The sequence below is a fragment of the Pteronotus mesoamericanus genome, unplaced genomic scaffold, assembly GCF_021234165.1.
Source record: "Pteronotus mesoamericanus isolate MK-2021 breed Mesoamerican mustached bat unplaced genomic scaffold, CSHL_Meso_final contig_192, whole genome shotgun sequence".
NCBI lineage: Eukaryota > Metazoa > Chordata > Mammalia > Chiroptera > Mormoopidae > Pteronotus > Pteronotus mesoamericanus.
The window spans coordinates 2,293,597-2,428,115 of record NW_026555082.1 but is presented as its reverse complement, the minus strand read 5'-3'; the positions used below and the strand labels follow the sequence as shown (position 1 = coordinate 2,428,115).

At 63.5% G+C, this 134,519-nt stretch overlaps 4 protein-coding genes and 1 long non-coding RNA gene across 6 annotated transcripts; 2 read left to right on the top strand and 3 right to left on the bottom strand.

Annotated features, from left to right (window-relative positions):
* Positions 1-1,804: 1,804 nt before the first annotated feature.
* TNFAIP2 (TNF alpha induced protein 2) lies at positions 1,805-14,317 on the bottom strand. Its single transcript, XM_054567755.1, has 12 exons — positions 14,289-14,317; positions 11,754-12,111; positions 10,791-11,424; positions 8,762-8,876; positions 8,483-8,605; positions 8,228-8,328; positions 7,575-7,673; positions 6,933-7,044; positions 6,002-6,124; positions 5,619-5,774; positions 5,353-5,474; positions 1,805-3,293 (listed from the first exon to the last, which is right to left on the bottom strand). Exons 2-12 carry the CDS (start codon positions 12,094-12,096, stop codon positions 3,152-3,154), a joined length of 2,070 nt encoding a protein of 689 aa, XP_054423730.1. The 5' UTR covers positions 12,097-12,111; positions 14,289-14,317; the 3' UTR covers positions 1,805-3,151.
* A 7,785-nt stretch (positions 14,318-22,102) lies between these two features.
* On the bottom strand, positions 22,103-31,949 carry EXOC3L4 (exocyst complex component 3 like 4). Its single transcript, XM_054567753.1, has 13 exons — positions 31,814-31,949; positions 30,178-30,644; positions 30,128-30,130; positions 28,627-29,278; positions 27,389-27,500; positions 27,017-27,139; positions 26,526-26,626; positions 26,323-26,403; positions 24,816-24,930; positions 24,225-24,344; positions 23,987-24,139; positions 23,311-23,432; positions 22,103-22,295 (listed from the first exon to the last, which is right to left on the bottom strand). The coding sequence occupies exons 2-13, from the start codon at positions 30,590-30,592 to the stop codon at positions 22,103-22,105; spliced, it is 2,190 nt and encodes a 729-aa protein (XP_054423728.1). The 5' UTR covers positions 30,593-30,644; positions 31,814-31,949.
* Positions 31,950-39,005: 7,056 nt separating this feature from the next.
* Positions 39,006-41,922, bottom strand: LBHD2 (LBH domain containing 2). The gene is made up of 3 exons (XM_054567701.1): positions 41,854-41,922; positions 40,140-40,281; positions 39,006-39,103 (listed from the first exon to the last, which is right to left on the bottom strand). Exons 1-3 carry the CDS (start codon positions 41,920-41,922, stop codon positions 39,006-39,008), a joined length of 309 nt encoding a protein of 102 aa, XP_054423676.1.
* Positions 41,923-54,264: 12,342 nt separating this feature from the next.
* On the top strand, positions 54,265-56,830 carry LOC129066169 (uncharacterized). The gene is made up of 3 exons (XR_008528667.1): positions 54,265-54,500; positions 55,616-55,846; positions 56,483-56,830. It is a non-coding gene; the product is annotated as an uncharacterized LOC129066169 (long non-coding RNA).
* Positions 56,831-57,947: 1,117 nt separating this feature from the next.
* On the top strand, positions 57,948-132,601 carry CDC42BPB (CDC42 binding protein kinase beta). 2 transcript variants are annotated; one of them, XM_054567746.1, is made up of 37 exons: positions 57,948-58,332; positions 88,363-88,454; positions 91,460-91,543; positions 93,605-93,700; positions 96,236-96,384; positions 97,466-97,559; positions 98,974-99,174; positions 100,651-100,899; positions 102,359-102,438; positions 104,214-104,380; positions 104,452-104,571; positions 105,301-105,434; positions 106,506-106,748; positions 107,906-108,016; positions 109,043-109,287; positions 109,402-109,507; positions 110,054-110,178; positions 110,613-110,718; positions 112,417-112,565; positions 113,230-113,324; positions 114,563-114,642; positions 117,723-117,812; positions 118,125-118,202; positions 119,475-119,580; positions 120,546-120,682; positions 121,117-121,256; positions 122,406-122,487; positions 123,427-123,643; positions 123,794-123,856; positions 124,703-125,299; positions 127,699-127,796; positions 127,883-127,967; positions 128,085-128,202; positions 128,297-128,414; positions 128,747-128,852; positions 128,929-128,999; positions 132,460-132,601. In XM_054567746.1, the coding sequence occupies exons 1-37, from the start codon at positions 58,158-58,160 to the stop codon at positions 132,589-132,591; spliced, it is 5,139 nt and encodes a 1,712-aa protein (XP_054423721.1). In that variant the 5' UTR covers positions 57,948-58,157; the 3' UTR covers positions 132,592-132,601. The 2 variants fall into 2 exon arrangements, 1 of the variants encoding a protein (XP_054423721.1); XR_008528670.1 differs by lacking the exons at positions 128,297-128,414; positions 128,747-128,852; positions 128,929-128,999; positions 132,460-132,601 and having other exon boundaries at positions 124,703-125,115; positions 128,085-128,137.
* Positions 132,602-134,519: the final 1,918 nt, after the last annotated feature.

The following is a 134,519-nucleotide window of genomic DNA, read 5'->3' as shown; positions in this document are numbered from 1 at the left end:
CTCCGGGACTGGATAGGAAGTAAGAGACGCACGCCTTCCACACAGGTGGGCGGGCGAGTCCGGGACAGTGAGCACTTACCGCCCACGGAGACGGTGTGGGGGGACAGGCTGCGGGGTGGGGGGCTGGGCTCTGGTGCAGGCCGGTGAGCCCTGGGGGGCTGGAAAAGAAGATCAGGCTGACATTCCAAAGGCATGTTATCTTAGGTGGAAAAGGCGATCGTTGGGGCTCAGTTAAGGCAAAGACCGACCTTGGTCGAGGGAGCCACTAGCCCAGGGCGGGACCGCCGGCCGTGACCCGCTTGCAGTTGGAGGTTTTCGCGTCAGAGCCTCCTGTGTGGCTGCTTTGGTCTCTGAGTCTGTGAGGCTGCCATGCGGGCTCCCCCGGGCCTGTCGGGTGCCCTGTGTGGCCCCTTTTTCATCCACTAAAACCTCCTCTTGGTCCTGGGCTCTCGACATTGCGTCCCCCTCCTCTCTGTGCCCCCCCAAGCCAGGGAGCAGTGACCCCAGAAACTGAGCCGAGGCCGCATCTCCCCACAAGGCTCCAACCAGCCGAGGGCCACGCACCCGGCGCCCCGCGGACCACAGTCTCCTGGGGCTGCTGTCCCCTCCCTCCCTTCTCCCCGCTGCGCTGAGGGTCCCGCCCATCCTTCCTGGCCCCACGGACGTGGCCTCCCCGCCACGCCCCCAGCCCCTCTGAGCCTGGCCCAGGCGCGGAGATCCGGGCCTCTCCCGCAGGACCCCGCGCCCCAAAGGCGGTGCCTTCGTGCGCCCCCTCCGTGGAATGGACCAGGCCGGGCACCTCCTTCCACTGCTCCCTCCCCTTCACCCTGGGCCAGGGTGGGAGTGCCGAGGTAAGCCCCTTGTAGCTGCACAGGAACCTCGTTTTCTCTTGGTCTGCCCTTCGGGTGGATATTTTCCGGCTCGGACTGGCCTCAGCCAGTGCTGTGACTCACCCCCCCGCCCCGCGCCCCCAACCCCCCCCCCCCCCCAGTCATCAAGTCCTCAAAACAATGAGGCTTTGGGCGGCATCCAGCCGCCTTCACAAAAGGCTTCATGTCTGGTGGCCGCAGACAGAGTTTTGATGAAACAAGGTAACATCTAGACCTCGGTTGTGCTTCAGCGCCAGGCCGACCCCCAGCTGCACCCTTGAGAGACCAGCCGCAGCTCCCGGACAGCCGCTGTCGGCCCTGGGGTGGGGGCACGGCCGACCTGGGACGCAGCCTCCTCCGTAAACCCGCCCTTGCTTGGCTGCAGACTCCTGCCCGCCTCCTATTGGCTCTGATGTGCGCGGCAAACGGGCCCCTGTGGTCCGGCAACACGCCCCACGGTGAGCGGGGCCCCTCTGTGCAGACCGCAGGCCCCCTGTGCGCAGGTGCAGCTTTCCGGGTCAATTCCAGCAGCATTGAGAGCACGTTCCCGCCGACGCCCCGCACCGAGCGGAAACGGCTGCTCAGAGTCCCAGCAGCCCCGCCCCGCCCCGCCCCGCCCCGCCCCGCCCGCCTCAGGAAAGGACTGCGGGGAGGCGTGTGCAGGCGGGGGCGGGGGCGTGACCGGCGGTGCTGCAGGCAGGCCCCGCCCAAGCCCCTGCTGGCCGGTGAGAGGGGCCGGCAAGTGCTGCGGGGCTGGACCCACGGGGGACTGCGGCGGAGCCAGGACAGGCCTGCCCAGGACTGCGAGAGCCTGGGGAAGTCTCTGATGCCCACCCCCGCTGCCCAAAGAAGTCACTGCACAGCCACTTCTGAAACCAGCTTTATATCCAACTAGAAAAACCCAGACCTCGTCCTGAGTAGGCATCTACAAAAGCAGTATTATCAAAAATAATATTAACAACATCAAACATGCTAACTCTACAAGTGTACAAAGGCCCCGGGGTGCCGCTGGCGCGGGCGAGCTGCCAGCCAAGTACCTGGAAAGAGAGCTGCACCGCCCCCCGCCATGGAGAGGGTCCATGGCGGGGCAACTGAACCCGTCTTCAGAGGCAGCACAGAGTGTCCGGCAGGGCAGGGGACAAGTGGAGGCCATGGTGAGCAAAACCGTGGCCCCCACAGAAGCCCACGTCCTCATCTCCGGCACCTGCAACTACGCGAGGTCCCACGTGAGGGGGAGTGAAGGGTGCAGGTGAAGTCAAGGTTGCCAATCTGCTGACGTGACAAATAGGGAGGGGTTCCTGGGTCACCTGGCTGGGCCAAGGGCAATCCCAAGGGCCCTTAAAATGGACGACGGGGGCAGGAGGGAAGCGCTGGGATGGGGCGAGGCTTCAGAATGGGCAGGGCTGTGAGCCAAGGTTGGGGGGGTCGCCCACAACTGGACCAGGCCTGAAGGGACACCCTCCCCCTTTAACTTGAGCCCACAGACCTGCATGGGGCCTCAGGGCTGAGTAAGTCTTGCTTTAAGCTGCTGTGTATGAAAATTTGTTACAGCAGCAGGAAGAAACTGACATGGGTCAGGGGGTCAGAGGTCCCGCATCTTGGCCTGCATGGGGGGCAGGCTGAGCTCTAGAAGACCCCCGGAGGTCCCCTCCTGGGCCCACCCTCGGGGGTGCCCGTGGGCAACGAGAGGCCAGGCTCCGAGCCGCAGGGGTCCCCGTGCCTTCTGGAGGGGGGCTTCAGTGCCGGCGGGGCCCCAGCTTGCTGGGGGGGCCCTTCCAGGCCCCAGATAAGAGCTCCTCTTCCCCTTCTTTCCTTCCAGCTGCCTTCCGTCCCACAGACTTGCTGAGCCAGCCCTGGGCAAGGGAAGCGGGGGAGGCAGGGCGGGTCCGCGGCCCGGGCACTCGGATGGGGCCACACAGAGGGCGGCTGGGAGGCAGGCTGGGGAGGGCCCTGTGGACGGGGGGCCGGGATCTCTGGCCCTGGCTGCTCTCCCTCCATGAGCGCACACAGGCAACTGTCATTCTTCAGGGGTGGCCTCACTGGCTCCTCACCACGGGTGCTCCAGCCCCACGGGACTGGCAACAGCCCGCGGCCTGTCCAGTGCCAGATGCCAGGGGCCGGCACCTCGGCCAGGGCCGGGCAGAAGCAGCGGCAGAAGGCAGGAGGCCCGAGAGGGGCTGTGATGCCGGTGCCGGCCTGAACTGCCCCCTGGCGGGTGATGCCCCGCAGAGGGCTGGGTCTGCCACCTGCCGCGCTCACAGCGGGTCAGGCTGCAGGAAATGCTAACTGACGTTTATAAGAGAAAATAGGGACTTGAAGGGCCCGTGTGCCCTGGGACTGACGTCCAGGATGCTCCGGATGCTCTTGGCTTCGCTGCTTGACATGTTCCCCTTGATGGCCAATATGGCGCTCAGGTGGCCTTTGCTGGTGAGGAGAGCGAACGGTCAGTCCAGCCTGGTCGCCGACACCGCTGCTCACGCCCCGCCCCAGCTCCCCAGACCCCTGGCCCAAGCGCCGTGCCCTGCAGCCTGCCCCCACCCCCAGGCGGGGCTGCGCGGGCCGCCCACGGAGGTCCAGCAGCACCGGCCACCTGTCCGTCCCTAGAGCACAGCGAGCGGCTGCCTGTCGCAAGCCTTGGACGGGCTGCCCATCCACATGCCCCTGAGAGGACCCATTCCTCCCGCTCTGTACGTCTCAGCTAAAATGTCACCTCCGCCTGGAGCCTTTCCCGCCTCTCAAGTCAGCACCTCCTGTTGCTTAAATAATCTTTACAATTTGGAATCATATTTCCATGCCTGATGACCTCATTATTGCTAACCTTCAGTAGACTGTAAGCTACATGGGGGAGAAGGGAAACCAGGTCTGTCTTCTACCTCATGGCACCCGGTGCCGGGGACAGAGCCTGGCACCTGGCGGACCCCTCAGTACTTGTTGTGGGAGGTGAGTGGAGGGATGGACGAGTGAGCTGATGGGTGGAGGTGGATGATGGAAAGATGCATGGGTGGGTGGGTGGGTGGATGGGTGGGTGGGTGGAGGAGGGGATGGAGGGGTAGGGGTGGATGAAGGATGGATAGGTGGGTGAATAGATGCACAGGTGGATAAGCGAGCAGGTGGAACGATGGATGAATAAATGGAAGGATGAGGGATGAGCGGGTATATAAATGGATGCATGGATGGATGGGTGGGGGTGGATGGACAATGGATGAGTAGGTCGAGGGACAGGTGAGTGTGAGGGTGGCTGGATGGGTAGATATAGGGATGGGTGAGTAAGTACGAGGGGCATCCCAAAAACCGGAATTATCTTCTGGGGGGCAGGCCCTTTGTCACACAGGCCCCGCTAGGTGAGTATTCTGAGAACCCATCTGTATCTGTGTACCAGCTGGCACTGTTGCGAGAAGCTTCTTGCCTAAAAATGACAAGACCCGGTGCGCCACCCTCCCTATACACCCAGTCCCGCCCCGAGAGACTTTTTTGTTTCACTGGATGAAAAAAGTCCTCAAAGGGAAACATTTTGCTGATGTGGAAGAGGTGAAACAAAAGAATGGCAGAAGCCCTAAAAGGCATCAAAATCGACAAGTTCAAAAACTGTTTTGAGCAGTGGAAAAAAAAGCCTCAGTAGGTGTGTTGCGTCCAATGGAGAGTATTTTGAAGGTCACGGACGTTTAAACATGTAAGAATGAATACACAATTTTTTATAAATAAATTCCGGTTTTTTGGAGTGCCCCCTCGTCTATCGCTGGAGAGCTATATAACCACCCCTGTACGTGGCCAGATGAGCCGCGGGGGAGATGGCGGCTTGTGTGGGTGGGTGAACAGGTGGGCGAGTGCAGGGGTTGGGGAGGGCGGCTACGCTGACTAGAGCAGCGGGCGGGCTGGGCTGGATCGGGCTGAGCCGTTACTCCGGCCCAGGGCGCATTCAGACTTGCCCTCCGTGCCACGGGATGCCCAGAGACACCACCCCCCTGGCTCACAGCCCCCTGGCTGCTCCTCTCTGGAAGAGGAGCCTGGGCCCAGGTCCTCGTCCCCGAGGCCCTCTAGGCTGACTGGGACCCCAGCGGCATCGCTGACATGCCATGGCCTCTAGCGAGTCCCTGGTCTCTCTGGCCTCAGCTTCCCTTCTGAGAGGCAGCACCTTAAAGGCCGACCGTGGAGCCAGACTGCTGCATTCACCTCAGCTCTACCGCCGACTCGCCGCGTCCCGCTGCACGCCTGCCTTCTCCTCCCCGGTCCTCGTGTGCCAGCCGCGCAGGGCTGCGGCGAGGATCCCACGAGTGAGCTGCGCTGCAGGACCCCGGCACGGCGGCCAGCACAGCGGCTGGCACAGCCAGCACTGAGCCAAGACTGGCCACCAGGCCTGCGCTGCGCGGCCACTACCGAGCTCCACGCACCCCAAGGGGCGGACTGCAGCCACGCTGGGCTCTGACCACGGCAGGGCCGGCAGGGCCATGCCGACTGCCCAGGTCGTGCGGTGCTCCGTTCTCACCTGAAGTCGGGGTACAAGGTGGCGTAAGTGGCCACTTCCATCTTGATGGCATTGGGGTCTTGCAGGCGAATGATCTCGGCGAGCGTGGGGAGGGCCTGTTGCAGCCAGGCCGCCGGGGAGCCCTGCAAGTGCAGGCCGGGTTGGAGGGAGGCCGCCTCTGCTCCGGGAGGGCACCCAGGGGCCCAGAGAGGTTCAGGCCAGACCTGCTGGAGCTCAGGGAGGCCCAGAGGGAGAGGGGCGGCCCATCCCTGGCGGTCGGGGCTTACGTTCTGAATGCAGAAGTCCTGGATGAGGTCAGCGTTGGCCAAGATCTGCTCCGCGAGCTGCCTCTGCTGCTCCGCAGTCTTGAGGACCAGGTGCCCTGCGCTGAGCCGCACAATGTATTCCTTCACCAGGTGCAGGTGGACAAGCTCCATGAGCTCCTGCGTGGGCCGGGGACAGGGCCGTGTGAGCCACCCCCTGCGGGGAGCTCACCGCCTCCCTTGAAGTCTCGAAGCCAGGCGCCCAAGGAGGGGCAGGGGGCAGAGCAAAGGGGTGCACGCACGCGAGTGTTCGTGGGGGTGCACACACCTGCGTGGGCCCGTGTGCTCAGGCTGCAGCCCCTGCCGGCCCAGCGCCCCGCGCCCAGCCCCCAGCCCAGGGCCCTCACCTCCCGGAGAGAGTCCTGCAGCCCCGAGAACTCAGGCAGCGCCCTTTCCACAGTGAGCACGATCTCCTCCGTGGTCTGCGCAGCGGCCGCCCAGCGGGTCTGCTTGAACCTCTTGAACAGGGGCTGCGACAGGAGAGGGGCAGGGCGTCTGGGCCTGCCCGGCAGGGGAAGGGCTGCCCGCGGCAGGGAGACACACACCGCCTCCAGGGCCGCCAGGGAACCTGGACTGAGCTCCTGAGCTCGGGTCGCAGACAGGAAGTGGGGGGGGTGGGTTTGTGTGCCCTTCTCCAAGGTCAGCCGGCTGTGGCTCCTTCGAAGTCAAAGCCATCTCATCACCCCTGCCCTCTCTTTAAACAAATAAATTCCTGCATAAACAAGGCCCATGCCTGACTGCTGCCAAGTCCCCAGGGCGGGAGTCTGGACTTCACCCCAGCAGGCCGCCCAGCTGGGCGGCTGGCCTCCGGCTCTGGTCACTGGGGACCAGGCGGCCCCCTGGAGGGCAGGCAGGGAACCCCCCCGACCCTTCGCCGGCCGGCCTCGCCCTCTGCTGCAGGAACTAGGGGCTTTCTGTGGATTCCTTGGCCCCAGAAGAGGGGGCCATGGGTGGCTGCCAAGGCTCTGAGCATCACAGCTGGCAGTTAGGTCTGGGGATAGGCTGGAAAAGGGGGGGGTGGGGGCGAGGGAGGCAAACTGGGCTGAGTCTAAAAGGGTGGGGTCCAGCAAAGCTCTTCCGTGCCCTCCCAGCCCTGGGCGGCCCCTCGGAGGCCAAGCTCCAGGCTGACCTGACGGGGGCAAGGCCAAGGCCTCCACGGTCCCCCCGGGCAGCCCCAGCCCCCCACAGGCCAGCCTTGGCTTCTACCCTCCCTCCCGCCCCTCCCCATGTCCCCAGCACCGGGCGCAGCAGGGGCCCCGGAAAGGAGGCCTCGGCTACCTTCAGGCTCCCCGCCAGGCTCTGGAGCAGGGCGTCGAAGCCGTGGCTCTTGAGCTCACTCAGGGGGCCCAGCAGGTCCTGGGACGTCTGCCAGTTCTGCTCCACAGACATCCTGGAAGGCCAGGGAGCCAGGGGGTCACACCAGCCCTGCCCAGCCTGCAGCTCAGACCTGGAGGGCCGGCCAGCCCGAGGCGAACCTTCCTCAACCACTGCTCCACTCTAGCCCCCTCCGTGGGTCTCTATTCCCTGCGGGAGCAGGTCCAAGCCATCCCACCCACACTCCCCCGGCGGGGCCCAGCCTGCTCACCGCCCCCCCCCGCCAGGCCACACCCTCTTATAACTGGGGGTGCGCGGCTCAGCCTCTGTGCACCTCCGTGAGCTTGCCGCGCCCCCTCACAGGGCTGTTCTAAGGATAAAATCACCAGGAAATCCTTGGCCTGCGTGCTTGGCAGCTTGACCCCCGGCACCCCGGTGCTTCCTGCTGTGCGGGCCCTGCTCGCCTCTTTCCCCGCAGGCCTTACTCTGTTCCACCTCGGTGCCCGCAGCTCGCGCCGCCTCCTCACTACCCCTTCTCTCCAGCAGGCAGCGCCCTCCCTGGGCTCCCTGCTCCCACGCCCCCTCCCAGGGCCCTCAGCTCCTCACCGCAAGGACCCGCAGTTATTGATGTTGGCCATGACATTGGCCCTGTAATTTCTCAGCAGCCTGCACCGCTCCAGAAATTCATCAAAGGCTCGCTGGTACCTGGTGAAACCAGAAGGGGCGCTTGCAAGACCGGCACAAACACCGGGCCTCCCCGGGGTGGTGGAGCAAGCGCTTTTACCCGGGATGGGCCCCCACGGCCCGGGGCGGCGCCGGCCCCTAGCATCACAGGACTGACTTCACACCCTGAGGCCAGTGGGGCCAGGCCGGGCAGAGCGCCTGACCAGGGGCCAGCACAGCTCTGCTGCCCCTCTACATCGGGGAGACTGGAGGGGGCCGAGGGCAGATGGAGAAGTCCTCAGAGGTGGGCAAGGGAGGTGGCCAGGAGAGTTGGGGCGGGTCACGCTGGAGGCGGCACCTGAACGGGAGGCCAGGGTCCCAGGCCCTGCGGGGCATCCTCTCCGCAGCAGGAGGGCGCTTTGCTGGGAGCCGTGCTGAGTGGAGGCACGCCGTGCCCAGTGGGGAAGGGCGGGGGGCCGCGTTCCTGCTCGTAACAGCTGGCTCTCTAGGGGCTGGGGGCCCTGACTTGGCGTGGATCCCCTACGGGGCTGAGGGAGGAGGCCGCAGGGCCCCGCGCAGGCCGCGCACACACCCACCTCCTCAGAAATGCAGCCAGCTCCACCACCAGCAGGGGCTTGATCTGCACACTGAGGTCAGGCGTGATGTTCTCTGCCTTGGCCTGGCTCTGAGAGAGGATCTGTGCGGGGGGGGGGGGGGGGGCAAGCTGAGCAGGGACCCACCGGGCCAGGGCTGGGGTAGGGCTGGGGGCACGCAGGCACAGGGGGCGGGCTCAGAGGCAGGCATGGGCGCGCGGCGGGCTGTCCGTGAGCACAAGGGGCGCGCTGCGCTACCTGGATGATGTCGATGGCCAGCTCGCTGTGGCAGTGGCCGCCCAGCCGCGGGGGCGCCGCACCTTGGGCCCAGTGCTGGGATTCCAGATTCAGGGCGCGGTTCATCAGATCCCTCACGCTGGTCTGTGGGGGCAGGGCCAGGGTGGCAGGAAGCCCATCGCCCTGCCCGCGTGGAAGTCCTTGCCAAGCTCTCTGCCCATGTCCCGTCCCTCCCGAGCCTCCTCTCTGTCTCCTTCCTGCCCCTCCCTGTCCCAGCCCTGGTGCTGCTGCCGGACTTACCACCTCGTTGGACAGGAACGTGGCCTCCAGCAGCCGGATCTGCCGGGGGGGCAGGAGGCTCCCCAGCTCGATCCCCTGCAGCTCTCTGGCGAGCTTGGGGCTGTTGATGATGTCGCTGCGGGCAGAGGGCGGCTGGCATGAAGAAAACGGCACCCGCCCAGCACCGTCTCTTAGGCGAGCGCCCTCCCCCTTAGGCTTCGTCTCTGTGGGCCCTGAAATCCATGGCTTGGCCCCCCATGGACCCCCATCCCTGCTTCTCCAGCTCCGATGATGGGTTCTCTTACTTCCTCACCCTCTCACACGCTCGGGCTCCAAAACCTCTCCCTCACTGATCCGCCTCCAGCCTCCCTGGCCCAGGGCCGAGCCACCCCATCTCTTGCGGGGCCCCCTGCAGGGGCCCCCTTCCAGGCCTTCCTGTTTCCTCCCTGGTCCCTGACAACCATCCACCCAGCAGGCAAAACCTGCAAAATACGGCCTCCCCTCGCACGCACCTGAAGCCCACCAGCCTGCAGCGGCAGCCAGCCTCCGCCCCGTGCCCCCCCACGGCCCCGTCCCCTGCACTCCGCCCCGCACCCCGCCCCTGCCGGGCCGGCCCCGCTGCCCCAGAGGCTGGGTCCGTGGGAGCAGGAAGAGCTCCGCGGAGGCGGAAGCAGCTCCACTCATCCTCCTGGCGCCTCTGCGGGGTCCTGGCCCCCCAGCGGCAGCCCCGCCCTGGCACTTCCTCGGGCCTTTGTCTCCGGGAGGCTCCGGCGCGGCCCTCTCTCCGCCCCGTTCAAAGCCTGGGCACCATGTCCCTTTGCTCCCTGCGCTTCCGGCCACAGGCCTCAGCGACGCCTCCCTGAACGCTACGTCCGCCCCAGGGCTCCAGGCCCAGCTGGCCTGCCTGCCGCTGTGCTGACCCGGGGCCCCGGGCTGGAAGCCCCCAGTCACTGGGACAGGAAGGCTGACAGCAACGGCGCCCGTGCCCAGCGTCTTCTGGGGAGTCAGGCAGGACAAGCAGGACGGGACCAGCTCGGGGCCCCAGAGCCCGCCTGGGGGCTTGCCTGTGCCCTGCTGGCACCTCACCACCACGCCCCCTGGCCCTTCCTCTGGCCCTCGCTGGCGGCCGAGCATCACCCGAGCCCCCGGCCACCCAGATGTGTCCCCGAGACCCTCAGACACCGCTCACAGTCTACTCCTCCGGGCTCCCTGCCGGCTTCACACTCGGGGCCGGGCCACCCCTCGGGACCGCCGGCTTCCCGTGCAAAGATGACCATTCTGTCCCTCCCCACCCAGCGGGCACTCAGAGGTCCATGGAGAATGGGGAAATCGGGGGCCGCCGGGGCTGCACCGCCGCTACCGGGTCCCTCCGCTGGCACAGCCAGGCCCCACCCGAGGAGCTGCAGCCCCGGCGGCCAGCATCCGGCCCGGCCGTGCGCCGCCTGGGCGACCCTGCCCAGCAGGGGCCTTTCCCAGGGGCCACAAGGCCCTGCCCGGCCCTGGTCTGGGACCTGCCTGGGAGGCCCCGAAGCCCGTCAATGACTCCAAATGCCCACAAGCTCTGCTCGGCGCCCTGAATGCCTCCCCGCTCGGCCTCAGGCCCAGGAAGGGACTCCCTCCGGCCGCGAGCCCCGCCACCCTCCCCTGCTGACCCTTCCTTCTCCCAGCAGGGGAGCCCCGTGAACAAGGCCACGCCCGCTGCGCCAGGCGGTGTCCTCCTGGGCGCCGCCGAGGCCCACTCCCCGGCCTGACCTGGCCGGGAGGGCCCTGCCCTGGGCTCCCACAGGCCCCGGCCTCCTCTGCCACAGCCTTCCTGCCCTGGGTTGTCCTCGCCATCCTCCCCACCCTTGCCAGTTCATGAATGAGGTCCCTGCCATTCTCTGCTCCTCCCATGTCCCCAGCTGCCGAGTGTGTTTGAGGCTCAAAAATTAGGGATCCCAGGTGCCAGGCGGACCCAGCGAAGGGCTCGGCCTGCACTGACCTGGCCGAACCCGCTCCCTGCCCAGGGTTGCGGTACCTCCCGTTGCTGCGGTGCCTCCCTGCCACTCACTTTGGGTAGAGGTTCTGCACCCAGACCAGCAGCAGGTACGTGTCGTGCTCCAACAGCTCAAACTGCGCCAGGGTCGCCATGTGGCCTGCGAAGTACTCGTGGTAGCTCTGGGCATAGGCTTCCACAACGCCGAACTCAGCGGGGAACAGCGGCTTCAGCCGCTCCACCACAGCCTCCAGGTCCTCCTTCAGGGTGCGGCCCATGTGCAGGAAGGTGCGCTGAGCCTCCGAGCTGCCCTCCGCGTCCCCGGCCGGTGGCCTGCCCAGGCGCTCCTCGGCCTGCTGCGCCACGCCGCTCCGCCACAGCTGCAGCCAGCGCCGCGGGCGCGTGGCTGCCAGCGCCGCGGGCCCAGGCCCCGCGGCCTCCACGCGCTGGTCCTCGCGCTCCTGCTCTGCCAGCACGGCCACTGCCTGGCGCAGCCGCTCAGGTGACGCCTCCAGCGGCCGGCGCAGCAGGCCGAGCACCTGGTCACGCAGCAGCACGTACAGCGCCTCCACTTTGCTCTGGCGCCGCACCAGGTCCTCCACGCTTGTGCCGCCTGCCGCCGCCAACGCAGTCAGCTCCCGCTCCAGCAGCAGCAGCGGCGCTGCCGCCTCCAGCTGCCCGCGCTCCAGGTCCACCTTGAGCTCCTCCACTGGGAGGACCAGACAGCGCGTTAGTGTGGCCAGCCATGGCGAGGAGGCCCGTGGAGCCCGTGGAGCCCGTGGAGCCCGAAGGGCGAAGTGATACGTCCCTAGAAGCCTGTTTGCGTCCCAGATAGGACGGAAGCCGTCTGCCCCCTCCCAGACCCCAAGATTGGGCAGGAGATTTAGGTGGAAGCCTGGAGGGAAGACACCTCCAAGCGCATGGTCCCTGCCCACTCTGTGTCCTGGACCAGTGGGCCAGCTGCGCGGGCACCCTAGCCCTGCCAGGCCCTGGCCGCCTCTGACACGGCGCCCCAGTCCCAGGGGGGCCCCAGCCTACCTGTGGGCAGTGGGTCCTGTGGCCTGGGCCCGGACTCAGCCTGGCCTTCCCGCTCAGCAGAGCGGGACTGGCCCTTCTTCTTCCTCCCTTTGGTGAAGATGTTGAACATGTTGGCCAGGCCTTTTGGCTTCTTCTTCCTCAGAGCCTCTTGCTCACCCCTCTTCCGGGCTCCCTCGGATTCTGGGGGCAGCACCAGGTCCTCAGAGGAGGCCTCTGACATGGAGGCCTCCGACTCCCCCTCCGACGTGGAGGACGACTTCTGGGGTCTTCCGGGGCAGCCAAGGGCCCCCGGTGGGGGCTGCTGGCCTGGGAGGGCCTGGAAGAGGGTCACCATCTTCAGCATCACCCTGGCTCAGGCCTGCGGGGCGCAAGGGGAGGGGCAAAGGGGTGAGCGGCCACGGCGCGCCCGTGCGGCAGCAGCACCGCCGTGAGCTTGAGCAGTTGCCGCCGGTAGGACCGCCAGGGCTCTGGCCTTCGGCCCGCGCAGGCAGCACCAGCTGGCTTGCTCTCTGGACACCAGTTTCTCCGTGCCCAAGCCCCGGTTCCCCTCCAGACGCTCCCAGAACTTCCAGAGCCAGGGAGAAGCTGGGGGGCCGAGCCTTCCAGGTGGAATGGCCTCGCTCCGTTGGGCAGATGCTCCTTTGACAGCCCCCCTCCGGTGGGGGCTGCGGGCCGTGCCAACACCTGAGATCCCACAGAGCAAGGGCTGCAGGATCCAGAGGACCACCGCACGGAGCCTAGCGGTCCGGGGAGCCACATGGCGCCAGGGCTGGGCTGAGGCAGGGACACAGCCAGGGCGCAACCTCCAACGTGCCCTGCCCCCTCTGGTCCTGTCTGGCTGCGGGGCCCCGAGGGACACTGGGAGCAGAGCCTGCGCCACTCCTGCTGGGACCTCAAGGCGAGCGGCCTCGGGGCTCAGGCCGCGGCAACCACGGCGCCCCCGCAACTCCAGTGGCTGGGACAGGGTTCTGGCGAGCCCTTCACGCGTCGGAGGCGTCAAGGGCCGCCTGAGGTCGCAAGGTGACTCGGACCCGAACGCGGGCCTCCTGGCCCCTGCCTCTCCCTGACAGCTCCCGAATGGGGTGACGCCGCCATCCCAACAGCTCCCCTCCTCTGCCCTTCCTGGGCGCCCACCCCACCTCCTCCCCACGGCCACCCGGGAGGAGTGCGCTGTTCCTCGTCCTGCAAAACTGACCCGGAGAGGCCCCAAGGCTCCTGCCTTCAACCGCGTGAGCCGGGAACTCATCACCTGCCTGTGTCCCCCGCCACCTCGCGAGCTGCATTCAGAAAGGCAGGTCCCCCTCGGGCCCAGCACCATCCTCCAAGGCCCTCGACCCTGGTCCCAGCAAGGCCAGGGCGGGGGAGGGGGACAGGGCTGACCCCCAGGGAGCGGCCAGGAACAGGAAGCAGACAGGGCCAGGCCTGCTTGGTAAATAGGGTGACCCGCAACCACAGTGCCTGCTCTACCACCCGAGAGTAAACACACCGCGTCATCACGCGTGCACGATGCCTGGTTCACCCCCACCGCAACCAGCGCTGCCAGTGGGCGGCCTAACCCAGCATCCGGAGGGAGGAACTGAAGCGCAGGGGGTGGCGGGGGGCAGCAGGGGGCGGGGAGGCGTGCTTGCCCCCCACACCCAGGAGGCGTGGAGGCTCCGCTTAGGCCTGTCCAACTCTCCAGAGTTTATGCTGCCTCCCCAGCTGCCCACCCGCTGCGAGGGGCCAGGAAGCCTGGTTGTTCCCACACCCATTGGCTTCGCTGGGTACCCTGGGCAGGGCCCTATAGTTGCTTTGCGTGCCACTTGGCCTGGCAGTTCCTCTCTAGAACCAAGCAGGGGTGCTCCAGGGAGCCCCCACACCAGGGTCCCGCGTCCTCTGCCGCTCTGTCCCATTCTTGTGCCGGGCACCCATAGGGGCTGGTCGGGCCAGCTGCCTGGGGCTGCTGAGCGTCACCCCAGGGCCTGCCCCTGCCCCCCAGGCCCGCTGGAGCGAGGGAGAGGGCCACCGCGACCAGCCTCATCTCTGCCCTCACTGACTCCCACCTCCACGGTGTCCACACATCCACACATGCTGGGCTTCGTCTGACCCCCCCCAGCGTCGCTGCCTCGTCGCCTGGGGCACAAACTTCCACTCAAGGCCCCGCAGCCCCGAGGCCGGTTCCGGTCCTCATGGAGTGGCCCGGCCGGGCTGTGTGCCTGCCGCGCCTCACCTGCCAGTACGCGAAGACAAGGAGGGAGCGGCCCGGCCTGTGGCCTCACGGAGACCCCAGCTGCTCGGGTGCACCGGCCCGCGGCCGCGCCCTCCCTGCCTCCCCGCCTCCCCCGGCCGGGCCCCTGCGTCCCCACGGGCAGCGGCTCTGGGCAGGGGCCTCAGTTTCCCCGGACGGGGGGCCGCGGGGGGCCGCGCGGGGCCTCGGGCGCTTGGATCGCCGGCCCCTTGGTCCCCTCTGCCGGGCCGGCCGCTCCCTCGGAGGACGGGCAGCCGCGCGGGGCGGTGAGGACGGACTCCGGACGCCGCGGGGTGGAGGTCACTTACTCTGCTGGACGCACAGCTGCTGCGCCGGCCACCGGGCGCCGCCTGAAATAGTCGCCGCTGTGGCCCCGCCCCCGCCGCCCCCCCCGCCCCCGCGCGCCCCCCCCCACCCCCGTCAGCAGCAGCGGAAAACCCGCGGGCGGAGGCCAAGGCGCGCGCCGGGTCCCTGCGCCCTGGGGCGTGAGCGCCCCCCGAGGAGGAGCTGCGTGCGTCCAGTCGGGAGTGTGGGTGGATGGGGGTGACCGCCTCCCACCAACCGGGGCAGGGAGGGCGGGTGCAGGGTGGCGCGACTGGGGGAGCGCCGCGCCGGGATTTGGGGCGCGGGAACCCTCACCCCAGGAGGAGCTGGACCTGCCTGGCGCTGACCCATTGTCCAGCGACGGCTTCTGATTGGCTCACTGGAAGAGCTCCCCGCCACCCCCAGCTCAGGACCCCGTTTCTCGTCACAGAGCCAGCGCCCTCCAGCTAGCTCCCTCAGCCCCAGGAGGATCGCCCCGTCTGGGGCGGGCCGGTCCCACCCTGGGCATCGCTGTGGTCTTGCAGAGGCCCGGGAGGGGGCCTTCCTGGAGGATGTGCCCTAAGGGAAAGGGGGCTGCAGGGGCACTCAGCCCTTGAGCAACAGCCCTGGGCTCCCTGCCTTCCCACAGTGACGCGGTTGGAATTCACATCCAGGCCTGGGGAACTTCTCCCCAAGCACCTTCCCTTTCTGCAGCTGCAGCCAGCGCTGGGCCAGGGACAGGCTGCACCCGGCAAAGCCAGGGCCCTAACAGCTGGGGCTTGATGGGCACTCACCCAGCGTTGTCCTCGTAGGGGTGGCTTTGAGTAGGTCACACCCCTCCCTGGGCCTGCGATTCCCCCTCTAGGGCCTGTGTCTCGGGCCTGTTGCGGGGTGGCCAGAGGGCCCCCCCACGGCCACCCCCTTGCGATTCCTCAGCCCAGGAACCCTGCCCTCAGGGAAGAGCCGCCACTCAGGAATTTCCCGGCTGAGCACCAGCTGCCCTTTTGCTTCTTTCAGGCTCTGCTCCTCCTCCCTTTTGTGTGCCCCTCCTCACCCCCACCCTGTGTGTGCCTGCTCCGCGCCGCGCCCCCCCCCAAGCCTGGGCGGGGGCCGGGTACCTGGGTGGTGGAGCTGGGGGTGTCCCTTGGGGCGGAGTTTCCTCCTCCCCCTTGGGACTGGGGGCTCCGTGCCAGGCTGGGTTTGGACATGAGCCTGCCCCTGAAGGGCTTGTGGGAGGGGAGGGGGCGTCCGGAGGGGAGGGTGAAACGAGATGGGTTCCACCGCCCTCTCCCCGAGGCCTGGGGCAGAGCCACAGGGCCCTGGCCTGAAGGGGGATTCCGTCTCCTCCACAGAGGAATGGGAGGCGGCAGCCGGGCCCTGCCATGCTCGGCCAGCCCGACAGAGGCCGGGGATGTGCCGAGGGGGCCCCGGCTTGCGCTGCCTGCTGCCGCCTCATTGTGCAAATGGTGCTTTCCTGTGAGGCCTCCACTCCTAACTCCAAACAGATTGGGAGACTTTCTGAAGCTTTCTGGGTAAGGAGGGGAGGCAGGGCTCCCAGGCCGCAGGACTCGACCTGCGGGGGCAGGCATGGCCCTTGGCAGAGCAGGCCTTCAGCAGCCAGCCCGGCCCCGGCGGCCCAGGCCCCCTGTGCCCGTGTCCATGGCTGCGCCTGAGCAGCAGCCGGGGCCGGGGCATGAGAGAGGCCGCCTTGCCCTTGTGTGTTGCACCGGTCACTTCCCGAGGCCCCGACATGAGGGCAAGTCCCTGAAGATGCGGCTGCGTGGAGGGCCACACACGGAGGCTGGGGGGCAGGGACGGACTGGCTGGAGCTATTCTTATGTCTCTGACATCTGAGGAGACTGTCCCCAAGAGGCTGGACACTTGCAGGGAGGGTCAGCCAATAACGCCGCCCACAGCAGGAAAGGACCATCAGAGGCTGGTGCAAGTGTCCCCAGCCACCTGCGGCCCCACGCCCCACGGGGCAGCCCAGCACTAGACTGGCAGGTGAGCCCAGAGGCCAAGGGTGCCAGCCCCCTGCCAGGAGCCGTGGCCAGCTTCTCCCACGCAGCGCAGGGCCTTGCCCCCCTGCCCTCCCCCCGCCCCACGCGGGGCTCTGCCTCCCTTTCTCTGCTCAGAAGGGACATCTGACTTCAAAACAAAACAAAACAAAACAAAACAAAACCAAACCCGTTTGGTAAAATATGCATAACAAGTCCTGACTGGTGTGGCTCAGTGGGTTGGGCATTGTCCTGCAAACCCAAAGGTCACCTGTTTGATTCCCCATCTGGGCCCAGGCCTGGGCTTCCAGCCAAGCCCCCGGTTGAGGGTATGCGGGAGGCAACCGACTGTTTCTCTCTCCCTTCCCCTCTCTCTAAAAATAAAGAAATAAAGTCTTTTAAAAATATGCATAAGAGAATGGACTGTTTTGAGCCTTTTGGGTACACAGCTCCGAGGCATGAAGGGCGTTCACACTGAGGTGCGCCCATCACCCCAGCAATCCGTCTGCAGAGCTGCTTTCACTTGCTAAACTGAAGCTCCTCGAACAGGAACGCCCTCCCGTTCTGCCCCTACCCAGCCCCTCGCGATCACCACCCCATTTTCCATTTCTATGCTTTTGACTATTCTAAATACCTCCCAAAAGTGGAATCATACAGTATTTGACTTTTGTGACCGGCTTATTTCTCGTAGCATAATGTCCCCGCGGCTCACCCATGGGGTAGCATGCGCCAGACTTCCCTTCCTTTGTAAGGCTGAATAATGTTCCGCTGTTCATCCGTGCACTTGCCAGTAGAGCCGCGGAGGGCTGCCAGCTCCTGGCTGCTGCGAGCCGTGCCGCTGCGAGAGGCGGGGGGCTCATGGCTCTCCCAGGCCCTGCTCCCGCTTCTTCAGTGTAGACAGCTGATGTTCGTGGACCTTCACAAAACCCTGTTCTAAGGGTTTTGCTTGCATTAACTGTTTTCATTAGAAAATCACCCCGGCTGCTGTGGCTCCGGGGATTGAGGACCGGCCTGGGAACCAAAGGGTTGCTGGTTCGATTCCCAGTCAGGGCCCAGGCCTGGGTTGCGGGCGAGGTCCCCCATGGGGGTGCACGAGAAGCAGCCACACACTGATGTTTCTCTCTCTTTCTCCCTCCCTTTCCCTCTGTCTAAAATAAATAAATAAATAAATATTTTCTTAAAAAAGAAAATCTTATGGCATGGGTCTTCCTTAATCATCCCCTTTTCGCAGATGAGGAAGCTGAGGCACAGATAGGCCCACTCCTGTGCGATCGCTGGTGGAGCTGGGGGCCCCGCTCCGCATTGCTTTTCCCAGTGTTTATCACTGTGGAAGTGCAGTTTTACATATTTAAGTCAGACACAAGGAAGGACTGCCAGGCCGGACAGCTCAGATGCAGAAATGGGAGTTTTACTGCCTTCCGCTGTATTTTCAGTTTTGGAGGGGAAAAAAAGACTTCCCAATATTTCATAACCTTGTTTATTTGCTGAGCCTTCCCCCTCACCCCCTGGGGCAGCCCAGCCGAGGGGCATGGTGCTGGCTGACAGCTTTGCTGGGGGCAGCTTCCCGGGAGACGGGCAGTGGGGGCAGAGGGGGTGCAGGCCGAGGGGCGTCTCACGAGAACGAGGGGGCCGAGGGCCACCAGGCCTGGCTCCACCAGGGAGACCTGGCCACGGCCTCGGGCCGGGGGAGGCACTGACCGTGGGGCGGGCGCCCTGGGCGCCCTGGGCGCCCCGGCAAGTCCCCCAGCCCCTCCCCCGGGCCGGGCCTACTTCCCTCTGGGAGATGACTTGCACTTCCCATTGCCCAGCTCGCCAGCCCCGCTTCTCATGGAGCCCTCAGGCCACCACCTGACCGGGGGAAGCCTCCCTGGCTCCCCTTGTCCCCTGGAGTTGCCCCACTTGCGAGTTGCATGGAGCAGAGTCATTGTATTTCCTGTTGACAGATGAGAAAACCAATTCTCAGAAGGGCAAGCAAACTCTTAGGTTGAGGCCTTGAGGCCAGGGTCCCTGCTGCCACTGGGCCTTGCCTGAGAGAAGCCACTTGTTCAGGGTCCTGGCAGCTGCACCAGACCTGGGCTGGAGTCAGCTGACCTGCCCGGGGACCATGGGACGGCCAGGACAGCTGACCAGGAAGCAGCCTCCCCGGGCGCCCGCCCCACGAGGGCACCAGCCCCCGCGGGCAGCTGTTTGCTTGTTCACAGCCGCTGCCGTGCTCCAAGGAGGAGGCCGGGCCCCCACTTCCTTTTGCGTGTGGCAGACAGGGGGACGATTTCTGCAGGGTCCATGGGGCAACAGGACTCCAATGCTGGTGGCCTTCCAAGGAGTGCCGTGCAGGAGGGCTTCCTGGAGGAACCGCCCTTCCAGGTCACCAGGGACTTTCCGTGCCAGTCCCAGTGGCCTGACCTCTCTCCTAACAGGGCCCAGCCTTTCACAACGGCTTTTGATGGTAACGCAAAATGGCCAAGTTCAATTCCCGCCCCTTCAGACCCGGGGCTGCCTTCGGACCCTTCTTGCATCCAGTGTGGTTTCCAGGAAAAGAGCCGTGGGTTCCACCCAGTGTGTGTGTAAGGGGGGGGGGGGAACTCTCGAGGGAATTGCAGTGCCGAGTGGGCCAGCCGGGGCGGGGACGCAGGGCAGCCGCCCAAACCGCCAAAGGCTTGACCCCTCCTGGGGCCTGAGCGCCGGGCACGCCTCACCCACCGTGCGTGCTCTGGCCGTCCGGACTTTGGAGAAGAAAGGCATAATGGCGGGGGCTTGGGCATGAGGACCGCCTGGCCCCTGGGAGCCGCATCCTTCACATCTGTGTTTTTAGACACGTGGCTCCACCCCCAGGGCCTCAGCCACTCCCTCCTGGAAAAGGAGCTCGCACGCACTCCTCCGGGGAAGCTGGGGAAGGCTTAAAGGGGCCAGGGCCCAGATGAGTCAACAGCGGCACCTAACACTCTTGGGGTGCACGCCGTGAGCCAGGCACTCAACGAACACATCTGCATTTTCTCAGCAGTGATCCCCATTTTACGACAGGAGAGGGAGCCCAGAGAGGCGGAGTAACTTGCCCAAAGTCCCACAGCTCGGAAGGGGCGGAGCTGGCGCCCCAGACGGCAGGGCGGTTCATGACGTCCCCCTTTCCTGAGATCCTAGGATCCCGTTTGGAGGGCTGAGTTCCTACCGGGTTCAAGAAGGCCTGGCCCACGCCCACCCAACCGCCCCAGCAAAAGCAGGCCCCTCGCCCACGCCTGGGCTCCACCATTCCGGGGTCCCCTGGGCGAGCCCTGTGTTGGACAGGCCTGGTGGGCCTGGGTGGGAGGAGCCCTCCTCGCTCCAGGGAGGGACATGGGGGAGACGAGAATAAGGAGACTTTTTGCCTTATGTCTTCTTTGTGCCTTTTTAATGTTGAGCTAAGTGCACGAATCACTCTCCAAAGCATCACCAGAGTTAGGCAGGAGAACATCAAACATGTCCCGACCTGCTTCGGGCGTGTTGGGGAGGGGGGCAGACGGCCCGGGAAGCGGGGAGGGCCTTCGTGGCGGTGCCTCCGGGCCCCGAGCCCGGGGGGGAACCTTGGTGGCCCTCGCCCATGGGGCTGCCGACCCCCAGCACAGCCCCCCATGAGGCCAGGAAGCGGCTGGCCATGCCTCTTGGGGGACACCCAAGACTTGGAGCCCCGCCCCTGCGGGCCTCGGTGCCCAGCACAGGCCCACCGCCCCGCGCTCTGCGCAGACTGGCTGGGGGAGCAGCGGGCCAGGGCAGGCCGGGTCCCTGTCCCGCCCCATGGCCTAAGCATGGGTACTGGACGGACGCTGACCCTGGCGGGGGCCCTCTGGTCTGCTGGGGTCCCCACAGGGACTTTGCAGTCGCAAAGGAAGGAAGTGAGATTGGGGACGGCAAACAGCCCTGGGAACCAAGCAGCCTCCTCTGCCCTCTTGGTCAGTGGTGAGGGGCCCTTTGAGGACCAAGTCCTGCTGGGGGCCGGGGACTGTCCCTGAGTGCAGAGGCCCCATGAGGTCCAGGGCCAGGAAGGGAGGGGCCTGGGTCACAGGTGGGTGAGGAAGGAAGAGGCTGCACAGGCATGAAAGTGGCACTGACTGCCACTCACAGCACGGCTTTGGGACTGGGACCTTATGCACCCCGCGCGCCCGCACCTGCTGGGCGTTCCCCCCAGTGCTGCGGGGCGGTCACGGGGCCCGGGCGGTAGCAGGCAGCACGGAGACCGGACAATCACCAGCCCTTCCCTAGTGGAACAGGGGCCCCGCTGACAGCTCCCCGGCCGAAGGTCCCGGGCCACCTGCTTGTGTGTGTCGGGGGCGGGGGCTGGTGTGAAGCGGGCCCACCTCCCCGCGCCGCCGGCCTGTTTCCCCACTGACACAGGTCTGCTTGGCAGCGGCAGCCCTCACACACCCTGTCTCCACCGCAACCCCGGAGCCTGGGAACCCCAGCCTCTCCTCTTCCTCATTCCGGCCGCACCCACCCCGCCAGGTCCCCGCCTCGGAGAGGCCTGGGCACCACTTCTCTTCCTACACCACCAGCCTCTGGCCCCCGTGCACCCCCGGAGGGGCAGCCCCATACATGTTGCCACCCCCACGCCCGGGGCCACGGCAGGACTCGGCCCTGATGGAGGGAATAGGGCCGACCTCCTGGGCTCGGCCCGCGGACGGTGTGGGCAGCGGGCCCGGCCCTGTGGCCTTAGGGTCCTCGCACTGTGCGGGGAGACTCGTCTTCGCTGGGCCTTTGAACCTTGGCTCCCCTGCAGCTGCCTGCTCCCCGGCTGCACGTGGTCAGGGCCAGGCCCGGGAAGATAGGGGGCCTCTGTCGAGGGCCGTCGGGGATGCACCTGCTGCTGTCTCTCTTGGTGTCTCCGTGAACTCCCTCTCCTCAGCACTCAGCTCCCTGCCAAGCCCAAGACGGCCAATGCAGACGGGTTTCCTAGCAGCCTCGCCTAAAGGCTGGAGCCGAGTTTCAGGGCTAGCTTTTATTTTGGGGGGGTGGGCCGGTACACACTGGTGAGAACTCCTTGCTGCCCCACCTCCAGGCTGAGGCCTGTGGGGTCAGCCCCCCACTGCCCCCAATGCCATGGGTTTCCCGAGCGCAGCAGTCGCCCCACAGCTGGGAAGTCCCTCTCACGTCTAACCTTAGTACCTTACGCTGCAGAGCAAACCGTGCCCTTTCCTTGCCTTTCAGAGCCCAGGCCTGCCTGGGGCAGGACAGAGCAGGGCCCATCATGCCGGATGAGGTGTGCTGGACACAAGGCCAGCGGACTCAGAGCTCCAGGGTTGAGGCCTGCTTGCTCTGTAGCCCCAGATGTGGGCTTCTCAGCCCAGGGCCTGCCTCAGTCTCCCCGCTGGTACCATGGGCGGGAAAGGGCTACCCACGAAATGGGGCCACCACAGAACCTTCCAGACTGGCCCTTTGTACGTGGGGTTAGGGTGAGGCCTCCCGTTCCCAGCCAGCTTGGCCCTGATCCTTTGCGGGGTGGGGGGGGTACCATTTTCATTCATGTTTATTTTTAAATACTCCGTTCTTTGCTTTCCGACCGGAGAGCGGGGCCGGCGGCCTTCCCAGGTGCGCAGCACAGACAGGAGCCTCTGCCCAGCCCGCCACGCTCCCCCACAGATGCCTGAAATGCCTCTGTCATTGCTCTTCCTTCTGGCCCCGCAGCTACCTCAGCCGAGGAGGAAAATTCCATGACTCTGGACTCAGGCTGGGGGCAGGGCGGACGGACAGCACTCCCTGGACTCGTAGCTTGGGGCTCAGGGCCTGGGGGACGGCGGCTGACCCTCCGCCCACTGCAGCCCCCTCCCAAGACCAGCCCCCTCAGTCCCGGAGCCCTAGATACAGGCGAGGAGCACATCCATGGAGGTGGGCGCCTCGATCTCCTCGAAGAGCACGCGGCCCCCGGAGCCCCCCGCGCGCCCCGCCTGAGCGGCGGTCCTCAGGAGGTCCTGGGCGTGCTGCAGGAGGTGCTGGTTGCGATGGCGGCCCAGGCGGCGCAGGGCCAGAATGGCCAGCACGTGGTCACGCCTACAGAGACACAGGGCCCTGAGTGCTGAGCCAGCACCTCCCGAGACGCCCCGCACCCCGGGTGAGGGGAACCCCGGCCTAGGGCTGGATGCATGCGTGTCCCCGTGTCCCCGAGCCTGGTACACACATGAGAGGGGCCAGGAGGGCGGTGCTCCTGGTGGGGCTGGCTGGGCCCTGAAGGGCCCCCGTGGGTTGGGGAGGAGGGGCTGCCCCACTGGGGAAGCAGCCTCTGCCGAGGTCCAGGAAGTGCGGGGAGCGAGGGAGGAGCGGGGGTCCCGCACAGGCTGGCCCAGCTGTGGGGCATCGTGGGCCGAGAGCCCTGTGCTGCGGGGAGCTCTGGCCCGGCCACACGGAGAAAGGCAGCGTGGGGGGGTGGTGCCCAGAGGTGCTGTTAATCACCCTTCACAGCGGGAGCACCCGTCAGGCCTGAGGCGCCACCCAGGAGCCTGAGGGAGCCGGCAGCAGACCCCGGGGGCCAGGCGGAGAGCTCCAGGCACTGAGAAGGGGTGCCGTCACTCGGAGTCAGAGGGGCAGCACTGGCTGGGGGCTGGGATGGGGCTTTATGCGCCCTCCCCCATGCTGGGATCTCCAAGGTCACGGAGAGTTTCTGGTTGGGATTTCCAGAGGCTGCATGACTCACCGGCCCTCCCTACCCTCCAGCATACACCCTGGGAACAAAGCCTCTTTCCTCCCGGCTGGGGCTTCCAAGAGGCTTTTGTCTGGGAGGTGGAAGTTGCACCTCCCCCCAAACTCCCCAGCGGGGCCATGTCTCCACCATCAGACACCCGAGGAGGGCCAGACCCCTCTCGCATTCCAGGGGTCCCCCATTCCACCGTGGAACTGAACTAAAGCCACAGAGAATAGGTTACGAGGGAGGGGAACCCCCTTTCCCAGGGCCTCGGGCTCCTTACCTGTCCACCTACAACCCCTAGGGCCCTTGGCAAGGCAGGAGTCCCTGCCCCCAGGGCTCCCGCAGCGCCCCTTGGAGGCCCGGGTAGCAGGTGCGGCTACAGACCTGATGTCGGGGTAGCTCCGGATGAGCGCCTCCAGGTGCCGCTGGATGTCGTCTTTGCAAGTCTCGCCCAGTATGTCTGCCACGCAGGGGATCGCTTGGTCCAGCCACGTGGCCTCCGAACCCTGCGGAGGCAGTGAGACACCACGCCTGCGGGGCGGGCCGCCCACCTCCCCGCCCCTAGGAGCCCCGCGGCCCTCCTGCAGCCCCCACGGCGGCCCCGCGGAGGGACACGGGGCTGCCAGCACGCGGTAAACTCGCCGCGGCACAGCTGGCACCGCCCCTCCTCATGGCGCAGCTCAGGGTCTCCCTGCCTCTGCTCAGATGGGTAAACTGAGGCTTGGGCTGGGGAGTCCTGCTTGGGGGCAGTAGCGAGCAGGGACCAGCAGCCGGAGGAGGGTGTGTGTGTGTAGGGAGGAGGCTCCGCGGCTGCAAAGGCCGGAGGTGCAGGTGGAGGGAAGGCCCCCACAGCCCCGCCCATCAGACTAGTGGACCCTCGCTCAATCCCGCTAACCCCACAGCGTGTATGCAAACGAATGCAAATATATGCAAAACACCGCCCAGGCCCCGCCTCTCCTGGGCTTGCGGACCGTGGGGAGGATGCTTCAGCTAAAGCCCAGGCTCCCTAGGCAGCTGAGCGAGAGCGCTCGCGGGCAGTCAGACCAGATGGCGCACCTACCAAGCCCTGAAAGGTGTTGCCAATGGCCTGGGCATCCAGGCCCATCTTCTGGGAGCTGATCCTGCGCTCGATGCCGCGGAACCGCTCGCGGGGCCTCAGCGCCTGCGCCATGTACTCGCGGACCACGTACCGGTGAGCCTCCTGCAGGGTCTCCTGGACACCGGGGTGTGCGAGTCAGAGCCAGGTCAACGACCTGGCTTGGGCACCAACCCATCAGGGCCCCCTCCCTTCCAGACACCTGAGCGCAGAGTGGGATCACATGCTCCAGGTGGCGGGCAAAGGCCACCACCTTGTCCATGAGGGGCTGCAGCACGTCCTGCGTCAGCCAGGCCTTGGTGCACAGGACCCTGAAGCACGGCTGTGGGCGAGGATGATGGGAGGGAGCCTTCCAGCCATGCCCTGCCCCCCCAGGCCCCCCTTGAGTGCCCCGGGCAAGGCTCCTGATGGGGCGTTTCAGGCCTAGGGACAACCCGTCGACAGGAAGCTCTGGCGGTCTGTCTGACCTCCTTCTCTACACAGTAACCTGGTGGCATCTCTCCTACCACAGACTGCGTCACTAGGCCCTTCACAGGGACCCCGAGGGCCCGGGGCCAGGGTTTTAGTTTGAGCCTCTAGCCAGGCCTCCTGGGTGCAGTGCCTGGCTCCTCGGACCTACCACCCCCAAGAAGCAGAGGCTTGACCAGGCCTGCACAGCTGGGAGCGCGTCTGGGTTCCCCGCCCTCCCCCGGCAGGCCACCCCTGGAACTGCCCCGGGAGCAGACGCACGCTGCGCTTGGGGCCCCAGACTGCGGGCATGGGAGGTAGGGGGAGAAGGGCGCATGCCCCTCACCTGCACATCCCGCTGCAAACCCTGGAGCAGCCGCTTCTGGAAGATGCGGATGGCCGCCTCCAGGGGCTTCTCCAGTTCCACAAAGGCTCCTGGGTACCTGGCCAGGAGACTGGTCCTGGGGAGGGGCCAGGGCAGGGACAAAGTGGGCAAGGGGGAGCAGGCTGCAGACACGGCGTGGCAGGCAGGCACTCAGGCCGGACGCCACGCCAGCTGCATTCACTGAGACGGCAACGGGGAGGTCCGGGGGCCAAACGGTGCATGTAGTAGCCCTGGGAGCAGAGCCAAGTGAGGGGACAGCACCAAAGCTGCGGGAGCCGATCGTGGATGCTGGTGGTGGCCCCGCTGCCCGGCAGAGCTCCCCTTGGGCACCTGGGCCAAACCTCCATCCCCCCGGCACCTGGCACAGGGGGCCCTTCTTTGAGCCTTGTGACTGCCTCCCTGAAGGCGGCGATGTCCCCATTACACTGTTGAGGAAATTGAGGACTAGGCTATGCCCAGTCGTCAGCACAGGCGCTCAGAAGGGAGGCCAGCGTGCGGTCAGGGGTGGGTCAGAGGCCGCCTGCCTGCCTACCAAGGGGCGGGGCATGTCCCCGAGGGCTCCTCGGACAGGCACAGATTAGGGACAAGAGAGAGTCCTCAGTACGTTCTTGCTTTGGGTTCAGACAGGCCTGGTTCAGGCTTCGGGTCCACCACGTAGCGGCAGCGCGACTGCGGGCCAGCGGCGTTTCTCGTCTGAGCTGCCGCTTTGCCTCTGCGCTGGGCACACCGCACGCGGGACGGAGTGTGGCGGGTGGACAGAGCACTAGCGCAGCGCCTGGCGCGTCGCAAACGCTCCTGAGGAGCGACCGTGAGCTGGGCCCCCGGAGCCCGAGGGGGCAGGTGCTCTGATCGCCACTGACAGATGAGGAAACGAGGCGCGGAAAGGGGAACAGACTCATTTCCAGGCCCACAGCCAGCGAGTGCTGGACTGGGGCCTGAACCCCGGGAGGGCTCAGAGTCTGCGCCCACGGTTGCTGGCTGTCCTGCAGCGGTTGGTGCATCCACAACAGGGACACTGAGGCCTGGCCTGGGTTTGAAGGCACAGAAGGGCCCAGGCCCCAGCCCCAGCCTGGCCCCGCACCGGGGAAAGGGAGTGTCCCACGAAGAAAGAACGCAGGCTGGGTTGAGCGGAGGAAAGAAACAGAGCCCCCGTTGGCGGGGACGGACTGAGCAGGCCGACCGCTGCGGCTGGGACTTTCTGGCCTCTGCGCAGCCTTGAAACTCCCCGCATCCCTCGCCGGGACTCGGCTGCATGGGGCAGAGGGAGGACCCGACAGCGGGGACGGTGGAGGGCGAGGGGCATTCCTGGAGGCCTCCTGGTAATCCCCACCCCCGCCCCACCCCCGCCCCACTCCCGCCCCCAATTGACCCCGCCGGTGCGCGCGCCAGCGGCCACGGTTTCCGGAGCTCGCGCGCCCCCTGCGGACCGCGCTGGGCATCGCCCCGCGGGGGAGCCGGAGACGCTCACCTGAGCTCCTCGCAGGCGTTGATGTTGGCGCCCAAGTGCGGCTCGGTCACAGCCTCCGACTCCAGAAAAGCCTTTTCAAACCTGGGGGCGGAATACGCAGAGTCCCTGAGGAAGCTTCCCAGCCACGCCATAACTCCAGGTCTTCCCTCCCCTGGGGACCCGCCACCCCTCGGGCCCCAGCCACGGCCGAGGGGCGTCCGCACCTGCGCACGAAGAGGCCGAGCGCCCGCGCGCAGATCCGCAAGGTGGTGGCCTCCAGCTCCGCGGAGATGGCCCCTGCCGCCTTCACGTGCTCTGCCACCAGCTGCGAGCGATGCCATGCGCTGAGCCCGCGTCGGCACCCTGGTCCCCAAGGCTCAGTCCCCCGACCTGGTGGCCCAGCGACGTCTCCGGCCCGCCCTGCTCGGACTCCCGGCCTCGGATCCAGCTCCTGGCGGCCTCGGCTGGGGCTCAGTCTTCCCAACTCCGCAGACCTATCGCCACTGCCAAGCTGGGAGCTGCGCCCTGGCGTTCCCTGCCTGGCCGAACCACCCGGGGCCCTCATCCCGCTCCGCGGGGGGCTTCAAGCCCCTGTCTAAGGCGGAGCGGAGGTTAGGACTGCAATTAATAGCTTCCGGTGCCCCAATTCGAGGGAGACCAAGCACTGCCTGAGGCCACACCTGCCCTCCCTCCTCAGCCCCGCCCCCGGCCGCACCATGTGGATGTCGATGGACAGCGGCGTGTGGTACCGGCCCTGCAGCACTTCGGGGGCCTCGGCGGCAGCCCAGCGGCTCTGCTCCAACTGCAGGATGCCGTCGAAGCAGCTCGAGATCTTGGTCTGTGCCGGGCCGAAGAGGGCGCGGTGAGGCCCTCCCAGGAAGGAGATCCGGCCGACCCCTGCTTCCCGAGCCCCACCGCGCCCGCCCTCGGAGACAAGGGCCGCCCAGCCAGGGCACAAGCCGCCGCTAGCGCTCTCCCGCGGTGCTGGGCCCGGGGCCTCCCTCCTGGGGGCCTGTGGGGATGCCGGCCAGGCCCTGCGCCTCTGGCCTGGCCCCGCCCCTCTTGCCTCGCCGCGCCCGGGCCTAACCTCAAGGAAGGTGGTGTAGTCGCTCTCCAGCTGGGCCCACACCTCCGGTGACAGGAGTGGGGGCAGCGGCTCCGTGGACAGAGTCAAGTCCGGGGCGCCCAGGAAATTAGGACTGGAAGGTAGGGCGGGGGCTGAGGAGGCAGCATCTGTCCCCCACGCTCCCCTGGCCGGGCTCAAAGCCTAACACCATCACCGCCGGCACCGCAGGGTCCCTGGGGTCTCCAGTCACACACTCCGCCCTGCATCCCACCCTACAGGATTCTGTGCCAACCCCACTTCACTCCCCACGCTTCTCACGGCTGGATTTCCTGGCACTAACCATTAGAACGTATAAGAACAGCTACCCAGCCCTGCCTGAGGCGGCCCAGTGGATTGGGCGCCGGCCTGTGAACCAAAGGGTTGCCAGTCCGATTCGCAGTCAGGGCACAGGTCTGGGCTGTGGATCAGGTCCCCACTAGGAGGCGCCCGCGAGGCGGCCACATGTGGATGTTTCCCTCCTCCCTCTGTTTCCCTCTGTCTAAAAATAAATAAATAAAATCAAAGAACAGCTATCCAGATGGACCTTGGCCAGGCTGCCTCGGAAGTGATCTCTACCCTCAGGGTCGGGGTACACCTAATACTCAGCTCTAAGCATCCCCAGTGCCACGCTGCTCAGGAGCCTGCCCCAGTCCAGCCCAGGCCAGGAAAGCCCAGAGAGGGCAAGTCCCTGCCTGAGGACACACAGCAAGTCCCGCGCCCAGGCCTTCACCACCCTCCTCCCTCGCTCTCCTGCCTGTGGGGCTGGGGTGCACTCCGCGCGGGGAGGTGATCCACCCCATCACACTGCGCAGACCCAGAGGCCGGCGGCCTGTGCTCTGCTCCTCGGGGGCCACCCGAAGCGGAGAGTGGGGGCAAAATCCCAGCCCCTCTGAGCCCGCGGTCATGTCCCGCCTGGAGGGATGCCCTTTTCTACCTCATGTAAAGGTACCACGCGCACCGGCATCAGCCCTCTAACTGGGTTCCCTGGCTGGGGAGGAACCTCCCCTCTGACACTCTCCGGTGTCCGGAGTCAGCACTCAGGTAGCCCCGTGAATGTCAAAGGCCCCCGGGGATTCCCACACCCCGGCAGCAGCCCTCTCCTGGGGAGGAAAAGGAACAGAGAGCTGCCCTGCGCTGCTCAGAGCTGGCTCCCAAAGGCCCGGGCGGGACAGCGCCACCAGCCCCTCCCTGCCCTCCGTGGCCCCCGGCTGAGGCCTCACCTGCCGTAGACGTTGGCGGCCCAGTCCAGCAGCGTGTAGAGCTGCTCGCAGCCGCGGGCGTCGTGCGCGAGCTCCTGGAGGCGCTGGGCCACAGCGCCGTGGTAGGCGCGCCGGTAAGTCTCCCAGGCCGGGAAGCCGGCGGCCGCATAAGCAGGCTGCACCTCCAGCTGCACCTTCTGCAGGTCACGGCGCACCGAGCTGCCAAGCTCGGCCAGAAGTCGGGCCAGGTCCGACGCACCCTCGGCTACCTCGGAGGCCTCCCGGGCACCCACTTGCCGCACGCGCTCCCGCGCGCTCCGCAGCACCGCGTCCTCCCATTGCTGGCGCCAGCGGCGCGGCGTGCGCAGGAAGTCGCCGTCGGCGGGGGAGCCGGGGTGGGCCTCCTCCTCGGCGCTCACCACGTGGGCCAGCTCGGCCAGCGCGGCGGGGTCCACGCCGTTGGGGCCCAGCGTCTCCCGCACGATGGCGCCGATCTCCGCACCCAGCCCGTCGTAGTGCAGGCACACGTCCATGGCGCGCCGCGCGAAGCCCGTGGGGTCCTGCTCGAAGGTGTGTGAGGCTTTCTCGGCCACCAGTTGCATCTCCAGGTGCTGCAGCTGTTTGAAGGCCGCCAGCAGCTCCCGCTCGGTGATGAGATCCGCCACAGATTTGCCTTTTTCCGAGGACGGCAAGGAGAAGGGCAGTGAGGGGCCTGCCCCAGGAGGCCTGTGGGGCCCTGTCTGACCCGTCCAGAGCTGGGCGGACTGGCCCCAGAGCTAGCTGAGGGTCTGCTCCAGGAGCAACCTCCCCAGCTGCTGGGGACTGTCCCTGGGAGTCACCTCTGAAGAGACAGGATCGCAGGCCCAAGCCTGGCTGGGAACCGCAACATGTATCAGCCCCTGCCTCCACCCCCCCTCCCACCCCAACCCCAGCTCTGCTGAGCTGGACCTGGCGGCCTCAAAGGCAACCCTCACTACAGGTCTGTAGGTCCGCGCTCGGGCCGGGCGGGTCAGGCAATGCCCAGGCTCCAGCCCCAGTGCCCAGCCTGAGCGCTGTGTGCTGTTCCCTGCTCTGGGCCCCCGCCTCCCCGCCCATGCCTAGGAGCCCTCTACCTCCCTCTTCACACCCCCCTTTGGGGCCCAAATGCTGTGTGTCCTCTCCTGGGCAGCCCCCTGACCTCCCCCAGGCAACGATGGTCCCCGTGCTCAGCCTGGGACCCTGGGACCCAAGGACCCAAGGGGGCCAGGGCCTGGTCCATCACGCCAGTTCGGCCAGGGCCCAGGAAGGCTGTGCAGCGGCCAGAGCTCTGGAGCTGCGCAAACCTGGGTTCGAACACTGTCCCCCCGTCCCAGCTGTGAGACCTGAGGCGAGTCCCTTAATCTCTCAGCCTCATTTTTCTCAAGTGCCCGATGGGTGTGCCTCTCGGTGAGATGCTGGAGGAATTAAAATGCAGCTGTGCGGGGCGGAGGGCGGTCTGGGGAGCTGGCAGGAGACCCTGAGGGGCTGGGCTGTGCTGTTCCACCCTCTGACCTCAGTTCCCACCTTGCTCAGTGTTGCTTGTAGAGCCCTCACCTGCCTTGGGTTCCTGCTCCTCGGGTCCCGTCCTGGGGGACAGTGGGGGGCTGATACCGTCAGGAACCCCAGGGAGCACCTCCGGGCTGCGGCCTGCGGCTGGCACAGCGGGGGCCTGGCACTGGCCAGCAGCTGGGCTGCCGTCCGCAGGGCGCCGTAAGGACCGGAACAGGAAGCGGGAGCTGCGCCGCAGCAGGCCTGGGTCCTCCTCGGGGGCCTGGCCCGAGGCCCGCTGGCCCACCCGGGAGAGGGCCCTCCGGAAGGTGCCCAGGCCCAGCCTTGCGTCCTCGTGGTGCATGCTGGACGCCTCCCCGCTGCTCGCCCGCCGCGGGCCTTTCACTGGGGTCTGCGTCTCCACAGGTGCCTTGGGGCTGGGCAGCTCCAGCCCGGGGGCCGCCGTCCGAGGGGTTGGCATCTTAGCAGCGGGAGAGCGGGGGGTAAAGAGGAGGCCCGGGTGGCGCCCAGCCCTGGGGAGCAGGACAGACGCCTGTGAGGGCCCTGCGGGCCAGGGTGCGCCCAGTGGCCGGGTCAGGGGGGCCCCCCCAGGAGGGGAGCCTCAGGCTGTCCAAACAGAGCATCTCCAGCGGCTGTCATGGGCAGGCTGTCTGTGAGCCAGGCCGCAGCCAGCGCGGAGGCGGAGGCGGCCACCTCCTCCAGGGAGCCTCCCAGACGCACCTGCCGAAGGCTGCCCCCAGGGGCCCCCCTCCAGGGGCTCTGCCAGGCCAGGCTCCCCATCAGAGGGAGAGAGGGGAGTCAGGCACGCAGTTTCTGGGGCCCAGCCCGGCCCACAGCCTGCGGCTTCCTGAGCCAGGCCCAGCAGCCACATCCAGGACTTCCTGGACCTTAGGGCCTCAGGCCTGAAATGCCCACCACCTCCCAGAACGTTCCCTCGCACCCCCCAAGAGCCCTCAGCTCACCCCCATTCAGTCTATCAGGCCCAACTGCTTCTGCTCCAAGGGGTGCTCAGAGATTCCCCTGGGAGGCTGCCCGGTCCCAGGGCATCTTAGAACCAGAGGTGAGGCGGGGTCAGGCTGGAGGGCATCGGGCAGAGGCCGGCTTATCTGGGGCTTGCAGTCCAAGGCGGGGCATGGTGGGAGGAACCCTGGTCTATATTTAACCAGGGCAGGGTGCCCTTTGTGGCTCCTCCCCCATAACATCTCCCCATTTCCCCCTACAATGTGCTCTAGCCCCTGTCCCATCGGGGGTGATGAGGGTCCCTAGGGTGGGGGGTGCAGATAGGAGGCTGGCCCTGGCCCCCCGCCCCCCACACCCTGCCCACCTTCCCTCTCAGCCCAGCAGGGCTGTGCTTGACTTTCTAACTTCAGGTTAAGCTCAGGGTGGGAAAGAGGAAAGAGCCTCCTCTGCCTGCTGGGCAGGAGGTCCCAGTGAGGGCGGGTGCAAGGTTTCACTTCGGCCTCGGAGGAACGAGGGCCAGAGGAAGGGCAGGCCCTGCTGAAGCCACTGACCGAGAGGCTGAGCCCAGCTCGTTCCCAGGACCCCCTCACCGGGGCCAGGGGCCAGGAGGCCCAGGCTTTGGTTTGCCAGGGGTGGGCAGGGCCAGACCCTCCCCCAGCCACCCTCTCCACTGAAGTGTCTGTCCAGGGGCCAGATCTGCAAGGGGGCAACAGGGGCCTACCTTCCTGTCCCTGCGGCCGCCGGGCAGCTGGAAGGAGGCCTCGCTGAGGGAGGGGCAGGCCCAGGTGATCGATGGGGGCCTTATCAGCCCCACCCCAGCCACAGGTCATCCTCCTCCCCTGGCACCGCTGGGGCTCGGGACCCTGCCCTGACTCAGATGGACCCACACAAAGCGAGGAGCGTTGCGACAGGAGCCGGGAGTCCCCTGCGCTCCCCGCTCCCTGGTGCCCCTGAGCCCCGGCAGGGTGTTGAGGAGAAGCGCGCCGGGAAGCTGTGCTCTACCCGCCTGGGCTCCAGGCTGTCACCGGGGGCAGGTGGGCAAAGGACAGGACAGCTCCTGTTGTAGTCGGGAAGAGCCCCCACTTAGTAACGGCTGATGCCCGGCGTGCGTCGCATCCCTATGGCAACAGAGTTGCAGGGCGCCACTCACACCAGTTCATAGTTGAGGACACAGGCTCAGAGAGAAGCGGGGACTTACCTTCAGCCGCACAGCTCAGGAGAGGGGAGGCTCGACCAGCTCAGGTCCTCCTGGAAACCTGGGAGTGGAGGCCGGACTCCCTGCGCCCCAGAACCAGCGCGTGGGGGTTGCTGTCCAGGGTACCCTTCCTCCAGGCAGAGGGGCCCAAGGTGGGGGCGGCCCCCAGGTGCCAGGCGTGGGGCCAGGCTTGCGGGTCTGCCTGGGAGCCTAGAGGCAGATTCTGGGGGAGAGAGGGCCGGCTGTTGGGTGGGTGTCGTGGGGGGTCGCTCGGGGCCCGCCCAGCCTGCTCGGCCACTGTCGTCCCAAACCAGAGCCCCGGTGCAGGTCGCCTGGAGCCCCAATGGACCCCTCAGCCTCCGGTGACCCTGCTTCCACAGCTGCCCGAGCCACTCCTGACCCTCCCAGAGTGCAAGCCCGCCGGGCCCCTCTCCTGTGACTCGCACAGCCCTCGGGCCTCGCCCAAGCGCACCGTCCAGGACCGAACTGTCTCCAGCCTCCCCGCGAGGCCTCCCTCCTCTGCACCCCTCCAGCCTCCTGGGCGCCCCCCAAGTCCCGCAGCACGTCCAGCGGCCCGGCTGCCGCGCAGGCTGCTCCCTCTCTTGGCCTGCCTGTCTTTGCTCTCCAAATGTGACCTGGATTTCGGGACCCAGGAGTGCCGGTGCCCACACCTCCGTCCACAGAGTGCTGGGGCTGTGCCGCATCCCAGTCTGCTCCAGGCACTTGGGACGGTCCCTGAGGTGGTGGGGCCTTCCTTACTGGCCTGGGAGCCTCTGACCCTCCGCCGCCGCCCGTCAGCCCGGAGCCAGCCTGCAGGAGGACTGAGCCGTCTGTTGCAGGGGTGCCCCTGCCGGCCGGCCTGGCCCGACCGGGGTCTGCGGGCTGGTCTCTCTGCTGACTCTGCCTTCGCCCTGCCCCGTACTTGCCTCCCCGCACCGAGGGGTCTCTCTCAGGCTCTCTGCCTCCGTCATCCTGAGTGTCCGGAGGCCCTGGCTTCTGCATCTGGGGCTCAGCCCTGGCTGAGCTTCAAGGCCCGGGAAAGCCAGGACCAGCCTCCAGCCGCAGTCCCCCAACTGGGCCAGCCCAGCTCTCCTCAGAGCATGCGGGGTGGGGGGTGGGGGAGCGGCGGGTGCTGCCAAAGTATGAACCTCCCCTGAAACCGTTCCTCAAAATGAGAAAGAAGGCAGGTGTGTTCCCACCATGCTATTCTACATTTGTCTGTTAATGCGATAAGGCAAGGAAAATAAATAAGAGGTATAAAGATCAGGAGGAGCCTGATAAAACTGTCATTCATAGGTGAGGCGATCACCTGCTTAGAAAACAGCTTTCCTGCCCTGGCTGGTGTGGCTCCGTGGACTGGGCACCGGCCTGCGAAATGAACAGGTCGCCAGTTCAATTCCCGGTCAGGGCATGTGCCTGGGCTGCGGGCCAGGCCCCCAGTTGGGGGCGCATGAGAGGCAGCCACATCTTGATGTTTCTCTCCTCTTTCTCCCCCCCTTCCCCTCTCTAAAAATAAATAGATAAAAATTTTAAAAAAATCAATAAACATCTCCTTGGCTGAAGGCTAAAATAAAAAGCTCCGCCTCTCCAGCAATAAAACATAAAACAGCCGGGGCTGCTGCCGCCCGCTGCACGGCAGACTCCTCAGCTGGGCGCGCAAGGCCCCTCTTGTTTCCCCTCCTACTCCCTCAGCCCTTCTTACCATTCGGTAGCGCCCACCGCTCCTCCTGCCTTTGCACAGGCTGTTCCCTCTGCCAACAGCGACCTCACCCCGCCCCCCCGCCCCCCCCCGCCCCCCCCACCCCCCGCTCCTCCAGCTGCCTGCTCCTTCAAGGCGCAGCACAAGTGGCTTTTCCTCCGAGAAGCCTTCCTTGGTCGGCTGAACCCCAGAGTACAGTCCGCACCTCCTGCTCTGGGTCTGGCCTGGACCTGGGCATACCTTCTCCCGTGCCTGGGGAACAGCTACGGGCCCTGGGGCATCTGCCCTTTGACCAAGACCCCCTCACCCCGGGCAGGGAGCGGGCCTGCCTCAGCCTGAGCCCCAGCCCCAGCCCCAGTCAGAGCTAGTACGTAGCAGGTGCCCAAGGAAAACAGATAAGCAATCCAAAGTAGCAGGACTGTACGCCTGTGGGTATATCCCTGCTTTTGTGTGTTGGCCTAAGTGCGTCTCCTGGTGTGTGCCTGGTCTAGAGCGCGTGTGCCTCAGAAGGCCTTCAAATGTTTCTCCCCATGAGTCCTTGTGGCTGTCCGGGCCTGTATGCGTGTCTTCACACCCGTCTGTCTCTCTGCTTTCGGCGCGCATGGGTCCACCGGGATTAGCTGGCACTCTGGCCTGGACTCTGAGCCGAGGCCTGTGGCCCAGAAGATCACAAGCGGAGCTGGAATCATCTGCAGTCCCTCGAGTCCCTGTCCACTGGCATGGCACCCCCTGGACTTCCTGCTCCACCTGCATGGAACATACCTGCTGAGGAGGCAGACCCTGGGCCCTGGTGGAACAGGGCCACCAGGAGAGGCCACCGAGTGGGGCCTTCCGAGCCGGCCCGGGCAGGGAGGCCTCCGGAGCAGCCAGAGCGACTGACCAACAGCTGGGACTTTCCAGCTGCGACCAGTGCCTGCCTGGGCCCCCGGCCCCACCCCCGGCCCCACCCTCCAATCGACCCCATACTTTCACTTTCAGAAACATTCCCACCCCCTCCCATTCCACAGGCAAACCTCTCTGGCCTTGGATTCCTGGCTGCCCAGGACCCAGGCCGAGGCCCCGGGACTGCGGTGACTGCCGGCCCCCCTGTGCCAGACCCAGGCCAACCCGGGGGCCACTTGGCCCGCAGCTGCCGTGCCTGGAAGGACGCCCTCCCACCTCCAGAACAGAGGTGCCGGCCCCGCGCCTGCCTGAGAAGCTCATCCTGAGAGTCCCTGCCCAGCACTGACAGCCTGGGGGGCAGGAACGGGGGCCCCGGCTGGCGGGGGCGAGGGGTGGGCACAGAAGGACAGCAGAGGAAACAGCCGTGTGCCGTCGCTGGAAGAATGGGACGCCCACACGGACCAGCGGGGCTGCCCTCGGGGCTGAGGAGCAGTGGCTCCCGGGGCTGGGGTCGGCGTGGAGCAAAGGTCGGGGAGGGCCCGAGCGGGGAGGCAGGGGGGCGCACAGCCCTGCTCCTCCCGGGATCAGGTCAGAGGACTTTGTGGGGTCACTGAGATTTCCCAGAAGAGGCAGGTCCCACACTGTTGTGGGGGATTCTGCTGCCAGCGTCCTAGGAAAAAATTTAGGGAAAATCCGAGGAGGACAGACCCAGGCCTGTCCCACCTGGGCTGGAGCCACTAGGTGGGGACAAAGCAGGAGGGGCGCCTGGGCAGGACGCCAGGGGAACAGAGACAAGCTTGCGGGCAGGGTCCGCGGGCTCCCGGACACAGCGCGCAGGCTGGGCAGCTGAAGCGGAGACCTGCCCTTCTCCCGGTCCTGGAGGCTGGAGGTCCAAGGCCCAGTTGCGTGCAGGGCTGGCTTCCCCGAGGCCTCTCTCCTTGGCTTGTGGGAGGCCCTCCTCTTCCTGTGTCCTCACGCGGACCCCCGCCTGTGCGTGTCTGCATGCGCATTTCCTCTTCTTAGAAGGACACCAGTGCTACTGGATGGGGACCCACCCTCCTGGCCTCGTTTTAACTGAAGCAGCTTAGAGGCCCTGCCTCTGAACGCAGCCACATTCTGAGCCATTGGGGGTTCGGGCTTCAACAGGAGACTTTCTGAGAACAAAATCCAGCTCACACTAGATCGGAAGGCAGCTGCAGCTCCTCACTGCCACGAGCGGATGGGCCACGCGGGGCCCAGCGCTGCCAGCGCCTCCTCTAGGAAGCCCTCTGGTTTCCCACTTGAGCTGTTAGCCCCAGGAGCTCTGGGCTCCCCGCTGTGAGCGGGGGTCACACGGGGCCCAGCTCAAGTCCACAAGACACCCAGCCAGCCGGGCGGGTCCCCCTCGCTGAGCTGGCCTGCTCATCCCACGTGTCTCTGACAGTCAGAGACCGACAGATGGAAGGGGCGAGCACGATCCAAGGGACAGAGGGCCTGTCACCCGTCCCCATGGGGTGGCCTCCCAGGGCTGTTCAGCAGGGTGCGGGGCACCTCTCTCCCGCAGGGAGCCCGCGGCGGGCGATGCTCTCCACCGTGTGGCACTGGCACTTTGACTTGGAGAGGCACCGGGACCCGCTCACGGCCACTCGGCTGGCTGGAGAGAGACCAGGCCTCCAGCCCCGTTTTCTGCCTCTGAGGCCAGGGTCATCCCGTGGGGATGGGCCCTGGGGACGCTGGGGGCCCCTCCATCTGTCTCAGCCCGTTCCCCAGCGCACAGGGCATGTTCCGGGGTCTCCCATGGCGGGTGACCTCCACTCAAGAGACAGGTCCCTGAAAGGCTGGCGCTGCCCAGGGTCTGGGGCTGCCCTGGGCTTCTCCTCAAGTCCCGCCGCGCCTCACGTCGGCCCTGGCCTGCGCCCGCTTCCCAGCAGGAGGCTGTGATGTTTCTATTATTCCACTTCCATGATGTTTCCCCCAACATCCTGAGTAAAACCCCTCTGGAAAAGCCCCTGGCCACCTGAGAAGAGCCTCGGGCCGGTGCGTCCGGGGAAGACGGAAAGGAGGCGCCATCGCGAGGGGACCCAGCACCCCCACGGGGCTGCGCGACCCCGGGAGAGCCCCTGTTCCCTCCTGCGTAAAATGGGGCTGCTGTTGGGGCCAAACGGGTTCACCTCAGGGGAGGACCTGGCTCCCAGACCGGGAAGGGCAGGACAGGGCCCCTCCCCGCACATGCCTGCCTGTCCTCGGAGCTCCCGGGAAGCCAGGCTCCCTCCCGCCCCGGTGCAGAGGCCAGAGGCGGCGGGTGCCGCCGGCAGTGCTGCCAGCTCTGGGCAGAGACGGGTCTGAGAGCAGGGCGCCTGGGCTCCGGCCTGTGCCCAAGCCGGCTGTGCGCCTGGGCCAGACGCAGGGCCTCTGCCCGAGCCTCAGCCTCTGCAAAGATGGGGCGACCCCTCTGGGAATCCCACCGGCCGTGGCGGGAGGTGGAGTGGGGCTTAACCTCGGGCCGGGCGTCTGTTCCCCCGCCCCCCGCCCCACGCCGCCCCCTGCTCTACCGGGCCGTCTGCGCAGGCTCAGGCCAGCGGCGCTGGGTGGGCTGGGGCCCTGCCGCGTGCGAAGGCTCGGGCTGCGGGTTGCTGAGCACTCCCGGGGAGCGGGTGGGTGGGCTGGGGTGCTCTGCCCACCGCCACTGGGCTGCCTCCCTGGGTCTGACGCCCGTCCCCCGGCGCACCGGGCACGCCCGGGTCCTGACACTCCAACGCTAGGTCGCCTGCACCCCACCTGCCGGGGTATCGTGTGCTGCGCTCCAAAGCGGCACTGTGGGCGCCTCCGCACTCAGGTCTCAGGCGCAGTGGGGCTCCGATCCGCCTCTTTTATCGGCTGCGGGCCCTGGGGAAGGTCTTGTTTAAGTGGGTGTGGCACTGCCTGGGAGGGGTGAGGAGGCCACTCTGTACACAGCTCCGCTGCCCACCCGATGGGCCGTATCAGGAGCCGGAAACCACGCCGCTGCTGGCTCAGGCCCCTTGCCCTACATTCCAAGGGTCAGCAAGTCCTGGAGACACTTCCTGTGAAATGTCTACTCCTTTTCCCACACCCCCTGCCCCTCCGGGGTCCAAACAGGAAGGGCAGAAGGAGGGCAAGAAGGACCTTGAAGGACAGCCAAGCGCCTCTCCCAAGATGCAGATCAGGACAGGGCGTGGAGACCGAGAGGTCGGGGGCCTGTGCAGGGGTCCATGGAGTCAAGAGGCTAAAATTAGGGCAGAACCCCAGGCTGCCAGGCAAACTTTGGCACTTCAGCCTTCCACCTCTCCTGCAGTGGTGGTGGTTGGGGGGGGGGGGCTGTTTTGAGAAGGAAGGCAGGCCTGGGAAGGTGCCTGATTCACCCTGGAGGTTAGCAAGGCCTCCGGGAAAGGACAGAGGGGCCCGTGTCCCCCGCCTCCCCGTGCAGGCTTGCCGGGCCCTGCTCCACCCGGCCAGGGCCTGCGCACTTGGTTAGCTAACATTTACGCCACGCTGCCCCTGCCGGGCCCTGAGCGCCCTCAGGCCTGCTGGCCAGGCTTGCAGAGGACAGGGGCGGGCTGGGAGCATGGGAGGGAGGATGGCACACCAGGGGAGTGGGCCCAGGCAGTGACATGGCTTCTGCCCCCCATGTCGACCCGACCAGCCAGCAGGGCGTGGGGGAGGGGGTGACCCGGAGGAAGCTGGTCCTGCCTGGGCAGCCTGGGCTGAGGCCGGCCCCCGGAGAGCCCCACCAGCCGCCCTGGGCTCCACCCCACGCAGAGCTCCCAAGTGGCCTGTCCCTCGCACCTGGCCCGGTCAGTGTGGGCTCCAAGCCGAAACCCTTGCCTGGAGGGCCACTGGCAGAACTAAAACTGTCCCCAGCCCCTCGAGACCCCACGAAGCGTGCCCACCGCCAGGAAAAGCCTTTATTTCTGCTTCAAACTGTGGGACCAGGGGGGCTGCGACCCCGACCCAGACTCTGACTGTGCACAGGAGCGGCAGGGGCTGTGGGCCGGGCCCCACTCGGCAAGGCCGCGGGCGGCGGCCTGCTCTGCTGGCTGTGCACCCCGCCCGGGCACGCTGGGGCGCAGAGCCTCTCCGCTGTCCGGGAGCCATCCAGGGCTGGCAGGGACAACGGGGCCTGGCCACGTCCTTGTCCCGCTACTGGGCCGTGAGGGCCTGGCTCTTGGAGGTGGTGCGCTTGCTGCCAGCATCGTCTGGCGCGTCCCCTGGTGCTCCTGGCGGACTCCGGGAGGGGGCTGCGGGGACACCGAGGCCCTGTGTCGGCGGGGCTGCGCTTCCAATGGGCTTCAGGGCGACGCGCGGGGCTGGGGGGCCCGGGGGGCTGCAGCCCCACGGGCGGCCACAGCTCCCCCGGGTGCCGGTGGGGTGCTGGGCGGGCACCTCTGGGTCCTGGGGCAGAAGGGACCAGGCCCTGCCCTGATGCAAGAGGAAGGGGTGGCAGACGGGGAGGTCCGGGAAAGACCTGGGGACACCCAGGGCCCAAGTCCTGCCCCAGAGCTTGTCCTGCCATTGTGAGTGGAACCTGACAGCCGGTGGGCGGCTTTGGGGCAGAGTGGGGGGCGGCGTGGACAGACCCCTTCTGGACCCAAGCTTTAGGGCGTGGCTGACCAGTGAGGGCTGCTGCAGGGGGTGGTGGGGGTGACATCTGAGCAGCCGGAGAGGGCAGGCAGGGTGCTAAGCAACCCCAGAGGAGGCCAAATTTATTTCCTCAGCAGGGCACAAGGGCACAGACTCCCGCTCCTGTGACCTCCAGAGGTCGCACTGCCCAGCCCGCTGTCTGCCTGGGCCCAGCCCTGGCTCCCTGCTGACGCTTCCGAACCTGCCCGCACGGCCTCCTCCAGGGAGCGTCCGGCCTCAGCAGTCCCTGGACCTTCAACGGGGCACCTGCGGGCAGGTCAGGAGCCTGCTGTGGGCCGGCCCTCCCCCCTGCTTCGTGGGTGCCCTCAGCCCTTCCAAGTCCTGGGGGACAGCGGAGAGTGGACGGTGGACAGCGCTCAAGGGGGGCAGGAGGGAGGAGGCGGGGCCGGAGGGCGAAGGTGAGACAAGGCTCACCTCCTCCGTGCCAGGCCCGGGGCCCAACAGCGGGGGAAGGGGCCTCGTGCGCAAGCGGGAGAGGGAGTGGCGTCGGGCCAGGCCAGGTGCTGCCTCAGCAGAGGCCTAAAGGGCGGACCGAGGTGGGGCAAGCAGCGGGGAGGGGGGCGGGGGGGGGCCCTGCGGGCAGGAGGCCTGCTCCGACTCCTCCCTCTCCGGGTCCGCGGGCTCCGCACTCACCAGCAGCGCCCCGGCTCTGGGCGCCCTCCGGGGGCCAGCGCAGCTCCCCGCTCTCCACCGCGCCCACCTCGCTGGGCTCCACCACGATGGACGGCAGCCGCTGGCCCGGCCGAGGGCCCCTCTCCCGGGCGCCCACTGCGGCCTGCGGGGTGTGGGCAGGGGGCAGGGGCGTGGGCGGGGGTCAGGGCCGTGCGGGGGCCCTGGGCTCCCCGCTCCCTCCCGTGCCTGCCGGGGCCCTCACACGCCCCCATGGGCTGCGCCCCTGCTTCACCCCACCCCTGGGGCTGGGGCACTTGGCACTCGGGGTCACAGCTCTCCTGGGGGCACCACAGGGCCCAGTGGGCTTGCCCCTTGGGCCCGCTTCCCAGGTGGGATCCTGAGGCCGCAGAGGTCGAAGCCTCTCCATGAGTGAGCCCAGGGCCTCTGGGCTCCCCCAGTCGCCTCCAGTTCCCTGCACAGCCCTTCTTGGGGTCTCCCCTGCTGGGTCCTTGGCCTCCTCCCTGCTCAGAGGAGCTGGGAAGCGGTTGCCATGGCTACCTGAGCAGCTCACTCTGGGCTCATTGTTCAGGGCCCACAAGAGTGTGTGGGGGCGCAGCGCCCTCCGCGTCTCCGCCTCCCATTCAAGGCCTTCCGAGGCGAGGCCCCAGGCACCCGTGCTGCGGCCCGGCCGCCCCTCCCTTCAGTGGCCGTGGGCAGCACCCGGGCAGCCCAGACGGGCCTGCGGGCCCCAGCTCATGCCTCCGCTCAGGCGGGTCCTTCTTGGAGCGCCCGCCCGACCTCCCTCACCTAGCAGGGTGGCTGGTCGGTGCGCGTCCACCTCCCCGCCTCGGCCCGAGAGCCTTGGGGCTGGCGGGCACACACCACGCAGGACTTTGCTAAACTGCCCTTGAACCTCAGCAGCAGAACCACCTGATCACGTGCTTAAATGCGCACCCCTGGGCTCCCGCCCTGGCTCTCCGGGTGGGGCCCAGGAATCGGCATTTTAACCGAGTGCCTCAGGGGACCTTGCGGTGTGAGAACAGGTTTCATGGGGCTGTGGAATCAGAGGAACAGCAGAGCGGGAACCCCGGCCATGCCCCGACGCCTGGGTCTTCCTGCTGGCGTCGCAGGTCCACGTCCCCTCCGGGAACCCACTCCACCTGCCATTCTCCTTCCTGCCCCCTCAGAGAAGCCCTTCAGCCCCCCAGCCAGGGGTGTCCCTCTGCCCAGAGGGAGATCCAGGCCAGCAGAGCTTGGAGCTCCGAGGCCTGGGGTCCCCTTTCTCCATCTTCCCTGCCAGGGAGGCTGGGTCTGCAACCCCAGGCTGTGGACTGGCCTCTGTGCCTCCTGCCCTGCACCCCCACAGCGGCCACAACGAGGGCTCAGAGTGTTAGCCTGTGCTCCCTGCGTAGCGAGCCCTCTTTTAGCTGCATCACCCCCAGCCCTCGTGAAAACTGGAGCTGAGGGCTGGATCCTGGCATCGCCTCGCCCAGCAGAGAGAACGGCCCGAGGGTCAAGCCCTGGGGTCCCCGAGGTCTGGAGAGGGCGCTGCGTGAGCCGGGGCAGCTCGGCCTTCGATTGCTTTCTCCCTCAGACCCCTATATGTAAGAGCAAGCGCCTCCCCCATGCAGATGGGTAAACTGAGGCACGCCCCAAGTCACAGGCCGGGACTGGAGACTGGCTGTCCCTGTCCCTCAAGGTTGAGGACTGGCACCCCCGGGCCCCAACCACATACCTTTCCTGCCCGGCCTCCGGCCTCTTCAGCTGGGCTGGGCTCTGGCAGGGTGGGCCGGGGGCTGTTCATGCTGCTGCCACTGTGGGGCTGCAGGAGGCCAGCACGCAGGCGACGTGAGGACAGGTCTGTCGTGGGCCGGACGCTGGTCTGAGCCCTCCCGGAAGCTGCTCCAGCCACCTCCCCACCCCAGCCCGGCCCGCTGGGCCTGTTGCTGCTAACCCCTGCCTCAGCCACCATCAGGGGGCGCCGGCCGGGCACCACACCGCAGGCCCGGGGCTGCGGACAGCGGGGCATGTGGGGGTGAGGCTGACCCGCCTTAGGGCCCATGAAGCCTTCCCGGAGGCAGGTCAGCTGATCTGAGGCCCAGGGGCTGAGCAAGAGGCAGCCAGGCCCGTGGGGAGGAGGGAAGGTGTTGTTCTGCGTCAGGAGGCAGCCGTGGGGGGGGGGCGGTGCGTAACGTGGAGGGAGGAGGCACCCCAATGGGCTTCTGAGCCAGGGAGCAGCAGGAGACAGGTCCAAGGCAGCCAGGGGCAAAGGGGCCCAGGTCCCCACTCCCTCCCAGAGCAGATGCCCCACACATGCCCAGAGTCGGGCCCTCAACCTGCAGCCGAAGGGAAACCCTGGCTGCCTTGGCCCTGCTCACCCACCCACTCAGGCCAGGCCCCAGGGTAGGGCGAGGGAGCCCGGCGGGACCAGAGGCTGCACCGCAGCAGCTCGGGAGAGAGGCCCCGCAGCCTCAGGCCGTCCACCCCCACGAGGCCAGCGGCAGGAGGGCGCGGGCATGGGCAGGCAGACACCCACCCCCCTCTGGCACTGCTGTGGAGGGACCCAAGGCCACAGACAAGGGCAGGAGAGCTGGGGGGCCGGGCAGAGGGCAAGCGGTGAGGGGCTCTTGGGGGCCAGCTGGGCGAAATGCCTGCGGCGCCCTGCTGGCTGTGCGGAGGGCGTCCTGGGGACACCCGGCAAGGGCGGGGCTGCTGTGGGGTTTCTTTCACCCAACACCCACCTGGGGTCAGCTCAGTCCCCTGAGAGCCAGGGGAGGAGAGGGGGGGCACGGGCGAGCCAAGCCGTTCCCGCTGCGCCTCTGCCCAGTCCCAAAGCACCCCCTGCCCACCGCTTGCAGGTCTGCCTCTCAGCACCGGGACCTCACCCCAGGACCCCAGAGCCTTGGCTGGAGCCCAGAGCAGCGGGACGGAGACCCAGGTGGATGTGAGAGACAGAGGAGAGGCAGGGGAACCGATGGCCACAGACAAAGCAGAGACGACACAGCTGGAGAAAGAGGCGCAGAAAGAAGCAGCAGACCCAGAAAGGTAACACCGATAAGGAGAGAAGAGTGATGACAGACACAGGTGACAGAGCTGTAGCCTTGGGTGGAGCCAAGGGTCGAGCAGGCAGAGAGCAAGTGCCTAAGCGTGTTCCCCGCGGCCCCGCGGCTCCGGCCCACCCAAGGCCCCCACCACCGACACCTCGGGCGGATCCCAGGTGTGCGCGGCCAGTTACGGCGGTGCGCTGCCCCGGGGGCGCCGCTCGCGCCCAAAGCCTGGCGTCCCGCAGCCGAGGGCTCGCGCGGTGGTCCCCGCGCCCTCCCTTTCCCCAGGAGCTCCGACTCCAAGCCCCCAACCTGCGCCCTTCCTCCCCTCCCGCTCGCGCCGGGCAGAGCCACGGGTGCGCACCGGGGCCGCGGACCCGGCCTCGGGTGGGGAGGGGGCGCCCTGCGCCGCACCCACACTCACCGCGCGCGCTGGGTGCTCGCGCAGGAGCCGCCACGCGGGGCTGTGCGCTGCTGGCCGGCTCGCCCTCCCTCACTCCGCGCTCGCTCTCTGCGCTCTCCGCCCACACGCTCTCCCCGCCCGGCCCGCATTCACACTCACGCCCCTCCGCGCGTCCGTCCTCCCGGCTCCGCACCCAGGTAGGACACGAGCCTCAGCCTCCCTTTGACAAGGCCGCACCCCCCAGAACCGGATGGCCACCCCTGGAGACCCAGAGCCTCAAGTCAGAGGTTCTGGAATTCAGGGGGCGGGACTGGGTGGGGCCAGACACATGGAACGAAGATACTCTCCAAACGGGAGTGAAGAGGTCAGGGAGGGGTGGGCAAGGCCGTGGGAGGGACAAGGTGCACCCGCGGGGGACGCCCAACCCCTCCGCGCATCCTCATCCCCAGTCTCATTCCCAAAAAGGAGCCAAACAGCCCCTGACGAAGGATTTATCTCCTTCAGCCGGATGCCCAGGCCTGACACCTGAGGCCAAGGTGCGGAGCCCCTGATGCGCCCGGTTGTGGGCGCTCCGGCCGATGCACACCTCACCCCCGCCTCCCACCCCCCTCCACAGAGCCCCCCCTCTCCCCATCCAGCACCCGCGGGCCCAGCTGCTGTCCTCTCCTGCGGGCCACCCCGTGTCATCCTCCCCCCACACTGGCCGCCAGCCGCCATCTAGAGGCCCGCCTCCAGCCCCCGCCCGCTCCCCGGACACCAGGCACCCGCCGTTGCACCCGCAGCCACCGTTTCCCAAGCCTGGATACACTGTGACAATACCCACCGGTGCAACACGTGCTCGCCACCGAACCACCCGCCACCTGCCCATCCACTGTTCACCATCTAACAGCTTCCCATCTGGATCTGAGGACTATCCGTCCGCTTCCCCCTCCTTCATCTGTCCACCGCACGTCTGGTCGTCAGCTGTCAATCTACCATCCGTCTACTGTTTATTTATCCAGATTTACCCACCATCCACCCGCCGGCCTCCACCCATCCGACCAGCCACAGGTCGTCCGCTTACATTCAGCCGCCGTCAGTCATTGATAACCCTTCACCCGTTCATATTTGTATGAGCTATACAGCCCCCCAGCCACCTCCCCAGCGGCCACCACTGCCCGCCCTCTGCTTATCCCTATCCGTCCGCTCACTGTCCACCCCACAGCACCCTGCATCCGTCCGTTCCTCATGCAGCCGTAATTCACTATTCATCCAAACCGCACTCAAGCATCACCTGCCATCCGTCCCTTTTTATCCATTCCATACTGAGCGCCGTCTAAGTGCCAAGCATTGTCCTCAGCACCCAGCACCCAGCACAGAGCACAGAGAAGGCGGGGAGCAGCCATGCACCCTAACCCAGCCAGCGTAGCAGCCCACTCCCCACCCGCCTCGTCACTCGCCGGGCCTCCTCCCCCGACCGTTGCTCACGGCTCATTCAATACCCATCTTTGTTCAGCACCCATCCAGCGCCCACTTGCTCCCTCCCTCCCTCCCTCCCTCCCTCTCCCCATCTGCACACGAACCCAGTCGTGGACCGTACAGCACTCAGCACTTACCGTCCATCTAGCTCTCCCCCTTCCACACACCCGCCATTCATATTTCATGCATCCCTTCTCCAAGATAGAGCCATGTACCATCTAACCTTCATCCATTAGTCATGCAATCATCATCTATCGACGCAAAATCCGTGTGTTATGTAGCCGCCACCCACCGTCCATCTAGGCTCCCCCGGCACACGACCCGTCGCCCACCCGCCCGGCGGCCGTCCGTTCGTCGGCCTTCCGTTCCTCTACTCGTGCACCCCCGGCCGCGGTCCCCTCCTCCCCCGTTCCTGACCCGCTCATTGACTGTCTGTAAACTCACATTCCTCTGTCATCTGCCCATCCATTCTCAACGGTAGATCCATCAAACCGCCCCCTCACGGTTTATTGACCCTCCACCACCCAGTACCTGTGATTAACCCACGGCAGATAATTCATCCGCTTTGCGCCCGCCTCATCTACCCTTCTTTGATCACCCAGGGCCTGCTGATCCGTTCAGCGTCCCTGAAGCAGCTGCCCTTGTTACATAGGCGCGATCACCGCCCACCCCCCCCCCCCCTCCCACCCCCGCGCTCCCCATCCTCTGCGTCCTGTGCCCACCCCAACGCCATCGCTGCTGCTTCCCGCCCTCGCACATTCTAGCATCGCGTCTCCGCCAACTAACACCCATCCTCGTCCGCCCGCCCGCCCTCCTGCCGCACAGTCATCTCCTCTCCCCGCGTTTCATTCCGATGCTGCCGGTACACGGAAGCCTGTTAGCCGTCCGCCCCAACCCCGCCCCGCCCCCCGCGTCCTGCCCGCCAGCCCGCCAGCCTGCCAGCCCGCCAGCCATCTTCTCGCCGTTCTGCTGTCCATTCATTCATAAACGATCCACTTATATAGTGATACATAATAATAGTGAACACTTATTACTAGTTCTAGTGCTGGGTCCTGGGGTCATCAAGATGAGTGAGCTCCCAACTGGCTTCATGGGCTGGCGAATTCAGGGTACGATGGTCCACACAGGGAAATAGACCAGACAGAGAGGCATCGCGTACAAACGTATATTGTGTCAAAATCTCGGTGCCCCCGCCCTCTGGCCATGGGGCGCTGGAGCTCCGTGCACAGGTGCACCTGCAGGGGGCGGGGGTGGGGGTGTCGCCGCAGGGCGCCCCGAGGCCGGATCTGGCTCTGGCGCCGGGCCTGTCACGTGGGACGCCCTCTGTTGTGGATGTAAAGAGAGGGGAGACTGGAAAAACGGGTTGGCACGGGCCGTGCCTGGCTGGGACGACGTGGCTGAGGGGCAGGCCCCTGGGGACGGGCCGGATGACAACGGGAGCTCCGGGAGGTTTTAGGCGGGCAAGCACCCCTGTCAGCTACGTTCCGAGAAGGGCCCCCACCCCACACCTGTACACTGGTCGCTCGCTGGAGAGCCCCCGAGGCAGAAGCGGGAAGCCCCTGAACCGTCGGGTGGCACAGCAGTGCTCGTGGTCGCGGCGGCTGCTCGCCGTCCAGCCCCCGCCCCCAGGGCGGCCGGTGCTCACCTCCCACCTCCCCGCCCCCAACAGGCCACCTCGCTGCTTTCTGCTTGGGCAGGGATCGCTCTCTGGACTTGTTAAGGAGGGTGCTAGCTGTCACCTAAGGCGCTGGATGTCCCCTGAGGTGTTAGCGATGGGTGTCACAGCTCCTGGGGACTGCTGCTGCCTGACAGGGCTCTCAGGTGGAGCTCGGGCCCTGGCGGGGCAGCGCTCCGCGGTGGGGGTGGGGGTGGTGCAGGGACTCTCTTGACGGACCGGCCCGGAGGCCCGAGTCCGAGCCCGTGGAGTTGCCTGTCTGCCTCCAGCCGCCCCGTTGCGTTCCTCCTCCTGCCCCGGGAGCCTTTCCCTTGGAGCCCGCAGGTCTGGGGGCAGCAGCGAGTCCTGGCCCCGCCAGGCCTGCGCTGTGTGTCCTTGGGAGGCCCCGCCCGCCTGGGCCTCCAGGCCCCTGCAGGGGAGGATGGAGTGGCTGAAGGAAGGCGGAGGACCCACTGTCTCTGAGGCCCAAGTGTTTCCCTTCCCTGCCTCTCCGCGGGCGTCCACCCTCCGCAGCACGTGTGCAGGGGCGGGGAGCGTCCCGGGGCGGGGGTGCGCTGGCGGTGCACCCCGGCTCTGGCCAGGAAGGCGGCTCCCGGAGCCCCTCTTGTGGCCACGGCTGGGTAAGACACCCAGGCCCCGCGGAGGCCCCGGCGGCAGGCGCACGGCATGGCGTCCGGGTGTCCTGGGCAGAGCGTCCGAGCAGGGCCAGCCCACACTTCGCCCTCCCACGCTGGCCGTCAGGGGGAGGCAGGCCCAGACTGAGCCCGTCTGCCTCTGGTCCCGCCTGGATGACCGCGGAGAAGGGGAGCGGACAGTCCTAAGACAGGAGTTTTTAAAATGCCGTAATAAAAGGCAGCCCCCGCCCAGGAGCAAGGCACCGCGCAGGGCGCCCCTCCCGGGGTCCGTTGGGACCCCAGGAGCCGCGGGCGTTGCCCCAGCCCCCCACCGCAGCATCCCCGCAGGCCCGCGACGTGCCCGCCCAGCCGAGCTCCCGGACAGGTGGGGGCAGATCCTGGGGACAAGGGCACACCTCCTCCCGGTGCGGCTGGAGTGGGGCAAGGAGGAGAACCCAGGCCCGGCCCCCGGTCCTGCGCTGCCCGCCCTTAACCTGTACTTGCTGCAGGACCGGGCTAGACTCGGGGGCCGGGTCGGATGGGGCCGGAGGCGGTGCCAGCCAGGTGGGCTGGCCGGCTGCCTCGAGGCTCCCGGAGACGGGCTAGGCGGTCGGGGTGCGCCGCGGGGCCTCGCCCGCCACCGGCCCTGGGGCTTCGGCGCCCGCGCGGCCGAGATGCGCGCCACGCAGGCAGAGAGCCTGGGGCGCCCACCCCTCACCCCACTCCCTGCGCCCCGAGTGAAAAGCAGGTGGCAGGCGGCGGGCCTGGGGGCCTGGCTCGCCCTCGACGGCGGGAGTCGGGGCGCAGGAAGTACCCGGCGCGGCCGCCGCCGCGGCCCTCTCTGCCTGTGGACCTGGTGGCTCGGGGCCCATCTCTGAGCCCGCGAGGCGCTGCGCCCCTCCCCCCCGTCCACAGGCCGCGCAGGAACCCCGGGCGGCACCGGCCAGAGAAGGCGGCCGGGTGACGCTCGTTCCAGGGCAGCGCGCGGGGCCCGGCGCCGGCAGCCGCTCACGGGGCAGCAGGGGCCGCGCTCGCGGGTCACGGGCCCGCGCGGGCAGCGCCACCCGGCGGCGAGAGGAGGGCGGACGTCGGGGTCAGCTGGACTGGGTCTCGGAGACTTGGCGGGCGCGCCCGGGAATTGTGCTCTGTGGGGAGGTGCTCGATTTCCACCTCGAAGGAAGGTGACCTGGGACAGATGGGGCGGCAGCGGCGGGGGAGCCCAGGGGAGGGGCCCCCGTGTGGGCGTGAGCTGGCGCTTCTGCCGGGACCCCCGGTTGGCCAGGGCAGTGGCGGTCGGGTGCGGGGCAGGGAGCTGCCAAGGCTGCCCCGCGGAAGTCCCAGGGCCGGGGCCGCCCCACCCACGCCTGCCCGGCGGAGCGCTCCGCCCACCGCACCCCGGCCCAAGCGCCGTGGGAGCCGCCGCGGTCGCCGGCCCTTCCCGCGGGGCGCGGGAGCGACCGAGCCTGGGCGCGGTCCGCGTCGCGAGGCGGTGGGGCAGGGCTTTCATCCCGCGGCCGGGGGCAGAGGGCAGGGCCCACGGGCCAGCCTTGGAAGAGGCCCCAGGTCTCGCCACAGGCGACCACCCAGCCCCACCCCAGCAAGCACAGCTCCTGGCCGCAGAGGCGGCGACAGGCCCTTCTCCGGGCGTTGTTTGTACCTGAGCAGTGTTTTAAAATAAAACCACACATCAATGTTTTATTTTAAAATAAAATCTTTAAAAAAATAAATTAAAGTTTTTACTTATTTATCTTGAGAGAGGGGAAGGGAGGGAGAAGGAGAGGGAGAGAAACATCTGTGTGCGGTTGCTTCTCGTGCGCCCCCTGCTGGGGACCAGGCCCGCAACCCAGGCATGTGCCCCGACTGGGAATCCAACCTACGACCCTTTGGTTCGCAGGCTGGCACTCAGTCCACTGGGCCACACCCGCCAAGGATAACTTATTGATTTGAGAGAGAGAAAGAGGACATCGATCTGTTTTCCACCTATTGTTGCTTTCATTCATTGGTTGATTGTTGCATGTGCTCCGACTAGGAATCAAACCCGCAACCTCGGTGCATCAGGAGGCGCTGCCCCACCAGGTCGCAGTCACTTTTGTGTAACAAACATCATTTTACAACCTGTGTCCTTTTGTGCGCGTGCGTTTGCATGGCCGGAGACGTTCTGAAGGATTCCAGGCACTGCCCGGGGCTGGCCTTGGACCTCGAGTCGCGGGGACGCGGTGAGGGCAGAGGAGGCCAGTCGCCGAGACGCCGCCGCGCGACAGGCGGGCTGGGAGGAAGGGCCTGCTACGCGCTGCTCCCACCAGCCAGGGCAGGGCAGAGCCGGCCGGCGAAGGCCGCGCCTCTCACTGCTCGCCGCTGGCCGGTCCGGCAGCGTGCGGCCGGCCCATCACCCCGTCCCCGGTTCAGGCCCAGGCCCTGAGGCTCAGCCGGGCGGGGGCGGGGGGCGGCGGGGGGAAGCCGGCTCGTCTCAGGGCTCGCAGCGCAGAACTGGGGGTCTTCCCGGCCTCTCCTGCCTTCCAATGCCAGCCGCCGGAGGGGGCGTCCCTGCCCCCAGCCTCGGTCCCAGGCGCCGCGTCCCTGCGGACAGCGAGGTGGGTGTCAGGCTGCGGGTGACGCAGGAACTGCCACTCCCGGGCGGCCTCCGGTTCAGCTGGTTCTGTGAGCGGCAGGAGCGAAGTCCCCGCGACCCCGCCGGTCGCCTCGGGGCGAGGCCTGTGCAAGGGCGGGGCCCCCGGCGGGAGGACAGCGGCTCTGGCCGCAGCCCCGACAGCGGGCGCGCGCTCAGCAGGGTTCTGGGCTCGGAGGCCTCGCAGTCGGTGGCCCCACACGTCCCCACTGAGCGGTGGGGCCCGGCCTCTGAGCCTGGGGTCGGCGCCAGGTGTCGGGGCGTGAGGAGGAAGCGCCAGCCCCAGGGGCACCCCGCCCGAGGTGAGCCCCGCCGGGGCGGACATCCGCCTCCCTCCCCGCCCTGCCACCCACCCCCGGCCTCTGTGTCCATTCACCAAACCCCCGGGGCGACCCCCGCCGCACCAGGCGCGCCTCGCGAGTGGGAACAGAGGCCCCCACACCTGCCCCGCAGGGCATGTGCGCCCCCGGCTCCGCAGGGGTGAGTGGGGAAAGGCCGAGGAGCCGGAGCCGGCGGGAGGGGCAGCCGGGGCTAGGCCCTGCGCGGGGAGGCTGGGCGGCCGGACTCCAGGGCCCGCATCAGCGAGGCCCCCCGCACGGAGTCCTAAAGGCCAGTTTCGGGAGACGGTCCTCTGAGTTCTGCCAGGGGCTGTTAGACCGGCAATGACGACGGCGGGTCTAATGATGAAGCCGGCTGCGGAGAGCCCCCTACGCCCACCTGAGCGTTGTCTCAGGCCTCACAGCCCGCAGGTGGGGGCCGTTACATTAACACAGGGCCTGGGGCGGGCGGGCGGGGGCGGGGGAGTGGGAGGGTCCGTCGTCAGGTGGGCACTCCGGTGAGGCGGCGCTCTGCCCACCGCGGTGTCCCAGCTGGAGAAGGGCCCGGAAGACCCTGAGCCCCGGGCTCCCTCCCACGCGCGGTGGGCAGCCCTGGGGGTGGGGCCGGAGCAGGCAGGAGGTGGGTGCCCACCAGGTCCCCGAGCCGGCTGCTTCAGGGGGACACAGTGAGACCCACAGGATGGAGGGGGTGGCCCGAGAGGCAGGACCGTCCTCCCTCTGCCTCCCCCAGGCCTCCCCTGTCCATGCCCCCCGCCGAGCAGTTGCGCTTGGCAGCCTGGGGACATTTCTGTGTCAGGGGCAGTCCCCAGGCTGCTGCTGACCTCACAGGCTTGGACAAGCCCTGCTCCGCCACTGACCCCGGCGCCCCGTGTCTCCGGCCCCATGTGGGCCTCGGTCTCCATGCTGCCCGCACGGCGGGGCGAGGGCAGGGCTGTGTGGGGAGCAGTGGACACGTGGAGGTCGCTGGGGTTGGTGCTCCTCACGAGGTGTCCTCGGGAAGTTGGCACCAGCCCAGGGTAGAAGGAGGCACCTGCTGCACTGAGGGAAGGCAGTGCCGGGTGTGCTGGCCCCGGGGGTGGGGTGGGGTGGGGGTGCTGCTGAGCCTGGGGTCCTGGGCTCAGAAGCCACCCTGCCATTTACCAGCGGTTTCTCTGCTGTCCTGGGCTGCCTCCGTTGGCTCTTCTGAAAAAAAGGGGCCCAGTTCTGTCCCTACTTGCGGGGTCCTGGTGGGTTGGTCTGCACAGCGCTGTGCCTGCCCAGCAGGCTCGAGTGTTTGCATTTAAGCTTCAGGGTCCTCCCCAAAGGCCCCTCCACTCTGGGCAGTGCCCGTCCCCCCCGGCCCCCGCTTCCTGGTCCAGCCTCCACATTGTCACTCCTTACAGGCAGCAAGCGATTCCCTCCAGTCTGCAGGCTCCCCTGGGAGGCGAACTCTGTATCAGGGACCCCTTTGTCCGTGAGGCAGCGAGGAGGAGCCACGGAAGGCTTCTGAGCTAGAAGGGGATGCGAGGACGGGAGGCTGGCTGCTGGCGGCTGGGGTGGGGGCGAGGGCGCAGCGCAGGGGCAGGGCGCACCGCCGGTGCTGCCGCCTCGACAGGCACCTCGTCGCCGTCCCTCCATGCCCGCCCGCTGCCATCAGCTACCATCTACCAGTGAAGCTGCTGGGCCCCTGCAGGCAACGAGCCCTGGGCACCTGCAGGCTGTGCCCCCGACTCCGCAGACGCCCCACAGAGACCTGCGGCCGAGGGTCTCCGTCCATCGGTCTTGCAGACAGGGGGCCGGGGCTACAGTCTGACCCCGTCGGTCCAGCCCCTCCCCCAGCCTGGGGAGCATTCCTCAGGGGCAGCCGCTGGGCACTGCTGCGGGCCTGCGCTTGGATGCTGGGGACATTCCTGGCCACAGCGGGGCGGTCCCTGCAAGGACAGGCGGGGGGTTATGAGGGAAGGGCTTGCAGCAGGGTGCACAGGGCACACTGGAGAGGCGCCTGCCTGACCTGCCCTCCCTCCTCCCCGCCACCCTCACGCCTCCTTCCTTCTCACACGTACCTAGGGGGCATGTCCTTTGCATCTGAGCCTGGCAGGGTGCTGGCTCCTGCCCCTGACCTTCGAGGTCCTCCAGGTTGTCAGCTAAGAGGTTGAGGAGGAAGAGAAACACCCTGAGGAAGAGTCGTCGCCTGCAGAGGCAGGTGGCAGGAAACCTCAGGAACCACTGCCCAGGCCTCCGTGGCTGTGGGACCAGCAGCAGGCAAGGCCCAGCGCGGCACGAGCTCCCACTGGTGTCCGGGCCCCGCCCCCGCCCCCGCCCCCGCCCCCAGGCGCGCTCCGGCCTGCACGTCCTTTGCCCTTCTGGCCCAGCAGTGCCCTGGCTTTCCCTGCCTGGAAAGCGGCCCGAGCCTCAGCCATGCTGTCACCGCTGCTGGGAGCGCCCCCGTGCGCCCCATCTACAAGGCGGGCCCCCCGCCGCCATCACGCACGTGTCCGCTCGCTTGGCAGCCCTTGCCTTTCTCTGAAATTCTCTCTGTCCTGCGCAGGGGTCTGCGGGCCGTCCCCAGGCCACAGTGGACGCTCCGTGTCCGTCTCGGCTGCTGCTCCGGCCTCGGCACCTAGAGTCGTGCCGACATGCAGCAGGCGTCCAGGAGCTTTGGGTTGGTTGAATGAACAAATCTACATCGTTACTTAATAGCGACATGAACTCTCGTATTATGGATGCGTAGCTATTTCTCTGTGTGTTCACTGATGGGCATTTGGGTTTTCGTTATTTAATTGCGAGTAGCCCAGCAATGACTATCGCTGCACACATGGCCAGAGGTGCCAGAGCCCCAGCAGGGCACAGGGAGGCAGACTGGTTGAGGACAGCGTGAAAAGGGGCTACTTATGGGGTGGGCGGGGGCGGGGGAAGGGAGCTCCTGGGGCTAGCAGGGCCTGGGGGCTGCGGCCGCCTCTGGGTCTTCCGGGGGCAGCAGGAGGGCCGCGGGCAGCACCTGGGGGCAGCCGCTCCGGAAGGGGGAATCCCGGGCAGGCTCACTGCCTCCCCCCCTCCCCCCGCACCGCCCCCCCCCCCCCCCCCCCGCCCATGGGCACAGCGACTTGGGGCACAAAGCAGTGGAGGGGGTGGACCTGGAGGTGTGTAGGCGCACGCCCCACCCTGTGCCCTCCCGCGTCACCCCATCCCATGGGAAACGTGTCCACACCCAGGCCACACGCTGTCCCGCCAGCTCCTGATGGGCGTGGGTGGTGACAGCCGGGCAGTGCGCAGGCCGGAAGCCTGAGACGTTGGGCCCAGGAGCTTCAGGTAAGGCGAGGGGCGGCGGGGGGCGGGCAGCGAGAGGGGAGCCCTGCGGCGAGCCGCCCACTTCCCGGCCCCGCCTTCATCCCACCCCGCCTCCTTCACGGGGCTGCGGCAGCATTTTTTTTTTAGCCCTGGTGGGATGACACGCACTTCTGTTCCTTTGGGACCCGAGTCCTTTCTGGGCCTTTGTCATTCATGGACTCCTTCCCTTCTCCCAACAGGAAAAACCATTGAGCATCACAGGGAACCCCTGGCTCCTCACACAGTTCCCCGACCACCCCCCTCCCCGTGTAGAGCTAATTCAAGCTCCCTCGGATGCCTGGGACCAGTGTCGCCGGCGCACAGGGCCCCAGAGCGAGCCTATGGGGAGGGGCCACCTCAGCTTTAATGTGTCAGAGGCACCGCTGTCTCCTCATGGAAGCCCTCCTTGCTAGCGCACAAGCCCTTTGCGGAAAGCGTTTACCTGCCTCTGGTCTAAAGGAAAAGACAAGAAATTCTCTCTCCTAGTTTTAGTATGAAACACCCTAAAGAACTTCTCCGATTGGCCTGGCTCAGGTCACACAATGGCACCCGATCAGGGGGACGGAGAGCGGACCAGCTGGTCCCTGGGGCCACGTCCACGCCCGTTGCAGCTCCCCTAGGACCCCCAGTCAGAGCGGAGTGGGAGCAGAGACCCCCAGGGTGTGGGGAGAGGGGGTAGGGAGTGCCAGGCGGACAAACACAGGGACGGTCCAGCAAAGGAGCAGCGACCTTTGTCCAGGGTACTTGTCGTAATGCGTATCCCAACACCAAACTGAAATTTCAAAGGACAACAGATGGGACTCAGACGAGGAGTCAGGCTGCCACAGGTAGCCCGTCAAAGGCGATACTTGGGAACCTGCCCCAGACCCGGAGGAGAGAGCGGCCCGGAACGTGGTTGAGCCGGCGCCCGGCACGGGGGTGCGTGCTTCCTCCACCTGGGGCCTGGCGCAGGCGCCCCTCCCAGCACTCCTCGCGGAGCGTAAGACATGGCCCTCCTCTGGGGGCACAGTGGCCTGCAGGTGGGCCCCCGCTGGGGAAGAAGGGCCCACGCGCTGCCGAGAGGCGGGGGCAGGAGTGAGCTGTCCTGTGGGGACCTGCCAGCCCCTAAGTGTTTGCCAGGGCCAGAGCTGTGAGTATGTTTCCTATGGACAGATGGGAGTCATGAAGACAGACATAAGCCACATGGACAGGTCACCTTAGGTCCTGTCCAATCATCCCTGTAGGAGGGCAGAGGTCCCCTGCAGCCAACAGGAAAATACCCGCCCAGGAAGGCAACACAGCACAGGAGCGGGAGCAGCAGGGGAGTGCCAAGGAGCCCCTGAATGTCCTCAGGAGGGGGATCAACTTACTCTCTGCCAGGCCAGAGGTGAGACTGCAGCCCCGCCAACGCCGTGCCCTCCACCCCGACAACGGGCCGCAGCGCCAGGGGGAGGGAGGAGGGCGTGCAGGCTGAGGGAGGCTTGTGGAAGGAAGGAGGGAGAAGCCGAGCACAGCCCTTCCCCGGTGCTCGCCTCAGGCCCTAAAGGGCCCAGCTGGGCCCCACGGGGAATTAAGGTTAAATCCAGTTCAGAGGTTTAAGTCTGCAGACCTGGATGTTCTCAGTTCTGAACTGAGCCATTCATTGCTGGCAGTCTGAAATCACCTGTGCCCAGTCCAAGGTGCTGGGGACAAGGTTAGGCTTAGCCTCCCTTGCTTGTTGCAAAGACCGGAAACCCACCGGAGCCAGCCCCAGCAGGAGGGTGCTGTTAAGGATGTTGCCAGGGACTGAGTGTTCATGCCCCCCAAACCCTTAGGCCGAAATCCTAACCCCCATGTGATTAGGAGGTGGGGCCTTTGGGAGGTCTTTGGGTCATGGGGGTGGAGACCTCATGAATGGAATCCGTCCCTTCTGAGGACAGAGCTCCCTCCTTCTCCCACCCGAAGACACAGCCTGACAGCCCTCGGTAAACAGGACTGACCCGGAACGTGATCACGCTGACACCCATCTCAGACCTCCAGCCTCCAAAACTGAGACACGTTTCCGCTTTCACCAGGCCACCCAGCCTCCGGCTCTGTTACGGAAGCCTGAAGTGACCAAGGCAGATGCAAGGAGCCTCATGGGTGCCTGAGGACACTGGGGTTCCCTGGTCTGGGGACCCAAGCCTGCACCCTTCACCAGTCGATCAGAGGGCCCCTTGTTTCTGAAACAGCAAGCCTAATGCATGACACGAGCTACCAACACGTGAACACTCACCAAGTCAGGCCTGTTTAAAAGTGCCCTACAGGTGAGAATTCACTTATCCCTCTGAGAAACTGAACGATGAGGTAGGTCCTATTGTTATACCATTACTTATACCCGAGGGAACGGAGGCACAGAGAGATTTCATTTCCATACTCACAGGTACCCGCTGCGCAGGGAGGTAAGGGAGACTACAAGTGGAGCTGGGTCTGATCTGGTCTAGGGGGCTACGCGAGGCTGCCCTGACCAGGCAGCACAGCATCGGATCTGGATTGAGCCAAGTGAGGGCAGCTGTGGAAGGGCATCCAGGGTGGAGGGCTGGCAAGTGCAAAGGCCTGGGGACAGGAGGGCACCGCTGGTTGGGGAGCAGCAAGGAAGCTGCTGGGACTGGAGGTGGAGCCTGAGGAGGGCGCGGATGTGGTAGAGAGCTGAGCCGGGCCAGGCTGAGCCTCCTGGGTCTGGAGATGAGAGGATGCACGGCCCAAATGGGGACATTGTTGGAAGGAAGGACGGTGGTGTACTCACACTGGGACAGAGACAAAAAATGGGGACCCTCCCAGACAAGTTCGGACATCAGCCTTTTCCTTGTTTTGTTTTTTCTTCTTTTTAGAGGTATTATACACATACAGTAAAGTGAACAGATATTTGGAGCACGGATGGATTAAGCTTTATTTTTGTACAGACACATGCAACAAGCTGGGTTTGTCTGATCAAGATGCAGAAGGTTCCTGCTTCCCCCGCCCAAGGCTCCCTCACGTCCAGTTCACGGTCCCCCTCCCCCAAGAAACCGCTCCTCTGATCTCTAACACCGAAGATTGTTTTTGCTGGTTTTCAAAAAATTAAGGTATATTATAAACAGTGATATGCTCCACTCTTAAGTGCACAGTTTGGAGACTGTTCCTTGCATGCGCTCCTGAGTAACCACCACCCAAATCAACTTCTGGCAGCCCCGGGCTCCCTCCTGCCCTTTTCCATCCGTACCTCCTCCATGGAGGCAGCCACTCTTCTGGTTCCTGTCTCCGTGGGTTAGTTTTGCTACATGCTCCTTTAGTTCTCCGCCAACCCTTTATCTGTGCCCGCACCTGCCCCCCGCTGCTGTCCTGCCCCAGCTGAAGTCCCTTCCCTTCCCCGGGTCAGGGTTCCCATAGCCCTGCTCCCGCCCTCACGCACCCCATGGCCTCGGTGGCCTCCCACGAGTCCCAGGCGGCTCCTCCTGTTCTGATGCCACGGGTTTGTTTGGGTGCGGATGTTCGTCACCCTCCTTCCCCGCCACCCAAAGGAGCCAACAACCTCAGCAGCGACTCGCTGGGCAAACCCAGGTTGGCGACAAACTGCCACCCTGAGTCATTTGTGTTTGAGGGAGGCCTAAGCTGGACAGTGGACCTGGAAGTGGGCATCTTCCCGCTGCGGTGGGCATCGCGAATGCACCAGGCGCTGGCCCGCCGGCTCTCCCGCAATCCCGCCCCGGGTATCCCGTCTGTCCGAGTCAAAGGTGGGCCCGCGTTTCTGAGAGCCCTGGTTAAAACCCGCCGCAGAGGCCCCCAGAGCTGCGACTGCAGGGCGGCCCCGAAGCCGCAGGCCGGTCGGGGCTGCTCGGAGCCTCACGCTCCCCTACGGACGCAGGGCGAGCGCCCGCTCGAGCCCCGCACTCGGAGGGCCGGTCCGCGAGGTACTTGCACACACCGCCCAGACATCCTCTGCGCAAGCGCCGGCGCCGCAATCTCGGCGGCGCACTGGCTCCCGGCTCGCTCCGCCCCGCCCCCCGCCTTCCCAGCCCCGCCCTTCGCCTTCCCAGCATCCCGACCTCCCTACGGCGAGCTGCGAGGTCCGATTCCTCCGGGAGCCAGGAGCCGGGACGCAGGGGCGGGGCGGCGCGCTGAGGTCAGCGCGGCGACGGCCGGCCCCTCCGTGGTTGGCTGCGCCCGCGCTGGCCGCGCCCTGGTTGGCTGCGGGCCGCGGGGCTGGGCCGCCGGGTCGGAGCTGGGGTCGGAGCTGGGGCGCCGGTCGGGCTCGCGCAGCGCTCGGGTTCGCGTCTCTCCTGGGCGGTGGCGGCGGAGAGGGCGCGGCTGCGGGCGGGGCTGAGGAGCGCAGGCGGGGCGGGCCGCGTCGGGCGGGGAGGGCGGTGGCGCCGAGGGGAGGAGACCGGCCCATGGACCCGCGGGGCCCGGCGCCCCAGACGCTGCGCCGCCGGGACCGAGCTCAAGATGTCTGCCTAGGCCGGGGCGCAACGACGCGGTCGGGGCGGCGACGAGGCGCTGCCAGGGCTCGCGGCTGCCGGGTCCCCGAGGGCTCGCCCTGACGGACTGGCCGAGCGGGCAGCGAGAAGCGGGCGCGTGGGGAGCGGGCCGTGCGGCACCATGTCGGCCAAGGTGCGGCTCAAGAAGCTGGAGCAGCTGCTCCTGGACGGGCCCTGGCGCAACGAGAGCGCCCTGAGCGTGGAGACGCTGCTCGACGTGCTCATCTGCCTGTACACTGAGTGCAGCCACTCGGCCCTGCGCCGCGACAAGTATGTGGCCGAGTTCCTCGAGTGGGGTAAGTGCGCGCGGGCCTGACCCTCGGTCCCCCGGCCGGGCCGGCCTCCTCCTCCGCGCCGCCCTCCTTCACGCTTCCTTCCACCCGCCGCCCCGTCCCTCTCCGGCCGCTGCGGTCTCTTCGCGGCGCTCGGTCCCTCCCTGCGCTCTTCGGCCTTCGCACATCCGCGTTCGGCCGTCCCGCCCCCTCATCCTGCCCCTCGGAGCCACATCCTTCGTCACCCGCCCCCCCCACCCCTGCCGGGCCATCGCCCCTGCAGCTTCCTAGACCCACCCTTCGAGTCTGGATATCATTTCCTGCAGCCCTGGCTGGGATATCCGCCCCCGCCCCCCGCCCCCCTCTCCGGGGTCCGGAATCAGCGGCCAGGGCCGCCCCGCACACGCTCCGCTGGCTTGCGGGGGCAGCCGCCCGTGCTTTCCCGGCTGCCTCCCGCGCCGCCCGTGGGCCCCCCAGCCGGGGCGCGTCTCCTAGGTGACAGCCGGTCTATGTCCCCTTCACTGTAGCACCGCCCAGGCAGTTTTAAGGTTAAAAGCCTTATTTTGAGTACACCGTGCAAGAGCAAATTGATTTTTTTTCTTTGTGACTGCGCCAGATCCTGGTGATATTTGGGGGTAGTTGGAATTGGCTGTACGTGGAAGTCGTTTAAAAACTTCCTTCCTCTGACCCTTCTGTGCCTCCTCCACTTCATTCAAGGGCCCAGGAGGCTGTGGCCGTCGATCAGTTGACCTGTAGTGCGTTATTAGGCGCAGGTTTGATTAAGCCACGTATGACCGCTAGAATCCGGAAGGCCGGGTGGGGCGCAAGCCCTTGGCCCCACCCTCCCCGAACGTGGGCTGCCGTTGGGACCCTCACCTGAAACCGGGGGCCACACCCATGAGAATCCTGCCCCCGGGTTTGCGTCATTGGGCTAGAACTGTGCAGCTGGAACCAGCAAGTTTAATCTTCGACCATAGAGCTGACATTTACTTGAGGAAACGAGCAAGTGGGTTCTGTGGCAAGGCCATCTCTCGGGGGGGACGGGGACTGGAAGTGGAGTTTTGTTTCCAGGTTAAAACCTCAGTGGCCGTATCCTGGAGAGGGCTTCTGATTCTTCTCTGAGTGTTGACATGGTGCCTGCGAGGGCAGTGGCGCAAGCCCAGCGCCCCCGGACGGCGCGATGCCTCGCTGCGCGGGGACTACCCCTGGCGCGGACCCGCGGTGCGGGCAGAAGGGGGCATTCGCGTGCTGGGGTCCTTTCCCAGTGACCTGACTGCAGCTGAAAAACTTACTTCAAAGTTGGTTTGAAAGCGAGGTCTTTGGGGCCTGTCGCTCTGAGCCCTTTGGGGGCTGTGCTGGCCGTTCCTTTCCGGGTGTTTGATCTTGGAATCCAGGTTCCGCAATCAGGCTCACCTCTGGCCCGGACTCTAAGTAAAAGTGTGACTGGAAGGAGGAAGCGGGGGCAGGCCCGCCGGTAAGGCGTGGGCCGCTGGCCTTTGGCCTGGGAGCGAGCCACGCAGGGCGGGCTGGTCCGCGGGCTGGGGCCCTGTCGCTGGGCGCTCCTGGCGCAGCCCTGCGCCGTTCTGGGGACGGCTAGGCGCTCTCTGCTGGGCGAGGCTCTTCCAGCTCGCGTGGGGTCTTGTGTTTAGGAGGTGTGACCTTTCCAAATCTAAACAGGAGCTGCCTGCGGTAAAGATAGAAGAAGTATTTCAAAATTGTGTTCTGGCTTTTTGGGAATTACAAAAATAAATACATTACATTATCCTAAGAACTTAATTTCCACAGAAGTGTGAACTTTAAACTACAAAGACTGGTTTTAAACTTTAGGTGGCATTTTATTTTATTTTTATTTTTTAACAGATTATATTTATTTCCAGAGAGAGGGGAAGGGAGAGAGGGAGAGAAACACCCATGTGTGGTTGCCTCTCCCGCACCCCCAGCAGGGAGGGGACCAACAACCCACCACCCAGGCCTGTGCCCTACACTGGGCATCGAGCTGGCCACCCCTCGGTCGGAGGCTGGCGCTCAGTCCACTGAGCCACACCAGCCGGGGCTCAGGGGGCATCTCAATGAAATACTGGCGCTTTGGAGGAGCAGCGTAGCACCCCTGTGTGCCAGCAGTGTGTCACCGCGGCGGCGGCGGTGGCCGTGTGCGGGCGCAGTCACTGCTCGCTGCGGCCCCAGGTGCCTGGCGACTGGCCGGAAGGCGGGGACTGGTCCTGCGAACAGAACGGTCTGGGAGGCATTTTCAGGGACCCTACCGTCTTCTGGTCAGGAAACATGGACGCAGGCTGTCAGTCTGCCGACGGTGGAGCCTCTGGAGTCACACTGTGCGGCACTTGAAACCTCGGGCGTGCCGAGTCGCGTCCCACAGAGGACCAGTCCCTCCCCACCTTCCAAACCTTGCTCCTTGTCTGATGACAGTTACGTGGAATTCTTGAAACTCAATGAAAAAAATAGCCCATTCGGCTCAGATTTTGAGACTTACTGGGAAACCTTTGGGGAGATCTGGAATGACTAGGTAATAAATTCTTTACGTTTTAAAAGAAGACTGTTTCTGGCTCTAGTTTTCCTATTTCCACAGTGGTTGCACAGGACAAGAGTCAGCCTGGCTTCATTGTAGGTTTGCATCTTTAATTTCCCCTTCATTGTGTTTATAATAGTTTGATTAGGTTCTATTAAACCACAGACCTTAATTAAAAGTTAGAAATACTCTGCTTTGTATGTGTATTTCTTTAAGCTTCTTTTAAAATGCAAATTTGATGCTGTTTGAAGGACACGCGAAACACTGAAATTTCAACAAGTGAACAAATAAGGACAACTAAAATGAGGTGAACTTGTTCTTTCATCTCTGTTACGTAAAAATACTTTTACACGGGTTAAGTACGTAACATGGCCTAAATATCACGGCCAGCGTGGCTCTGGATGGAGCCGCTGTTTGGCACTGGATGGGCCGCCCCGGCCCCCCTGGCCTGCAGCCGCGGCTGGGGGTCTGTGTGGCGGAGGCGCACCTCGCCAGCAGCCTGGCCTGGGCTTGCCGGTTCCCACCCCACGGTCTCTCCTCTCACCCAGACACACTTCCTCTGTGAGGAGCAGAGTTAATCTTCCAAGCCGCCTGCTTAATTTCCTCCTGTGCGCCCTTCCCGCGTCGTCAGTGCTGCGGTCCCTTCCTGGAGCTCCCCTCCCTCGCCGCGCATTCCTGCGGCTGGGGGCTCGCTCCTCCCAGGGTGCGCCGATGACTCCACCGAGCGAATGCGTTCACACTTCGCAGATGCTGCCGAGCATCTCAGGATGCGTTTTGATCTTCATGGTTCTTCCAGCTAGGATGTGGGTGTAACATGGGACACTTAAAAACAAAAAAAAAGATTCTATTCATTTATTTTTAGGGCGGGGGAAGGGAAGGAGAAAGAGAGGGAGAGAGACATCGATGTGTGAGAGAAACAGCGCTTGGTTGTCTCTTGCAGGCGCCCCGACTGGGGATGGAGCCCCCCACCCAGGCCTGTGTCCTGACCAGGAATCGAACTGGTGACCTTCCGCTTCCTGGGACAAGGCCCAACCAACTGCGCCACACTGGTCAGGACTTGGGAACACTTTTTTGAAATGACAAACTTTGAGAAACTGTTGTTTTGAATAATAAGATCTAAATTGTAGGGAAATAATTGGGATTGCATAGCAAGGATTAGGGTGACCTAATTTAGATTTCATTAATGGCTGTGTGAAATGCACAGGTGTGGAGCACATAGCATGGGATGGGCAGCTGAAGCGACCTAACGTCACCAGGCGGGCCTTCCCTTTTCTCTCCTGAAACCTCTCGCTGTCAGTTGGGCTTTAAAGCGAACACGGCAGTGTCTGTTGAACGCAGACCTTCACTGCGTAAAACGGGAGCTGACTGGAGCCGTTCTTCCCGCAGGTGCCGCGGTGTGAGGGGTGCGCGCCGCGGGCTGCTCTCCAGGCAAAACCCTCCAGTGCGCAGGTGCCCGGGGTGACACCCTCAGCTCCCGAGGGCTGGCCGGGAGTCCCCTTTGCCTTTGGTCCCGCCCTCTGCCGCAGCCGCAGGGTCCTCAGAGGCCCCGCCTGTCTGCTGACGCAGGTGCTGGTGAGCGGGCGAACAAAACAAGAGTGGTAGTTTCAAACTGTATTAAGTACGGCCAAACTGTTGAATGCTGTTGTTGGTAAGGAGCAAAGAGTATCTTTTCAGACTAATTAAGGATTTTGTGGGAAGAAACCAAAAAAGGATTTTTGAGCTTTTTTTATTTTTTTTAAATCAAAAGAGGATAAAGTAAAAGGAAATTTTGAAAGAAAAAAAACGCAACAATCCTGTATTCACATCACCCTAATCCCCGTAACACTATTTAGTCTCTGTCCTGAGTTTAAGTTTGAGTCTTAGATTCTTAGAATGTTCCAGAGTGACGGTATGTTAAAGTTACCTTTTCTTAATACAGTGTTTTCTATTGTAGTTTTTCCATGCCATTTACCCCCCATACCTCTTCCACCTTCACCCACGCCCCTGCCCCCACAATCTAAAGTTGTCTTCAGTGCATGTGAGCAGCTCACTGAGATGGAAGTGGACTGAGTCTCCGGCCATACCACCCTGAACATGCCCCACCTCGTCTGAAAATGGAGAGAGGAAAATATACTTCCTTAGATGTAAAATTACAAAAGTTCCGACAATGCGAAATACATTGAAATTATGTATGTAATTTTATGTAAAGATTTCTGTTTGATACTTATTGTTTGTGTTGTCAACACTAGGTGACTCTCCAACCAAGCCGTAGAGGACACAGTTACTTCCCTGTCTCAGGGAGGGTCTGTTTTCAACAGCATGAATTATTTTTTCTTTCCTTTGGCCTGGATGCCAGTGTGCAGTCGTGAGCGCGGCCCCGTGTGGAAAGGGAGCCCAGCCCCCCCCCCCCCCCCCGGTGCAGCCAGGCCCTCGTGGAGCCTGCCTGGTCCTGGTCCTGCCTGCCGCGTCCCTGAGCCTCCCTTGGCCCCCCCGAGACTCCTCTCCGCCGTCCGCACTGCGAAGTCCCCTTCTGGGGTCTGTCTTGCTCCTCGGGGTGGAGTGTGTCTCCCAGGGTCTGAAGTGCCTTTGCCCCTCCCACCGGAAGGGCAGTTTGCCTGGGTGCCGAACGCTCGGCCGGAAGGTGCGTTGCCTCGGGGTCGGAAGCGCCGTGCCTCCGCTGTGCCCCCCGCCCCCCCCCCCGTGCCCGGACGAGAAGCCTGCGCCCACGGAGGGCCCCGGGCCTCCGAGTGACCAGCTTGCTCTCTAGGAGCTTCGGGCTCTTCCCTTCACCCCTAGTGTCCCTCCGGGGTGGGTCCCCCAGATCCCGGAAACTGTTCTGTACGACTTCACGGTCTCCACCTCTCTGATTTCTCCATTCGAGCTGTCTTGATCTCCTGTTACGCAGGTGTTGGACCGTCTAGTGTTTAGAGGGCCGGCGGTGCCTGGAGCCAGGGCTGCTTCCCCTGCGGGCTTGCAGCCCGTCCTGGTTTCTGCCCCTCGCTGTTCCAGCCTTCGGAGGTCCTGGCGCTGCTGCGGACTCCTGGGCCTGCTACCCCCGCCCCCGCCCAGCACCTCACACGCCAGTCGCTTCCGGTTCCCTGGCTTTGCTTTTCCCGCTGTGCAGAACGAAGTTGACTTTTCAGGTCTGCTGTCCTCTGTCATCCATTCTTTCAAGTATTTTGTTAAGGACTTGAGGCGTGCCAGGCACTGCGGGAAGGTGACTGCAGCGGGGGGAGAGGTGACCGAGCTCCCCTCCCGCTGCCCAGGGGCCGTGTGCTGTGTCTGGCGGGGTTCGGAGGGTGCAGCGACGGGCCCGTGCACCCCCCTCCATCTGTGTGTGAAGTCCGAGCATCCAGCTCTGTGGTCGGTGATTTGGGTGCGCTGCACCGTGCTCCCCTGGGCGGGGCGGGGACCCTCCTGGGGACAGGCGACTCCATGTGCCTGTGGACACACCCTGCACGGAGGTGTCTGTCGCGTGTTGAGTGTCATGGGTGTGTGTGACTCAGGACTGTGGAGGAACTGTGTCTTCCGGGAAGTGACAGGGGCCCATCTGTTGCACCCCGAAGCTTTTGGCGTGCAGGAAGAACTCACTCATTTGACATGCGTAGCAGGCCCTGGCTGGTGGGGCTCCGTGGACTGAGAGCTGGACTGGAAAGCCAAGGAGCTGCCAGATCGATTCCCGGGCCTAGGTTTGGGCCAGGTCCCCGGTGGGGGCACACGAGAGGCCACCACACAGTGATGTTTCTCCTCTCTCTCCCTCGCCTTCTCTCTAGAAATAAGTAAATAAAATCTTTGGAAAAGCAATGCAGAGCAGGAGAAGGACTTATCTTGCCACTGTTCATTTTCTAAAAACACAGGTAACAGATGGGAACTGCAGAGGTACACGCCCCCCCGCCCCAGGCTGCATTCTGGGGCTGCGCTCTGCCCGAGCCTGCGCAGGGACTGAATCGGAGTCCTTGACTCTCTCATTGGGTTGGAAAGGGTAAACCAGAGGCTGAGTTTGTTTCTTTAACCTGTACATTGTTTTTAACCTGACAAAGCATTTGTGTTGGTTCTTCACTATTGAGAAAGATGTTGATTTCATAATTAATGGGTGTGCAGCAGTTCTTGAAAAGTAACTTTGCGGCTCTGTCACAAATAGGCTTGTTCTTTTCTAACTCTAAGTATTCGAGATTAGGTTGTTGGACGTCTTTATGTAAACTAACAAGCCACCTTTCTGACGGTCCTTTCCAGCGAGCGGGGACGTGGCTGGCGGGCTGCTGTCAAAAGCTTAGGAAGTTACAGGGAACCCTTTGTTGGCCGTGTCACCGGTTAATTGCAGTGTTCAAGGATGGCATTTATATTAGAGTGTTAGCACAAGAAATGTTTCTCAAAACGTCACGCATTACTGTGGTTTTATGAAACCAAAGTGCTAAGCCTGGATGTGTTTTCTTTCACAAATATTTAATCGTTTCTTCAGAGTAAGATTTGTGTTTACGAAGTTTTGATATACCTTGTGAAATAATATGTTAAGAGGGGTATTGAACAAAAACCAGTTGTCTATCAGTAAGGTGAGAGAAATGTAAATTGAATTACACGACTGATTAAGTCCGTTTATTTTAGTGGAAAGGAAATGTTTCCCTGCCATTTTCAGTTACCAGATGATTTTTTCTTGATTTACTTATTTTTTGGTAATGGCCTTATATGTGATTTACTTCCAGAGCGTTCCCCCTCCCTCAGACAAGCGCTGTCCCCTGTGCTGTCCCCTCCGACCCCTCCCCCCCAGCTCTCAGCAACCCGGCGCCCCCGTCTGGTGCGCATCGGTGTGTTCTGGACATGTCCTGCGCTGGGGTCGCACAACCTGCGGTCTTTCGTGCCTGGATTCGTTGCCCTTAATGTAATGTTTTCAAGGGTATGTCTGTGTTTTGTTGCTTTTTATTGCCAGATATAGCCTGTTGTACGGATGGTCCACATTTTGTGCATCTCTTTATCAGCTGATGGACATTTGGGTGGTTTCTGCCTTTACGCTATGATGACCAACGCTGCTGTGGCTGCCGTGTCTCATTCTGTTGGTCGAGTGGGTGTTGCGTGTTGAACCAACCGTGCATTCCTGGGATGAGTCCCACTAGAGTCTAGATCACGGTGTACGATTCTTTCTCTACGTTGCTGGATCTGGTTTGCTGGTATTTTGTTCAGGCTTTTTCCATCTATAAGAAATGCTGGCCTGCAGTTTTTTTCCTTGGATATCTTTGTCTGGTTTTGGTATCAGCGTCATACTGGCCTCATAGAATGAATTAGGAAGTGTTCTGTCTTCCTATTTTTTTGAGAGTTTGTATTAATTCTTAAAATTAATATTCTTTAAATGTTTGAGAATTCACCTGTGTAGCCATCTAGATTTTCTTTTTTGTGGTTAGTTCTTTGATTACTGTTGAGTAATTCAGTTTCTGTACTTGTAGATCTTTCCACATTTTCTGTGTTTTTATGAGTCCATTTTGGTAGTTTTTGTCTTCCTAGGAGTTGGTCTGTTTCATCTATCTAATTTGTTTGTATACAGTTATTCACAGTATTTCTTAGTAACCACGTTTACTTCTTATAAGGTCAACAGTAGCATCTTCTCTTTCATTTCAGTTCTGGCAAGTCGGGTCTCCTTGGCCCATGTTAGAAGTGGCTGACATCGCACACTTTATCTTACACATATCTTCTCGCGGTAACAACGCACCCGCGCGGAAGAGCGGCGCGGCCCCTGCGTGCTCTCGAGTGTGACCGCAGAGGCTCTGGGCGCGGGCCGCGTCCTTGGTCCCCGCACCGCAGCGCCTCCGGCCTCCGGGCGGCGCCGGGCTCTGCAGAGCCCTGGGGGTCGCTGGCTTTCCTTGGAGACGCCCCCGCAGACGCTGCTCCCGTCGGTGCCCTCCCTCGGTCTGCGGGGGTCTGCGCGGGGCGTCCCGGGGCGCAGCCCTGCCCTTCGTCGCTCAGGACCGCCCCCGAGTCGCCTAGGCGTCTGCCGCTCTCAGGCGTGGCGTGCCGCCGGGGCTGTTTTTATTTTGAACAGCTTCTAAGAGTATAAAAACAATGTCTGCTCATTAAATAAATTCTAGCAGTGCAGAGGGGTCCGCCGCAGAAAGTAAAAGTCGCCTTCTCCTCGTTGTATTAGAAACGCTTTGACTTCTTTCTTTTTATTTTAGGGCATATTCTGGTCATTAATGTTGAAAACAATATTGATTTGAAAAATTTTTTAATGTCAAAAATTGTATTTCCTAGTCATAATTATTTTGAAGTGTTATGAGAAGTTAATGTTGAAATATGACTATTTCATATGACAAGAGTATTATGATTTCGCCTTTGATAGACTATTGATTTTTGTCACTTGTGTTAACAGACACGATGCCGTGCACGCGTCCCCAGAACACGGCGCACTTACTCACGGCGCTTCATTCTCCAGTGGGGCGGTTGAGCCTCTTGTGTTCGTGTGTTATTGATTAATTTTTAATTTATATTCCTAATTGAGGAGCAGCCTGTGGTCTGTGATTTTGCCTTTTATATATTATCATTGGAATATTTTGGTATCAGAGTTGTGACAGAATTTTAAGAAAAATTCTGAAGCTTCCAGTTTTGTGTTCAAGAATATTTTAGAGAACGAAACCTTACCATATTTGTTTATAAAACTGCCTGAACGGAATGCCTTTCCCTGTGAGGGATAGTCTTAGACAAGTTTCAAACTTTTTTCTAGAGTTAGTATTCTATTGGGTTTTTTCTTATCTTGGTGGGTTTTATCATTAGTGTTCTCTTAGAAACACCATTCATTTTATCGGTAGTTTCTTGTTTATTAACATGGAATTATACATAAAGTCGTTTCATTAATTTTCTTTATAGCTGTCATTTAAAAATATTTTTTTATTGATTGACTTTTAGAGAAGGAGAGAGAGACATCGATTTGTTGCTCCACTCATTGGTGTGCCCTTTGGCTGCTGCTTGGTCGTGCCCCGACCGGGGACCCAGCCCGCAGCCTTGGCACGTCCAGGTGGCTCTCTGTCCAGACGGCCCTGTAACCAACTCAACTAGGGCCTGTGTCATTTTTAAAGTAATATTCACTTAAGAGTTATTAAGGGGAATTGCCAATTTTTTGTTGTCAAAGCTTATGGCATTTATGTTATTTAAAATTTTTTTTTATATTTTGTTTAATTTTTTAGAGAGAGAGGAAAGGAGCAAGGAAGAGAGAGAAACGTCCACATGTGGTTGCCTCTTGTGCGCCCCCGACTGGGGACCTGGCCTGCAGCCCAGGCCTGTGCCCTGACTGGGACTCGAACCCACGGCGCTGTAGTTCACAGGCCGGCGCTCAATCGAGCAGGCCACACCAGCCGGGGCCATGTTATGTTTTTTTAAAATTGTTCTTCAATTCCAGTTGTCCCCATTTTCCCCTTACTCTCCCCTGCCCTACCCACCCCCCACCTCCCGCATTCAACCCCTCCGGCCTATTGTCTTTGTCCATGGGTCCTTTATACATTTTCCTTGATGACCCTTCCTATATTACGCTCTTTGACTATAATGAAGCCTTCCCTTTTTTATCTAAGTTGGTTGTAAGAATTGGAAACTCGTAAATAGCATTTTCATAATTACGGTTCTATGACTGTTATTCACTGTAAAACCAAGTGACTAGTGCCCTGAAAGTAATACAAAATAATATTGAATGTAAACTGTAATTGAAAAATAAGAACGAACAGACAGAGAAGTGGCAGAGCCAGGCGGCAGGTGCGTGTCCCGGGCCTCGTGCCGGAGCGTCAGGCGTCGGCGCTGGCGAGCCCTGGGCTTCCTTCCCGGCTTCTGGGCCACATCCAGCCACCCGTTTCTTCCGTTCACACTGCTGTTTTGTGGATTCTTTTCTGATGATTTTCTAGAGTTTTTCTGGGAGAGGGAGACTGTATACGTCTGTTATGCATGCATTATATACACACGTATGTACATGTAACATTTCCCCCATGTAGGGATCAAGGGTGGTAATCTTTCCAAGACACTGACTGTCTACAGTGTCTCATCGTGCCCTCATTTTACTGGTAGTTTGACTGGACTGGGTGTAGAATTTGGGGGCTGAAACACCTCCCTCTTGCTTCATGATCGAGATGAGGGAGTGGAAGCCGTGGCTGGCGTGGCTCAGCGGGCTGAGCGCCGGTCTGTGAACAGAAGGGTCGCCGGATCGATTCCCAGTCAGGGCATGTGCCTGGGTTGCGGGCCAGGTTTCAGTTTGGGGACGTGTGAGAGGCAATCAATTGATGTCTTTCTCCCTCTCTTTTTCCTCCCTTCTCATCTCTCTGAAAATAAATAAATATTTTTTTAAAAAAAGATGAGGTGGCTGGTAGGTGCCTGCCATTTCCTCTCTGTCTGAGGGTGCTAATTAAAATTTTTTTAGTTTTCATTCTCCTGATTTATCTGTTTCCTCTGAGGGCCATTTTTTGTTTATCTTGGGACTTTTCCTACTAATGATTTCCCTTTAAAGGGCGGTAACCCTTGACTATCCATTCTGCCATGGATTATATAGAAAACTTCCCTAAAAAGAACGTGGAATCGCTCAGTGTCCTTTTGAGTGGTGATATTTTGAGTACTGCTAGATTCTGAGTTGGTCAGGTTTTATAGTGTTTCTTTTCAGTAGCGCATTCACAACAGTTGGTTTGAAACATAAGTAAAACTTCACTTAACGTTAAGAAAACAGCTTTACAAACCCATGCCACTCCTGGGCACTGTCCGCTTCACAGCTCCACCCCCCCCCCCTTTCTTAGGGTTCCCTTTCCCGACCAGTAATTCTTGTTGATTGCATGGCAAGTTTAATGGCGCTTGAAGTATCCCATTTATTATCTGCGAAAAATGTCCTCCAGTGAAATGCACTTGCAGTGTTTGCAGGTGAAGTCCGGCGTGGAGCTTGTTTCCCATCGCGCTGGAGGTGCCCTCCAGCCCCGCGCCTGCAAGGGAGACTTCCGGTGGGCGCCGAGCAGGGAGAGTGTGGCTGGCGGCCCCCCTTTTGCAGGTGGAGTCCAGAGTGCGGCTGGGCAGGTGCCTCTGATCGGGCTCAAGGGCACGTGCCTGCGACGCCGCGTGCTGAGACCGTTAATCCCGTCAGCCCTGCGGGGTGTGCGCACAGACCTCACCAGCTTGTGGAACCGTGTGATGGCCCAGCGGAGTGCCAGCAGCCCAGTGGATGGACTTGCCCGACGCCCTGGGCCGCGGAGCAGGCGCTTGTGCCGGACGTGCTGCCAGCGCATCGGGGGCCGAGAGCGGGGAGCGTGGGGAGCCAGCGGAGCCAGCCTCCCGGGTCTGCATGTTTGTACGAGGGAACGCAGCTTTCAAAAACGTTCTTGGCCTCGTGTCATGAAGCAGCCGGTGACCTTGGTGTGAAAGCATCACCGTTCTCTTTTGGAGTGGCTTGAATTTTTCATATGTTGACATTCTTTATTTTTATCAGTATTAATAAAACTGATAACAATTGGTAATATTTCTTACTTCAAACACATGAAAAGCAGGGAGAGTAGAAGAATGAACCCCGTTTCAGTCACCTGCTTCAGCAGTGGTCAGACCATCTTTTTGTCCCTTGCCCAAAGAAGGATTGCTTTGGGGCAGCTCCTCGACGTCTGTCATCTTGTTTGTAGATGTTTCCATACACCGCAAGAAAATCAGGGCTTCCTTTAACCCCTTAGCAGTAATAACGTTAGGACGTTGAAAACAGTAACAGTAATTCCTCAGTACAAACAAGGAGTCGCGGTGTAAAGTTCCTCTTTCTGTTGTTTTCAGTCGATTTGCTCTTTGGGAGCCAAAACAAAGTCCGCACGTGGCGCCGGGGTTGGCTCCGCGCCCAGCTCCCCGCTTTCTGTGGCTCGTGTGTTGGAGGAACCAGGCTGTCTCCTGTCCTGCTCGTGCTGCTCCGCCTTATTTCTAGTGTTTTCCTGAGTGGGCAGATTTGGCTTTTGACAGGTCATTCCTAGCCGATTGGCCCAGGATACTTTTGTGGGAAATAGAGCTATTTGGGGACTTCATTATTGTAAAAAATAAGGTGTTTCTTACCTCATCTGAAGTGCAGTTTTTACACACTGTTGTGAGGCGTGTTCTCCGTCAGTACAGGACCTGCCTAAGGTCCTGAGCGTGGTCGGGGTGCCTGTGGCTCTGCCCGAGGTCCTGGGGGCCGAGGCGCATGTCCCGGCGGAGGCGGGAGGCTGGCGGGGTCAGTCACGCCACCCCCCCCGCCGCCCCAGCCCGCCGGCCGTGGGGGCACGCCCTTCCCCCAGCCCTCCTGGCTGATTCACCACCCCCGCCTCTCCCCCCACGGTCACCCTGTGGGGCACTTCAGTGGACACTGAACATTTAGAGAGTTGATCCATGTTTTGCTAAAAATCCTTCCCTTCTCCCCATACTGCACACTGGCTTGTGCAACTTTTTCCTATTAATTTTTTAGAACCCTTTATACAGGGGAAATTAGCCCCTTTTCTGTGTAGTTCTTCTGAGTTTGCCTTTGTCCACACTTGCTGACGTTTTGTTCTGAGTTTCCGGCCACAAGGGGAAGGGGCCGGTCGTGTGGGGCCTGAGTCTCAAGGGCCGCCCCCACTGCCCTGAACCCCCATTCTGAGCCGGGCGGCGGCGGCCGGGCTTGTCCCCCTCCCGTGTTCGCTGCCCCCTCGGAGGTGGGCCGCGCTGCGTCGCCCTCTGTGGGAGAGACTAAAAAAGGCCCCTTGAGGTGACGTGGTCACGTGTGACCTGGGACCGAGTGCGAAGGCAGCTGGCCTCACGGCCCGAGGGCCTGGGGGTGGCCAGGTGGGGCGGGCAGTTCCGTGGAGGGCAGGGCGGTAGGGCCAGATGAGGGGCGAGCTGTCCTGGGGGTTGCAGCTTTTGGGGAGTGGGAGGGGGTGCAGACAGCTGTGTGGTGTGAAAGTCGCCGCCGTGCCGCATGCATGTGGCGGCCGGCCCACCCCCTCGGTTTGCCCCAACGCCGGCTCGGCAGCCAGGCCTGCTGTGAGCGGCTCCGGGCCGGTCACACTGACCCCGCACCAGCCGCCTGTCCGGCAGCCTGGCTGCTGCTCCGCGTGCCCGCGCTGGCCTTCCCAGTCGTCGCCTCGCGTCTTCCTTCGCACCCCCAGCCTGCGTGGAGCCGCCTGGCCCCGCCTGGGGCCCCCACAGCGGGTGCTCGCCTGGGCCGTCCGGGGCCAGGCGCTCGGCCTGCTGCTCTGAGAGTGGCCCCTCGAGTCCTGGGAGGCTGGCCGCGGGCGGAGGGCTGGACGGGCTCTGCGGGCGGGTGAGGCCAGGAGCGCACTGGGGCGGTGGCCGTGGGCAGGGCTTTGGGGTGGGGCGTGGGGGTTCAGGTCAGAGCGGACGGGCTGCTGGCCGCCTCCGCCCCAGCACCCCCAGCATGCTCTCTGGGTCGGTCCCTGAGGGCTACGGCCTTGCTGACCGTGGCTTCGGCGCAGACTTCTGCTGCGCTGTGTGGGGGCCTCCTAGAAGTGTCCTGGCGGGGTGGCGTGGTGGCTCTCCGTGTCCCCTTCTCGGGCGGGGGCAACCGTGCATCGGGGCGGGAGGGGCCGTGGGCGGCCACTGCTCTGGAGGAAGCGGGGCGTGGGGACCTTGGATGGCCCCCAGTGGCGCGGGGGCGGGGGTCGCGGCCGGGAGAGGGAGGCCTGGCGCTCATCAGCCCTCACCCTCGCGTGCTCAGAGCCCCCGCCGGGCGCGCCTGCGCCTGCACAGCCAGCCGTGGCCCGGAGGGGACATGCAGGCTGGGAGGTGGGTCCCACCTGGGCCCCGCTGGTTGTCCACTGGAGATGCTCTGGGTCGACGTCAGTGAGGGCTCTGAAACGGGGGCCTGTGCTCTCTGGCTTTTCAGTTGCGCACAAGGGAGAGGTGGGCATGCTTGTCAGTGTCGGGCGATGCGGTCCCCTGGGGGCCAGCGCTCCCCTTGCTGCCGGCCCAGCTCTGCAGAGGCCTCCGGGCGGCGGCCCGGGGGGCAGGCGGCTCCCTGCTGGGCACGCCCGGCGTGGGGGGCTGGGTGTGGGTGTTGCAGAGACTTTCGGGGGAAGTGGGGCTTCTGTGCTGGGCGAAGCTGGCGACGAGTCTCGTTTTTACCGAGGGGCTGGGCCAAGCAGAAGGCGGCTGTGCCTGCGGGCGGGCGGGCGGCGCCGCAGGCCTGTTCTGAAGTGTTCACCGTTGGCCTGCCAGGCGGTAAAGCAGCGTTGATCCGCAGAGAGCTCTGTCCTTCGCCTTGGTCCGTGGGTCTCCTCTGGCTTCTACTGAGAAGAGGACCTGCTTATTGAGCCACGTGAAGCCCGAGCGACCGAGTCCTGCTGGAATCAGCTTCCTTCCTATTTGTTGATCGATTCACTGTGCGGGCGGAAGATAAACGGTCCAGGAAGACACTCGCCCTTCTCCGTGTCTGCGTTCTTTTCCTTTGGCCTTGTTTCCTGAATGCCGACGTTTTTATATAACTGAAAAGTTGTCGAGCACAGAGGGATTTTTTATTTTTTAAAAACAGTCCCTCAGAAATGCCCGGCCGGTTCAGTTTGATCATGTGACATCCCATTTAAGGCAGAGAGTGTGCCATCTAGTCTGAACATTTCATTGTTGATGGTCAAATGAATAGTATTTGAAAGGGGCAAAGCCCCTGTACCACATTCAAACTATTTTTGTGCCTCAGACAACTTTCTAAGCCTCTTAAGAAACCCCAAAACAAAGCCGACTCTCCACTCAGGAGTGTCGTAACGAGGCGCGGTTTTCACCGTGACCCCTGTGGCAGCCTGCGGGCCCTGGAGGCACAGCTGCAGGGACCCTGCCGGTCGCAGGTGGGCCACTCTCCTGTCTGGGGTCTGCCAGGGGCATGAGTGTGTCTCTGGCGGCAGCGTGCGTGGCATGTCTCTGGTGCGGAAGCCGTAGCCTTGCCCGGTCGAGGCCGACACTGCAGACCGGCCGCCATGGCTGCTGGGAGCACGCTCTCCCTTCCCCCGCTCTGCCCAGCCCTGGGGGATCGGGGGGCAATGCTGCAGGCTCTTGTGCCTTTATAGCCTCAGGTGTCTGGCGTGGGATTAGGTTCTAGAAGATTCATACAATCTTGGTAGAAACAGTTTTTTTTTTCTTTCGGAGACGTTTATTCCCTGTACAGAAACGCAGAGCTCATCATGAGTACAGTACAAGCTCGAAGGGGTTCTAGGTAAGAGAGGATTAACTGTAACAAGGTTTGCAAACGTTTGGGCCTGGATCATTCGCTCTTTGGCTCCGGGTGGCTCTTACGAACTTTGATGAAACTGGTTTATATTCAGGTGTGGGAACTTTCAGCTATGATTCTGTGGGCCTCGGGATGTATGCCAGCTGGGGTTTTGGTAAATCCTGGCATAAATTTGTTTTTCAGATGTTTTCGAGTTCAGTGTGTTTAGACCTAAGTAAGAGTCTTGTTGGACAAAGATTCCAGTCCTGGTGCTCAGAGAGGAGGGCATGCGGTGCGGCAGGTCGTGGGCACGGAACCTAAGGAGGGGCAGGCGCCCCGGCGCTGCCTCGGGGCGGCGGGACTTGTGCTGCTCGCGCTGGGCAGGGTCTGGGCACTCGCAGGGCGGCCTGGAGTCGGCCCAGGTGACTGGTCCCGTTGGGGAGGGCGGCGGGAGGCGCGCTGGGCACTGGAGCGGTGAGCGGGAGGGCGGGGCTGTGGGGGAGGGCGGGGCCGCGCTGTCCTTGCAGTGGCCGTGCAGGGCTCCCCGCCCCCTCGCCCCCGCAGGCAGGTGCGCGTCCTGGGGAAGTTCGGGGCGCGGTGGGGGGGCAGAGTCCTCCTGGGAGGATCGTGTGTGCACGGCAGGTCCTGGTGGTTGACACGGTGCGCACTGTGCTCACGGTTCCGTCCGGTCTCATTGGGTCCCTGGTGACCCCCAGGCGTGGCACTACCCCTGACTCACTGCGAGGTCACTGGTCAGATCAGGCGCAGCCGGGTGGGGAGCCGCGCCCAGGAGCCTGCTGCTGCCAGCCAGTGTCCCTCGCTTTGCTTCAGTGATTCTCCAAGTGTCCTTACTGCCTTCTGGACACACTGATGAGTGAGTCACGGGCTGGGCGGGCTCTGCTGTGACCCTGCTTCCCTTCCCTCGGACAAGCCCGCCCGGGAGGAGCCTGCGCTGTGTGGCACACACCGCTGATCACTTGTGTCTCTTTCAAATTTGTTATTATTTTTAAGTGTACAGTTGTTATTCTTAGTATATTCAGAGTTGTGCAGACGTTACTATGGTCCAATTCCAGGACATTTTACCGCCTCTGAAAGAAACTCCGTACCCACCCCCTGCTTCCCCCAGCCCCTACTTTCTGTCTCCGTGGATTTGCCTGTTCTGGACGTTTCATGTAAATGGGATCTTAAAATCTGTGGCCTTTTGTGATTGGCTTCTGCGCTTGGTATAACACCCCACCGTATGGCCGGACCACATCTGGCTGACGCCTCGTCAGCTGGCGGGCGTTGGAGTTGCTTCTGGCTTGGGCTGCGGGGGATGGCGCTGCTGCCGGTGTTTGTGTGGACGTGCGTGTGCCTTGGCGTTTCCGTTTCCGTTTCCGTTTCCGTTTCCGTAGGGTGTGGGCCTGCGCGTGGAGCTGCTGGGCTGCACGGCAGCCCCCCTGGTTTGCGTTTTGAGAAGCCGCCTGCATCCCTTTCCCGCCCGGCTCTGAGCGTGTGAAGGTCGCCTTTGCCCTGCTCCTCGCCGGCGCTCGTTCCGTGTCCTTTGACCCGGCCTCCCAGCTGGCGTGGCTGTGCCGTGGCCTCCCCCGTTTCAGTCTGTGTCCTCGTGCCTGGGTGTCGGCCGTCTTTTCATGGGTTCAGAGCGATTAGTGTATCATCTTTGGAGACATGCCTGTTTGGGTCATTTGCCCGTTTTTTCATTGGGTTGTCTTTTTTTAGTGAGTTGTGAGAGTTTTTGCTGCATTATGGTTACAGGTCCCCTATCAGATACGTGAATTAGCACATTTTTTTCCTTCATTCTGTGGCTGGTCCTGTCATTTCCTTAGTGGTATCCTGTGAAGCGCAAACATTTTTAGTTTTGTGAAGTCCAATTTAAAAAATGTTTTCTTGCTTGGGTTTTTGGTTTCATACTTGAGTCCCTCGACTCACCCAAGGTCAGGAGGCTATATTTATACTCGCATCTCCTACGAGTTGTACAGCTCCACCTCTTCTCCGTCTTTGTTGAAATCTAGAGTGAATTGTTCAATGCTGCATGAGCAGGGCCGCGACGCTCTTTCGCAGGAGGAGGTCCCGCCGTCCCAGCGTTGTTTGTGGGAGGACCCCTCTCCCGCTGAGTTACCCTGCGGTGCCGGCCACGCCCCAGTCCTCCTCTGGCTTCCTTGGCTTCGCGCTGCCCCGCGAGTCCGCGGGGACGAGGTGGCGGGTCCGCCCTTGCTGCTGGGCGGTTGCCCGTCGCCGCGCGAGTCCTGCCTGTGGTTCATCCTCCCGTTAGTGAGCAGCACGGGTTGTAACGGTCGGTTTGTTTTTAAGGTTTTATTTATTTACTTTCAGAGAGAGGGGCAGGAGGGAGAAGGAGAGGGAGAGGAACATTGGTGAGCATTTCTCTAGGCCGCCTCTCACAGGCCCTCCGCCGGGGACGGCCCGCAGCTGAGGCCTGTGCCCTGGCAGGGACGGCCCCGCGGCTCTGGGTCTGCAGGACGGCGCCCAGCCCGCTGAGCCGCACCAGCCGGGGGTGGGGGGGTGGGGGTAGTCGGCTTTTGTCTGTTATGAGTCAAGCTGCTGTGCTCATTCTTGGATCTTTCTGACAGGCATGACCGGGCCATGGTACATGCATGTTAGCTAAGAGCTACGGACACAAATGGGGCGGATGCATGATAAATACTCGGCAGAGGAGAGGGGAAAATTGTTTGCTTGGATTACCAGTTTTCAAAGAATTTGATACAGCTCCCCTGTCACGAGAGTGGCGCTGGCTGTGCTGGCTGCCGGGGGCACGGCCGTCCCTCAGCGGTGCTCATCAGGAAGTTAGGAGCCACTGCTGTTCTGCTGAGCGGAAAGGAAACAACCCAAATTCGATAACATTCTGTCCACTTGTTGATTAAGTCGAGAACAACGAGAAAAATAAGTAGAGCTAATTTTTCCTCTGGCCTTTAAAATTGAAATGGAAAACAAGTTACTGAATTTATTGAGGTGACATTGGTTAATAAAATTATGTAAGTTTCAAGTGTAAAATTGAGACTTTTTAATGGCATAAAAATGTGAAGAATCACGTGTGGGCCATACAGATGAACAGCAAGGGAATAAGAATACCAAGCATTTATGCGAAGCTGGGCTTTGCGTTTTCTCAGTTTGCCTGTTTATCAAAAGCAGGGATCACCACCCCCCTGCAGGTTGTAGAGATTATTCTATGACGTCCCTGACCCAGAGGTGGGTGTTGGGGGAGTGGCAATGGAGGCAGACTCAGTATTTTATCAAGTACTGAGGGTAGAAGAGAGTAAAAGAAATGTAAGTTCCCATAAGTCCTAACCGAACGTCGTTGGTAGATTCTGTGACTAAGCAGAACGACGTGTAGCAGAACCAGTTTACCCGAAGCGATACAATGAGGTTCAGGTTCCACAGCATTTCGTGAGCGCTCTGAGGAGGCCACTACCCAGGGACCTGCTGTGTGAAGGCCCGACCTCCCTTCTCCTGCCTCTTCAAGGGACCTCGCCACACTTTTGAACTCCTCGTAACAGAAAGGTGGTGGATGTTACTTGGTTGCTAAAAATGCCCCCGAATTAGTGCCCTGACTGGTGTGGCTCAGTGGGTTGGTGGTGTCCCACGAAGCAAAAGGTCGCCCGTCCGAGTCCCGGTCAGGGCACAGGCCTGGGTTTCAAGCTCGGTGCCCGGTCGCGCTTGTGCGAGAGGCAGCCAGTCAGTGTCCCTGGCACAGGGGCGTTTCTCTCTCTCCCTTTCTCCCTTCCTTCCCCTCTTGAAACACATACATACATACAATCTTAAAAAATAGAAAAGTCCCCTCAAGTTACTGATTCCTGAAGTTATGTTGCCTTTCTTGAACGTATTGATGTGCTGATGCTTTGCGCTTCCTTTTGGGCACCCCGCCCCCGTGTAACCCCCGCCCCCTGCTGAGCTGTGGTTTCCCTCCAGAAGCCGTTTTATCGGGGCCCTGCAGTGCAGCCTGGGGTGAGCGTCTGCTAGGAATGAGCCAGCAGGGCTCAGACTCCGGGGAGGCGGGGAGCCGGGGAGCCGGGGAGCGTGAGTTGGGACTCACTCTCATGGGGGCTCCTCCTTGTCTGCCAGTCTCAGGCGGGCGAATGCGAGGCGTCGGGGGTGGGGGGAAGGGGTGGGGACGCTCTCTTCCTGGTTGCCTGTGTCCCTCCTGCCCCGCCGGTCACAGCCCAGCTGAGGGTGTGGAGCGCCCCCCCCCCCCGCCCCCGCACTTGGACGGCAGGGCGCTGGCTCTGCGCGGGGGTGGGGCAAGGGCTTCCGCCTCGGTCTCTCGGTCTCTCGTCCTCTGCAGTCCGCCGCTGAGCTTGCCTCCCCTGGCCTCTCGTGGGCTGCGGGCCGGGGCGTCCTGCCCTCCCCGCTGGTCACGCGGGTCCTGCCCAGCCGGCCGCCGGCGTCATCCATGGCCACGGCGTGCCCACCGCAGGGTCCTGCTTCTTGTCCTGGGCGGAGCAAACAGCACGGTCGAGTCGGTCAGGGACTGAGGTTCTCAGATGCGTAGCTGAGACTTCGAAAGCCGTCCCCAGGGTGGCCGTGACACTCGCAGAACGTGGCGGAAGCCACACGCGGTCACTGCCGCTGGTCCTCACCGCCCCGGTTAGGCGTGCTGTGAGGCCCGTGCGCTGCCAGAACACGCACGTCACCCCAGGAGCGGACTGACACAGCAGTACGTGTTTGTAAATATATTTTCTTTATCGAGAATGAAGTTCTTACCCAAAATTCAGTAGAGAGGAACAGGAAAAACTGAAGAAAAATCAGTGAGTAAAATCAGTGATTTCTACCCTCCCCCAAAAACAAGAGCCCGGAGGAGCCAGCGAGGGCCCCGTGAGAGGAGCCTGATGCCGCAGAGCCGCGGGCGGGGGGGGGGGGCCTGGGCGTGGCCGTGCCCGCAGCAGTGCCCGTGCCATGCACTTCGGGGAAATGGCTGTGTTCTGCGGGTTGTTCATGGAACATTGGGTCATTCATTTTGTAACCTTGCAGTTACGGTTTATCGTTAGCATCTGAGTCCATGGAAGTGAACTCTGTCTCCTGTGAGGTCAGTGGCGCTCCTACCTGTCCCTGTCCCTCGCTGGGCTAGTCCATCCTTTCCACGGGAGAGCAGGTTTGGAGGGGATTCATTTTACCTCCATCCTAAGATGAGTGGTCAAACGAACGAAAGAAACAGTGTTTGTTGAAAGTGATTTCAAGAGTCTAATCCATGTATTTTTTTAGCGGCAAAACTGCAGCGTCTGTTTTTACCGACTCCGGCCCCTCCCCCTTTCTCAGACGCGGCCTGATGCTCTCCCTCCGGACTGCGGCTCCTGCCGTGCGCTGCGGCGCGCCCTGGGCAGCCCCAGCGGGCAGCCCTCCGCCCCTGCTGCCCTCGGTGCGGAGGCCCCGGACGCCTGCCGGGGCGGGGGCCCTCCCAGGCCCCGTCGGCGCCCCGGCCTCTCCCAGCCTCTGTGGGCGGTGCTGCCCCCCGGGGCCGCATCTGGGCTGTGGCTCTGAGGGAGGCTGGGTGTCCCCCGCCCCAGACCCACAGCGGAGCCCAGCTTTTCTGGAACCCACACTCGCACATCGCTGCCGCCTTGGCGTTTGCCGCGTCCCTGTCCTCGCCTCACGTGCTGGCAGCCCCTCCGCGCTGTGGGCACCCGCAGGCCAGCCGGTCGGCTCCCCCGTCACAGCCCGGTCGGGGCCTCACCGCCCCATGGCTTGTGCCGGGCCACCGGCGCCCTGTGGGCTCTGGCCATCCCCTGGGCCACCGCATCCCCAGTGTCCCGGGTTGGCTTTTTATCCAAAGGGTTTCTTATTTTCTGTAGGATCTACTCGTTCCATGTATGTCTGGTTTCTTTTCTGTCTTAACTCCACTGAAATGTAAGCTCCGTGAAGGCAGGGGTTTTTGTTTGTTCACAGATCTATCCCTACTGCCTAGAATAGTTCTGGCAAAACGTAGATGCTTAATGAGTATTTCATGGGTTCTGATCTATTTTAGAGCCTGTAACTAAAGTCTCTTGGGGACTTACAGGTTGGGTGTAGTGGTCATCGTAGGAGTGACAGCAGCGTCCTTCCCGGCACCGTTTATTCCCTGTGCTCTGCCCGCCCCCACTCCAGCCCGGGCTGCGGTTGGCCTGTCCCGCTGCCCCCGCCCGACCCTCCTCCGCATCCCCACGCGTCCCTCGCACCGCGGCCACGCCTGACCTTTCCTCCTTCGGGCGCCCTGGGTTCCCTTCTCCGCACTGGCGTCCAGGCTGCGGCTCTGAACCGTCCTGCGTGGGGGCGCACGCGCTCCCGTCCAGCCCAGCTGCAGGACTTCAGGTTGGTTGGGCTCTTGCTGGTTTTGGCCTCTGTCCCTCACCTCTACATCCTCCTTCAAAAAAAAGGTCGTGTTCCCTCCCTGTGCCCCGACAGCTGGTTTCTTTTCTCTCTCTTCTAGCAGCTTTATTCGGATGAGATCCACCCATACAGCTTGTTTCTTAAATTCTTCCTGGTTCTTACCTTGCTTGTCCGTGGGCCCCGCTCAGTGTGTGTCCGTCCCTGCTCTCTGTGCCCCCACAACGACCCTGAGTGGCGGGAGCCGCCTGCCTTCTCCGAGCGCTGGACACGGGTCAGAGAGCGGGGCCCTCGCCTGGGACTGACGGGGCTGGGGCGGCACAGCGGGTGCCCGCGGGCTGCCTGTCGGCTCGGGCTGGTGGCCAGCCCTCTCGTGGTGGGCGGCTCCCGACGTGGAGGGCGAAGCCTGCGAGCTGTTGCCCGCGACGGGGGGGTCTGAAGGGTGACCGTGGGGAGGGGTCAGGCCTCCGCGCTGGAGTGGGCAGTGGCGGTTCCCGTCGAGGGCAAGGAGCCGCGCGCCTGGCCTTTGCGCTGCCCAGTGGGAGATGCCCCCAGCCGCCACGGAGTGGTGGCTTTTCTGAGTTAAGTTTTGGAATGAGGTGCAGCAGAGGGAAGCAGAACCTGCCGTGATTCTTCCTTGTACCTGTCTTGGCAAGCGCGGCTCCCAGACCAAGGAGGAGGCCTGGACGGCCTCGTGGGGAAGGACTGCTCGCCGCGGCCCCGCTGGTGGGCCTCCGCGCCTTCCGGGCCGGGCCGTGTCCCGGACGGCTTCGCTGGATTACCCGAGACCGCAGAAAGGCGAGACAGTGGACCTGGCTGTCCCCAGAAACCCAACCCCAGTGTCCTGAGAAGACACGGACCTTAGACATGGCCTCCGCCGTGGGGCCAAGAAGCCACATGTGGTTTTCTTACCAGTTGGGACGAGAGCCGCCCCAGCAGGACCATACGTCCGTGCAGACTGGCGGCTGCCACTGTGGCCATGCTGCCGCTGGGCCGCCAGGAACTGACCTGAGTTGGCGGGTCTGGGCCATACTCTACGCAGGCCTCGCCTTGTGCCCATCTTGTGAGAATGAGGCCGGACAAAGAAAGCGAGAGGACTGGAGCCTTTGTTGAAAATCCTACTTACTACAGAAAAAAGTGCGGCTCTTTCTAAAGGGTTGTCTCCCATTTCCCCCCAAGGCAGCAGGGCGATGTGTCTGCTGAGCCGGTCCCAGCGCACGCTGGGGTGTGGACAGCGGCCGCAAGGCCCGGCCTGTTGGTGCCTGTCAGCCTCTGCCTGAGGCAGATCTCACTTCAGTTGACCTTCCTGTTTCACATTAATAAGGACATTCTCAAACTGGACGTCATGGAAGAAAAGTGGCCCGTGTCTTGAAACGTGAAGGTCGTTGGAAGGCCCAGAGCGCGCTCCCTTTCCTCCCCAGTCCCCGCCACTCTCCGAGGCGTGGCGGCCGCTGGCAGAAATGCCGGTTGGAGCCGGGATCAGTGACGTGCGCCCCCAGGGTGGGGAGCCGACAGGAGAAGGCGGGTGAATTCCCCGCCTCCCGTAGCCTGGCTGGCGCGGGCCCTTGTGGGGCGGCCGCCCTGCTTGCAAGGCCGGCTCATGGCTGTGGTTGGCCCCCCTCGAAAGAGGCCCCCCGGCTGGCTGAGGGGGCCTCTGGGCCCACAGCGTGCAGGACTTGGGTCCCCGTGGGGCCTGCCCCGTGGGGCTCACGTAGAGCAAGTGTGGCGTCCTGCTCGGTGACGTAGCTGGAGTCTAGGATAACTGTGGTGCTACAGCTTATTCACGGACTGTTAAGTAGGGCCTCTGAGTAGCATTCAGACAACAGATTAGAACTCAGAGTGGCCCCCAGGAGGCATGGTGGCGGGTCTTTTGGACGAGAACTGACCATGCGCTGGGCCCGGTGCCACCTGGGCTGTGGGCACCGTCTGACGGGCCCCTAGGAGCTTCTGGGAGCAGCCCGGCTGTTTCCGGTGAGGAGCCCGCTGTGGAGAGGCCGGGTCAGCCTCAGGGGCGGCCGGGCGGCGCGGCGGCCCCGCGGCGTTCAGACCAAGCACCGGCCCCGCCATTTGCCTGCCCACGAGGATGTGCCTTCTGCCTAGGAACAGCACGGGGGTCTGGGGGCGTCACCCTCCCCCTCGCGATGGTGCGCACTCGTCCTGTGCCGTGATTGTCCACATTCCTGAGTCGCGAGTGTGCGCGTGGGGGATGCGCGGGGAAGTGGCCTGGGACGGCCTGCTCGCTGGGCGAGCCGCACAGGGGGCGCCTTGCTGCCTGCGCCTGCGCCACGTTCCGCGACCTGTGCCCGGGACTCTGCCGGCGCTCTCCCTCGTGCCCCCCAGCGTACGGTTTTGTTTTGTTTTTCTTAACTTGTTTTCACCGCAGTGGGGAACTGGCTTTAGAAAAGAGGTGCACGTTGTGAAGGGCTCTCCCTTTGCCCAGGCTCTGGGCTTTGACAGAGGAGTCCCAGAGCCTGCCTTGCGCAGAGACTCGTGGCCGGAGGCATCAGGTGGACGTGCCATAGGACGTCCTTTCAGCAGTGACGAAGCAAGACGGGCCCGTGGCCAGGCGAGGAGGAGGCGAGGCACGGACTGTGGAGAGGGTGCGGAGGCGAGGGACGCGGGGCCCTGAGCCAGGGCGCGGCCGGGCGGCCGGGGCGGCCAGCAGCCCTCCTGTGACAGCAGCCGGCGGGAGCAAGGCCTCTCCCGGTGCGGCCGTCTGCGCCCTGGCCCGCAGGTTCCCCGGCTCAGGCCAGCCTGTCCCTGGAGTCAGAGTGTCGTGAAGGGCCCCCCAGGTCCCCAGAGTCTTGAGTTACACTCAGTGGAAAGGTGGTATTTGTTCATGTCCTCTGTTTTTCGTTTTTATTTTTTAAAGATTCTCTTTATTATTAGAGAGGAGGGGAGGGAGAGAGAGGCAGAGAAACACTGACGTGAGAGACGCTGATCCGTTGCCTCTCTGGCCGAGGCCTGACCTGCAACCCAGGCCTGTGCGCTGACTGGGACCGAACCGGCCACCATTGACTTTGTGGGAGGGACGAGCCCACCCGGCGGAGCCACACTGGCCGGGGCTGTCGCTGGCTTCCCGTGCGTGGCGCCGTGGGGCCTGTGTGGGCAGGGGCCCGCGTGGAGGGCTGTGCTCGGGCGCGGGCGCCCCCCCGGAAGCCGCGGCTTTCACAGGGCGACTCATGACGACAGGGGCGCTTGACTGGCGCCCTGTGAAGGGGGCTGTTCTGTGGTGTAACGGGAGAGCTTGGCTGTAAAATAAATAGAACCCATGTACAGTAATTGAAGCACATTTAAGAAAGCTACAGTAGGTGTCACTCTCCTGTCGGTGCAGCAGCCGTGAGAGCTGCCAGACGCGCAGCCCCGGCCGGCCGGCGCGCGCAGGAGCGTGGCGGCCTCGCAGGCGCCCGCCAGACCCGAGCCTGGGCGCTTGCTGCGCTCTGCGTTCTCGCGGGGCAAGGCGGCGCTGCCCAGCTGGTGTTGACCCCGTGCCCTTTCTCCTTGATTGTTCCGCTGGGGGCGGGGGGCGGCCACACTCTCTGGTCCTGGGGGTGCTGCCCCGGCCCCTTCCTCCTCGTGCAAGAGGCCAGACATGCAGCACATGGGGGCGTTCCTGGCCGCCAGACTCGGCCTCCCTGCGCCTCCTGGGCGCGCCCCCCCCCCCCCAGCGCTGCCCGCCCACTGCGCCCAGGCAGGGCGCTCGTGCCGGACGGCGGCAGCCTCCGCCCTGTTGTCTGCTGGCGGCCAGGGCAGTCTTCCTCGGAGCGGAGGCTGCGCTGCAGGGTGACGCTGCCTGTTCCCGTGGAGGGGGGGGCGTCTGTCCCGCAGCCCTCGGCCGTTGGGGTGCCCGTTCCTGCCTGAGTGCCACAGGGGGCGGTGCTGGGCTATGGAGGAAAGAGAAGAGTGGAAGAAATTTCTCCTGATGAAAGTGCAGCTGCCTAAGAGCTAAAGCTTTCTTCAGTCGTGTGTGCGGGGGAGATATCCCACGTCGTTATAAATATGCACTTGCCTTAGGGAAAACGCAAGCCCTCCTCGTAAGAAGGTCGCCTCTCCTGACAGCTGGTCCTCGGGCCACTGGGCTTCCTGGGGCCCATCTTTGTGCTGGGCCTGGGGCAGCCGTGGTGCCCGGATCGGGGTGGGCCTGGCTTCCGGGCTGCGGTGCTGCGGCGAGGCTGGGGGAGCAGGGGCAGCGTGAGCCCCCTGCTGGGGGCCTGCAGGCCCAGTCAGAGTGCCCCTGCCAGGGGCCCCTGGGCGAGGGGGAGCCACCCTGCACCCCCAAGGACTCTGAGCAGGAAGCAGGAAGGCCCGGCCTGAGTGAGGGCTGGGCAGCTAGAAGCCCCCGGCCAGGGCAGGACGAGGGGGCACAGGGCGGAGCGGGGCGAGGCGGGGTGCGGGCCGAGCACAGAGCGAGCCTTGTGAGCCTGTAGGTTCTGTCCCAGCGCCGTGCGGTGGGCAGCCAGCGAGGGGCCGGATTGGTAGGAGCGCAGGAGCAAGCGCGGTGGCCGTCCTCGTCAGGGGCCCTCGGGGCGGGGAGGTGGTGCCCGACGCGGCGAGGGGTGAAGGCCTCGGTCGCCGCGACCGAGCCTCCCAGGCGGCGGGCGGTGCTGACGAGCGGGAAGGAGGGGGTGAGCTGCCTCACAGCCTGCGGTGCAGGGTCGCGGTCGGAGGGACCGGGGGCCCATTTTATGGATGAAGAAATTTCACCACAGAGGATCGAGTGACTTTCTAGATGGTACGGCCACCACGTGGCGTCCTCAGGACTTGACCGTCCTGATGGAGCCTGAGCCGGGGCTCTGACCCCTGCCCAGGGCGGGAGGAGCCAGCCGACCACTTGGACACACAGAGGCGTTCAACCCAGAAACAAAAGCCAACACTTCCCACCCACCCCGAAGCCCTCCAGACAGCAGGGGGGTAATGGGTTCACTGAGCCATGTGGCACCCCCCCCCACAAAAAAAAAGAGTTCTTTAAAGAGTTGACAACTTTCTAAATAAGCCTCAAGAATAAAATGACAAAGGAAAAATGAACTGATCCAGTTTTATTAAAAGTAGTAATTTTCATGAAACGCATGTAGGTGCGTAATCAAGATGGAAAGCAGGAGCAGGAGGGAGGGATGGCGTTCCCAGCCCTGCGGGCTGCACGAGCCCACGCGGAGCGCTCCGCACACTCCATTCAAAATGACGAAGACGTGGCCAGCGAGCAGAGGCCACGAGTGGCCGGCCCACACCGTGGGGTGCCCGGCGCCCGGGGAGAGCCTGGCTCGCAGGCACCGGCGGGGGGCTGCCCCATCGCAGGACGGGACGTCCGGGCGACTCCTGGGTGTGGGGAGCGGCACGGCGGCCTCCGGAGACGCTGCTCGGGGCAGGGGCCGTGAAAGACGCACATGCCCTCCGAGGGCCGGGGGCCCGGAGTGTCCCGCACGCTTCCTCGCCGGGAGGAACTACAGCTTTGAAAATTAAACGTTTGACCAGCACGTTCAGCAAGTGCCTGAGTTTTAAACTGCTGGTGTGCTAACTTAGTGAACTATTTATACATCCGTTAAAATGATAATTGAGCAGCACGGAAATGGGAAAACGTGAGAAGTCAGTCGAGAGCCGGGGACAAGCCACGTGAACACTCTGAGCGCGTCCGAGCCAGATGGGCCGGGACCTGAGCACCGCGCGGGGGCTCACGGCGCTGCAGGGGGGCTCTTTTGACTTCACGAATGTTGCTGTTCAGTTTGCGCTTTTCAGGCTGGCTCACAAGCGTCTTCAGTCTTCGGGGTTTTGTAGAAGCGCCCAGAATGCTGTGCTGAACTGCCGCCAGAGTGAGTGTTCCGCGGCGATAGCGCCTTCACGACTGGTTGGTGCTGCTTCCTCCCCGGACGCCCTCACTCTGGTAAAACAGCTCAGCAGGTGCCTGGGGTGGTTGCTCTTCACCATAAAATGAAAGGCACCATTTGGTTCCCCCAGAAGAAACCAGGAGATGCTGTGGTCTTTACTGGCTGTTTAAAACACGCTTCCACTAGGAATTTTGGGAATGCTATTTTAGTGACGTCGGAGAGAAACGAAGGCGAATCACAGATGACCTCAAGTTCTGGCTCAAGGGGTTTTTCTACCCTGGTTTAAAAACGACTCAGGGCCTGCGTGTTCTGTTTCCTAACCGCTGAGCCGATGGGGCCTCCCAGTGATGGGGCAGCGGTTCCCTGTCGGTGGGTGGGCGCTGAGGACTTTCTGGGGCTGTGGCTGCTGTTGCCATGGTCCGGGTCCATGAGTCAGGCCTCGGTGGCCTCGGGAAGTCCTTAAGGGGACAGTGCAGAGTTAGGTGGCTGTTGCGGAGCTCGCTTAGAAGCAGGAAGTGTCTGGTGGCCCGGCCGCTTCTGGTGGCAGCGTCGGCCTCGGGTAGGAAGCGCCACCCGAGAGAGCCCTCAGCTGCACGGCCTGGTCCCCCCCAGGGGGAGCCTTTTGCAAAATGGTGACAGATTTTAAAAAAAGCTACATAGAAAAAACGAGAGTTAGTAGAAAGCACATGGATTCAGGCCTGAAGATGGAAATAAGGACAGGCCTGTTCATTAACTCGGGGGGGGGGGGCCCAGGCGGAGGTGGCCTGGGCACGGCCTGGGTCCGAGGGCGCGGCTCCGGGTCCTGGCTCTGCCATGTGCTCCGTGTTCCTGGAAGGAAGCGGCACGGACTCGAGAGCAGTGTCCTGGGGCCCCTGTGACGCGTGAGCGCAGCCGGGGGCTCGAAAGGACGGGCTGCCCTCCCCGCGCTCAGGAGGCCGAGTGCACACGCGGTGCGGGCCGGCCGCTCGCTCCGAAGGCCTGGGGACGAAGCCTTCCCCGTCTCCTCCAGCCTCTGGGTGGCCGTGTGCAGGGTCGGAAAGCAGCCCTCCGCCCACGCTGAGTCCTTCCAGCTGGGCTCTTCGTCAGGGGCGCAGGAGACCGGAGAAAGCGCCCAGAATCGATTCTGGGTGCCCATGTGTAGGTGCCGGGAGACGGAGGCTCGTAGCCCGTGGCAGTGGAAGCTCGCGTGCCGTTCTGGGCTCAGGAGAGGGGCGCAGGGGCCGGGGTGCCCAAGGGAAAAATGGGATGCCCTGGGAGAGGAGGAAGAGCAGGCTGGTGACCACATTCTAGCTGGGCCACCAGCAACCGTGGGACACGCAGGTTGTCTGCTGGGTGTCGGCCTGTCTGCCCCGCTTCGCTCAGGTGTGATGCTAGGGGGTGCCCCTTTCCTTTCCGTGCGTTTCCTGTCTGACCTCCCGGAGGCAGGGGCATGGGGAGGGCCCAGGCACGGGTGTGTCTTTCGTTGCTCACTAATCAGCTTACAGTCGGTGTCCCAGAAGGCATGGTGTGGGATGGGTGCACTTCGGTCCCCAGGCCCCGCAGGTCGGTGCCTGCATCTTCCCGTGGCCTCGCCCCCGGGGGTCCCCCCACCCCCATTCCCTCTTTGTGTAGGCCTGGCACCCACGCTGGAGGTAGGGCCCTGCCCCTCCCTTTGGTGTCCCTGCGTCAGTGTGGGCACATTTGCAGGGACCCCACTTCCAAATAAGTCATGTTCACAGCTTCTCGGGGGCGTGATTTGGGGGTGCACTGTCGAAGAAACTTAGTTCCGTTTTTCTTCTCCTTAAAATAAGGATAATAAATGGAATTCACCGCGGGGTGGCTGTGCGGCAGCGCGCGAGGCACCGCGGCCTTTGCATCATCTGGGGGCGCCTCCCGCGCTGTCCGTGAGGCCGCCCGGCGCTCCACCAGCGGCACCAGGCGATGGCACGGTGAGCTCGGAGCTCCCTTGCCGCTGAGCACGTGGGTCACCGTTACCGCTGCGGCCGCGCCGGTGGCAGTGGGCGGGTGGCGTTGCCTGTCGGGATTCTGACCTGGGGGAGTCGCTGCTGTGCCCGCGTTCGGTAGGAGAGGTGTCGGCGCGCAGGCGCTAACGGCGCACACCCCCAGCAGTTTGGCACTAGTGTTCACGTCCCAAAACTTCCCAGGGAGTAAGGAGTTTTAAAAGTATTTGTTTAGAAAGTAAACAGTTTTCTGTAAAAATCATAGTGAAAAACTCGATTTAATTTTTATGCAGCATCTGTTGATTAGAATGAATTGTTCAGTTTGTCTTTCTAAATTTCTAGCTAAGCCGTTCACACAGCTGGTGAAGGAGATGCAGCTCCGCCGAGAGGACTTCGAGATAATCAAGGTGATCGGCAGAGGGGCCTTCGGCGAGGTAAGAGCCCCCCCCCCCCCCCCCGCTGGCCCAGGCGCTCTCACGCCTCGCACATGCTCCCATCGGCCGGGGCGAGGCTGGTCACAGGTGGCGTGTGGAGGGTGCTTGGGCACAATCAGAAGGGTAGAGCAGAGGAGAGAAAAATACAATTGAGGGCTTGTGCCCGGTACATTTCCCCAAATATCGTTCAGGCCAGAAGAGTTTCTTATGGAGAAACTTTTTTAAAAACCCATTTGTTAATTGAACATTTCCTTTAAAATGCGCAGCGGGTGTAATCACGGTCACTCTCATCGTCTGTGGTCGCTGCCAGGAGCCGTGCCGGCTCTGAGTCGCCCGCCTGCCCTCGGGAGCGGGCGGCCCGTCCAGCGTGCGCCGCCGCCCCTCGGCGTGGCACGAGTCCTCCCTGCCCCGGGCGGACGGCTGCGGCGGGCAGGGCCCCCCCCCCCCTCACAGGGCGCGCGCCTCTCCTGCTCTGCCCACGGCCCCCCGGCAGAGGCGCGGGTGCCCCGCGGCCAGGGGCCGCTGGCGTCACAGCTCATCGCCCCCAGAGCTCCGCCTCTTGGCCTGTGAGCGGTGGACTCCTGTGCTCGGGTTTCGCTGTCAGCGTCTGCCGGGCTGGAAGCGCTGTGTGTCATGGGGTGGCGGGGACGTGCCCTGCCAGCATGAGCCCCCTGGGCGCACCAGGCGAGAGATGGCGTGGGCGGCGCAGGTGCCCCGTGTGCGCTCACAGGAAGCGGGCGAGCAGCAGTTGCAGGGGCACACGTCTTTTCCCTGAGGTGTCTCGTGTGCCCCGAGTTGAAACAAGACCTCACCTGTCTTAGAAAATGTCTCGCAAGTCATCGGCACTGCTCTCCTGTCCGTGTCTGGCAGGACACGCGTAGACACTCGGGCAAGAGAGCCTTCCCGGGGGCCGGCAGCTGCGTGCGGCGCCCTCCTCTCTTCCCTGGAAACTGCCCTGTCTCTCGACCTCATACCTTGCGCCCCCCACTTCAGCCCTGCCTCCCAGCCCCCCCTTCTGTACCCCCACTGCTAAGAGCGAGTCTCGCCGAGGGGCCGGGAGGTGGAACGGCACCGCGGGGGCTGCGTGGGGGCAGCGCCGTCCTCAGATGGCGGCGGCTTCCATGCCCGCCCAACTGCCAGGCTCCCCTCAGGCTGACCCCGGGTCCTGGCCCCTCATCAGACACAGCGTGCGCGGGCCGTGTTCTGCTGTTGTTGGGCGTTGAGGTACAGTTACCTGTGATGTGCAGGTCCCAGGGGCCATGTGGAGCCGTGGCGGACGTCCACACCTGTGCAACCAGCATGCGGACCGAAACGGGGCGTTTCTGGCCCCTGGACCGTCCCCCTCTCCCGTCGGTCTTGTGGGCCCCCAGGTCGCTGCTCTTGCGACTGCCGCCCCAGGGCCCTGGTCTGAAGGAAGAAATAGCAGCTCTGAGCTGTGGGGAAGGTGTCGTTTCTGTTGTTTAGGGAAGAGAAAGAGAAGCCCTTTTGTGGAATCCCACCTGAGTCAGGTCGGGACGCACGGGAGGGTGAGGGGTGCCCTTCCCAGGAGAAAGGAGGCCCCGCCGGGCCAGGCAGGGGGCGGCCATCGTTCGTGCTCTTCTCTTCCAAAGACCTGATGCTGGGGTCAGCTTTCCGAGTTTCCGAGACGGGGACAGCGCTCACTTCCGCGTCCCTCCGGCTCAGCAGAGGCCTGTCCTGTTGGCCTGTGCAGGGGCCCTTGGCGCTCTCCCTCCCTGCCCCTCCCGCTCCGGCTTTACCGCCTTCTCCGCACCCCCCCCCCCCCCAACTTTAACACCCTGTCCCTCCTGGGCCCTGTGGCCTGGGCGCTGGGCTCCTGCGCTTCTCGCCTACCCCTCTGTCCAGTCCAGGGGCCCCGCGCGTTCGCTGGTCCTCCCTGCCAGAGCGGGGCTCCGGGGCTCGGGGCGGCTCGCGCGCCCGCAGCCGCCTCGTCACCCACCGGGAACGCGCCGTTTCGGCCCCTCTGTCTCCAGTGGCGCCAGCTGGATCCCAGGAGCAGGGACGCTCTTCATTGGTGTTGGGCCCAGGAGGGCCCTTCGCTGCGGTGCCAGTGGACTTGCTGTTCCCTAACGACAGGCCCGGGGCCCTGCCCCCGCGGCCTCCCCGTCGCCTGGCCCAGGGCGGGCGGTGGTGACTGTGACCACCGTTAGGACACGGCCTCTCGGAGCACACGCCCGAGGGGGAGGCTGCCGCGCTTCAGGCTCGGCACCAAGCCCTTCCAAGCCTCGGCTCCCCGCCTGTAAACTGCGGTTGCTGCTGTCGAGCGCTGTGCTGAGGGTGGACCGAGAGCCTGTGGACAAGTTGCTCAGCACAGCTCCTGGCACATGCAGGTGCTCCATGCACGTCAGCTCTCGCGGGGCCTTCCCGACCTCACCATGTGCTGTACGTTGTTCAGAGAGCCAGGGAGCAGGTCCTGGAGGGACTCTGTGGCACACGTGCTGTGTGGCTGCCAGCCGTCAGCAGCAGCACGGCCCGTTCCCCCCACAGAAGCTGCTCTCACTGCCAGCACGCAGCCTAGAGTTCTGTGATGGAGGCCGAGGCCGCCGAACAACAGGTCTGTGTAAGGTAGAGAGTGCCTGTGATGGTGCACACGTCACGTCTGGTGTTGGTGGCGATGGAGGAGCTCATTCGAGATTTGGGACCAGGCAGTCCAAGAGGACTTCCTGGAAGGCGTGGTACGTGAGTTGTAGTGTGAAGAGTGTGACTGACAGCCAGCATGCTGAGTGCTGTGTGTCTGGGTCCATTCTGAGCAGGTTGCGTGAAACCCATACACACCCCGTGCTCAGCACTGAAGTTTGTTTTTTACCTGGGCAGGTGTGATCATCCAAGTTGTGTGGCTAAAATCACGTTTTGATGCTTCACAGGGCAAATGTTTGTTCACAGAGAAAATTTGACTTTCCTTAACAGCTCATTTCCCAGGGTTTCCAGGCAAGATCGCACCATAGTTTTATGAAAATGCGCTCTGTGAAACTCCATTTGTGTTCCAGGTTGCTGTTGTCAAAATGAAGAACACTGAGCGAATTTACGCCATGAAAATCCTCAACAAGTGGGAAATGCTTAAGAGAGCAGAGGTGAGTGTGGCGTGAGCGAGAGCCACAGGCCTCGGGGCCTGGGCCTCCGCCCTCGGCAGGGGCGAGCTGCGCCTCGTCCTCAGGATGCCAGCCGCTCCTGCAGCGGCCACCCTGCCTCGGTGGTCAGTCGGAGAGTCCCCTCCAGTCTGTGGGCACGAGTGTTGCTCACCACGAGGACAAAGCAAAGCTTGGCAGACGTTTCAGGCACGCCTCTTGGTTCTGCTGCGTGCGCAGAGGGGAAGACCGACACTGGAGCCTGTGTGCGTGTAGGAAGGTCTCCGTGCTCCCTCTCGGAGGCGGGACGAGGGTCGCGAGTAACAGTGGGCCTCTGCTGCCTGGGGGTCCGGCCCTCTCCCGCGCTCTGCGTGTGCCGCCGTGGCAGCGGCTCAGCCCAGTGCCCCGCCCAGCCCGGGCCTCTCCTCCGGGCGTGTGCAGGCCCGCCCCCAGGGCCTCCGCCTCCACTCCAGTGTCCATCCGCCCCGTCCCCCACATTCCTCCACTGCCTGCCTCCCCGGGCTGAGCCCTTTCTCACCTGCCCCGGCACCTCCCCGTGTCCCTCTGTGCCACTCGCCCACGGGCATGCCCTTGCGCCGGCCCGAGGGGCGCGAGCCCAGGACATCTGCGCCTGTCAGTCCTCTCCTGCCCCTCGTCAGCCGAGTGGGGCACAGCTGCCTCAGTCATTTTCTTCTGAAGGGAAAACTTCTGAAAGAAGCTCAGAGTAAAAAACTTGGAGAAAAAGTATGTTGTAAAGGCCACGGTGAGACCCACACGGGAGAGCAGGCGGCACTCTGTCTGGCACCCTGCACGCCCGGCCTCCGTCGGGCGCTTCCGTGTTCGCAAGCTCAGGTGTCAGGAGTGAGAGTCTCCTGTTAAACACTCAGTACGGACGAAGTTTTCTCACAGTTATGCCGGAGACCTGGTCACGCTTATTTCTTCCACTTGCCCCTTTGCTCCCCTGTGGCTACTCCCATGCACTGCAGGGGACCACCCACCTTCCTTCTCCCTTGTCCCTCTTTGCCACCCCCCGGCCCCGCAATTGCCAGCACGTTCTCTGTGTGTGTGCACTTGTTAGCGAGGTCCTGTGCTAGTTGTCCTTCCCTGTCCGACTGACTTCACTGAGCGTAATGCTCTCTAGATACATTCACACCGCTGTAAATGGCAAGGTCTTGTTCTTTTTCATGGCTGAGTAATATTCCACCACACATATGTGCCACATCTGTACCCACTCATCTGTCGATGGGCACTGGGGTTGTTTCCATACCTTGGCGATTGTAAAAAGCACTGCATGAACATAGGCACACATATGTTTTCAATGAGTGTTTTGGGTGTTCTGGGTAAATACTGAGAAGGGAAATTGCTGGGTCGTATGGCAGCTCTGTGTCTAACTCTGGAGGAGCCTCTGCACCGGCCTCCGTAGCGGCTGCACTGCGTTGCAGTGCCGCCAGCGGTGGATGAGAGCTCCCTTTTCTCCCCACCCTTGCTCGTGGCTACTTTTAGTCATAGACACCACACATGTGTCAAAGCTCTTCAGAGGACACATAGCCAGAGCGGCCTAAAACCAGCCTTTACCCGCACGCTCTAGGCCAGGGGTCTTCGTAGTGGGCTTCTGTTAAGACGTGGGAATCAGCGTCCTGCAGGTAAACCACGTTCCTCAAGAGTAGCCTGCTTAGGTTAGCCGGCAGGGTGGGCCCACCCTGCCGGCTGCGACTGGGTCTGCGGCAGAGCGGCACACCCGCGGGGCGGCGCTGGGCGGGGGAGGCCCAGCCCGGAGCTCTGGCTGCCCCCAGCTCCGCCCCTGCCCAGCCTCTGAACCTCGAGGGTGGGCCACGGAGCGGGCAGGTGGGGGTGTGCAGGAGCCAGGCGCTCCCGGCCTCTCAGCCGCTACAGCCGTGGCTGGGGAGCAGGCCCAGCCACCTGGGGAGAGAACACGCGTCTGGTTCCGGGGGAGGGCAGGGGGCAGGGGGCGCGGCCTCCAGAGCCCCTCGCGGCGGGAGCCCGCTGCCGAGGAGTGTGCTCTGCGGGGGCTGCGCGGGACGAACGACGGTGCCCGCTGCCTTGCAGACCGCTTGCTTCCGGGAGGAGCGTGACGTGCTGGTGAACGGGGACTGCCAGTGGATCACCACCTTGCACTACGCCTTCCAGGACGAGAACTACCTGGTACGTGGGGTCACTTTGAACTCAAAGGTGTTTTTTGATTGCTTTGTGCTGCCTGTCACTCAAGCACGGGAAGACAGCCGGGAACTGCCTTTCCTCAGACGTCCATCTGCCTGGGTGGGGCGAGGACCTGTGCTGAGGCCTCACCGTCAGGCGTGTGCTTCTGAGGCAGCTGCGACGCCCTGCGCTTGTTCTCTCTCCTGCCTAGGCTGCCACTGAATATCACTAACCTGATCATTGTGTTCTCCGGGCTTGTTACATTTAAATAAATGGTGGGGGGATTAAATGCTTTCTGTTTTGAGTAAGAATGAGAAACTGCTGTGGGGAGAGTGAGCTGGTGTGTGCGTCCCTGTGCTGTGTCCAGCCCTCCCAGGGGATGCACTGGCCTCCCAGTGGCCTGGCACGGTTTCGGGGTGGCCCTTGGTTTCCACATTCTTGTCATCTGCCTGCTCTCCTGGCTGGAGCGGGGCCCCTTCCTTGCCCAGGGACTGGCGCTGACTCCCACGGGCACGCAGGGCTGCGTGTGGGCCCGGTGAGGCGGCAGGAGGCGGAGCAGGCCAGCGGCTTCCGTGCGGACCGAGGCGCAGGCGCGCTCTTAGCGCTTTGCTTCTGGGGCTGACTGGGCAGGCTCACCAAGGCCCAGAGGGGTCCCCCTGGGGAGCTCGGGCTGGACAGGGGCCGCTGCCGTGCCTCCCCATCCGGTGGCAGGGACCTAAGCCGTGTTCCCTCTGCGACGGCTGACGTGTGCCCGTGGTCACGTGTCTGTCTGCTCACAACAGGCAGCACTGTGTGGGCGCTCTCCCACTTACCTTCGAGTGACCTCTCAAACATCCAAGAGGTGCTTTAGCCTCAAACGTTCACGATTAGGTAGAATGGTTTGTTTCAGTCTTTATTTAGAATTGAAAGTTCCTGTTTGTTCTGACGGAGGGCAGCTCATGCTGATCGCGTGCTGGCCCGTGAGTCAGGCGCCCCCGATTTCCTCACCACGCACACGGGGCGTCCGGGGCAAGGCGGCGACAGCAGCGGCGTCCCTGTGCCCTGATGCCCTGGCCACCCCCCGAGCGCCCCGGATCCTGCGTCAGCTGCTGCTCCCGCGCACCGCCTCCTGCCCGCTCCTGCTGGGGTGGGGTTTCTAAGGCCCAGTGTGTAAGCCAGGCAACAGGGAGCTTACAAAGAGAAGACGCTTTAGTCTGTGGTGTTTTTCGTGAAATCAGTGTAATGTGTCGTTTCTGAAACGTTGGGCCTGACTCGGCCCGTCGCGAGTTTCAGCCGAGAAGCGCCTTCTTGAGTTTGAGCCACCCGGTCAGGACCCCGGTGGGAACCGTGGCGAGGAGGAAGGCGTGGCCTCTAGCGCTCTCCAGGACACGGACGTGGGCCGCCACTGTGCTCCACAGGCCCGGCTTGGCTGCTCTCCTTGCCGCCACCAGCTGTGGGCTGAGCAGGTCCCTGCCGCTGCGGTGCCGCCCTGCAGGGTGATTGAGGGGACAGGCAGGCCCGGGCAGCTCTCAGCCCAGGCTGTGTGGCAGGAGGGCCGGCTGTCAGGCTGCTGGGCCACCTGCCGAGCGGCTCACACCATAGTTTCTGTCGTAGGTCTCTAACCTCAGTGTTTCACCAGCAGTAAACCTGCTCTCCCAGTAACTGGAGGGCTGTGGCCTTAGTGACTTCACTCAGCTCCTTCCGTGAGGCGACAGGAAATGACTGGTCTAGTGTTCGTTCCAAATGTATGCGCCGCCTCGCTGGCCGGTGTGCCCGTCCCGTCCCCCTTCCTTACAGGCCTGCGCCCCAGGCGCCCGTTGGCCGCGTTGAGCATGGCTACAGTGCACTTGCTGCTTTGCTTCTTAGATTCTAGGTGGACGGGGGATGGTGAGGCTTGGGTGGCCGTGGGGCTGGCCCCTTCCTGCTGCTTTCTTTGGGGCCGGAGACCCTGGCTGTGCGTTCACCTGGTCGCCCCTCGCCCCATGGGCGTCTGTTCGCAGGGGCCGCGGTCTCCTCCCCTGTGTCTGCGGTGTCTGCCCGTGTCTTCCGCCCGCCCACCCCTGCCCAGGGCCTGTCACCTCGCTGCCTCCTGGGCCACACCCCTCGGCCCCCGCCCCCGGCCCTGCTCCTGCCCCTCCCCCCGCTGCGCTCCTCACAGGGAGAGTTGGCAAGCTTCCCAGCGCTGGCCCGACCACCGCTGCCCACGCGGCCTCTGGGGTCTGCCTCACCCCTCCTCTTAAGCCCTCCGTGCCCGACGGTGCTGCCGCCCTGGGCCGCCAGCTTTCAGAGTGCCGCCGCCTCGGCACGCCCTTCAGTCCCTTCCCATGGGTTCACCGTGTCACTGGTGGAAGCCTGTTCTCTGCCGGATGCGCGACTGAAGGTTACAGCAGTATTGTCACGTGCCATGGGCGTGTTCTGAGGGGACCCTGGACGGCAGGAGCAGCTGGGATGCTGTCCATGCACACGCGAGGGTCACGGGGCCCTTGGGCGGACGTTCGGCCCTTGATCGTCAGGTGTGGTGGTGACTAAACATTGTGTTCTCCCCGCTTCTCCAACCTGCAGTACTTAGTGATGGACTACTACGTGGGCGGCGACCTCCTGACCCTGCTGAGCAAGTTTGAGGACAGGCTCCCGGAGGACATGGCCAGATTCTACCTCGGGGAGATGGTGCTGGCCATCGACTCCATCCACCAGCTGCATTACGTGCACAGGTGACCACCGCCGGGGTGTGTGCGGGTGGGGTCAGCAAGTTGAGCCAGCCGTCTTGGGGTCCCTGAGGCCTCGCCCCCTGGGCGGGGCTGCTCAGGGAGGTCACACAGCCGCAGCCCCCCTGGGCCGCCCCCTGCGGGCTGCTCACCCAGGCGGCCGCCTGTCAACCCTGGAAGTCGCCGCCCAGCTGCCACTGCTCTGAGGCATAGTTGTCAGCGCGAGCCACCTTGCCTCGCTTTTCAGTAGACGTGGGCCCACCGGTCCCCTGCTCACCCCCCGGAGCTTCACGCAGGGTCCCCGCCCCCCACGTCTCTCTCCCAGCTCCGCTTCAGGCCAGCCTCAGGCACCTGCAGACACTCACAGAGGGACACTGGGGGGGAGGAGAGGCGTGGAGTGCCGTGTCGAGGCCTCTTGGGTTTTGCGGATGCTTTGCTGAGTGGGACGTTGCCCTTGGCCCCGTCCGTGGGGCTCACAGGTGCCGGGGGCAGCGAGCCCTGTGCCTTCCATCACGTGGGGATGCCTATGCTCTTCGTGGGGGCGGCCTCCTTTGCTTTCAAAGGTTGGGTTCCCTTTTTACGCCGTCAGTCAGAGGAGCTTGCTCTGCCAGGGAGCAGGCCGGCGCCCCGAGTCCTCCCTGCGCCCCGAGTCCTCCCCGTGCCCCGCTTGCAGGCGCGCAGGCGAGCTGGGGGGCCGCAGAGCGGGGAGTGGACTTGCACGCCCGCTGCCACCCTCCACGGGCTGCGCCGCCACGGGCAGGTCCCCCAGCTCGCCGCCCCCCCGCCGCCCGCAGTCTGTGAAGCATGGGCGGGGCCCCTGGCTGTTGGCTGGCGGCGGTGGTCTCGCCCGCGTCGCCCGCTGAGCCTCTGTGCACCAGCTCCGTCCCTTCACCTTCCCAGCGCGGGCTCCCGCTATGGGCGACACAGGTGCACGGGGCGGGTGCTGGGGGCGGCCGCTGCCACGCCTGACGGTGCCGCAGGGCACGCTTTCCGGCTTGTCCCAGCTGCCGCTCCGCTGCCAGCCAGGGCTGGGACTCGGGGGGCGTCGCGTGGAAACGGTCAACGTGTGTGTTTGCTTTGCTGACAGAGACATCAAGCCTGACAACGTCCTCCTGGACGTCAATGGCCACATCCGCCTGGCCGACTTCGGGTCGTGTCTGAAGATGAACGACGATGGAACTGTAGGTCTTTCTGGTGAAGATTTTCCTCCTGGGTTTGGGTTTTGCTTGCAATTAGAAAGGGCCGAACGTATCAGTGTGAGGCACAGTGAAGAAACCAAGGTCGCTAATGTGAATTAAGGAGACAGACCCGTCCTCGCACTTAGACCCCCTTCGCTGCGCTTCACATGCACGTGGGCGGCCCTTGTGCCCCTGAAACGGGGGTGGCCTGGGGCGCCCGGTCCCCAGCGGCGGCGGCGGGAGGCAGCTCAGTGCTTCCTGAGGGCGCATCCGGGCCGCGGAGGTGGGCTGACGGCAGCGGAACCTCCGCACTCCTGTCCGGGGACAGAGGCCTCCCTGTCAGTCGGGTTCCCTCCGTGGATGGCGTGGACCTGGAAACAGGGTCCTCGGTGCCAGGGCTCCCCGGGCCAGCTGGCCCACTGGTGCGCGGGAGGCGGACAGGCCCTGACCGGGACTCCCGGGCTTGGCCAGGGCCACGCCAGCCTGGGGCCGCGCGGCTCCCGTGGCTCCACCCTGACCCGCTCAGCGAGCCGCCTCAGAGCCTCGGGGGTCTGCCTGCGCCACTCCTGTGGCCACTGTCCCTACACTGACCTCCAGGGCTTGGGTGCCTGCCTCTCCAGGGACAGCCGTCTGTCCTTTCCTGCCGCGTTTTTAGGCAGCGGTGCGCAAACCCACACGCTGCCCTCCGGTGACAGCGCTTTAAGAGAAGTGAAGCGTTTACTCGCTCTCTGTCCACGAAGCCAGACCTGCCATTACTGACGGTCCTGGCCTCGGACCCCGAGTTACCCCCGGCCCCCGGGCCCCTGCCCTCCGTGTAGAGCCCCTTTGGCAGCAGGTGTGGAAGTGTGCCCGGCACACGTCGGAGGCAGAGCTCCTGAGTGGTTCGCTCCGGCTGACCCGGGGTGCTGCTTTGTCCCCTGGGCTCTCCTCTCGGAAGTGACCCGAGGGAGAGCTCAGCCCTTCCCCACCCAGGCCCGTCCCGCTCACGCCCGAGCAACCGTCCCTTCCTTTTTTGGGGCCCAGCCGCCTGGTCCTCTGCCTGGCTGGGTCCCGGGCCTGGCTGTAGGTGCTCCCGTGCGGAGACCGCGGGGCGGCCCTGAGAAACGCTGCGGCGCCAAGCCGCTCCCGTGAGCGCCCGGGTCTCTGCACAGGGGAGTCTGAGGGGGGCTGGCTGGGGCGCCCTCGGTCCCCAGCCGCCCTGAGCGAGGGAGCACGTGGGAAAGGGCGCCCCCTCGGGGGACTGCGGTGCCGTCGGGCTCGGGGGCCTTAGGACACTGAGAGACTGCTCCGCGCGCAGTGTGGCCGGGAGGCCTGGCACGCAGGGAGTCCTGCCTCGCGAGGCGTTTGGTCACGATCATGTGACGCAGTCGGCGTTAGTGACACCCTAGGCTTCCCGTCGGCATGTCCTCTCCCCCAGGTCCAGTCGTCGGTGGCCGTGGGCACGCCCGACTACATCTCGCCGGAGATCCTGCAGGCCATGGAGGACGGCAGGGGCAAGTACGGCCCCGAGTGTGACTGGTGGTCGCTGGGCGTCTGCATGTACGAGATGCTCTATGGGGAGACGCCGTTCTACGCGGAGTCGCTCGTGGAGACCTACGGCAAGATCATGAACCACGAGGTGAGGCGGCGCTGCCGCGGCCGGAGCCGCACGGGGGGCTTCGCCTGGAAGCTGGCGGAGCCGTTCGGGAAGCGGGGACGGGCCAGGGGCAGCCTGGTGCTGCGGAGGGTGGGGAGGGGTCTGGAGCGGCTGGAAGGCAGGCCTGGCACGGTGTCCGACCTGGGGCCGGGGTGCGGCCGGGCTTCCGGGGTGGCCCCGTTGCGTGGCGGAGGGTGATGGCATTGGTCAGGTCCGCGTCCCTGCAGGAGGCTTGGCTTTGGCCAAGGCGCAGCACCCATGGGGACCCTGTGGGTGTGCGTCTCCGGGTCTGGCCGGTGGGGAGCCCTGGGGTCTGGACTGGTCGCTCGGCTCCGTCCGTCTGCGCCGCCATCGGTTCCCCAGAAACCCGCTGTCGACATCCCTTCGCGACGCACCCCCTGCCCCGCCCTTTCCTTTCCCGGCCGCCGCCCCCTCTCTCCTGCGTTGGCTTGTCCTTCCTTGTTCCCTCGTCCGCCTAACGCTGTTGTCACGTCGGTTTCCTCTGTAGTCCCCGCTCAAACACTTCTCTCCGGTGCCGGTCTCGCCCTCTGCCCCACATGCTCGCTCACTCGCGCGCGCGCTCACACGCTCACATACACACACACTCAGACATGTGCACATCTGCGCACATGTATGTACACTCCCATGTGCAGATGTGCACATCCCCCCACCCCGGGAAGCAGCCCGCACACTGGTCTGGGCTGAGGCCCCGCCACGGAGCCGGTGGGTTAGTGCTAGAGGGGGAGTGGTCTCTCTCTTACTTCACATCACAGCAGGTTGCACTTCCAACAAACGCTCGTTCCAAAGTAGAAGCGAGAGCTTCCATTTACACGTTCACAGACCCTGCCTCTGAGGCCAGGCCCTGTGCTCCTGGTGCCCTCGGGCACGCAGCCTCTCCAGCTGCCTGTGGAGGTGACGCCCAGGGAGCTGACTCCTGACAGCTCTGCTGTGAGGCCTTGGGCACTGGGCGTCACAGATAAAGGGCGCCACATCACACCAAACCGGGGGTTTTGTTGCCCTGGTTTTGTCATCTTTCTGTTCCGCGCCCAGGAGGACCTCTCTCGGTGCACCCCACGTCTGTCTCTTACAAGCCCCGTTTCGATGGGCGCCCAGGTGGCCTGCGGTGCTCGGTCAGAGTGCAGTGCGCTCAGGGCCGTGTGCTTTCTCTTTGTGACAGGTTCTCTGGGGTGAACATTTGGATGTAGAACAGCCGTAGGGGTGGGCCTTCGGACAGGCCCGGCTAGTCTCTGTCCTCACCTGCACGGTTGCCGGCGTCCTTTGTCCTCTCGATAGGCGAACATTTGTCATGGTCCTCGCGTGCAGGCGGGGTGCTTACGAGCCTGCCGTGAACGAAGGCGGCCGGGCTGATGAGCTCGGGGTCTCTCCCTGGGGTGGGCTCCCGTGGCTCCGGCCCGGGGCCATGTGTCTGTGCCGTCTGCCGATTGGCCCCTCCCCCAGGAGCGATTCCAGTTCCCGTCCCACGTCACCGACGTGTCCGAGGAGGCGAAAGACCTCATGCAGAGGCTGATCTGCAGCCGGGAGCGCCGGCTCGGGCAGAACGGGATCGAGGACTTCAAGAAGCACGCGTTCTTCCGGGGCCTGAACTGGGAAAACATACGGAACCTGGAAGCGCCGTACATTCCTGACGTGAGCAGTCCTTCTGACACGTCCAACTTCGACGTGGATGACGACGTGCTGAGGAACACGGTGAGTGTCCCTGCGGGTCCCCACGGCCGTGCCGAGCAAGCGGGGGAGTCCCGCAGCTGCGCCGCTTTCTGGAGAGTTAGGCGGTTGTCTCAAGAAAATGCACCTTTTCGCTTGGTCCTTAATGTCTGCTTTTTAAAAAGACTTTATTTATCTATTTTTAGAGAGAGGGGAAGGGAAGGAGGAAGAGAGGGAGAGAAACTTTGACGTATGAGCGAAACATTGATCGGTTGCATCTCATGAGCCCCCAACTGGGGATTGAACCTGCAACCCAGGCGTGTGAGCTGACCAGGAACCAAACTGGTGACCTTTCAGCCTACCCGACGGTGCCCAGTCAACTGCCCCACACTGGTCAGGCCAATATCTTTTTTTTAAATAATGGATCATGATTTGAGGAAAAATGAGTTAAATGGCTATTTTGTCATAGGAGTCATCAAGAAATACTTTTGCTTATATTTTCATGGCACCTTATAACAGGCTCGACCCTGGCCCTGGGGCCCATCCTGTGGGCGAGCTGGCTGGACGGGCCTGAGTTCTGCTCACACGTTGTGAAACTATTTTGGTCTCATCAAACCCAACCTTGTGGCGCTTTAGTCTATGCCTGTGTCTTGGTTTGGGGCTACACTAACTGAAGTTTACCCATGTTAAAGGGAAAGTTTGATTATTCCTTAATTTACTTAAGTAAGAACTGAGCTTTATTTTTTCTTTCTTTAAAAATTTTATTTATTTTTAGGGAAGGGAGGGAGCAAGGGAGAGAAATATCCATGTGTGGTTACATTTCGTGTGCCTCCTGCTGGGGACCAGGCCCGCAACCCAGGCCTGTGCCCTGACTGGGAATCGAACCAGCGACCCTTTGGTTCGCAGGCTGTTGCTCAGTCCTCTGAGCCACACCAGCCAGGGCAGGAGCTGAACTTTAGACCACATGCAGAAAAGGCAGGTTTTATTTGCTGGAAGGATTTTTCCTGGACTCTATAGAAACTATTTCCAGACTGAAGTTCCCAGATAAATGACCACTTTGGTTTTATTTTTAATAAAGGATTATCAAGCTCAAAAATGGAGTTGTAACTAAAATTCCCCTAAAACAGTCTGCCTTTGGGTCCCAGAGCTCACTCTGCCGCTGGCCCAAGTCCCTGGGGGCAGCACCTGTTCCCTCTGCTCAGGCGCGCATTGCGCATGGACGCTGTGGCTCTAAAACGTGAAATGACCGGCCTGCTCTGAGTGTGGTCTGTGCCGTCATCACCATCAAAAGCTGTGTGTTCACGCTCGTAGCTGTGTTGTACGTAGGTAGAGCCGGGAACGAGAAAGAAGCCCGTAGGACCGAGCTCCGTGCACCTGGCACCGGGGGCTCCGCGTGACCGCGGGCCCTGCGACTTCCCCGGGCACCCGCAGCCTCCCGGGCAGGTCCTGGCCCCCACCCCCGGGCCCCCGTGGGTCTCACTGTGCTGTATGTGCTCTCACACAGGAAATGCTGCCTCCTGGGTCTCACACGGGCTTTTCCGGGCTACATTTGCCGTTCATCGGTTTCACATTCACCACAGAAAGGTACGTCCAGCCCTGTCACTCCCGAGACAGAGCCTTCCCACCGCGGGAACAGCGGAGGCTCTGCTTCTGTGTAGTGCACGGGGGCGGCACACGGGGGCCGCAGCCGGGAGGCCTGGGCGGGCCTGCCCTGGCCGGGGCTCGGCGTGTTGGCCGGAGCGTCGTCTCCTAAACCAGGAGGCCATGGGTTCGATTCCTGGTGAGGGCGGGCGCCTAGGCCGCTGGTCGGTCCCCAGTTGGTTGGGGATCACGAGAGGCAGCCAGTCGATGTTTCTCTCCCTCCCTCCCGTCCCCTCGCTCTGAAATCAATAAGCGTGTCCTCGGGTGAGGAGACACACGCGTGCGCACACACACGCCCCCCCAAACCCCGGCACCGCACGCGATGGCACAGCAAGGCCGCAGACTTTTCGTGAAGAGCCTGGCATGACGTGATTCAGGCTTTGTGGTCTCCGCTGTATGTTTCCCCTCATCCTTTTAACAGCCCTTTAAAACCGTGAAAGCCGCTCTCGGCTCCTCCCGGGGTGGCAGCGGCCCCGGGCCGGCAGCCCCGCGCCATCCTCCCTTGGGGCACGCTGTTGGCGCCCAGCGGTTGTAGCCGCAGCTCTGGCCTCCGTGAGCGGGGCCGGAGTCCGGCCCCTGCAGAGCCGAGAGGGGGGCCCGCGTGGGACTCCGGCCCCGGGAGCCGGCGCTGCCTGTGTGTGTCTCAAATGGGACCCTCACGGCCGCGTCTGCCACCCGCTCACGGAGGAGACTGGGGCAGGAGGAGGGGCTGGGGTGAGAGGCCAGCGAAATGAAACAAACGGAGCTGCCACATGCCGGCAGGAAGGACCCAGCGCCTGGCTCTCGTCCTCGTCTGCAGTTGGCCTGTGGAAGTGCCCAGGAGAGGTGCCAGCGCTGACCAGGCACCTGAGCCAAGATGTCGGCCGAGGCTGTTCAGCCTGCGCCGCGGAGGGGGCCCAGGGGGTGGTGGGCGTGGCGCTTACTGCCTGTCCCACAGGCTGAGGCTCCCGACCTTCCAGGTGCCTCCCAGCCCACTAGGTGCTGGTGCGCCCTGCGGGTCCCCGGCCAGGCTTGGCGGGTTGGGCCCAGGGACCCCCTCCTGGAACGGCCCTGCAGGGTGGGCGCACAGCACCCCCAGGCTGCCTTTGAGCAACCCACCAGGCCCCCTCCCGCACTCCGTGTGCACTCCAGCGCCTGCCCGCCCTCGCCGTCACAGAGACAGCGGAGCTGAGTCACGGGTGAGACCGCCCAGCAGCAAAGCTCTCAGAGTGCGCCTGCGCCCTCAGCATCCGCGGCCCAGCTCCCAGCGGGCCTGTCGCGGGCCGGCCAATGGTGCCTGGCTTTGCGGTGCTGGTAGGGGCACTGGCGTGGAGGCAGCCCTTGGCTCGCAGGCCCGACGGGTCCCAGAGGGCTAAGGAGCTGCCTCTGGTCCGTGGCAGAACCAGGGAGATGCCCAGCAAGGCCCTGCAGGCCCGCCCCTCGCACAGAGCTCCTCCTCGTGGCACGATGGCCTGGGAGCCCTCACTCAGAAACTGCCTGTCCCCAGAGTCACAGGGCAGTTTCTTTGACCAGCCCTGAGGGCGTGTCCTCCTCCTCGTCACCCAGGCACTGCAGTGAGGAGGACTCTTGTCTAATTTTGGCTCTGTAAACAATAAACTCTTTCACAGGTATTTTTCTGTGCCAGTTTAGAAAGACTTACCTTTCTCCTGGGAAGTCTTGAAATGCTCTGCGGTCTGAGCCTGTGCTCAGGAGGCTACAAACGCTGTGTGTGCTTGCAGCTGCTTCTCTGACCGGGGCTCCCTGAAGAGCACGCCGCAGTCCAGCGCGCTGACCAAGGACGAGGGCGTGCAGCGCGACCTGGAGAGCAGCCTGCAGGCCGAGGCCTACGAGAGGCGGATCCGCAGGCTGGAGCAGGAGAAGCTGGAGCTCAGCAGGAAGCTGCAGGGTGAGTGGGGGCCCGTCCGCGCCCTGGGGGGCCCGTGCCGCCCGCCTGCACTCACACGTATCCCCCCCCAGAGTCCACGCAGACCGTCCAGTCCCTCCACGGCTCGGCACGGGCCCTGAGCGGTTCGGCCCGAGATAAAGAGATCAAAAAGCTGAATGAGGAAATCGAGCGCTTGAAGAATAAAATAGCAGGTGCGTTTTGAAGTCTGGCTGCTTACTGCCTGCTCTCAGAGGGTGTTAATCTCTGCAGAGAAAATTGTAGTCATTTTCATGGGCTGCAAAAGCATGAAAAAGGCTTGAGCCTTAGCATACCTGGTTAGAGTTTTGGTACTCCGTCAGTTCATTGAAAATTGTTTCTCCAGATGCATAGCTCTGATACAACTTTTCAGTTTCAGCTGGAGTCAGTTCCCAGTGTTTCATCCATGAACGCGGAACACTTTGTGGTCCTCTGTCTTCGCTCCTCTGTAGCTCTGGGGCAGAGTTGCTGTAACCACTCCTTTCTAGAGCTCTCGCCAGTGGGGCTTGCATTCCAGGGTTTTAGGTGCTAGGTCTGTTGCCCCGTCTGTCTTTGTGGCTCATAGGTCCTCAGTTTCCTAAAGACCCAAATCACTTTCACACCTTGACCCCTGACCTGACTCGGGGTCCGCACTGCAGGCGACCCGCCCCGTGAGTCAGAGCGGCGGCGCCGGCGGCCCTCCTGGCCCCGTGAAGGCTCGGTGGGGCCTGGTGTTCAGTAAAAGCTGTTGCCACCCTGGGTTACACTGTGCCAGCTCCACAGGTGAGCGAGGACGAGGCCGGAGGCCCGGTCCCACGGGGTCAGGCTGCCTCTCAGTGAGCCGGGAGGCTGCGGCGCGCGTGCTCGCCGTCGGCGAGTCAGGTCCGAGGCGCTCGTGGGGACCAGTCCGTCTCTCCTCTGCGCAGACGCCGGCAGGCCCGAGCGACAGCTGGAGGACACGGGGACGCCGCGTCCGGAGCCCGAGGGCACCGCGCTGCGGCTGCGAGGCCTGGAGAAGCAGTACCGCCTGGTGCGGCAGGAGAAGGAGGACCTCCACAAGGTAGCGGCCGCGGACCCCAAGTGGAGGGGCGTGGGCCCTGCCTGTGGCTGGGCTGCGGCCGCCCCGCCGCCAGCAGCCGCGCCCCAGTGACCGTCAGCCCTGGGTGGCCGCACAAAGCCGGGCGTCGTGCTCAGGCCCCACCATGCCCTGCGCTCTGGGGTCCCATCCCGCTGGCCCGGGCCGCCTCCCAGGGTCGTGGCGTGAGAGGCCGTTGGGTTTTGTAAGACATGCCCAACTGCGGCCCAGCCCGTAGCGTGTGCGCAGTTAGGGCCACGCCCCCGGAGCACATTCACACAGACACTGGGGAGTCGACCCAGGCTGAGCTCTGGCCTCTAGAGGGAGGGCTCGCCGGGGTGACCCAGCACCTCCCTCCCGAGCCTGGCGGAGCGCCTCGGTCCAGACGTGCGCAGGGCGGCGCCACACCGCTGCCGCGTGCCACAGAAAGCCCGCTGAGCCGGCCGGGGCCAGGGGCAGGTGCTCCCTCACGCGGCAGGGCCGCCCTTGCCCCGTCCCCGCTGCTGCCTCCCTTGGCCAGCGGGCGCCCGGGGGCGAGCAGCGTGATTGTGGGGGGCCAGCTGCAGGGCGGCGAGGTCAGGGCGGCTGAGGGGACAGTCGTGTCCACACCGCAGGCCCTCCGGTGCAGGGCCAGCCGCCCGGCACGTGTGTTTATACAGTTCTGTACTGGGATCGGCATCCCAAGCTTTTTCCCAATGTGCCGTCCCTGGCTCTATGGTGCCGCCTCAACGGAGGGGCGACCAGGTTCCCGCCTCCCCTGCCCTCATTATGTGTTGGCAGCGTAGGGGGCGTGGCTGGGCCCGGCTGGCCACCTGAGCAGGGGTGCCGTTGCCGCCTCTGCTGGGAGGGTCTTTGTAGACTGGGCTCAGGCTCGGCACCTGAGCTCAGGTGCACTTCAGGCGGCGCGTGGCTGTGCTGGGGCAGGCGGGGCTCTGTCCTGCAGGCGAGCTCTCGGTCTGCACTGTGGTCTGTGACCCGCACTTGCTGTCACTAAGCTTCCAGCCTCCCAGATGTTTGTGGCACAGACAGCAAACATCTGCCATTCCTTTTGTTCAGCAATTGGTTGAAACTTCCGAGCGCTTGAAGTCGCAGGCCAGGGAGCTCAAAGATGCCCACCAGCAGCGAAAGCTGGCCCTGCAGGAGTTCTCGGAGCTCAATGAGCGCATGGCAGAGCTCCGCTCGCAGAAGCAGAAGGTGTCCCGGCAGCTCCGTGACAAAGAGGAGGAGGTGGAGGTCGCCATGCAGAAGATCGACTCTATGCGGCAGGAGATCCGCAAGTCGGAGAAGCTCAGGAAAGAGGTAGCGCGGGTGCTGCCGGGGCGGCCGCAGCGATTAGACTTTTGTGGGATCTTAACAAACATCTTTAAAAACGTGACTGTGCTAATTGTATCAGTCACTTTAAAACATCTTAAGTTTTACACGAAGCTGAGTAAGTTCACCTGGCAAGCATTTATTTTATAGTTCTTAGCCCTCTACGTCCATCTGTGAAGTTTTTGAAAGAGGTTCCAGTAGCACTAATTTTTAAAACTTCCCCGTTAAAGCAAATAGAGGGTGTTCATGCCCAACGAGTGTCACGTGAACACGCACGCAACGGGGCACCTGTGTCCCTGGGGGCGGGCGGGCGCGGGCAGGTCTGGCCCCGTGGGCCCACGTCAGCCCTCAGGCTGGCGGTCCTCGCGTGTGCAGGGGCGTGAGGCCCCAGAGAGCTTTTTTCGTGTGGGTTGTAGCCCTTAGCGTTTACCACGTTAGAAATGAAAAACGAGGCTTTTTTCCCATATAACAATAAAGCGGGGAAGGAAGGGCCTCGTCACCCACGTGGGAGCCGCTGCCGCAGGGTGGCGCAGCCCGACAGCCCGGGCGAGGCCCCTGTTGCAGGCGCCGGGCGAGCTCTGGGCCACAGCCGGGACGTGCCCTTCTTCACCACACGCTCCGGCCTCTCCGTCCTTCGGCCTCAAGGACCTGTTTGCAGGCTCGCAGCCCAGAGACTCCCCTGCTCGTGGCTGACTCACGCAGGCGTGGGGGCTCCTGTGGGTGCTGCCCCTCGGCCAGGCAGGGACGGCCGCCCTCACTGCGCCGCGTGCCCCTGCTCACTGCCCCCTGCACTCGGAGTGGGTTTGAAATGCCCCATTTGAGAAACGTGTCCATCCACGTCCTGCAGATGTCAGAATACTTGTTTTCATGAATCAGTATCTTTTCTTGAAACTTCATATCAATCGATCAATTTGAATTAGACTTTAAACTTGTTTTTTTTTTTTGGGTAACTCACCAGCCATTCTAGTCAATCTCTGAAGTATGTTTCTTGGTCTCTAGCTCATGATAGAGCCTTACAAAGAACAAGGAGTTAAGAGAACTTCCAAGATGTTGGTCGGTTAGAGTCTTTTGGGGGAGCGTCCAGGGCCCAGTGCTGCTGGGAGCCTGCACGGCGCCCTTGAGCAGCAGTGTCCCCTGTGTTGCAGCTGGAAGCTCAGCTCGAGGACGCCGCGGCCGAGGCCTCCAAGGAGCGCAAGCTCCGCGAGCACAGTGAGAACTTCTCCAAGCAAATGGAAAGTGAGCTCGAGGCCCTCAAGGTAGAGCCGGAGGTCGAGGGTCCTGGTTCTTTGCGCGATGATGGAGCATTGCTCGTACGAACTCCGCTGTGGCTGGTTCGTCCTCAGTGAGGCGCTCTTGGGGGCACAAGGTCACCAGGCAGCTCTGGGCGCACTGGGGACGGAGGAGGCGTGGGACAAGAGCCCTCCTTCCGGGCGGCGTGCGCCTGTGCAAGCTGGCGCGCGCGCACTCCGCCCTAGATGGCCGTTCCAGGCGGCTTCCCGGAAGCCCTTGCGAGCTACTGCCCAGCGCCTCGTCTGAGCCCCGGTGCTCTGCATTCACGGGGCCCACTTCCAGGAAAGCTCCTTGAAGCCCACACCCTGCCCCGGACATGGGAGGGGCAGGCCGGCCATCAGAGGCCAGAGGCAGGGAGGGCAGGGGGGTGTTGTGGGACGAGGGTGGTGTGGAGGCCGGGCTCCCCGAGCGTCCCCGGTCCAGGCCCGCCCCTGCTGAGCCTGGCGCCCTGGCCGAAGGCAGACGACTGGGCTTCCCATGCCCTTGCCTGACCTGGCCGCTGGGCGACACCCCCACCCCCGGCCAGCGCACCCCCAAGGCGTCTGTTTCTCTCCGCTGGCTGCTGCCTGGTCCGGCCAGGCACATCGTGCCGCTCCCTGTCTTTGTCCTGCTCCGCGAGAGCAGACGTCCCAGGGCCCTGTGACCGCAGGGTGCCTGGCGCCGAGTCGGCCGCGGTTGGACACTGGGGGTGAATGGGCAGAGCCAGGAGGCCGGAGGGCCGTCCTCATCGCAGCGCGGCACCGCCCCGGGCCCTGAAGGACAGGGCCTGCCCCCCACCGCCCACCGCAGGGCCCACGCCGCCTCCCCAGACGCCTGCCCTGCGGGCGTGAGGAGGACCAGGGCCAGCTGTGTCATGCGGGGCCGTGTCTGTTGTCAGGAGGGCCGAGGAAGCGGCGCTTCAAGTGCCCGCGGGGGCGGGGCGGGGCGGTGCTGGCAGAGTGGCTCCCGAGAGGGCACAGAGGAGTGTGGCTGACTGTGACCTTCGTCTCTAGGTAAAGCAGGGAGGCCGGGGACCAAGCACCTCCTTGGAGCATCAGCAGGAGATTTCCAAAATCAAGTCTGAGCTGGAGAAGAAAGTCTTGTTTTACGAAGAGGAACTGGTCAGGCGTGAGGCCTCCCACGTGCTGGAAGTAAAAACCGTGAAGAAGGAGGTGCACGACTCTGAAAGCCACCAGCTGGCGCTGCAGAAAGAAGTCTTGATGCTGAAAGACAAACTGGAGAAGTCGAAGCGGGAGCGGTAGGTCCCCCCGAGCTCCTCGGTCTTCGTGGCGCAGCGGGGGCCCAGCCTGAAGCCGGGAGCTTGGGCCAAGTGCGGACTTGCGGACGTGACCTTGTCCCACTGCCCCCTCAGGCACAGCGAGGTAGAGGAGGCCGTGGGCACCGTCAGAGACAAGTACGAGCGCGAGCGGGCGATGCTGTGTGAGGAGAGCAGGAAGCTGGCCGCCGAGAAGGAAAGGGTAATGCGGCCTCGCGCCGCCGTGCAGGCGGCTCTGGTGCTTGACTCGTGTGCCCTGGAAGTTTGGTATTTTAAGTATTTTTATTTTTAAATGAAATAACGTGGCCCTGGCAGTAGCTCACGTGGTCAGAGTGTTGTCCTGGTCCACCAGGGTTGAGGGATTGATCCCCAGTCGGGACACATATAAGAGTCAGCCAGTGAATAAGTAAGTGGAGCAAGAAATCAGTGTCCTCCTCCTCCCTCCCACTTTTAAAATCCATTTTTAAAAAAGACTGACATGAAGTAATACGTCTGATCTTTTTGTATTTGCTTTAGAGCTGCTACTTCCCTGAAACCACTAGCTCTTTTATCTTCGTTATGCTCAGGTTTTCATTGAAATGTGACTTGGGTTAAATACAATCAGAAGTCCACGTCCTGAACTAAGTTTGGAAAAACCTCATAAGGAGTAACAGAAACTTCCAGAACCTTCGAAAGTACTCGTAGGGTTACCAGCAGCCTCCTCACGGGGTGCCAGGTAACACGCCATGTGGCGCAATTGTCTTTTCAGCTTTGCTCCTTTGTGGACAAACTCACAGCCCAAAACCGACAGCTGGAGGACGAGCTGCAGGACCTGGCGGCCAAGAAGGAGTCGGTGGCCCACTGGGAAGCCCAGATCGCCGAGATCATCCAGTGGTGCGTGCGCCCCAGCCCCGGCTGCTGCCCGAGGGGCGCCCCCTTTCCCTGGCTCCTGCCGCCGCCTCTGCGGCCCGGCCCCTTCACCCCGCGCTGTTCCTCTGAGGGCTCAGGACGGGTCCCGCCGCTGTGTCCCCAAACGGCTGAGGGCTGTGTCCAGCCCATCACAGGACGAGGGCTGGAGGAACAGTGCCAGCCGTCGCCGCGGGTCGGGGCCAGGCTGTGCGGGCCCCCGCTCTCTGGGAGGCGCGGGCGCGGCTTCTGCAAAGTGCCGCACGAGGAGGGGGGACCGCAGAGGCGGGTGGGGGCGGGCTGCCGCCCCAGGGGCACTCCTGTGGGCATCCGGTGTCCGGCGACAGGGTGCTGTCCTGAGGGAGGTGGGACACACTCGCCTCTGTGGCTCCTGGACCCACAGACAGCGTTCCCTCCCGCAGGGTCAGCGACGAGAAAGATGCGCGGGGCTATCTTCAGGCTCTTGCTTCGAAGATGACCGAAGAGCTGGAGGCCTTGAGGAGCTCCAGCCTGGGGTCGCGAACACTGGTAGGTGTCGCCCTGAAGCCTGTGTCGTGTCACCGGCGAACTCCTTAAGGGCTGTGGCCGTTCAGTGCCACGGGTCCTTCTGGTGGAAAAGGCCAGTGTGTGGAAGGCCAGCCTCGTTCCTGGGACACGAGCTTTTGCACAGCTCCCTCGCTCCGCCGTGACTGGTGGAGGCGGCAGTGAGCAGGACGCGGCCCGCCTCAGGGAGGCGCTGTGCTGGCGAGGCCCGCCCGCCCGCGCGCTGAGACGCAGGCACCTGGGAGCGTGGCGAGCTTGGGGCGGCGTGGGCCCCGTCGCAGCCCAGTTTCCTCTTCTCTCCTTTTTTCTGGGTCCCCTTATGTATAAGTTACAACATTTTGTGAGTGATATATGGAAATAAGAATAAAGGCACAGGGAAATAAGTTTATTACAATTGCAGCTGCAACTTAAACTTAGTAAACCACGTTTATATCTTACGTTCCCTGGGTTTAAAGGTATATTCACCCAAAAGGGGCTGCCCCTGCGAGTGCGGTCAGCTGGGCGTCTGTCACGCGAGAACCCGCAGCATGTGGCTCGGGGACGCTGAGTGCTAACCGTGCTGCCGGCGCCCACGTGCGCGTCCCGCAGGCTCCGCGCTGCGCTGGAGCCGCCACAGCCAGGCCTCCGAGAGGGGGGTCAGCTCAGTGTCTCCGAGGGTCAGGACACGGCTGCTTTGGCCCTATAATTGGAAAACATTTTCATTTTTAGACTTTAGATTTAGGAACACCGATTAGAATGGTCGATGAATTTCAACTGTTTTCTTCCGGTCACGTTTACGTACACGCTGCCCTTAGGAACTGCAGTAAATGAAATGCGCACAGACTTCCAACAAGGTGACAGAATGCCATCACAGATCCTTGTAATAACATGGGGTTTTCGAGATTTTTGTTGCAAAATACTGTGTAAATAGTTGCTTTCGAAGGACGGATTGCATGAGGGTATAGTTCCTTTTCTTCCTTAACAATGTGTTGTCCACATACTGGTCCTGGGGCAAGGTCACCCAGGACATAGTTGCCTGGGGGCCCCTGAGATTTCTCTCCCTCGATGAGGCCATGTCCCCAGAGTCGCCCTCTGCCCTGCACCCCCTTCCGACTGACGGCTGGGGAACATGCCGCAGCCAGCTCTTTCTGCTTCGCTAAGACGGATGGAAGATGAAAGGCGCTCCGCGGCGCTCAGCGAAGACTTTGAAAACAGTGCCCCGCATGCCTTTCTTCCCCTGGAGAGCCGGTGGCCGCGCAGGCCACCCCAGCGGGCAGAGGGAGGAGGCTGGGCCTGGGCGGCCCCTGTCCTCCGCACGTCTCGCCCTGCCTCTGTTTCCTCAGCGTCTCAGGCTTTCCTTTCACGTAGAACAGTCAACGAAGGGTGGCATGATTCCTAGGGTGATGAAATAGCAAAATGTTTCAAGATACTGGAAAATAAGATACAGAGGGGCCCAGAATGCAGCTTAGGTTTGTAAGAGTGCAGCGTAGATGTTACACTGTGGTACCCCTGTTATTCTTCCAAAAAAGTGAATGGTTTACAAAATCTCAAAGAGTAAAGTCTATAAAATAACATGAGGCACAGTGGACTTTGTTCACATCTGAGAGGCAATATCTAAATATGACGGTGAAAGTTGAAGGTTAGAAAAAGACGAATTGTTAAATTTGTAGCTTAAAATTTTAACGTTTGAACTGATGCCTACAGGATCCCCTTTGGAAAGTCCGCCGTAGTCAGAAGCTGGACATGTCCGCACGGCTAGAACTGCAGTCTGCCCTTGAGGCTGAGATCCGAGCCAAGCAGCTTGTCCAGGAGGAGCTGAGGAAAGTCAAGGATGCGAACCTCTCCTTTGAAAGGTGCTTGTCCTGTGGCCCAGCTCCATGCAGGAGCTGCGCGCCGTGTGACCTCGGGCGCACCCCGAGCTGTCCCCGAGGCCAGCTGTTCGCTCCCCACGTAGAGGTGCTGGGCTGAGGTGCGGGCAGGCGCCACCCGCCCACTAAGTGCAGAGCCGGGATTTGACTTCAGGTGCCCGTGGTGCTGGACTGGCCTGCTCACCTCCTGGCCAGATGGTGACCTCAGCAGCCTGGCTTTGATCTGTCCCCTCTGCAACAGCCCAGGGACCACAAGACCCTGCGTTCAGGCGGGTGGCAGCCCGCCTTCCTGCCCGCGATGGGAGTAGCACTTCAGGCCCTATGGCTGGGTCACCTGGGTGTGCATCCTCAGAGGGTGGAGGGCTCGTCCCCGACGAGATCAGTGCCCAAACTCCACTGGGGCTTCGTGAGACACACTTCCTAAACCATGAGTTTTAAAACCCTTGTTAGTCCGTAACGCTGACATGTTTGTGCTGTCCATCGCGTGCTAAGTGAGGAGGCCGACCACTTGGAGTGGCCCATGTGCCTGCCCAGCAGTGGTTGTGGAGCCTGGCCGTGTCCCAGCCCTGCCCCCGCCATCGGACGCTCTGCGCTAGCGTGTGGGTGACCTGTTCTCTGTGTGCTGAGAGCCACTGTCGTCTCATTCTAGTAAACTCAAGGATTCGGAAGCCAGAAATAGAGAGCTGTTAGAAGAAATGGAAGGTTTGAAGAAGAAGATGGAAGAAAAATTTAGAGCAGATACTGGTAATTAAAAATTATAAGTTTTTGCATTTTTTAAATAGAAGCTTTTTTTAATGAAATGGTTTTTCTTAAATTTCACTTCTTTTTGGTTTAATAGTTTTTAGTTACGTAAAGAAAGCACTTAGTCATTTCAGAGGCAACATTCTGGAATACAGTATATTCAACAATCCCTTCCCCAAAGTTACCTACAGGTCTTGGTTGGTTTTTTCTTTTGTCTTGAAAATACAGAGCGAATACACATGAGCGTAGTTAGACATCATGCCCCCCAGGACACGGACCGCTCTGTGCCCGCCCCGGCAGCTGGGGGTCAGGCTGCTCGCCTTCGCTGTCACGAGCCCGCTGCAGCGTGCAGCCTGCCGTGTGTGTGTGGCATGTCATGTTTCTCTCACGTCTTCCGGGGATAGATGGCCACGCGTGGACTGCCGGTCCGAGGGCCAGCATGCACCCGCGTCTGCGAGGGGTTGCGGGCCTCTGCTGCAGGTGCTGGCGCTCTTCTGCCCCGCCCCCGGCCGTACCCGCCTGGCCTCGCCCTGCGGGTCGGTGAGGAGCAGCCGCTCCATGTGGGCGTTCTCCTATGGAGAGCAAGATTCTCATCTTTTCATATGTTTAAGAGCTATTTGTAGGTCTTAATCTATGATTTATGTATTTGTAAATTTTGTCCATTTAAAAACCTGTAAGTTTTTAAGTCTTTTTCTTAATTCTCAGAAGCTTTATTGAGGATTAGAGCCTCGTGATTGTGGCAGAAGTTGCAAATATTCTTCCCGGGTTGTCTTCAGTGGTTTTGGGCGGGGGGGCAGGCATGGGGGTTTTTAAAAATCCTGTGTGTGCGTGTGTGTGTGTGTGTGTGTGTGTGTCAAATTTAACAGTTGTCCACTTTTTTGAGTCATAGGGAAATATTCCCACGTCCCCAGTTCATTTAATTCACCCGTGTTTTCTGTTACTACACACATGGTTTCATTTTTTTAATGTAGCATACCGACCATACGGGATTTGTGACATGCGCAGTTGGGGGGCTGGACCCAGTTTGTCTTTCTCCTGTGGCGGGTGAGCTGTTGGGTGCCAGTTAAGAAGGCCCTGTCCCGGCTGATGCCACGGCGCCCGGGTCACGTGCGAGCCGGCCACGGGCCCCCGGTCCTGCTCTGGGCAGAGCCTGGGCGCCGTCTCAGTGACAGCGAGTCTCCCGTCTGAACAGAAGGCACCGTGTTTTATGTTTTCACTCTGTCAATGTTTCTTCCGCACAGGACTCAAACTTCCAGATTTCCAGGACTCTATTTTTGAGTACTTCAACACCGCTCCTCTTGCACACGATCTGACCTTTAGGGTAAGTAATTATTTTTTAAAAAGTGAGAGGTGGATTTATGATGCTAGAAGCAGTGTGATGTGATTTGACTGCCTGTGGGGCCACAAACACACCAGTGAAGTAACACCTGAGACTTTGTCTCAGTCACGCTGGCCCCGTTGTTGGCCCGCGACGCTAAACGCATAGGTTATAGATGTTGCAGGTATTTGGAATGTGTGCAGACAGACTTCCTTGAATTAAGGGACGGCCAATTAAGAAGGTGCTCAGTGTGTCCTGGGAGGAGGTCTCCATGGACCTCTGCCTGTGCAGCGAGTGTTCCAGGCAACGTAAAAAAAAACTCCCACGCGGCAGCAGATGAAGACTCAGCCAGTCATGTCGCCGTTTTGGTGACCCCCTTAGGCTCTGCCGTTGGGCCTCAAGGACTGGTGGGAGGAGGGGCTGGTAAGGAAGCCCTGCCCGCGGCACCGTGGCGCTCAGTGCGGCGGCTCCGCCCGGGGAGCCGGCTGTCTGGTGGGCGGGTTCTGTCTTAGGAAGCGGCTGTTGCGCACGCATGATCCCCACACCCCCGTCCAGGCAGCGTGTGAGGCAAGGGCCTGCCGTGGGCGCGTGACGGTCTTTTCTCTAACAAAACAGTCTGGAGGGACCCTCGCTAGTAGCCCCGCAGAGCGAGCCACAAAGTAAAAACAGCGGAGGCAGAGCTCATCCGTGGGACTGCTGTGAGACGTTCACTGTTTCTGTTGGTTTCCAGCTCTTTACTGAGGGGGCCTCAGACTCGCAGCGAAGCTGAAGGGGTAGTACAGGGAGCCCGTCCTCGCCTGGCGCTTCGCCACACGCGCGTCCTCGCTCGCCCTCCGTAACCCTAACCCTGAGCTACTTGGAAGTGAGCTGCAGGCGTCAGTGATCCTGGGGTCCCTCCCAGTGCATTTCCCAAGGTCCAGGCCACGGCACGTGACCGTGATGTCCTTGTCACGTGGCCAGTCTGGCCCAGGGGCCGCGCTAGCTTGTCCTGTCCCTCCGCGCTCCTTTCTTCTGGAGTGGTGCCCCCGCCGCCCTGCCTCCTTTGCGACGGGGGTGCCTGTCACGTCCAGACCAGTCGTCCTGTGGAGCGTCCAGCACTCTGGGCTCGCCGGCGCTCCCCCGTGGTTAGCGAGGTCGGAACCCTGCGCAGGAGGGGTGCGGGCCCGCCCGCGGGAGCCGTTCGCCAGGGCTGATGGTGCTGACCTTGCTCGTCGGGTTGAGGTGGGCGGTGCCGGGCCTCGCCCCAGGACAGGGACCCGTGAGAGGTCAGCAGAGGCCTGGTGGCCGTCGGTCCACCAGCAGCCTTCGCCAGCAGGTTAGTGGCCATTGCCTAGGTCAGTTTTTACAAAACTCACACGGGTTTGCTCATGTCATTCTGGGTGCACGGCTGTTACGTTCACCTGCTGAAATGGTTTTGGTGAGGTTGGCGATGTTTGTCTTCTAAAGTCCTCCGTTTTTAAGGAGCAGATATATTGGACCATTAGCAGCCTCGTCCTCACATTCTGTCACAAGCCTGCTCCTGCCTCGCCTGTTTTTTCCGACACTGTGGTGGCTGAAGACTGGCATTGTTAACGGGCGGAGGCGGCCAGGAAGGCGGCGGCTTTCCTGTGACGTCAGGGGACAGAGCAGCCGTCTCTCTGCAGGTTGTGGCTGGCTCGGACCCTCTGTTGCCAGACGGTGCTAGAGCATTCCACCTGGAGGCGGGGGCTGTAGCCTGTCCCTTGCCCTCTGTGGCCAGCAGGCCTGCCTTCTCATGGTTAATTTCAGTTGTTCCTGAATATCTCTGATTGAAGTAGAAAGGACATTTATCTAATGGAAAAATACGTCCTTGGTAAGAGTGGGGTCTGTTAGGACCGTCTTTCAAAAGTCCCGCCTCCCTCCCCTCATTGAGCGTGTTCAGCACTAGAAACGATCTGCCTCCCTGACTGAGCGCTCCTGCGAGCTTCTGGGGGGGGCGGGGAGGTTGCGAGGCCTCTGGGGGAGAAGTCAGACCCGGCCTGCGCATCCCCCTTCCCTGGTGCCTCCCGGCCCCGTGGCCCAGTGCGGGCGCCTCCTCCCTCAGTCTGCACCCCTCTGATCCGTTAACAACCAAATGAAACCAGTGGGGCTGTCACATGGTGAAAACTAAATTACTTCACTTTTTCTGCTCACTTTTTCTAAAGATGGGGCCCTAACTTATGTAACATTCCTGTTTACGGGAGAAATCTGCTTACGTTGGTAGCGTGGTCACTTGCCGCCTGGCCCAGCCTCTCCCTCGCGAGGTCTGTTACAGACGCGCCCAGAGCCCGCAGCGTGGCTGTGCCTGCTGCACCACGGCCCGTAACTGCAGCGGCTGCCCGGGCCCCTCCGGTCGGGCCAGGGGGTCTCCGCACGGACGCCGGGCGCAGCTGGGGACGCCCCGCAGGCGCCTCCCGCTCGCGTCTGTGCCCGGCGCGCGTTTGCCTTGCTCCGCTGCCTAGCTGTTCCCATGCATGTGAACCGCGTGTGAGTAACAATGGGTGAAGGAGTAGCCTCTGATGACGAAGTGTTACCTTCGGGAACACTCATTAAAGTGACGTCAGTTTTAAGTGGTCTTAGGACGCAGCTTCAGCTTCAGCTTCAAATCAACCTCAGAGCGTTAGCTCCAATTTCGAGTCAGGAAATCTGTTTGAGCTGATGGGACAAAGTGCTGCTCACGGCGCCACCGAGCTCCCAGGAGGCTCTGTCGGAGGCCCGCGGGCCTCTGCGGATGTCGGGGCTTCCTCCTCACCCCGACATGGGCTCGGGGGCTTGGACCGCCCTGTCTGAGGCTGCAAGGGACAGGCAGAGTCACTCGTGAATGGCCTCCAAGGGCAGGCACTTTCCTGTCCTTCCCTGGAGATGGGGGACGTGCGGGCCGCAGGCGCAGCGCGGCGGCCCCATCAGAGTCGCCCCAGACCAGCGCCACACGCCAGCCTCGGGGGGCCGGGGGCCCCGGGATGAGAGCCCATGCTGGGGCCTCAGGTCCCCAAGGGGATGCGCATCTCAAGTACAGGACACGTTGCTAGAGTCTGAGTTCTGCAGAGTGAGTTATTTTACTCCCGCTCTTTGCCTTTTTCCCGTAGCCCAGCTCAGCCAATGAGCAAGAAGCACAGGCTCCGAAGCCAGAAGTGTCCCCGTCGGCGTCTGTGGCTGCAGGCATGGAGCAGCAGGAGGTAAGGCTGTGGCCCCTGACACTCTGCGTGCCCTCGGGTCCGCGCCCGCCCCCGCCCCCGCCCCGCGTCCGCATGCCGCTCTGCAGCTGGGGTGCACCCACTCACAGGCCCACTCGCCCTTCACCCTTGGGGGTGCTGTCAGCGCACCAGCCAGGCGAGCCGGGTGGGGCAGGTGTCTCCACAATGCAGGGAATTAAAACTGCAGAACTGCTCATTATTGATCAGTTCGAGAGAGAAGTGATCCCGGCAGGGTCTGGCGTGCAGGGTGGCGTGGAGCTAGGACGGCGCTCACCTGTCCCTGCTTTCTCCCAGGACATGGCCCGGGCCTCGCAGAGGCCACCCGCCGGGCCGCTGCCCACCTCGCAGGCCCTCACCCTGGCTGGACCAAAGGTAGGCCCTGTCTCCACCCGCAGCACCTGCTCGGTTTTAGAAGATAGCCGCTGTGCAAATCAGGCAGACATCCTTTTGGTAAACGCAGCGAGTCATGTGTTCGTCGACGGTTTGCTCCAGACGGCATGTGGCCCGGCAGGTGTCAGGACCCTGTGTTTTCTTAACCGACGCGGTGCTTCCCGAATGCGTCTTCACTGAGACACGTCCGACTTAACCCCAGGCCCCTTGCTTCGTCCCCCAGACCACACTCCCCGCCCCAGGGAGCCGCTCTGCTCTGTGTCCAGCAGGTTTCCTCTTCAGCTCTGTTCCCCGTTGCACAGGTCTGCGTGTAGAACCTTGGAGAACGGGTGGTTTGTGGGAAGGGACTTGCTGCCAATGCGAATGGAGCTGCCCTGAGTGCGCACTCTGTAACGTGTGTGGTGGTGGTTGTTTTTTTTTTTAATAAACGCTTCTGGAGAGCCGTGCACACCAGCACACACAGGCTCGAAGCAGATCAGAGCATGCCAGGTCTCCCAGGGTCCAGGTCTCGAGCTTAGCGGGCGTGTGGCCTGACACACTTCGAGACTTCCTTTTCTTTCTTGTAGACATGGCCTTTTCTAGGGTTTTAGCCATTGAGGGCCATGCCAGCCAGAGACCAGGCACTCGGTTGTGTCTGAGACTGGTGGGCGGTGCAGCTGTGCAACCCTGATACCTGCCCAATCGGGCCAGGGAGGCGGCCCCTCTATGGCTCCGGCCTCTCTCCAGGGACCCCCATGTTCATGATGCTCGAGTGATCAACCTTTCAGTTTGCAGACACCCTGCTCCTCCACTGGCCTCACCTTCGCTGTCCCCTCCCCGCAAGGACGGTGGCCTTTCTGTGCTTGTCATTAGAAACAGGGCTGCTGTGCGTTTTTTGCGTGTCTGTCAGTCTCGTGTGGGAGCCCAGCCCAAAATGTGGCCCTGGGTGGTCCCCAAGAGCCTCTCGGAGGTAGGGGGCTGGCTTATTCCAGAACACGCGGTAGCCGCACATAGCCGCGTGTGCAGCAGCCAACCTCGTGTTTTGTTGTTGTTGTTTTTTTTGCCCGACTTCTCTCTAACGTGTGGCGACGTGGTTTTGGCTCCGGCCCCCTAGGTGGGTGCTAAGCACGTAGCCTTTGGGGAGCACGGCCGGGACCACATGTATTTCAGAGTGGAATTACACATTGTCTGCTTTTCAAGATGGTGCCCAGGTCGCTTGAACTCCGACCCACTCCTGGCAGGGTGTGTGCTCACCCCCCGCTGTTCTCCCTGCAGCCCAAGGCGCACCAGTTCAGCATCAGGTCCTTCCCCAGCCCCACGCAGTGCAGCCACTGCACCTCCCTGATGGTGGGCCTCATCCGCCAGGGCTACGCCTGCGAGGGTGAGTGTCTGCCGGTCGCGCGGGCCGCGGCTCGGGGGCAGGGCGGGCGCCCTGGGCTCCACCGGTGTGTGCTGAGAGCCTGGCTTCTCGCTGCGGGGGGCGGGGGGGAGCATGCATGCTGGCCGGGGGGCCAGGCCCCATTGGTGACCACTGACCCCGGATGTGCTGTGTGCTGGGGTATCTAGCCTTTGGTGTTTCTGGGCCACACGTTAAATACACAGACACTAACAAAAGCTGATGTGCAGAAAAAGGGGGTTTTAAGTAAATTTATGGTCTTGTGTGGGGCCGCGTTCATAGCCATACTGGGTTACGTGCAGCCTGCGGGCTGCGGGTTGGGCACCCCTGGTGCACAGTCACCCTGAAAAATCAGCCACAGCAGAGAGCGGGAGACCGCCCACGGGTGCATCCTCTGGAGGAGAGCACCCCGGTCTGTGGCCTCTTGCTGTGGCCGCTGTCAGCACTTTGAACCCGTGCCCTGCCCTTGCCGAGGCCTGCGCTGCCCTCACACGTGGCGATGGGACCCCTGCGGTGCAGGCAGCCAGGGCACAGTGCCCAGGGCCCCCAGGCCACAGCTGGCCCTCGGCACCGCTCACGCGTCAGCAGCGGAGCCGCTTGGCCTGGGAGCCCTGTGCTCTTGTCCTCTGGGCTGGCCCACGCCTTCCCGGCCGCTCCTTAGCAGGGACAGGCTCTTCATTGGCTGCCGGCCCCGCCCCCAAACCCGTCACCGAAACCATCACCGTGTCACAGACGTGCACGTTGCTTATCAGGTGGTTTTGAAACTTCATGATGTGGGACGAGAGACCCAGCTTTGTGACAGTGCTTCACGTCCCGGCGCCCTGGCGGCCCTGCCCTGCCACTGTGGGCTGGCCAAGACGTCCCTTGCGCGGGCCCCCGCGCCGTGGCGGGAAGGGTCGGGAAGCTGCGTTGTCTGGGGGCCCGCCCCTGACGCGCCCTGGCGTCCGCAGTGTGCTCGTTCGCCTGCCACGCGTCCTGCCGGGACAGCGCCCCCCAGGTGTGCCCCGTCCCCCCGGAGCAGTCCAAGCGGCCCCTCGGCGTGGATGTGCAGCGGGGCATCGGGACGGCCTACAAGGGCTGCGTGAAGGTAGGACCGCGCCAAGCCTGGGGGCCCCGGTCCCAAGACCCCCAGAGACACGCTCAGAGGCAGGGCCCCTCGTGCCTCCCGCCTCTGCTTTTGGAGACGGGGGGCTGGTGCCGAGTGCATCGGACGACCACCATGCTCGGGCGCCTCCCGCCGCCACGCAGCTGCAGCAGGCCCAGGCTGCCTGTTTGCTGAGTGTGCACCTTGTCTGCACCCCGCCTCCTGTTGGGGGCAGGGTCCTCCCCGGCCCAGCCTGGGCTCTGGCCGCCGGCCTGTGAGCGGGCCCCGCCGTGCCGCAGCTGGGGGCAGCGGGTCACCCGTTGGCATCGCCAGGAGGTCCCTCAGGGCCTGACCCTTCAGGGGCCGCTCCCGCGGGCTGCGGGGTTGGGACGGCCCCGCGGGCCCAGTGATTTGCAGTGACCGCTGCCCGACTGCAGGTGCCCAAGCCCACGGGGGTGAAGAAGGGGTGGCAGCGGGCCTGCGCAGTGGTCTGCGACTGCAAGCTCTTCCTGTATGACCTGCCGGAGGGGAAGTCCACCCAGCCGGGCGTGGTCGCCAGCCAGGTCCTGGACCTCAGGTGCGTGCCTTCTCCGAGTCCCGCTCTCCTCTTCCACCGAAGCGACGGTCTGTTGCTTCATGACCTGTAACCTCGTTCACACTCTCGACCCGTGGACGCTGTGTGTTTCCAAAACGGGGACTTCCAGTGCGGGCCATAGATCTCCTGCTTTATATAGGTTTGCACAGAATCATTTGCTAAATAATATGTAACTTAAGAAAACCACATGCCCCCAAAACAAGCGGAAAACGCCCGGAGGCATGTCGGGTGTTCTGGTGCCTGACAGCTGCCCCGCGCGGCACACGCCTCCGCGGCCTCCGCCATTCGGAGGCCGCCGGGCACCCTCCTCCCCCGCGGCCTGAGTCTCCGCTTCCCCGCGGTGGGCCGGGTGTGGCAGCGTCGCGAGCCGGGGGCGCGTCGGCAGGCGGACGCGCTGGGCTCAGGGCCTGGCGTGCGCGGCCACCACCACTGGGTGGCTCCCGTCCCGCTGCCTCCCACCTCCAGTGCCACACGCCGTGGCGCAGGCGGACGCCTACGAGGGCAGGCCCGGCCTCGAGCCTGTCTGTCTCCAGCCCTGCTTCTAGGGGACTCGGGGCACTGTGGCCCGTGCCCGCGAGGGCGGCGATGTTTCCGAGTCCCCTGCACAGCGGTTCCCACTCTCTGTGTCCCCAGTGCATGGGGCGGGGTGAACAACGGGGCACCTGAGTTTCAGAAGGTCCCCAGGGGTCCTGCCTTTCCCTCGCTGTGTGTGCGCCTGGCCTAGCCACACAGAGGCCACCCGTGGACACCCCGGGGCAGTTCGCCAGACTCGAGCCCCGGGTTCAGAGCGTATTGGAAATGGGGCTGCCACGGCCATCAGCAAGCACAGGCCTGCGCGCCGACGCGGCTGGTCGGTCGGGGAGCGGGCTGCGAGGGACCGGCGCCGCAGGGCTCGGGGGCCGCCCTTCCCCCACATCCGAGCACCGACGGCCCTGGGGGTTCGCGTGTCGTCCGTGCCTGCCACTGTGGCAGCCCCCGAGTCTGCCGGTCGCCTGCTCGTTCTTATCCCACCTCACGTTGAAGGGCACAGTTGTCAAAGCGTCCTTCTTGGGGGACGGCTGACACAGGAGGGCGGCGCACGGGCTGGGGGCACGCCGTTCCCGGCGTGCTGAGTGTTCTGCTTCTCCGCAGAGACGAGGCGTTCTCGGTGAGCTCAGTCTTGGCCTCTGATGTCATACACGCTTCACGCCGAGATGTTCCATGTATATTCCGGGTATGATTCTCTTCTGCTTTTTAGAGACGTTTTGTTAATCATCACAAATCACGGTTGAAGTGAAACAGTTCTGAGCACGTCGCTGACCTGTGGGAGAGGCTGCTTCTCCAGTCTCCTTCCTTGCTCCACATTCCTTCACGCACGTGGGCAGCCACCCCTCACCACACCCAGTGCCGCGCGTGTCCCTGGGCCCGTCCCCCCGCTGGCACCGGCCCTCCCTGCTGCCCGGTGTCTCAGCTGGTCTAGGTACCATGTGCCTGAGGCCGGGAGCTCCCCTGCCCTCCCTGCGACTTGCGGGTCGTGACCCGGAGCGAAGCCGGAGCACCCAGCAGCTGTGGCTCGTGCGCTCGGCCGGCCCAGGCAGAGCGCCTACCTCCAAGTCCCTCCGAGTCACCTCAAGGGTTGTGGTGCGAGGAGGCCGTGGATCAGGGAGAGACCCCCGACCCCCCCGTGGGGGGATTTTATAAATGCAGTCAAGTTATGGTTGACAGACAAGACTAAGCCCATGAACCGTTTGCTACTAAGTCGCATCTGTGTTCAGAAAGCACCTCTGTGTTCGGCACAGAGGACGGCCACCGCCGTGCGCCCAGCAGCAGCTGAGGCCGTCCGGGTGTCCCTACGCTGGGCCCGCTCTGCAGAGCGGGCATTAGTCTGAGAGCCTCCCGCCGGGGCTGTGTTCTGAGAACCCTGAGTTAAGGTCCTCCAGGAAAGCAGCTTCAGAATGGGCGTCACCCCGCAGTTTGGGCAAGAGCAGAAATGACTGGAACCTGGGCAGGGGACACGGGTGGCCTGGGCGTGGCGGTCCCTGGGCCCAGCGCAGGCGCCCCGGAGCTGCGCCCTCCCTGCGCCCCCGCCAGGGCGATGGCGGCCAGGCTGGGCGCCGTGCTGGGGCCTGGCCGTCTCACGGCTCTTCTCTCTGTCTTGTTTTCCGGCGTGAAGGTGACCACCTCCCTCTTAGGAACACCTTCTAAGACCAGCTCACTGCTCATTCTGACAGAGAACGAGAACGAGAAGCGGAAGTGGGTGGGGATTCTGGAGGGGCTGCGGTCCATCCTGCACAAGAACCGCCTGCGGAACCAGGTGGTGCACGTGCCGCAGGAGGCCTACGACAGCTCGCTGCCCCTCATCAAGGCGGTGCTCGCGGCCGCCGTCCTGGGTACGTGCCGCGCGCCCGGGGCGCAGAGGATGCCGCCGCGGCCGCACTGTGAGCGGGGCCGCGCTCCCTCCCCCCACCCCCGCCCCCGCCCCCCGCGCAGAGGGGCAGGCTGGCTGTGCGGACCGCTCACGGGCTTTGTGGTCTTGACAGATGGCGAGAGGATTGTGGTCGGCTTAGAAGAAGGGCTCTACGTCATCGAGGTGACCCGAGACGGTGAGTGGGCGCCGTCCGGGAACGTGCAGGGTGGAGACGTCGTCACTGGGCGTGGAGACTGTCCTCCCGTCAGAACTTTGTAACAAGGGGATGGGGCAACAGTCAGGGAACACAAGGCGGGTGCCGCTCAGCAACTGCCACGTCCCTGGAGTGTCCCGGGGGCCTCCAGCCAGGGCGGCTGCCGCGGGCGAGCTCAGGCCGGGCGGGCCGACGTGCGGCTTCCGCTCTTCAAGGAGCGGGTGAGCAGGGGGCCGGGTGGGGAGAGCTCCCCGGGAGGAGGGTCATCTGTTCCCCTACTTCACTGAGACTTCCCTCCCTTTACTGCAGATTGTGACAGTTCGTTCTTAGAAAAGGCTAAAGCTCCCTGCATGTCCCCTCCCCACCCCCTGGGCGTCGGGACAGGAGGGGTTGGGATTCTAGAAGACTAGGGGACTCGGGCCAGCACGGGCCCTGTACCCTGGCTCTGTCCCAGGGTGGGCGTGCCCCTTCCTGACGGGCGGGATCCCCATGCACGCACGGCTCGCCGTGGACGAAGGAGGCGCACCCGTGGCCTGGGGCTCGGGGGGGCGCTGCCAGGTCCAGGCCCCGCTCCCGTGAGGGCGTCAGGAGCGCTGGGCGACTCTGGGGCGCAGAGGGGGCGCGTGCTTTCAGGGAGTTTGTCTCGGGGCCCGTGAGCTCGGAGACAGCCCTCTGCTCCCACTGCAGCCCAGGGGTTCCGGGCCTGAGTGGTGAGCAGGCAGAGGGCTCCCCAGGGTCCGCGAGGCCCCGCGTGTGGGGACCGAGGCCAGGCTGGCCGCGCTGGGGAGGGGCCGCCCCGCCCCCACCTCACGCCCTGCCCTCCCGCAGTGATCGTGCGCGTGGCGGACTACAAGAAAGTGTGCCAGATCGCGCTCGCCCCCAGGGAGAAGGTCGCCGCGCTGCTCTGCGGCCGCAACCACCATGTCCACCTCTGCCCGTGGTCGGCCTTCGATGGCGCGGAAAGCAACGTTGACATCAAGCTTCCAGAAACAAAGGGCTGCCAGCTCCTGGTGACGGCAACACTGAAGAAGAGCACCGCCACCTGCCTGTTTGTGGCGGTGAAGCGGCTGGTCCTGTGCTATGAGGTCCAGAGAACGAAGCCTTTTCACCGGAAGGTCGCGGAGCTCGTGGCCCCCGGCACGGTGCAGTGGATGGCCGCGCTCAAGGACAGGCTCTGTGTTGGCTACCCCTCGGGGTTTGCCCTGTTGAGCACCCAGGGCGATGGGCAGGCTCTGACGCTGGTAAATCCCAATGACCCCTCGCTTGCGTTCCTCTCACAGCAGTCTTTTGATGCCCTTTGTGCTGTGGAGCTCACGAGCGAGGAGTTCCTGCTCTGCTTCAGCCACATGGGACTGTACGTGGACCCGCAAGGCCGGAGGTCGCGCGCGCAGGAGCTCATGTGGCCTGCGGTGCCTGTTGCCTGTAGTATGTATATGTTTTCTGTTGCCATACCCCTGCCGCTGCTCTCCTCGCCCACCAGCGTGTGTCGGTTCTGCTTCGGTTTGTCTCCGGCTCCCTCGGCCAGGGAGCTAGGGAGGCACCAGGAGAGGGGGGCTCCACGGCTCTGCCACGGGGAGCGGCTCCCGTGCAGACCTCGGGCCGCTGGGTGGGCTTGCCGCAGCCCCAGGCCCCGTCTGCCCACAGAGGCTGTCCCCACGCTCGCACAGCGACAGAGCCAGTGGAGGGCGTTCGGGTGCCGGGGGCATTTCACTCCCCGTCCAGGCCGGAGCCCCCGCAACCCCCCCCCCCCCGGGGCAGACAGAGAGGCAGGAGCAGTTTTGGGAACGGGCGGCGTTAGCCCATGTAGCTGACATGGCTTTTCCTGTGCGTGGCAGCGCCGGCGGGAGCCACGGAGGCCCCTGGAGCCGGGCCCCCTGCATCGCCCCCCGCCCCGGCTTCCCACTAGGCATCCGCCGCCGGAGGGGCACACAGCCCGTGGGGGCAGCAGAAGTGGGGTTATGGGGTGGGAGGTGGGTGTCGTATTTGTCCTCAATCACCTAAAAGTGCAGCTTTTTGTCTGTCTCGTCACTGGTTTTGCCGGTTTGGCAGAGACCCCGGGGCGTTGGGACCAGGAGCTCAGGCCTGTGGGGTGTGCTGCCCCCCTTGGCTCCTGGGGCTCGCTGGGTGTGTGTACCGCCCTGTCGGCCAGGGCTGGGGCCCTGCAGGCAGCCCGGAGCCCACTGCTGTGACTCCCGGTCCTCCAGCCGCGCCCCCTCGTCCTTGTGGACAGCAGCACAGGCGCGGCCTCAAAGCCCCCCGGGCCCTACTCTGCAGGCTCTTGGCCCCCAGAAAAGAGAAGGAGCGAGGCGCAGAGTCCAGACCCCAGGCGCCCGTGCGCGAGCTGTGGGGCACCTGGTGCTCCCAGTGCGGCCCCCACTTCATGGTCTCCCACCTCCTCCCTCGTGCGTGAGGCGGCGGCGCTCGGTCCGTCCACGGGCTGGTGCGCTAACCCTGCTGCCCGCGCCTGCGCCCGGCGCCAGACACCAGGCGCCGTGTGCGCTCAGCCTCCCCATCGCGGCTCCAGGAGGACGCTGGGCCCACAGGGGCGGGGCCCTGCACGGCCACACGGCAGCTCAGGTGGCCTCGGACCTGCCCGACTCCACGGCTCCTGCTCTGCCCGCTGACACCAGCTTCTCAGCCCACGTTTCTCTTTGGCCTCACGTCTCAGTTTAGCGCCTCGCCGCCCAGAGGCGTCCTCCCGGCTCCTCGCAGATGGCGCCCCAGGTGGGCGTGAGGAGGAGGCCCTGAGCTACCTGTCAGGACAGGGTCCTCCAGCCCCTGCTGGAGCCCCTGTTTCTGCGTGTGGCCCTCAACAGGACGGCCTTGTGGTTCGTCTGAGCTGTCACTTTTGAGAAGTCTGGTGACCAGCTCCAGCATCCTGCCTGCTTCGTAACCCTGTTTTCTTTTTTCTTCTTCCAAAAAAAAGGCTTATTCTGGCCTTTTGAAACGTAACAGCAGCACTGCAGAGACTCGTAGAGAGCCGCCTGTGGTCAGGGGCCGGGAAAGTCTGGCTTTCACCCATGGGGGTCGAGGGGCCGGGAACCAGGGCAAGCGGGGGCTCCTGCGCAGCCGCGACGGCGTGCCTCAGGCTGCAGGGCGTGTAGGCACCCGCTGCTGCTTCCTCTCAGGCGTTTCTCTGCCGTCCTAAATGTGGGAGTGTCCTCCTGGGCCTCAGTGCTGGATGGGCCAGCGGTCCTTGGGCCCCTTTCTGTGGTGCGCTAGGTGGCTTTTCCGTCACCGGTGGACTTGCCCTAACTTAGAGCAAGCAGGGGAGGGCAGGTGCAGGACACGCTCCCGCCTCTCCCGAGGCAGAGCGGACACCCAGATGTCCTTACGTCCGAGGGTGGGAGGGCAGAGCTGCCGCCCCAGAGACAAGCGGTGGCTCTTGCGTGTGTAGATCTTTACCCAGACACCTGACCTCCTGGCTTCCATCATAGAAGGAACATGCTTTGCAGAACAGGACATGGGCCCCTCTCGACTTTTCACGTGTTGAGCCCTAAGCCATGAGCCCCGGAGCAGTTGTGCCGGGAAGCTCAGTGACAGAGCTGGCCTGAAAGGTCACTGGCGTTGGTGCCACGACATTGCAGTGCTGCTAGTGGCAGCCGTGGCTCCAGGGCACGGCCGCTGGGCGGGGCTGGCCGGAGCCTCAGGAGTGGGCGTGGGCTCATGTCTGCGGCCAGTCCTGGCCTGCACTGGGCCGAGGCCAGTGCGGCCCCCGCACCTGCGGGGGGCCCAGGTTGCGGGCCTGGCCGCTGCCCTCGAGGCGGAAGGCGCCAGGCCCGGCCACGCTGCGCCCTCACCCTGCTTCACTCCGTCTGCGCCAGGTTGTAGCGCCTCGCACGTCACAGTGTACAGCGACTACGGCGTGGACGTCTTCGACGTGCACACCATGGAGTGGGTTCAGACCATCGGCCTGCGGAAGGTGAGGCCTGGGCGGGCGGGCAGGCGGGCGGCCTCCTCTGCTGAGCGCTGGCCACGCGGCGACCTTCCCTGTCTGGCTTCCAACAGATCAGACCGCTGAACTCGGAAGGAACCCTCAACCTCCTGAACTGCGAGCCTCCCCGCCTCATCTACTTCAAGAACAAGTTCTCAGGTGAGCCCCTCCCTGCAGGAGGAGGGGAGGGAAGGGGGTTCCCCAGTGGCCGTGCCCCGTCCCGCGCTGCCCGGTGCAGGCCCATGCGTGACCGCGAGCACTGCCCCTGCCCTGCAGGAACTGTGCTCTCCGTGCCCGACACCTCCGACAACAGCAGGAAGCAGATGCTCCGGACCAGGAGCAAGAGGCGGTTTGTCTTCAAGGTGCCGGAGGAGGAGCGGCTGCAGCAGCGGCGGTGAGAGCAGGGGCTGCGGCCTCGCTGCAGGCGCCGCGGCGCCCGCCAAGACGCGCCCTGTGTCTGTAAACCCGCACACACCTTCTTTCCCCAGGGAGATGCTCCGAGACCCAGAACTGAGGTCCAAGATGATATCCAACCCAACCAACTTCAACCACGTGGCCCACATGGGCCCGGGCGACGGCATGCAGGTGCTCATGGACCTGCCTCTGGTGAGCTCCTGGCGCAGGGTGGGGCCCCAGTCTGTGGTTCTGGGTATACCCACCAGGGGCACTTCCGTGGGTTTGGTGGGCTGTTTCGTGATGGAATTAGCTTGTCAAAAATAATCTCTAAGTGACAGCTTAATGTGAGCTGCTAACTTTTTTTCACTCTGAAAAAACAGGTATTCTATAGGGTTCAACTTGGTCTAAAATTCCTGCTGCCAACCCTTAGCTCAAAACATAGCCGATGTTGCTGGGAGGGCCTTCCCAGCCGGGCAGTTGGCGTGGCGGCTGGCCCACCTGCCGGCTGCGCCCCCTCTGCTCACGCTGTCTTCTCTGCCCAGAGCGCGGCGCCCCCCGCCCCAGAGGACAGGCCCAGCCCTGCCGCCCCCAGCCTGGCCCGGCAGCCTCCGCCCCGGAGCAAGCCCTACGTCTCATGGCCCTCGTCAGGTACCCAGGGCACCGGGGGTGGGGCCCGCGCAGCTGGGGCTCCCCTCCCTGAGACGAGGGTGTCTTTGTGCCCCAGGTGGGTCTGAGCCCGGTGTGGCAGTGCCCCTGAGAAGCATGTCCGACCCCGACCAAGACTTCGACAAAGAGGTAGGGCCGCCTGATGAGGGGCTGTGGCCCGCAGGGAGGGGAGGCCCTGCGACCCCTCCGCAGGAAACACTCCGCCTCCCGGGAGGCCACGCGGGGCCCGGGGTAGGGCGGGCCAGCCCAGGCGCCCCCGCAGAGGGAAGTGCGGCCCCGCAGCAGGGGACCTGGGCGGTCGCTGGGGGTTGTCCTCGGCCCCCCTGGAGCCCTGCACTGGGGAGTGAGGGCAGTGCCAGGGGAGGGGCAGGGTGGGCTCTGGTCCTGCACCTGGGGGCGGCAGGTGACCGTCCACCACCTGGGAGTGGCGGCGTGGCTCCGTCCCGCGGTCGGGCTGAGTCCTCCGCAGCCTGGAGCCGGGCTTCCTGGCATGCTCTGCCCTGAGCCCTCTGGCTCCTCTGCCCGCACCCCTCCCCTGCCATCCTGCCGCGTGGCTGCTGGAGGCCGGCCCCCCGGACGCCGAGGGGCCATGGGGCCGTCTCCCTGGGCGCTGACTGCGGGGAGGGGCATCCCTGCACAGCTGAGTTAATGACTGCCGTCCTGAAAACGTCCAGCCGGCTTCCCCTTGAGACTCTCCTGTGCAGTCTCGAGCATGTGGACGTAACAGGCCTGGGGGTTCCTGCCCTGTAGCGCGTAGGCAGCGTCCTGCGTCTTGGAGAGCGTTCCCCGTGGGCCTCGTCCTCCATCAGCTGCTCGGGGTCCAAGTCGGGGGCTACCGTGGGGGACCCCCAGGCTCGGTGTTCCAGACCCTGCATTTGTGCACAGTGAGGCTCACCTCTCTGGGCCTCAGTTTCCCCTGGTGAGATGAGGTGAGGAGTGGCTGGCACCGAGGGCAGCAGGGACACGAGCACAGGTCTGTGCCCATGGGTGGCTCACGGAGAGGGGCACGGAGCTGCCCGCCGGCCCCTGCCCCCCGAGGCCCGCCCTGCCGCTGCCGGGGCGCGCTGGCCAGCGCAGGGCTGGGAGGTGGGCCCCCAGGGGTTCACAGCCCCCCGTTCTTCCTGGGTCTGGCCGCCACTTCCAGCGCGACCAGCGTTTCCCCTCCAGCCCCAGCGGCCCTTCCTCAGCCACCGCGCCACCGAGTCGTCTCGCTTCCCTGGCCGAGTTACGGGAACTCTGTGTCAGTCGTGGTTCTTCACTGTGGCCAGTGCTTCTAGTGTCACTCGTCTTCCGTTGTGTTTTAATTCTAAGGGTGTCCTGTCTTACAGAAATGTTTAATTTTCTTGCAGTCTAGCCTGCTGGTCTTTTTTAGGTTAGATAAATTACAGTTCTCTTGTAGCGTGAGAGCACGGCAGGGCTTTCTTTACTGTTTGCCATCGTATTGTGAAAGTGTGTCCGTGCGCGCACACGTGCGAGACACGCAGCGTGCGGGTGCGACTTGGTGTGACTGTGTGTGACGCCCAGCGAGAGGGTGCGGTGTGGCGGGGGAGCGGCCTCCCTGCGCTGCCGCTGCCCCTGCAACCCCTCACTGGCTGAGGCAGCGCCGCACCCCTCCAGCGGGAGGAGCCTTCTCAGCGAGGAAGTGGCAGTGGCGTTCGTCAGGCGCTTTTGCACGTTTTCCCGTGCGACTTTATTCCTTGTCCCCCCATCCTCCTGGCGCAGGCAGAGTGGGCCCCTGGGAGCCGGGCCTCCGCGGCTGGACGTGTTCTTGGGCAGCGCCTGGCAGGCTCGGTCTGCGGCGACAAGGCTGCGCCGGGCCGCCCCGCCCTCTCTGCGTCCGGCTGCCCGCGGTGGCGCTGGTCTCTGACCGCGCCCGCCTCGGCTCCGCCGGAGGACGCCACGCTCCTTGTGGCCATAGCGTGGGGAGTTCCTTTCCTGCCATGATCACAGGATCACAGACTTCGACGACTTTAGAGATGGGTTTTGTTTTTTGTTTGGTTTGTGTTTTAACTTTTTTGTCCTGAACTATCTTGAAAGTTTTCAAAGCTCCAGAAAAACCGCAAGAGCAGCGGGGAGAACGGCCCAGGTCAGCGCTGCCTAACCCACGTGCCGCCAGGAGGTGGCGGCTCCCCCCGCCCCGGCCCGGGCGCCCCAGCGGCCGTGTGCCCAGAGCGGGCGCATGCGCGTGCAGGCCAGGGTCCGGCGTCTCAGTCTTCAGTCTTTAGTCTTTGTCCAGGCTTTGGTCGTTCATGGCCTTGAATTTGTCTTGGAAAGTCTAGTTCTCCTGCATCGGGCTGGTCTGGTTTCTGAATTGGGTGAATGGGGGCGTCCCTCCCTCTCTCCGGGCCACTGGTCTCCCCAGGGACGGAGGGACAGGTGAGTGGGCGGAGGCGGCCCACGCACACAGTGTGAACCACGCGAGCCGGTCGCTCGTGTTGACCCCTCGCCTGGGGCAGGGCTGGCCCAGCACAGCCGTCCAGTTGAGAGCGCAGTGCGCACGTCCGCCTTGTGTCCTCCCGGCGTCCCCGCCCCACGTCCTTCGCTCCAGGGCCCTGTCCAGGGGCACACGTCGCGCTTGGCCGCCCTCCCCGTCAGACCCCGCCCCCCCCGTCAGACCCCGCCCCCCGACCGGGCCTCGGCCGTTCTGTGCTGGCACGGCAACAGCGTCGTCCTCCAGCAGCTCCTGGGTTTGGGTTCGTTTTGAGATGCAGGTAGCGTGTCCCGGGCGGGAGCTCCTCACGGGGGACCGGGCGTCCTCGGGGGTGAGGTGCACACCACGCGGACGCGGGGCCGTGCTTGGTGGCTGCTGAGTACATTCAGTGTTGTGCGACCAGCTGCTCCAACCAGTTCAAAACATTCCCATCCCCCAAAATAAAGCGCCCCCCACCAGCCCCTGGCGCCACTCACCTGCTGTCGCCAGGGTGCGGTGCGCCCAGCCTTCCACGGGGCGGAGCCGTGCGGCTCAGGGCCTCCGGGTCTGGCTTTCTTCCCCGAGCACCGAGCCCTCAGGGTCCCTTCAGGTCGTCTTCCGTCGTGGGAGGCACCGCATCTCGTGCTCGGTGGGCGGACGGGCTCACTTGGGTTGCCTCCACCTCTGGCTGCTACGAGCAGCTGTACTAGGAACAGGCGTGTGTGCGCACGCGCGCGCGTGCACCTGTTCTTTCACTTTCTCTGGGTGTGCGCGCAGGCGCGGAATCACTGGGTCACGTGATTACTTTCCGAGGGGCCGCCGCACTACGCAGTGGCTGCACCGCATCGCGTCCCCACCAGCGGCACGCGGGGTGACGTTGCTCGGCATTCTCGCCAAGGCTTGTTATTTTCCTTCTTTTTAATAGTCATCCTACCAGGTGTGACGTCATATCTTGTTGAGGTTCAATCAAGTGCATTCCCCTAGTGATTACTGATTCCAAGCATCACTTTCATGTGCTTGGTGGCGCCTTGGAGAAATGTCTACTCAAGTCCTTTGTCCAAGGAGCAGGGAGCTGCCAGATCTGTCCCCCGCAGACTCGCCTGTCAGGCTGGGCAGCACGGCCCCCGCTGCGCAGGCCTGGGCGGGGGGCTCATGCTGTCCCCCGCTTTGTGTTAACAGCCTGACTCCGATTCCACCAAACACTCGACCCCGTCCAACAGCTCCAACCCCAGCGGCCCGCCGAGCCCCAACTCCCCCCACAGGAGCCAGCCCTCCATCGAAGGCCCCGAGCCACCAGCCTGCGATGCCTGAGGCCGCCCGGGGCCGGGAGCTGGGCGCGGCGCCCGTGCCAGTGCCAAGAGCGAGCTGGCCCTCCAGCCACGTCCGAGGAAAGGCAGCGTCGGCGTAGGCGCAGGGAGGGGAAGGGAGTCTTTGTTACAGTGTATCCGTTCTACGTCGCGTCGCCCGGGACACCAGACCAGGCCCTCCGTCCGCCTGGCCACGAGGCGATGCCGTTCCCCTTGCACACAAAGGGCCAGCGTGGCCGAGAAGGTGCCCAGGCCCGCTGAGGCCGCCGCTCAGAGACCCCCGCGGCCCCGGGGCGCTCGCTTGGCACACAGGCAGCTTGGACACCCAGCCACCAGCCCACGCCCCTTCCTGAGACTGCTCGGCCCGTAGGAGAAGAGTAGGAAGTTGTCTGTCACCCAGTGTCACTAGAATTCTGCAGACAGAGGCAAGTGGAGGTTAGCGCGTGGCCTTCTTACCCCCTTAGCCATGGACACAGGCCCCGTACGAGTGACGCCCGCCCTGCCCTGGGTCCCCTGTGTGTGAGTCCCTCCCCGGTCACAACCACGAAGCGTCACCAGTATCTACTACTGTGAAGTCAGCTGTGCTGTTTCCCACTCGCTCCCTAGCTCCACCTCCTCCATGACAGCGGGGTGTCGTGCTACAGCCAGGACACCCCCTGCCCAGTCCCCCGCATGGAGCCCGAGATAGTGCCCGCGTGGATCGTGCAGACTCGCCCACACTCCCGCGCACCGTCCCCCCGCCCCGCAGCGCCGGGTGTGCGCCCACCCTGTCACGTGGGGGCCTGCGGGCCTGTGGCCTGTCCCTCGGAGACTTGTGGTCACCTGGTCAGCACACAGCTCGTCCTCAGCCCAAGACGAGCTGCCCTCTGCTGTCCCACGGGTCGGCGTCCTCAGAGATGCTGCTGAAGACATGCACTTACCTGCGTCGGCACTGAGCAAGGGGCCCCCCCGGCCTGCTGCGGGCGCCACACCCCCAGCCCCCGCCGCGCCCGCCCCAGGGCCTTCTGCTGGCGCTGGCACCTGCTGGGGGTCTGGTTTTTACTTTTTTAATGTAAGTCTATGAGTCTTTGTAATTATTGAATCGTGAGAACATTTTTGAACAATTTACCTGTCAATAAAATATAAGATGGCAGTTTTAAAGTTCTCAGTGGTTTCTCTGAATGGAATGACCTGTCACCTGGCTGTGCCTAGACACCCCTAGCAGCGCCTTGTGCTGGAAATGCCCCGAACCCCAAAAGGCAGGCAGAGCTGCTCTGGGCATTTCCTCAGGGGTCACGCAAAAGGCACTGTGGCCCTGGCTGGTGTGGCTCAGTGGACTGAGCGCCGGCCGGTGACCAATTCCCAGTCAGGCCAGGCCCCCAGTGTGGGGTGCCTGAGAGGCAACCACACGTTGATGTTTCTCCCTTTCTCCCTCCCTTCTGTCTAAAAACAACTTTAAAAAGGCACTTGTGCCCGTGGGGCAGGACGGGCCTCGGAACAGGCCCTTTTGCCTGCCAGTGCGGTGTCGGGGCCACCTCGGGAGAAGCTGTGCAGGGAGGCAGACCCCCGCCCCCAGCCCGCAGCCGCTCTGGGGACCGGACAGGGCAGCCCAGAGCCACCGGGGGGCGCGCGACCGCGGGGGCTCGGGCTCGCGCTCCGCCGGGGAATCCTGCGAGGCAGGACGCGGCCTGGGGCGGGCGCGGAGCCTCCGGCAGAGCGCGGGCAGCGACAGGGCCTGCGCGAGGGCGGTGCGCGGCCTGGAGCGCCGGAGCCACTCCGGCCGCCTACCGGTGCGGTCACTGAGGACCTAGGCCCGTCTCGCTGTGAGGTCTCCGTGGTCACGGTCGGGAAGGTACCCCAGGAACTGGCCGCAGGGCCCCATACAGAAGGGGCCCGTCCCATCTGCTCCCTCTGTCCAGGCACCCCCCGCAGCCGCCTGGGCGCGGGAGCCAC

Coding starts and splice junctions, on each gene's coding strand:
- TNFAIP2 (XM_054567755.1), bottom strand. CDS start 12,096: ATGCTGAAGATGGTGACCCTCTTCCAGGCCCTCCCAGGCCAGCAGCCC. Junction 7,674..8,227: donor CTGGCTGCATTTCTGAGGAG/GTGGGTGTGTGC, acceptor TGGTTTCACCAG/GTACCAGCGAGCCTTTGATG. Junction 3,294..5,352: donor ACCTTGTACCCCGACTTCAG/GTGAGAACGGAG, acceptor TCTCCTCACCAG/CAAAGGCCACCTGAGCGCCA.
- EXOC3L4 (XM_054567753.1), bottom strand. CDS start 30,592: ATGCCAACCCCTCGGACGGCGGCCCCCGGGCTGGAGCTGCCCAGCCCC. Junction 24,345..24,815: donor GTTTGCAGCGGGATGTGCAG/GTGAGGGGCATG, acceptor CCTCGCCCACAG/CCGTGCTTCAGGGTCCTGTG. Junction 22,296..23,310: donor CGGAGCTACCCCGACATCAG/GTCTGTAGCCGC, acceptor GTGTCTCTGTAG/GCGTGACCACGTGCTGGCCA.
- LBHD2 (XM_054567701.1), bottom strand. CDS start 41,922: ATGAACAGCCCCCGGCCCACCCTGCCAGAGCCCAGCCCAGCTGAAGAG. Junction 40,282..41,853: donor CCGGAGGCCGGGCAGGAAAG/GTATGTGGTTGG, acceptor CACACCCCGCAG/GCCGCAGTGGGCGCCCGGGA. Junction 39,104..40,139: donor CCAGAGCCGGGGCGCTGCTG/GTGAGTGCGGAG, acceptor GTGTCCCCGCAG/CCCCCTCCCGGAGTCCGCCA.
- CDC42BPB (XM_054567746.1), top strand. CDS start 58,158: ATGTCGGCCAAGGTGCGGCTCAAGAAGCTGGAGCAGCTGCTCCTGGAC. Junction 125,300..127,698: donor TGCGGTGCCTGTTGCCTGTA/GTATGTATATGT, acceptor CGTCTGCGCCAG/GTTGTAGCGCCTCGCACGTC. Junction 128,415..128,746: donor TGCTCATGGACCTGCCTCTG/GTGAGCTCCTGG, acceptor TTCTCTGCCCAG/AGCGCGGCGCCCCCCGCCCC.